The 144,179-nt window shown below is 33.6% G+C and overlaps 7 protein-coding genes, 1 long non-coding RNA gene and 2 pseudogenes across 21 annotated transcripts in view; 3 read left to right on the top strand and 7 right to left on the bottom strand.

Annotated features, from left to right (window-relative positions):
• The first annotated feature begins 4,091 nt into the window (after window positions 1–4,091).
• LOC148596850 (uncharacterized) lies at window positions 4,092–16,407 on the top strand. The gene is made up of 4 exons (XM_088563896.1): window positions 4,092–4,229; window positions 8,081–8,264; window positions 11,985–12,884; window positions 13,986–16,407. Exons 1-4 carry the CDS (start codon window positions 4,214–4,216, stop codon window positions 14,005–14,007), a joined length of 1,122 nt encoding a protein of 373 aa, XP_088420022.1. The 5' UTR covers window positions 4,092–4,213; the 3' UTR covers window positions 14,008–16,407.
• On the bottom strand, window positions 8,712–10,199 carry LOC148596851 (extracellular serine/threonine protein kinase FAM20C pseudogene; annotated as a pseudogene).
• Window positions 16,408–18,043: 1,636 nt separating the features above from the next.
• LOC148596849 (extracellular serine/threonine protein kinase FAM20C pseudogene) lies at window positions 18,044–19,758 on the bottom strand (annotated as a pseudogene).
• A 2,247-nt stretch (window positions 19,759–22,005) lies between these two features.
• Window positions 22,006–30,843, bottom strand: LOC148596848 (uncharacterized). 4 transcript variants are annotated; one of them, XR_015919182.1, is made up of 6 exons: window positions 30,773–30,843; window positions 27,969–28,073; window positions 27,131–27,374; window positions 24,911–25,050; window positions 24,098–24,547; window positions 22,006–22,748 (listed from the first exon to the last, which is right to left on the bottom strand). It is a non-coding gene; the product is annotated as an uncharacterized LOC148596848 (long non-coding RNA). The 4 variants fall into 4 exon arrangements; XR_015919183.1 differs by having other exon boundaries at window positions 22,006–24,248; window positions 24,426–24,547; XR_015919184.1 differs by having other exon boundaries at window positions 22,006–24,547; window positions 27,960–28,073.
• Window positions 30,844–31,416: 573 nt separating this feature from the next.
• On the bottom strand, window positions 31,417–37,963 carry LOC148596847 (tyrosinase-like protein 1). The gene is made up of 4 exons (XM_088563371.1): window positions 37,929–37,963; window positions 33,577–34,008; window positions 32,921–33,042; window positions 31,417–32,353 (listed from the first exon to the last, which is right to left on the bottom strand). The coding sequence occupies exons 2-4, from the start codon at window positions 34,003–34,005 to the stop codon at window positions 31,474–31,476; spliced, it is 1,431 nt and encodes a 476-aa protein (XP_088419497.1). The 5' UTR covers window positions 34,006–34,008; window positions 37,929–37,963; the 3' UTR covers window positions 31,417–31,473.
• Window positions 37,964–40,152: 2,189 nt separating this feature from the next.
• On the bottom strand, window positions 40,153–51,622 carry LOC148596846 (tyrosinase-like protein 1). 5 transcript variants are annotated; one of them, XM_088564028.1, is made up of 4 exons: window positions 51,496–51,622; window positions 45,538–45,951; window positions 42,875–42,996; window positions 40,153–41,071 (listed from the first exon to the last, which is right to left on the bottom strand). In XM_088564028.1, the coding sequence occupies exons 1-4, from the start codon at window positions 51,499–51,501 to the stop codon at window positions 40,216–40,218; spliced, it is 1,398 nt and encodes a 465-aa protein (XP_088420154.1). In that variant the 5' UTR covers window positions 51,502–51,622; the 3' UTR covers window positions 40,153–40,215. The 5 variants fall into 5 exon arrangements, with proteins under 5 accessions (XP_088420154.1, XP_088420157.1, XP_088420155.1 ...); XM_088564031.1 differs by lacking the exon at window positions 51,496–51,622 and adding an exon at window positions 49,098–49,195; XM_088564029.1 differs by lacking the exon at window positions 51,496–51,622 and adding an exon at window positions 48,424–48,554.
• Window positions 51,623–61,879: 10,257 nt separating this feature from the next.
• Window positions 61,880–82,120, bottom strand: LOC148596845 (uncharacterized). The gene is made up of 10 exons (XM_088563291.1): window positions 81,943–82,120; window positions 78,979–79,062; window positions 76,814–76,921; window positions 76,438–76,591; window positions 73,964–74,017; window positions 72,149–72,244; window positions 70,812–70,946; window positions 69,869–69,905; window positions 68,763–68,927; window positions 61,880–66,593 (listed from the first exon to the last, which is right to left on the bottom strand). The coding sequence occupies exons 1-9, from the start codon at window positions 82,085–82,087 to the stop codon at window positions 68,781–68,783; spliced, it is 960 nt and encodes a 319-aa protein (XP_088419417.1). The 5' UTR covers window positions 82,088–82,120; the 3' UTR covers window positions 61,880–66,593; window positions 68,763–68,780.
• On the top strand, window positions 82,110–120,039 carry LOC148596844 (CDC42 small effector protein 2-like). Of its 7 annotated transcripts, none has more exons than XM_088563292.1 (5): window positions 82,110–82,250; window positions 106,889–107,351; window positions 108,149–108,247; window positions 109,025–109,132; window positions 111,426–120,039. In XM_088563292.1, the coding sequence occupies exons 2-4, from the start codon at window positions 107,295–107,297 to the stop codon at window positions 109,130–109,132; spliced, it is 264 nt and encodes an 87-aa protein (XP_088419418.1). In that variant the 5' UTR covers window positions 82,110–82,250; window positions 106,889–107,294; the 3' UTR covers window positions 111,426–120,039. The 7 variants fall into 7 exon arrangements, with proteins under 7 accessions (XP_088419418.1, XP_088419424.1, XP_088419422.1 ...); XM_088563298.1 differs by lacking the exon at window positions 82,110–82,250 and adding an exon at window positions 94,325–94,393; XM_088563296.1 differs by lacking the exon at window positions 82,110–82,250 and adding an exon at window positions 94,342–94,465.
• Window positions 120,040–122,541: 2,502 nt separating this feature from the next.
• On the top strand, window positions 122,542–136,429 carry LOC148596843 (uncharacterized). The gene is made up of 3 exons (XM_088563289.1): window positions 122,542–123,358; window positions 126,002–126,258; window positions 127,161–136,429. Exon 3 carries the CDS (start codon window positions 127,434–127,436, stop codon window positions 130,794–130,796), a length of 3,363 nt encoding a protein of 1,120 aa, XP_088419415.1. The 5' UTR covers window positions 122,542–123,358; window positions 126,002–126,258; window positions 127,161–127,433; the 3' UTR covers window positions 130,797–136,429.
• Window positions 136,430–139,616: 3,187 nt separating this feature from the next.
• The window catches only part of LOC148596842 (L-rhamnose-binding lectin CSL3-like), a 6,125-nt gene continuing 1,562 nt past the window's right edge, over window positions 139,617–144,179 (bottom strand). Inside the window, exons 2-3 of the mRNA XM_088564080.1 lie at window positions 141,805–142,083; window positions 139,617–140,292 (exon numbers count right to left, since the gene is read on the bottom strand). Of these exons, the coding sequence (XP_088420206.1) occupies window positions 140,012–140,292; window positions 141,805–142,083 (560 nt within the window). The 3' untranslated portion in view covers window positions 139,617–140,011. The remainder of the gene's footprint in view (window positions 140,293–141,804; window positions 142,084–144,179) is intronic.

Below are 144,179 nucleotides of genomic sequence, written 5' to 3'. Positions count from 1 at the left end.
TGTGATCGCAATATTGGCGTTCGATATGATGACAGTCTGATCTTCCTCATGGTGTCTTCTGGCCTTTCTAAATATTATATGTACATGTAGCTAAGTTACAGAGGATAAAAGGTACAAGTTACTGAAGAAGACAGACCAAGCACGATGGCTTGAGGTTTGAAAATACGACCGCCCTCTCCAATCAAAAAAGCTAACAAGTTCGGATTCGAGGACGTGCGTACGCCTCTGAAATTGTGAGGAATATAATTTTGACTTTCCATAAATTCTATCCCCCATGGTGTTTTTAATTCTATTTACCCCTCTAACTTAAATCCTGGATCCATCCCTGCTTAAAAACAGGGATGATCTTAATTTAATTGTCTAAAATGACCCTACACGGTCCAGTGTTACGGATTTCTTGCTTACGTGTGTGTGTTTAGATAAATACAAAAAAGGGTGCATATTGATTAAAGAGATTGGTTTCAAACAAATACACAAGATAAGATGCCCCTAACACAGCTGCACATCCACTCCATTCACGAGGCGAGAGGCATTTGTTGATAAAAATGTTTATTCTTTCTCTCGCAATTTTCAAAATTTGGCGCAATTCTAAATTTTATAGAATTCTTTTCCGGTGGTGCATCTGGATAATCTTATCTTCCCGTAACAAAATATAAAAACCGTGATCAATTATGCATTCAATTAATTTCCTGAAGTTTTCTCGACATTGCCCTGAAGGCTCTAAACAAACAAAACCCCATCAAAGATATTTAAATTCTGGACCCAATGCATGCAAATGAAGTTCCGTCAAGTACCCCTTTCAAATAAACCCGGAATTGAATCGGCCATGTCACTTATAATGACTTGACTCAAACCTCTTTGTAGAAACTAATCGTTTGTTATTTATGGATGATTTGAGAAAAGTGTATAATTAACATCTGGGATATCAAATCTAGCAGAAATCATTCATTTTTAACAAAGGAATTTAAACGCCATTTGTGTTCTCGCAGATGATGTCACTATCGTCTGCTAGACCTTCAGCGCGTGGCGGTCACGTGCGACTTTCCCATTGCAGATGGCAGCTTTGCTTTGAAATGTCATCTGTGTTCATCTTCTGCTGCTTTACAGTACGTCTGTTAAGAAAGTTTGGCTTTTACATATAAATTTGCGACAAAATTTCCAAACATATACATGGTTTTAATTTCCTTCTGACAACGTCACAATTCCTTTCATGTAAATTACACCTTCGAAAGCCATTTAACGGTTAATTAACCTCGTACCAAAACATCTAATTACCTGTATTAAATTTATGAATGAAAGTGATAATACCTGGACCGTTACCTTACCAGGTGTGTTATCATTATCAAATACGATACAGGTAAAGGTATTTATGGCTTCATCAATGAGTTTGGGATCGTAAATGAGCAACAAGATAAAGTCGCTCTTTGAAATCGGATTAAGGGTAGAAATATTTACAACAGAAACCACATGAAAATAGAACTTGATATCGGAGAGTGGATTTCAGAGATAAATATTTTATGAGAGAAATTCATAATTATTATTGGGGCATTTTTATCTGGTTTTTGACAGTATCAGGGTAGTTAAAAGGAATTCATTGACAAAAGTGGTAGGAAATAAAAGTGGTAGGAGATTTTTGCGTACTGAAACAAAGACCAGAAAAAGATTTATATTTGTCCATTTTTCTATTATGGCCACTCCACCTCCTGCCCCCCCCCCTCTACACCAGCATCCACCCACCCCCATCCCCATAACACCAACGGAGTTGAGATGCCATGCCGGTCAAAAGGGCGTTGACTGAAGGCCCCCTATACCCACCGTAAGTGCAAGTTACACTACTTTGTTTTTGGCCAAATCTTTAGTCATTTCTTCGAAGGATTAATTTATAGCCAAATGGTTGAATTACACCCTGGTTGAGATGCTTACTCGTAATGACACCAGAATTTTAGTGATTTATGATACTTTATTTCATTTTAATTTTTTTTCATTAATCACCATATTGAATTATAATGCGTAAAAGAAGTTTCATGTACCTTTTCGCATATCCCGTATTTACGTCTGATGGCAGTGAGTTTCAACTACATCACATTAAAACTGTAAAAACTTAAAGCTCACCAAAGAATGCCCCATCAAAGGAATCAGAAAAAAGGAAGTTGAAGTCTGAAATCGAATTATAAGATAGATTTACTAATGTGCATATATACATGTATAAAACTTCAGTCAAAATATGAGGTGGCTGCTAGAAGTAGTTGCAGAGAAAACTGTTACGAAGAAGGAGTAGACGGACAAGCAGACGAATGCTCGGATACGATGACCACTTTCTAATCGAGGGTGTAATATAACACAATAACGACCAAGAAGATGAGATCGTTATACCGTTCGTTATCACACAATTTCAATAATTAATACCTTAAATGTAATTTACTCAATAATAAAGAGCACAGAGAGAAAGAGAGAGAGAGAGAGTACGGAGAAGTACCCAAGAGTAATTCGTCATCAAATATCTTAATTACATAGAGATTATGTCCCAAGATTAGAACAGGCAATGGCAAAGAAAAGGATATCCATGACGAACCCCTGTGTAATCGAATAATGAAACTTTTTGAAGTAAAATGAAGGAACAAAGCGAAGATGTAACAATACCCCACTATAGTTAATTGGCTGATAAGAATTGTTTGTTTACAGAGTTGAGACAAAGAGTTTGTTTAACAAAGGGGGTTGATGCTGTTTAGCTTAGTCACGAACTATAATCAGAATATTATTTTGAATTATTGTATTATTCGCCATCTGTACAGGAAAACTATTTTTATTTCGTTGTTAGGATTTTTTCTGTATACAGAAAGATTTACATATTTATATAAATTAAAATACACTTACATGTAGTATTAGCATGCCTATATATAGTATTAGCATGCCTTTGCTTTGTATAAACATAACGAAAAGTATACATAAAAATTATACACCTCGGGTATTTTTATCGCCTCCCTTTGCTAGTGAAAAGAAAATCTAAAGGGTGCTTGACAACATCGGAATGATACGACAGGTGATGTATCAATTCATACCAAAAAGGGGGGGTCATTATTAGCTGTCATTTGCGTCTATTTTCTCCATGACATAAGAGGTAGTTTTTTGCTCTGATCTTTCCATGGGGCATAAGAGGACATGTGCAAGACCTAATCTTGACATCAATGACAAGACGAAAATTTATTTATTTCTGTATGAAAAATAATATTGGCATTTTTGTCGATTTTACAAACAAGGAGCAATTTTTAACAATTAGGTCCTGCATGTGTTGTTTTTCATTTTATCTTGTCATAACATCAGATGACGTGTATTTTTTGCCCTTATTTTAGCACATTTGTATTACATATGACGATGAAAATTATCGTGTAAATGACGTAATTGCCCGCATGTAACGTAGCCTCCTTTTTCTGGTACAATATACCTCTTATTATTGTCGTTGTTTTCTTGGCTATGCGTGTTTGTTGATCTTTTATATTTGTTCCTACGTTCTTTTACATACATCGTAGTTGATTAACTTGCAAATAATTTGGAAGATGGGGCTTTCACAGCATCCTTTCAAATGCAAAGAGGGCCTAAGTTCTTCAATAAGATAATAATAATGTGGTTAGCATTGATCTCAATCGTCTATAATTACCACCCAAACCGTTCTTTGTTCTAGAAATAATCGAGTAATATGTATTGAAATATACATTCTCAGAAAACAATATTGTATATAATCTTAATTTCATGAATAATAAATTCGGCCACTAATTAACTTATCTTAAACCTTATTGCTGATCCGATTTTCCTCTATAAAAGGATGAACATTCAACAATGAAAAATCATAAATCTCTTTGTTTGTTTTGTGACTTCCAAATACTTATCTATTTCCCGCTTACGAAAAGGGGTGTGTGTAAAGACCGGAATCTCCGTAGGGCTTTATTCCGGCTTATCTTTAGCCCCCCGAGAGAGATACTCAACTTCCGCCTGGTCTGAATCTGATTAAGATGATTAGCATACGAATGATGACATATCCACAGCGTTTTCGTGCTAATTAGAGGCGCATAGTATTTCCCGAGGTTCCTCCGGGTGGTTGTCTTCAATCGATTAGATACATTTGCATTTATTTAGTTGAAGACCGAGGAGGCGGTTCACGAGTGAAATAATTTGCTTCGGAAAATATTGTAAATGTGATAAAGTGATTTAGTTTACAATGAAGCCATTGACGGGTAAGGAATCAATTGTAAATAGTTTTTTTTTAAATTATTAGTTACGTAGAATATGTATTTAAAATTGACAAGATTGCATCTTTCTTCCAGGATATGAATTATATATTATTTGAATTTCAGTTTATAACCTTCATTTTTCTTGTAAGATATTTTATCGTTTTTAAGAGCTGTAAGCACTTTTTAAAAGGAATTATTTTGAGACAGATATAAAAATATGCAACCTCAATTTTTAAGACAAGTACAGATCTTTATTCTGTACAGAGGCAAAGTTTAAACGCATCTGTAACGTACGTCTTACATTTTACCTGTGAATTATTAACCTTTTTTTGTTTATCATAAACACAGTGCAACAGTGGATCAGATCTTTATTTTTTAAGTGAAGTCTTCGGGACAAGCTTTAGGAAACATGTATTCAGTTCAGTGGTATAAAGGCTAAATTTCATTTAAGAGTAGTACTGTACTTTCATTCACTTGGTAGCGTAATATCAACAATAATTAAGATCTGTATGGTTTCTTTCTATCGGATAAAATGTATTGCCATCCATTTATATGTTCAGTTCCCTCGCAATTTGCGTTACCTTAGTTATTAAGAATTTTTCATCCCAACAGTACAATAAAGTCATAACCAATCAGTTTATAGCCCCATAAAAAAAGTTATACAAATGAAGTTCAGCGGGGGATCCAGGATTTGATTTTAGGGGGTGTTAATTGAATTAAATGCCGTGCAAATTTGTTGTAGGAAAATTCATTTAAAGAAATATGATCCGTACTCTTGAATTTGCCGAGGAGATTGAAAACTTAGATACATGTACATGTAGCATTGCATGCAAATGGTATTAATCCTTAAAATAGATATAAGATTGCCGTACTTAAAGGTTTGTCCAATTTTAAAACAAAATGATTTTCCTTGAAACGCATGGAATTTTTTAGCAGTAGGATGTTGTCATTGTAGTAACAGTAATAAATAAGTGGCATGTTGTCCTATTAAGAGTTGTACAACACGTAAATGACACGAACATGAGTGAATGAGGGGGTGGGGTTAACGTCCTTGACTACCCTGTCGGGTCTCGCGCGGACGGGACACGAACATTGCTTGTTAGGTAGATTAAAAGGGACCTTATATAATATATTATTATACCTCATCCTCGTCAAAGAAAAGATATATACTATTACGTTCCCGTCATAACAATGATAATGTTTCACTCCTTGTTATATAATATTTACCTTTGTGATTACCTGATTAAACATAGTAATCATAATCATGTTTGTAGACGGGACTAAGTACAATAATCCCAATGATATGTGTATCTACGTACAATGTACTAAATAATTGTTCAAATATTTTTTTTGGTAGTAACTATTTAGTTTGGAAATAGCATTACTTATTTTTATGTAAAGTTCCCATTTCCCAATAAATGTATCACATCGGTTATACAGCAATTATAACTTATTAGGTTTTCATATTATGAAAAATTCATAATCTATGAACAATTGTGTGGATGGGCTCTGAAGAATATTGGTTCCATGACTTACTTGACCCACTAAAGGTCCCATGGGAACATAATGCAACCACACTTTCTCACTCTTTTCCTATCCGTAGCTGTTCTTTTTGCTTCTTTCCAGATTTGATAATTTCTGCGTAGTTCATTTGTAAGTCCCTTACGCCAGGTGCATTTTGTTTTATTTTTGAGGTTTTTTTTGGCGTTTATTTTTGTTTTGTTTATTTTTGCCTTCCCTTTTTTACCGAAGCCGTCATATTTTATTTACAGGCGAAGTTACTTTTCTTCATCTATTATGCCAAGAAAAGTAATTCGGCAAATTTTGATCGTTTTAACTAAATATAACTTTAAAGAATCCACAGTATCGAAGAGGTAATTTGTTTTTATTCGGGGTGCGTGTGGAGGGTATTGTGCCGTCACATCCCGGATTTGAATTGCGATTGGTGGTTAATACAGTCTTGGCTATCCTTGTGGATCTCGCACGACTGACCCTTGCGGGGATTGTGTTATTAGATGTTTGTTAGTAGTTGGAGGTATTTGAATTGAATTCCAAGCCACCTTATATTTACCCCTCGTCTACATCGTTAATTTCACCTATGGGTATACAGTGTATTATATGTATATATACGGCATGTCTAATGCACACACCGTAGGCGAAATACACGATGTCCATACTATACGATAGACAGTTGTATAATATTTTTATTAACACACACTTACTTCAACTGGAAAGTTTACGTTTTCACGTTTACAGCAGGACCTGCATCTAATATAAAATTCTTCATTATTTTCATATGCAGATTACTCATGCAGTTTCATGAAATTCTTTGACATCTGATTCCCGTGACAAAATTGTCGGTTAAAATGCTAAATAAATGTTATCAAGCAATTTACTCTCGCTTCATAGAACAACTCAGACTCAGCCATCTGTCCATAACAGCATTTGATGTTTTACAAAATGTCATTCAGATACCCTTATGATTTTCACAATATCACTAGGACGTAGGTTATAATCTTTACGGAAACCCAATTACTGCGCTTTTCAGGGTATAAATACATTAATATGTGATCTATAGAATATTGCCATGGAAACTAAAAAGGACAATAATTAAGATTATTGGTTTGTCAATTAGTGGATAGACTGTGAACATGATACACATCTGCGGGTGACAGATGGCTAAAGCAAAGGGAGATAACTGACGTCTCATTTTCACGCAGTGAAAGGAAAAGTAATGGAAGTTTTATGTAATTAGAAAAAAAGATGAATATGAATAATGTTGTCGTTGTATAAAACAAGGTAATGGAATGTAATGGTCGAAATCGAAGTCTCGAGTTTTATAGGTGTAGGGTTGAGTTTAAAAAATATGGAAAGGATGTCTTGTAAACGTGAAATAAAAAAAAAACTACTGAGTGAAATTTAAGATATAAAAGGGGGCGTCCCTTATTGCTTCTAGTTAGTAAGACTAATAAACTACACTTCTGTTATTAATAACAATGAACTATCCAGACGTAAAATGCTAATTTACGTCCAAAAAAATGTGAAATTGAACGATCTCCGAGATGCACATAACATTAAAAAACAATTTCAAGATGACATGCAGTTTCTAAATATAAATTTTTGCGGCAAAATATTGATGTTAGTCCACTTGATCTATTGCTAAAATCAAACAGTTGTGCAATATTGCGACAAACACCGATTAAAATGAGATAAAACACGGATGGAGGCCATATGATCGAGCGATGGCGCCCTCAGGCGGTTGTTTAGAAATTTACACTTCAGAAATTTATCAAATAAAATAAATGATTAATGTGCTGAAATGTCCCAAGGGTTAAAATTGCTTGTCCGACAAGATTTTCCGGTATGAAACAAAACATAACATAGAAAATATCATAATTTTAAAACATATTACCGAGTAATGTAAAAAGATAAACGTGCATCTCTCAATTTTCTTGGATTTATCAGGTGCAGTGATTAATGCTATTTTAAAATTAATCCTTGATTCATATGGATTGTGATATGGAATAGGATTGAAACCGCTAAAGCAATTATTTTTATGGAAGTATATGTATTATAGTTTTAAACATAATTTGTACAACTCAGTGTTTAAAAAAAATATTAGCTGTGTCAAAGCAATATAGTCGCGAAGGAAAACCGCCGGATTGTCTTCGATAAAACGATATAGCTTTAAGAAACGTTGGGAGCGTTGCATGTCTGTGTAAATCATTGGTCATTGTGAATATTAGCTATTTATTGAAGTGATTTGTGTCCTGTTTCCCAAGTGTATTATTAATTCTACGTTGTGATGAGCTTTGGAAATCAAACCACAGAATTAACATCAATACACATTTCAGGGATGACCACTACCATGTTGCCTAGCAACGCAACCGACATTGTTGCCAACGAAGAAATGAAAGTGGAGACGGTCATCGTGATTTTGTGGATTTCCGGAGGTCTGCTCCTGATTGCACTCCTTATTTTACTTGCTTGTATTCTGCGGACCAACAAAAAGGGAAGACGGCGTTCTAACCCTTTGAGGTTGGTATTGAATATAGTTAAACTACATTAGGACAATTTAATGTGTTTCAAAAATGTTAATATTGCAGTTGACAATGATTCAGGACTAACCAGAATATGGCATTGCCAAATGCAGGAATAATGTCATTTCGTTTCAATTTCTGATACAATGTAACTCATTAACGACAAATTCATATACCCTTTCTCGTAAACAAATTATAACACCAGATTTGTTTTACGGAAATCATAGCTTTTTGTTCCACTGAGTAGGTACATTTGTAGTAGCACTGAAAACTGCAACGAAAAAGGTTTGGACGGACGGACGGATGGACGCATGAAATATACCAAGACCACTAAGCGGGGGTATTATTTTTTCTTCCTTCACAAGATCCTGTCTAAAACATGCCACTGAAATGTATGCATGTTTGATACATGTACACACTAGTGTTTAGCTTTTCTTAAATAAAACTATAATTTCCACTTTTTATCTACAATTACATCGGAAATATTATAACCATCGGATATGCACTTATACACTTCCTTTAAAATTTTTGCAACCCGACGATCGAGAGCCTTAAGATATCCTTCGATCAATATCGGATTAAGTGAGTCGTGCGACAAGGACTCTCGCATCAATTTACTTAAATGCTCTGGACCCAAGTACAATTTTGCTAGTTTTGTAAATGTTTCAAAGCTAATTTGACAACATTGGTAAAGTGGCGCCAAAATGGACATTTCGTCATATTTCGTTTTACCAAACGCTCGGCCGTTATCGTAATGTAAATAGAACGTGTTGTTTCCGAAGACTCTGAAAGTTTCGTAGTGATGTCGGTCCATATTTCCGCCTAAAAAGTCGAAAATATGCATGTCTATCAGTTCCAATAGCCGACGATATTTATTAAAAGGGGGCTTATCTTTCACATTAAGTTCACAGTGATCGTTATTGACTTCCCATGCAGCTTTTTCGCGCTTGCTGTAGGACCGTCGCCATGGATTTTTCCACGTTATTCTTTCTGCATTTTTTTCGTTAGGAAATATTGCTTGGATTGAGCCCTCTTTCATATCAGGATTGCCACATATCGCATGATTGGTGTCACAATAATAAGAACAATCTGAATAAAAACAAAGATTGTCGACGGGGGAATAAAAGAATGATTTCCTCAACTTCCGTTCTGCCAAGTGTTTGATTTCAGAACTCAAATTAACCAGTCTTCCTGCTGTTGGGGGAACGCGATAAAACCCCATTACTCGATCAAGATGGAAAGCTGCTATTTCCGCGTGATGTCGTTCGTAATCGCTAAAATAGTAGTGGTCTGGAATTGTTTCAACATCTCTCGAAAACCGCATAGGTTTAAAAAGTCCTAAGCCGCCATTTTTAAAGCGTAAAAGTATTTTTACTTGCGTTCCGCCGCCAAATTGTTTTCTTGAAATGATAGCATCGTTCGTCAAATCGCGCAATAAGCCATCTATATCCGTCTCATGAGGATCGTACAGCGCAGTCTGGTGAATTCCTCTCCAGAACCTCTCCCAGCTTTTATTACCCAGAGGCATTTTAGGTAGAAACCTTCCCTTTGGAATTCGCTTATGGAACGATTCGATAAGATTTTTGAAAGAAGTGTTCTTAAGATTTTGAAAATCGTAAATTTTGCTGTTGTAATTAGTTAATAATTCAAAAAGTTTATCGACGTCTTCATATAAGTATTTCCCAGTCACCTTGACGTCACCTTGGTCCTCATGATCCACATCTTCGCTACGTTTTCGTTGGATCTTACTAGAATAATTGCTATTGTTTAGTTTATGCCGTTGCAAAAACCTATGACCATTACGATCGTCAAGTCCGAGGCCGAAGTTCAACTCACTGGCGGAATAAGACTGAATTCGTTGCACCTCTAGAATCACAATTATGCAAAAGACGAAGAGAAGAAAGGTAATACACAACCTCTCCTTACACTTCATGTCTCCGTAATATTAGTCTTAGAAAATTGCATTTCCAGCGCATGCTGACATTCAATTTACATGTATATTAAAATAAAAGTTATTAGGCAACATTTGGGGCGATGGTGTCATCACAGAATTGCTTGGCAAAATGCATCAGCAAATAAAATTACGACAAGGCAATGGGGGCAATTTCTTTATAAGAGATATTAGTATCCAAATGATAGTTAAGGCCAGCCCTATGAAATACTGAAGCTCAAATATATATATGCATACATGATCTACCCTTAGATATCCTCAAAACGATCCCCCATTCACAGCTGCTTAGTTGAGTTGAGAATAATTATAACCACATCTAATTAACACACCTTGAGTTATTCCATTACATATAATCAATAATAGAAATACGCTTCTATAAAACAACTACAAATATTGCCTATTTATACACGTACATGTATTACAAAATCCTACAAAATGATTATACATTTACATTAGTTAAATACATAATCAAAGTACTGAGTGTGACAGTATATAGTCACCTGTGTGTTTGGATCAACATCCTGAATTTTTACAAATGTAACTAACTCTTTCTTAGCAAAAACTTTCAAATTGATGATGATTGGTGGTTTTTACGGTCTTGACTATCCTTACGGATCTCGCACGACCGCCCTTTTCGGGAATTCTGTTAGTAATGCCAGTTAGTAGTAGAAGGTAGCGGAGCCCAGCCTTCGGGATACCTGACCGAAGAACTCAGTCAGAGTATGTCCTACTAGCGGCTGGGCTGCTGTTGACGCTCTGGCCTACTCCCAGATCCCACGTGGGTCCGAGAGCGTTTCCCCACTCTAACTATTTGGGAGTATAGGTTAACGTGTAGAGCGTTAACGTGTTGAATTATAACAGCCGTTATTTAAATACTATACTATTACTAAGCCACAAACTTCAGACGTTGCCTATGGTAGAGGTGATTCGTGGTGTAGCAAAAACCCACATATCAAATGATCCTTTTTCAGTCTACATACACTGTATGCTATACTTCTACGTAGCGACAGTCCTGTCTGTATTTAGAACTGTATTGAAAAAGAACATGCATTTATTTCCAATTAAATTCAACCAAATCACGAACGATAACTCATGCACAGTGAAAATTTCATACACAATATATATAACTTTTATCTCAACAGTGTAACAACCGAATAGAAATTAAGCGGTCTGTATATTATTTAACTGTTTCTGAATTAGGAACAAAAGTGAATTTGATAATTTTTTGACATGCATGAATCACCTCTAGTCTGATTTGTCTGCTACATAACATTTAATTCAAGTCCGTCCCATATACGATACTGTAGTTAGAAGTCCAATACTTCAGGCCATAAAGATTCTGCAAGATGATGGCAAAGTGTTTACAGTCATATGAATTTTCGTCAGTGTCACTAATGAGCAGACTCTGCGGAAGCTGAAGACCGACATGACAGTTTTATCGCGATATCGAACGAGAATATTACTGGTAGTGCATGTCTCATATCAGACATGTAAGATACCAAAATTCTAAGTTTATAAAGCTCCACTACTGTCTGCAGAGACAGACACCTTGCACTACCCTCCGCTAAACTACAATAAGACAGATGCATATGGCAAGCCAAAATGGACAAAAATTAAAAGTTTGTAACATTAGAAATGCTCACTTTTGTCCACTTTGGCTTGCCATAGACGCATGCATTACATGTAACTCTATGAACGTTTTTAAACTTTAAAGAGAGGGACTTGCTGCAAGTGTATACTTACTTACTTATTCATATTTTTGTACAGACCTGGAGTTTTCCGAGTTTTAGACAGTCAAAATGGTGGAGTCAATCCCAGCTACACAAGCTACGACGAGATTTGGACATGGATACCAGTTGTCAGGGGCAACGAAGACACTTGTCAACCACGTCAAGAAACTTCACGTAACATCACCATATCACCTGCTGCTACGTCACTTGCCTCGAATTTAGAACCTCCTCCTTACAGTGTTGCTATATCAACGCCAGCTAGGCACAATGCCCCATCACATTTCTCTTCTGTGACGTCTGTCAGCACAGCAAGTCCTGCAGTTTATGGAAATACGGTTAGTAGTATATCGACTATAACATCTGTCCCAAATATTCACCCTGGGTCTTTTGGCAATCAAAATAGACCCCAATCTTCAGTCCCGGGAAATAGGCAATCTATATTAGATGGTGGAGGTAGGGAGGTAGTTGCACGTTCACAGCGCTCAGCGCCATGTCACATGGTCACTAGTACACCAATACAAAGTCCACGTGTATCACACAGGCAACAGCCAATCAGAGAGGTTTATAGTGGAAACGGAAGAAGCACAAATCAAAACCATCCAACAACATTCCATGGACAGTGCGATGTAAGAAGTCCCTTACCAAACAGACGGTCTTATCACGAGGACGGAGGCTTTGCCGTCACACGTTCACAAGAAAGCCGCAATGGTGGCAACACGAGGACAGTCACAACCCGTCCTACTTCCTTCACTTACGATCCAGACGAGGGGGTCTACTCCTACCGAGCCGGAAATATGGGTCGTCGGATATGGTGCGATATTCCTCCTAGTCTAATGGACGAAGATGGTCCTCCGCCCTATACCCGACAGACAAATATTGCTAGTCAGGAGTACTACCAAAGACGCCCACTAACAGACAGACCAGCTCCGATTGTTAGGTACACAAGCATGTCACAAGATGTTGTTTCTGAATATGTCATGCCGTATGATGACTTTAGCATGTTCCTTGTATCGTTGTTGTGTGAGCATGCCATGAGTTGCTTCCCTTTTTCTAATATCCGATTTTGCTTTTATTGCTTCAGATATTCTAACACTTGTTGGCAATAATATTATTGACTTATTTTCTTCCAGTAATAATTGCTTTTTAAAATCAAGTCTCCCCCTAAACTGATTTCACTACTCATCTCTGTACCCGTATCACCATTTTTTTATTCTAAAATATTTCTTTTTTTACCAAACGAACATATAATTATTATTACTTTACTAGATTAAACTTTTTTTTAAATATACATATTTTACTTCTTAGCATGTGAACGGAAAACAAAAGTAAACAAAGAGGAATGATAACCCACAGTAGAAATTAATTAAAACTTTAATATGACTATTTAGTGTGCACGATGTTAATGTACTCTTTTGCATCATTGGTCTTTGTGTCTTGCATTACAATATGTCTATAGGGCATAAAACGTCAATTTCTTTCAGCATAAACACGTAAAGTACGTTGTATTTTTTTTATTTCATGATACGGTTGCCTGAACTCCGCTTACATATGCACATTTCTTATTTCTTCCGTATAAAATTTAATCTTACATATTAAATCACTTCAAAAGAGATCACGTCTTATTGTCTTATTGTGCATTGCATGCTACTCCGGGGGGGGGGGGGTGATTCAAAATTAAAAGGCGCGTGGGTACGTTCCATTTCTTTACTTGTCATTGCCAAAGTAAATTTAAAAAAATCAACAATCCACCGTGGACACTCCGAACATTTCGAGATCCACCACTGTACATGTAGGTAACATGTAACATATTTTTTTTTGTTTTTGTAAGCATCAAAGTAACTTGGACTTGGATTTCATTCTGTTTCAAAGGATAGCTTGAAAGGCATTGGTGAAATTGAATATGATACGAACATATTACTGATTTAAAGAGTTATGTCCCTTACCATAGGTCTACATCCTTAAATCATTGACGTATATGTGATATATTTATATAGGCGTATGGAACACCGTAATAAATATACCATTTCCTCTTTTGCAGGCTTGAATGCGACTACTTCTGAAAATAATATGCTATTTGGACTAGAATGATGACTTTAAAATGAAGGTAATGTGAACGTCTATGTGCCAAAACCTATCGGACTTTGGTCCTTGCTGTGCCAAAATGGTGCTTATAAAACCGGATTGTGTTCTTGTGAGCCAGTTAGTGCCTTGACAATGATATTTTCGTCCACTTGACAAATTGAAAGTCCCGTACCACGCCAGAGCTGTGTTGTACAATCTGCAGATTTTCTTGCCAGACAGTAGAATTGTGTTGTCAATATATATCAAGTACGGTGTCATTCGTCTGTTTCCGGATTTGCTCGGGAACTCGGTGGGAATAACGATCGATACCTGATACAGTTCAGTACATTGAACTTCCTTTCGGAAACTTAGGAGTTGATTTCCGTTAGAACATATAACAATTATGACACAAGCTTGGTGTGCTTTGCCCATATTAGGTGTTGTAAAAGATGGCTTTTTGAGCAACGTATCAAATCAGAGCTCGGGATTTGCAAATGATATTTAAATGTTAATTCATACTGGTCTATTTGTGCTTAGCAATAACGTTAACAAAATTTGTTTATCTGTTGATGTTTTTTTTAATGGAGAAAAAACCTTGAAATGCCGGAAATATTTGAGAGCCACTTTTAAAAGAGGGCAGCTGAAGCTTGAAAACTTTATGCATCTAGATTTTTATGAATGGAGCTAATTTTACCCATAATTCTTAAAATAACAGTACAAGTTTTGAAAAACAGTGTGTAAGCTACATGTATATACTGAGAAAATCGATAAACAACATTATAGGGAAAAAAAATAAAGAATTGATGCACATGTACATGTATTTGAAGTTATTTTAAGAATTGTAGTCATATGCGGTCTTTTTTTTTTTTCATTTTGCAGTTTAATTTTAAACTGATGTTCCAAGCTAACTCTAGTGCTTGATTTGTGTAATAATGTGAATGAGATAAATGTGTTGTGCGTGAGAAGGAGGGTTGTTACGAGTGAGGGTTGTAATATGAATGTACAATTGTGAAATGCTGAATAAGATACCTGTAGTATGTGTTGAAGAACAAGTTTCTGGAGGATGTTTGGACATTTTACTGATTAAAAGGTGCTCATGTACAGTCACGTATGAATTTATTTATGTTTTCATTTTCTCATTTGTTTCTTTCTTTTCTTAAAATCATCAATCGTCGTTTTTTTATGGTTTTAACTTCAATCATGAATGTGTAAATCAAGATACGTTTGATGTTATTGAATTTCGAATTTTCATAGAAAAGTTTTGATAAATTGATTATAAAAAAGATATAAAATGTTACTCAAAGTTTACTTTATTTCCTTATTCAACATACAGTAAACAAAAGCTTCCCTGTGTACATGTATGCCTATTTTTTGTGAAGAAATATGTTGATATGAATGTTTTAGTTTATAGTGTATTTTTTGTTTGCAAAAAAAGTACATGTAATGGTTGCTATAGTTACTGTTATCTAAATCTAGTCCTAACACGTGTTTAACCGAATCAGTATTAAGATAATATATTAGGATTATATTAGGATATTTTAGATTTTATCATACAAATAAACATACTATAGATATTCAAAAATTGTTATCGTGGTGGCAATATACAACAATTTTCAAATACCCAATGATTTTTTTTTAATTTAATTTAATTTGATTTAATTCTTGTGATTTGTTTTTATTTCATTTTAATTTCGTGTTATATACTGTATCTTATTTTTCCGACGCAAGTCACATGATCACAATTCTGTTTCCCGATTGGCCAAATACTGATAACATAGTGGCGTTCGAAAAAAACTGCATCGATATTACGTGCCATGTGTTATTTCCTGAATGAAATGTAGAAAATTAAAAGTAGACAGAACAATTTTTTTTGAGATGGTGCCTGTATAATATTACTTTTACTACAAGTGAATACGTCTTACAAATGGATCTTGTATTTGCCAACGTTGAATGCAAAGCAAAGAATTTTGGACATTGTGTTCCTGATATTCAAACTGAGTAAATAACAATTTTTGGTGCATTTTTTTGTATTTCATGTCTTTCCCAATAATTAAATTCAATTAAAAGATGTGGGTATTGTTTGTAAGGACAACATATATATTACAAAACAATGAGTTTGCGCTTATTAATGGGGAGGGAAATGGTGTTATAAACAACTTTTCCTGAGCACAATTTAACATACATGACTTAATTAATGGAGTAATATGATATTTCAATTAATTTTATTTTAATTTTCAAGTCTAACCGTGGACAAGCGAATGTGGTAAATTTCACATGAGATGCACTGTATCTGTCCATTTTGATTATAAATATAATTGTTTTATTAACTTATTTTAATTTTCAGATATGTATAGTATTTATATGCCTCGATCAGTATTACTGTCAATAAAGTAGATTTAATTTTCTATGAGTTTTATTTGTTGAAATGGAAAAATAAACTTAGGTAAGCACGCGGTTCGCACGCCGCCTGTGTTCGATTATTTATGGTTCAATAATTGTAACAGAGTAATCAAGGGAACCAAGGTTCTAGCGGTAATCAAAATAATGTAATCCAGGGACAGAAACCAGACATTGAAAACAGACATACACAACAAAGAACATGAAGTTACTAAAATCATACATACAACGTAACAAAAGCAAATGAGCAGGAGACAGAAGAAGAATTAGAAAAGAGAGGCAACTACCATCCATTAGAAACAGTGTACCTATAATATCAGATTTGTTCAAAGTATTCATCGTTCATCATTTTAACACACAGGTACTTACATAATGAATAATAATATACTACTCCCTCTTTTTTTTCTCTACGACCCCCTAAAACAAATCAGTGATTAACACCTAATTTCTACCTCAATATGCACTTTCTCGTCGAGATATGTCGAGTAACAGTCCTATTATACTATCAAAAATTTTCTCGAGTGATATGTGCTATAATTTTGTAGGAGATGAGGAGAAAAAAAGGGGGTGAGGTATAGTATCTATTCTAGATCTGCAATTACCTGAGGTTTAATATACAGTATGTAGATGGGCTGACGGCTATATACCAAAGTGCGTTCCCTGGGGACAAAATTATGAAATAATTAAACTCGACCTGAACCCTGAAACTGATGTGTAAATCTCAAAAAGAGCAAAATTAGAAACTGATACTCTAATGATCAAGAGAATACTAATTATACTTGAATCTCAAATGTTAGATTTAAGATATAAGCAGAAATTTACAAGTTATTGACTCAAAAATAAAATGTATTGAATACAATCAAATCACATATTAACTGAAACTTCAACGTAGGACAAAACAATAACTGGGCAACAGGAACAGATCTGGAGAAGGGCAGGGGCTGATTAGATATTAACAGAGAGCGGGTGTCTATGCCATCATTATCCCATGCTTGTCTAAATTTTGCATTTTTTATTCCAAAAAGGGCCGAGAGATTCCATAAATGCAAAGAGGACATGATTAGAACAAGAACCTAATATCCCCCTTATCTGGGGGACAGACTAGACAGAAAACTTACGAAAGCACGGTATCAACTAACAGGTACCTCACGGAAACTAATCATAAGGTAATTGAACGAAAGATCTGAATTTCACTAACACTTGGGTTATGGATAATGTGCATCGGTAGGGTAAGGATTCTCTACTGTTCTACAATCACCCGTCGAGGTGATCATATATTTGGGAAGTACAATTACATTGTAACATTATCATAATATTCCGATGAGGTGGACTCATCCCAACTATCGTTTAATGCAAGCCATCTAATTGATTATTCAACGTCTCTGACTACGCGCATTAGTAGAGTTGAGTCGCTCATGCCTGTACATAGTAAGAGTCCCCAACTATCGTTTAATGCAAGCCATCTAATTTATTATTCAACGTCTCTGACTACGCGCATTAGTAGAATTGAGCCGCTCATGCGAGTAAATAGTGAGAAGTACAAGGACACTATTTACTGGGAACTGCTGCAAAATTTTATCTCAAAGATATTTTCTTAAAATTTCCTTAAATAGTAAATATGTTACATTTTGTAAATCATATTGTTCTAACTTTACTGAAAGAATACGATGAAACTTAATATACATGTACTAGTAGTATTAATTAAAGCCAGTATATATGTTTACAGGTATTAACCGTATATTTAAGAGATGTTTAGTCTTTTATAACCGGAACCGTTCTTCCAAAGAAAAAAAAACTTCAATATCAGAAAAATCAAATCCGCCATTGTCTTTTAACTATTACATTACTGATTTTCTTCCCAGCCTTTACACATTTAAAAATCTCATACAGAACTTTTAGAACACGTCTGTCGAGTGCCTTGAGATGCGCTTCGGTCAATATCATATTCAGTGAATCTTTCTTGAGAGAGGCACGCATGAGAACGCTCAAGCTTTCGGGGCCAATATAAAGCTTCACTAACTTCATGAAAGTTTCATAACTGACGAGGCAACATTGATATAATGGCGCCAAGATTGACATTTCGTCGTGTTTGGTCTTTCCAAAACCTCGGCCATTATCAAAATGTAGGTAGAACGAGTCATTTCCGAATGCTTTAAAAGTGTCATAATGGTGTCTGTCCATGTTGCCTTGCAGAAAGTCAAAGATATGCATGTCTATAAGCTGTAATAAACGTCTTTTTGAATTGTATGGGAACTTGTTCCTTACCTTCCGTTCGCAAAAATCATCACTATATTCCCAGGATGCCTTTCTTCGAATGCTATACGACCTACGCCATGGATTTCTCCACTTGACCCTTTCCGCAATATTTCGATATGGAAGGAAAACTTGAACTGAGCCTTCTTTCATGTATGGCGCACCGCATACAGCGTGTGAAGTACCGCAATAATAAGAACAATTAGAATAAAAACAAAGGTTTTTGACAGGAGAATAGAAAAACGACTTTTTCACAGAGCTATCTCCTACGTTACGTATTTCAGAACTCAAATTGACCAACCTTCCGATGGTTGGTGGAACACAGTAGAAACCAAGCAATCTGTCGAGATGAAATGCTGCTATTTCAGAATGGTGACGTTCATAGTCACTGAAGTAGAAATGATTTGGATTCGTCTCCACTTCCCTTGGGAATCGCATAGGTTTAAATGCTGCACTACCACCGTTTTTGAAATGGAGAACTAGTTTTATTTGTGTACCCCTTGGCATCCTCTTAACTCGTATGATAGGTTCGAGGGTAAGGTCGCGGAGCAATTTGTCCACTTCAAGTTCAGAAGGGTCATATAACCCAGTTTGGTGAATACCTCTCCAAAACTTTTCCCAGTGCGCACTGTTTCCCTTTTTAGGCATGCCTGGCAGATGCTTTCCCTGCGGAATAGATTCATGAAATCGGTAAACAAGATCTTTGAACGGAGTTTTCTTTAGTTGAAAGAAGTTAAACGCCGTACTGTCATACTTGAAGAGATTTCGAAGTAATTGATTGACGTTGTTGTTCAATAATTTTCTAGTGCGCCTCTCACCGAACGATACGGTATCGTGGATAGAATTCGACTTCCGAGTAATCTCCTTTTTTGATGGATTTAGTGATTCCGGAGCAAGATGTCTTTTGTGGTACGATTTGAAATTTACAATGTCGTGAAACTTGTTTATCTCTAAATCAATTCGTTCATAGTTTGAGTCTTTGTAATGTGGCCCGTTAAACCATGTTTTAAACAAAAAGAAAACAGCACAAGAAAACACAATACTGCATAGAAGTAATCGCCGCTTATTCCTCATTGTGCAAAGTAGATATTTCTTAAGATCTAGAAGTAACTTTAAAAATAATTGAATAATATTACGGAAATTGAAAGGGGTCCTCTTGGGGACAGGTAGAGACAAAACTACACAAAAATACGATATGGTTGAAAGAAAGCTTTTTTAACACGTGAATGCAATCATCGTTCAACTTTGATGAAGAGTTTTGTGTGTGTGTCGAGTTAACAAGAAATTTAATTGACTCAACTATACATCTTCCCCTTACCAATGCGTGTATACATGTATATAATTTTTATATTGACTACAGCTGTGATGCGATATACTGAGTATACATTTATGTACATAAATTTGTAGAGAAGTGATTTCTCGGCAAAGAATAAAATCAATTAACAATACAGAATGTAATTCAATAACTATCATTTTTTTAATTACTGCTATCTTAAGTATTTAATTTAATAGAGAAGGTGCCTATTCGTGAAGGCAACAAATGCACCATCGTAAAACCCCTATAAAATAGTAAAAAATTAAAGAGATCACCAAGAGGTCTTCAATAAGTGTAAACACACCATCAAGTAAGCTCTGAAAGGCCCCGACAACTAGTAATACAATCCACGGTAACAAAATAACCCTCCATCAAAATAAACTAAAAAGTCAAACACGCTAAAGACCAACATCGTATAACACTACTGACATTCCTTTCTAACCAAGTACCGTGCTGCAAGCTCCGCAGACAACTTAGAAATAGAGGACAAACATCAGAAATCGACAAAATTAGATTAAGGCAACCAAAAATCACAAGTAACATTCATAACTTTTGAAATGATCCTAAACTTGATATCACAAAGCAATAAATCATGCGATAAGAAAAAAATCAGGGTCCAAGATTTAGTAGAAGATATACGTATCATTAAAGTTTGTTGTTGCATCGGGATGATTTTGAGCATACACATTTTAGAGAGAAAAAATACTTATAAAACACGTATATTCATAGACTATTTTTCACATTCAATTCTGTTCCGGAAAAGTTCTTTATTTATATAGAGGTCTACTGGGGTCAAGAGACATCAGGAAATGAACTTGAATCGATCACTACAAAGAACATTCAAATGATAAAATATTATAGAAGCTTTCAGATATTTTCACATTCAGAGACGTATTTACACACTACTATTACTGTTCTCGTTGCCTGCGAATTCGATATCCTTTCTTTGTGTAGATTATGAAACCGTAAACCAGTTTCCACCGGATAAGACATAAATGGCGAACGTGAAAGTCGTCACCAACACATGTATACGTACAGATATGTGTTACTTTCTATAATGACCAAAATGATTGTGTATTCTTAAATTCAAAGTCGGAACAAATGCCAAAATGATGCAACAATAATTATTCTTTATAATCTTAAAGTGAACATACAGCAAACAAACAAAAAAGCTTGAGAAGGAAAGAACAAAGCTCACTAAAGGATAATCGTACTCCTATCCTCGGACTGCCCAAAACTATATGGTCAAATATAAACAAAGTCGTCAAACAGGAAGTTAAAGTCGCTAGAGTCTGAAATTGAATACCACAAGATGGCATGCCTGTATATATATGAAGCTTGAACCAAAATATCAAATGGCTTGGATAACTAATTGCTGAGAAAACTGTAACAGAAAAGTGTGGACGGACAAACGGACAAACGGACACAGTGATCACTATATACATTCCATTTTCAAAACAGGTATAAGTATTTATAGCTTAATTAACTGGAAAGAGTGAATAACCAAAATATGATAACGAGGGTCGAAGGACGACTAGATTTGACGCGTGTGCGGAAGTTGTTCCGCGCACGAGTTAAATCTTACTGCGTTATTGGCACGAGTGATTATGTTTTGGTTAATCACATAACCAATTGATTATCCTATTTATTATATATATTTCATTCATTATTCGTGCTATTTTCAATATAAGTTTCAAACTTTATGAGCGGCGAATTGATATACCTGTTGTGACGTTTTGGCGGGAGAAAGCCAGAATTTATTTAACAGTGTGAAATACAGATCTTTATTACACTGGGAACATTCGGTAAATAACTGTTATCTATATAATAAAGTACGTTATTTGAACTTTCTCAGTAATTGGGAATAACAGTGGATTAACTCGACTTTATAAAAATCTCGGACCCTTTTTGAGTCGCTAATATTGCTAGTGACTTCCTGCACTCGTAAGTTCGGTACTTTTAAATATTCGCATATGATTTGCATCATATGTCTTAAGTATCATACACGTGTGCTCTACACGTGTTTCTTGCTTATATGAGAACGGGAAGTTTACATAAAATGATCGGTTAGCTTTAAACATTACGCAATTTCCGATTCAGGCACTTAGGCTCGTTTCAAGACTATATCGTTCATATACATTAGCGCACCCGATAAATATGAATATTTATTGCCAGCTGCTTAATCTGGTTCCTAAACTGGTTCCCTGGTCAATATCATAAACGACCCCAAAGATCGCTACAACGTACCTTTTTTAAAACATATCATACACATGTCTATGCGTGTTTTTGCTTGTATTAGAACGGGAAATTTACACTACAAGATAAAATGATCGGTTAGAATTGAAATTATGTAATATCACCCAGTTTCCGAAACACAGGCGTTCTTTACATTTGATATAAAGGTCATATATATTATCAAGACTCCGATATCTATTATATAAAGCCATTGCCAGTTATTTAATCTTGTTCCGGATGTTGAAAACATTCGGGTCATAACTGTTACGAAAGAGTACGTTATAATATCAAGGAAACCAATATTTTAGCGGAAGTAAACCGATTTTGAGAGCATATTGCATTTGTTCCATTTTGGATGTTGAAAGTAAGCTAAAATCAATGACAGTGAACATTTGACGATTAGCGACTTTGAAAACTTCTGTCTTTGATTTATAAATGAAAATTTTCTTGAAAATCGATTTTATTTGATAAATCATGTAGATAGCAATCGATCTTTGGTCATCTTTACACTGTGTGACTACCCTAATGTAAAATGGAAAACTAAAAAGAAAAATAAATTATATATTAACCTGTACGGCACCACCCGCCTCGCTTTCGAAGTCTAGCTAGCGCGCTTACCATTGCGGTACCGGTACAAATATAAATATTTTTAAGTAACACTCCAGATAAGAATTATGCAAAATGTTGTTCATGGTTGGAAAGCACACATATTTTTATTTTTGATATTTTGTTTAAAATATTATAGTAACCAGAAATTAATATGTGACTTTTCATATTACTCTTATTTTTAGGATATCAAAATTACATAGAATGTAATGTAGAATTCAAAATTAAGGAAGATAACTCTGTAAATGACACTAATTTACAATAGAAACTGTTGGATTTCCAATGTGGATTATCTCCTAAGAGCAGACAGATTGCAATGAATAATTATACAAACCATCATATAGGCCTTTAAAGCAACTTAATATCAAAAATAAAAATATGTAGCCTTTTTAGGTGTATGTATCACATGCAGAATATGCATGATTTTTACAAAGACCACTACTTAAAATCTCTACCCTTCACGGACAATTGTATTTCGTTAATCTATTTTTCTTTGCAGAAATAATCATAAGCTTTTTGAAAGTAAAAAATCAACCGAATGGAACAAAATCAAGAACGATAACTCCTGCAAAGTGCTAAGATCGATAAATCAAAACAATTTGTGAATGTTATAAACGTAAAATCTGATTTTTAAGTATATCGACTTAGTCTGCGAGTATATAATCAAGATGTTTTAAATACCGGGAAATTTTCGCGACGACTTTTTTTGCGGTTTATGTGATCAATCTGATTTCGCAGTTTTAAATTCTCGATTGATCCTCAAACTGTATTATAATGATCTTCGAGGAAAATATTAACGACAGTTTAATTTTTGCATTACGGGTCTCAACACAAGTATAGCGAAAATAATACTGCCGCAAAGGTTTCACGGTTTACAGTAGGGTTCCAGATTGTGAATTTCTCATTTTCCCCCAAATGTTATACCAAAAGAAAAATGATTTCCAACCAAAGTGGGGTTCCGATCCCCGGAACACCTCCTCTATCCGCCAATGATAGGATCTGCGATGTAGATATGACAACTCGTTTAGTCGTTTCATTTGAATATATATTTGTTGAAACAATGACGGACAATTCCGGACAAAAAAGGGAGAGTTATAGCAGCTAATTCAGAAAGAGTAGCCAACGAATCCAATCGTTAAGGACTCGCCACAAAGGATGAGGAGGTATAAGGCTCATTTGTTCATTTTTTGCCAACTTTTTGCAAAATTAACAAAATCTTCCTTCAAACAGACAAATGGACCACCATTGAAACCGACAATGATTTACATATCATGAAGACTTACATCCTTACCACACCGATGGAATAACGCTCCTTTTAGTCGAGCCGTACTTGTTGGTCGCAGTGCATACAACCTCTCCAGCTATTGTAATATTTGGCATTGTAAAAGTTGTTCCATAGTGAACCATTTTATGTTCATGGTCCAATATATGTGACTGTACAAAATAAGAAAATGAATTAAAAGTTTTTTTTTCAATTAAAATATCCTTGCCTATGTATTAGGGTGTATTCCACCGTTCGTTTTTCTGTGTCTACTATTTCGGGTCTTTATTGTTGAACAATTTGTTCTTCAATGTACACATGCATGTTGGAAGTTAAATATACAATCTTACTGGCGAGAAAGTTCATCTTGTTACAGCATCTGGTTGGCCTGGAGTTTTGCAGGTAAATGTGTATGAATCACCTTTTGCGGCAATAACCATTGACGAAAAATTATCCACAACCAATGGGGCTCCTGAAATGTATGGCTTGTGTAAAGTAAGAATATTTGAAAACATCCATACACTCGTACCGGAATAATAACGCAGACCTCGTCCTAATTGAAACGCATTACTCGGATCCAAGTATCAAAAGGTTAAAGGTTAAAACAAGATCACAAAAGCGCGATTACTAGTACATTGTAATTGTCAGAAATCTATAAATCTAGGAAATATCACCACTGGCAGTGCTATTAGATAAATGTCTCTTATATGCTTCATAGAGTTATTTATTGTTACAAGTTGAAATTAACATATTAATATAATGACTTAAATTTCTAATATTCCCCTATAGTTTGTTTACATTAAACTGATGTCTGAAGTTGATGTTTTCATCATACCTTAAATTTCTATAGAACTGTTGTAGTTGCAGACCTAATCTACTTATGGCGTGGCAGGTATAGTAGCCTTCATCCGAGAGTTCAACATTCTTAAAGATCAAATAAGGCCTTACAACTTGAGCATTTGTGGGAAACACACCCTACAACATAAAGTTTGACAAATTATCTATTGAATATCGGCAGAAAATACTTAAGCGTCAACAATAGGACAACTAAAATACGTCAAAATGTAAGTACATGGTCTGAAGCGAAAAGTCGATCTACATACACAATGTAACTGTTACTATAGAAAGTTAAAGGTAAAATGAAATTAGAGGTACGAAGTGATATGCAAGAGATGCCTTATCGATGGATATATCACCTTTTATACTTTGGGTGACGTGCTTGGTCACGGAAGACTTGGCACGATTTGTTTGTGGGCCGAGTTTTCAATATATTAAAACTTTAGTTTTTCACCCAAGCTTTTCCGAGAGGAAATAATCGCCATTTTCTTACGGCATGTTTCTCTGTTTCCTTCCCTTTTCCCTATGATATCCCCTGTCGTGAACTTCGGTGGTTGAAATTTTTTAGGACTTCTTCTATACGCAGTTGTTATTAATAAAATTTACTAAACAGTGACTAGAAAGACTAATATTTTGGATTAGGGACAGGAATCAAGTTTTAAAACAATATGGCATTGAAGAAACCTCTGACGAATACTTGTCCTATAAAAACAAAAAAAATATGACCCAAAAGCCAGGATGAGCAGAGGCAGAATCCCTCGGATACTGTTACCTTGAGGCTGTATATTTGTATGGTAATAAGTAATTCGAACTCCTGACCTTCTTGTTGCATAAATACAAATCTCTTGCTTTTCTTCCGACCCGAACCTAAAATATATTCCCACCACTGAAGTGATCAATCGCAACTACTGCCGAATGCGACTTGATCTTTTTGTAATCAAGTCAATCTTGTGGGACAATTTTGTATGCAAATTAATCATAAGAAATTTTTGGATGTGCAAATGAATTAAAAATGAATCCAAAACGTGTGGCATCATGTATACGTGTATTACAAACTTAAATCATTCACGAATATCGTAATCGTATAACCCACTGTGTCACTTAATCTTGAATCAAAAAATAGATCATTGGAGTGTTTGTAAACAAAAGGGAAACGAAAGTTAGACACGTACTATGTCGGTTTTTCATCTCGCCCCACCTGTTCCAATCAACCAAATTTCTTGTCATACATCAATATAATCAGAATGAAATAAGGAACCTATCTGTATCTGGCAAAAAATCGTGAGGGATAATGGAACAAAATAATCTTTCCCAGACTTTGACAGATAAACAAATTTCACGGCACAACATATTTCTAATATGATTTTCTTGGCTAATCTGACGAATCATTTCTTTTTTCCAGCAAAATTTGGGACAAATACATTAATACAAATTATCTTGTCAAATTTTTACAAATTTTGTTGCGATTAACAGGTCGGGCAAAAGCATTTTATAGTTGAGTTAAAAGATGTCAGGAAATGATCACGTGATTCACCAGGGGAAATCCCAATAAATCGAAAGTAGAAAAACCGCGTATTTTAAAACCTGTGTTATCAAACAAATCTCATAGAAAACGTATTATAGCAATTTTAGTAATTTCAAAACAGTTTTACTGTGGAATGCAACTTTCTTCACTTAAAACGGCCTCAACCGTCCTGTGTTGCTGGAAGAAATCGGACACCTGTGTCTGCTAGACCCGCGGTTACTATATCCAATGAGAAACCTTCTTACAAAATCGTAATGTGGGAATTTATTGGCGTATTCAAATGATTCTGTAAACCAATTTGCATACAAAATAGACTTTTGTGACAAAATTCAATTTTGTCTCACAAATTCAATTCTGAGACACAAAAATTTTCTTTTGTGAAAAATTCAATTTTATCACACAAACAGACTTTTGTGACACAAAATTGAAAATTTGTAGTATGTTATATTTTTTTTTAATCAAAATTCATTTTTTTTAACAAAATTCATTTTTTTAACAAAATTCACTTTTTTTTTTAACAAAAATTTACTTTTGTCTGTACAAAATTGATTTTTGAGTACAAAAAAGAGTCCAATTCGACGCCCTGTAATTTCCGCTTCATTTAAAAAAAAAACTTCCCTCGTACTTTTCTTCTGTGTAACGAGAAATGCCGGGTAGTCCCGATTGTGAACTGATGGGTAATTTCATTATTACCTTTTGTCTTTGTTCATGCGTTTATGCCAAAGGTCTTTGCCAATTTTCTGTTATGTTTTGTTACAGTACGAGCGGAATCGGTCGAGTATTACTGGTTGTGATAATGGTACGCACATTGTTAGTCCAGCTTACATCAAGGAAAGGAATACCATCAACGTTACATTAATCTTGGCGTTAGGAGTGCATCTTGCAAACATAAAGTGTGAACCCATACTAATGGTAGGTGCTTCTGTTACAGAGCTTCCTACAAGTAAAATGTATACTTGTGTATAAATCCTTGATGATTTGTTATTTATTTTTTTTGTAACTATCGATTGTTCCGTGGAATTATTTAAAGGTTGTGTTTGCACATCCTGCATAGCATATTAGCTTTTTTAAAAATGAAATATGAGGTCTGGAAGGCTTTGGGTCGACATGTAGCTGCTTTGCCAGGTCAAACCCCGAAAGTACAGATTTGAAGTGATATATCCCGGTTTTTCATAAATACTTTAAAATGTCGACATAGATACATTTATAAACCATTGCATATAACTAAGATATGTTACTTATAATAAAAATCATAATATGACTTCCTTCGCTGCGCATGTTTATTGTATTAAATTACTCCCTTTTTTATATGAAAACAGCCTTTTTACTGCGGAGTTACAGAGACGGTTCCAGGATTAGATCCCCTTTTTGGTGAAAAAGTTTCCCTTTTTTGTCTTAGATTTTGACAAAATGAAAAAAAATAGCACGGAACCATTCCCTCCCCCAATTAAAAAAAAATCACTTTGAAACGGAACCCAACCCCTATTTGAATTTATGGATCCGTCCCTGTGTCATCAGCTACCTTGCTCACAATGTTTTCCAGTATCTCCAGCCAGACAAAGACACTGATATCCATCAAACTGGTCAATACAGATTCCTCTGTTCAGACATGGATTGTTCAGACATTCATTAATTTCTATAAATACAAATTAAGTAAGTTAAAACTGAAACCTTTAGTCATTGATGATTTTAAACACAAAGCAAAATATCGGGGGGAAATATTAAGTACCAGTCCATATAAAATTCAGACACTGGCTTTAGTAAGTACGCGATTCATGGTGTAGAAAAACCCACGGATCTGATAATGCTTTTTTGGTCTACATATGGTATAGTTTCATCTGATAATAGTCCTTTTGTATTTAGATTTGTACTTTTGAGAAAATTACACATTAACCCCCCACTAAAACTAACCAAATCAAACAAAATAAAGAACGATAACTCTTGCAACGTGCTAATTTCATATACAATTTACATAAATTTTATCTCGAAAGCGCAACTCCCAAATGAAAAACTAAGGCTGGTTGTGTGATCTATAATGGATTCTGAACTAGAACTTAACTGAATTTGGTGGGTTTTTGACATGCATGAATCATCTCATGTCTGATTTTTATAAAGACTACTTAAAGCATCAAAATGTTGAAGGGCAAATCGGAGACATTAAAATCCAAGAACATGGACAAACCGTGAACAAAGAACAGAAACGATCTACATGCACAATATAGTTACAATTGATCAATTCAAACTTTTATATAACACATATAAAAAACTGAAAACAAGAAAACCAAAAGACAGCACAAAAATTAAACTGAAGCATTTTCAATATGAACTAAATATTTAGATTGAATTTTAATTTCATTGAAGTGCACTAAGAATGAACGATTTAAGGGCATATAACTAAAAAAATCATTTTCTAACATTCTATTGATAAATTTCTGAACAAATAATAGTTTTTTTAAATAAATGGATAAAGCATCCTTGAGTGAAATTTTACTGTCAAATTTGTGTTTTTTGACATGCATATGTTTCCAATTTTTCCCATTTTGTCTGATTCTTACAAAAACTTACACTTAATTAATGAAAAACTGGATTTTTCTAGGGGTAATTTAGATAAGCTACTCTGAATTTTTAATTTTACCAGAGCCATGTAGTTCTACGAGATAGTAGAGCTGGCTTTTTTGACAGTTATGGCAGTCAGTTCTGTAAGAACGTACTCCACGAGAACATTTCAGAGTGGGCTCTGACAGAACTGCCAAAGTAGCCGGCTTTAGAACTGAGCTATGACAATTTTTAGAACTGGCCTAAACCGGTTCTTCTGACAATTTTCGTGAAATGTTATAACAGATTTTATCTGTAAGTACTGAAGAAGTTGTAATGCCAATGATGCAAACAGGTGAAATCCCTGGACAAAACACCACCGGAAATACCAAAAGGACAACACAAAATACAAAACGCACAACAGGAACAAAATATGAAACACACATAGAAAATTGAACACCACGAACCCAGCTATAACTCGAGTGCGCCGGAACAGTGAGCAGTTAGGTTTAAATAATTTTCAGAGCCTTGAGGTCACAGAACCTATAATATCGTACAGTGTGTCAAAGACGAAAATCGGAGAAGAAGGAGATACAAACGTACGGTTGGTGTCAAAGTTGCCAGTTTTGTGGAAGCTATTTGAGCAAGATAATCGTTATTTAACCCAACTATAACCGGATGAACTAATATGCTCCGGAATAGTGAGCACTTCGTGACCAGACATCGATTTGAATTTTAATTTGGGTCTCGGGGTCACTGAACCTAATACCGTATTCTGTGATAAATGAAAAAAAAAGCGGAGAATGGTTGCGAATTTACTGTTGTTACCACAATTTTCAGTTCTGCTGAAGCACAAAATTTAGCAAGACATGATCGGTGGACCATGGACCATGCTCGGCAGGGCTTCAGAACGATATATTTGTACAACACACCAAAGGATGCAACGGGCGTTATGTAAAAACACACTGGGCTACACAAGTGATTTATATATATGCAGGGGATTCGGAGTGGGGGAATAAAATAATCCATGGATTATGACTTGACAAGGAAAATAGATATATTCAGCAAAGAACACAAAATAACCAAAATAACACGTACATGCATTGTGCATAGAAACAGAAGTAAATGAGCAACCCGGACTCCACTAAAAACTGGGAGCATAAAACATTCTCTTACATCTTACTTTGTCAAATTTAGGTACTAGTATTTGACCCCGATATCTATGAGTCGTTTAATATACTTGCATGTAGCTCCTATCACAATCTTTATAATGATACCCAGACTACATACACACAAATGTTCTGAAAATGATATACAATTCAGTTGCACAACCGCACGAATAAAGAAATATCTGCTTTGAACAAAAGATATTTTGGAGTCCGACCGGCACATTGTAATTATGGAAAAGAATGATTTTGAAAAGAAATTAGTACATCCCACTCATTCTCGAGTAAAAACCAACTGGCAAATAAATGAAACTGACAGATATAGTATAAAAAGCGCAGGACTTAAAAGTCTAAAGACCTTACCTTTGGTACCGATTACTGACCTTGTCATTACATTAAAAATGAAAATGATAAGTAAAGAAAAAACTAAGAGTAAATCAATTAAGCATTAACTGAACTATGTATTGCATTATTAGGCAGCAACATTTGATTTTCTGAGGAAGGCCATGTTTTTTTCTAAGTATGGTTACAAATTTTGGTAGTTTTACAAGTTTTTGGTAAACAGTCAAGGTGAAAAAAAAATTGTCACATAAAATTTCGTAGTCACCGGAAAATAAAAGGGTTGTTTCCTTACCTGAAAATAATGACAGAAACGTTCTACATGGAAGATCTCATCTTTCCAGGCCTGATAAACAAATTTTAAGATAAGAATTTTACATCGCAGTAGCATGATTTACAGTTAATCATAGTACCGACGTACTACGTCAATGCAGATGATAGATGAGAAAAAAAGTAAAAAGAAGAACGGTTGCGCAACTAAACAAGCAAAGGTATAAAATGTAGTTGGTTTTTTTTTATATTGTCTCAATGTTAAAACAAATATGTAAACACTTTTAAAGCCTTATCATCATAGTATATATAATTTAGGACTACGCGCTGATCTCTGTTTTTCGAGTAGTAATACATTTTTAATGTTGCGTTTCAGTATTTTTTTTGTGTGTGTATAATGATGGGACTACACTGAGTCTGTGCTCTGAGTTTTACTCTAGCTAGAATTATATGGATTGCTTATAAGTCATATACCAATATTCGTATGCGGTATTTTAGGGTAATTTAGTTGTAGACCTGTAATTAATCTTAAATAATGGTCTACTATTTAAAGTTCCTTTCTTGCTTTGTGCTTTGTACTTAAACCATAGTTTATATAGAATTTTTGACAAACTTTTTAATTTGTATCTCTCGTGAAAACTCGTTAAAATTGATAAAATACATATAATATGAAATTATAACCAATAAACCTTTTATTAAACAAATCATATTACTGACAGTTAAAATTCAGCTCATTTGAATCCCGTCCCTTCGAGTACGTTTATCACGTGATCCGGATTGGGGTTTTGTTCCGAATGGAAGGGGTCCGGTCAATGTTATCAGTTTCTTTATTCTCGACAACTCGTCCTTTTCAACCTCATTTAAGTACCGTATACCATCATCTGTCACTTTTACTACCGTCGAATGTGCAAATGCATCTTCGGGACGTCTCTCTTTCGATACACACCGGTTTTTATCGTAATCGCAATACAAATCATCGCTATTCGAGCAGTCCGGACATTTTGGTCCGACACTGTATTTCGTCAACCCGGCTAGTTCGGCCCCGTAGCATTGTCGGTTAGTCATTTGTTCTACACCTGGGTAAAATGAAATAAACATCGTCGTGTGGTCGGGACCATGATCCTTTATACCTTTTGTCGGATAATGTTGAGCGGGATCTATCCCTTTGCTTATCAGCTGTTGTCTGTATTGTTCGAATATTTTATCAACAAATGCGTGAATCGGAAAGAATATTGGATCGAAGGATGAAGTATTTGCTGGGCCGATTGTACCATCGATCCAATAATGGATTCCTTTGTGGAAACATTCCCAACTGTATTCAGTGCGTTTATCTTCATAACATGGTGATTTTTCAGTAAAATCATACAGATTCGGTTTTGAAAGCGCCATTTGGACATCATGATGCGATATCAGCCACCAATCAGCATTGATATTCCGAATTACTGGCATCGGAGTCGGTATCCCTCGCATGATTCCGGTTGTAACAAATCCGTAACCGTTCCCGAAATATTTATCTGACCATACAATTGATTTTGTGGGATCTTCCATGGCCCAATCTATTGTTGTATCCCAGTACGGTATAGGGCAGCCCACTGCTAGCTCCATTCTGTAAATCAAAACAATATCATATATTGAAACTGCATATAAAGGCTAATTTAAAGGCCATGTCTATTAGCATGCTGTGGTTTACACACTCCTTGAAACATTAACGTCTCCCATTTTAGCGATCGTGCATCGTTTATCGTGCGTTTACGCATCATTTTGCGTTTGTTTAAACGCACGGTAAACACACGATAGAAGCGTTCGTTAAAACGCACGCTAGGAGCGTTTGTTTAAACGCACGATACGAGCGTGCGTTTAGTTTTTGTACTTTGATTATTTACATGATTCAACTGTTATTTTTATACTTTTTGCTATTATTAATTCATATAATTTTAATAATTTTATTTTCTATCTTTTCTTACCTTCAATATTTGTTAATATTATTATTTTTCACCGTTCGTCTATCGTGTGTTTAAACGCACGATATGAGCGTTCGTTTATCGTGCGTTTAAATGTTATTAAAGTCAGGAAGGAAGTGACACGTTTAGGTCAAAAACCCACCAAATTCCTTTATATTTCGATTTCAGAAACAGTTACAAACCTAGCCGTAGTTATCCGCATATGGACTTACATTTTCAAATACATTCTGTGCCACGCAAAGAATCCTGGTCCGTCATGCGCAGTAGGGATGACCTCTTTTGGAATATGAAGACTTGCAATAATGTCATATGTGTTCATATCCGGTCGAATATCCTAAAATAGATTCAACTCTAGAAAATGAGTTATCATAATGCCCAAAAAGCCCATAAAAATTTAACTATAGTCCATTCACACTGGACAAATTCTGGTAAAGATGCGCCCACCATTAAACACCAGGTGCGTTTTCCCTTATTGTTGTCAGTATGTACGTCTGTTCATTAAATGGTCGCCAACTAAAACTCTTCATTGAAATGATTTGAAATTTGGTACACGTATGAAGCTTAAGCATGATGTGTTTACTTTCGTTTGTTTTGGCAGAACACCTTTTGTTTTATTTCTCGATCGGTTGGATTTTAGGGTTCCTACGGTAACATTTCCTCTTCGCTCTGGTTATTTTATACATACTATATCCATACACAGTACTGAAATTGCTATTTAATTTAATCCGTTTTTGTCCTTTCTGCTTCGTTTTTATGTAGGTTGAAGCCAGGATCTCTATATTTGCACACAGTGGCAATGAAGAACTTGAATGAAAAAGAGCAAATTTGATGGAATGTGTTTCATTTGCACCAAGGACTGTAAACTTACATAACTATGTTTCAGACGATGTATCCCTCTTTGGAAACAACCCCATGTCGCGTCGTATGGGGGCTCTCTAATTTCCTTCCGATATTGCACTCCTCCATTAAATATACTTCTTCTTTTCCGCCTTTTATTTTCCATGATTCCAGAATGTACACCGCGTAATAAATTGCTGATATAGTTCGTTACACTACCCTCTTTTATATTTCGTGTCCAAGTTTCCATCTGGTCTAAAAATAGTTCGTTACAGCCCTGTTGTATCTGCATCGATGATATGTTCCTCGCCTGCGCCTCAAGTAATTCGTATGTTATACAATCTGCATAGCTTTGTATTAGCGGTTTTTCCTTCATATTAACGTACAAATTTTCTCCACTTGTCAAAAAGATTATGATTTGAAATGTAAAACAAACTACCCACAATGCATGCATTTCCATTGCCTGAAAAAAAGAAACACTACAGCGTAAATCCAGAAGGGCAAAGGCGATCTCCTGGTCGAATTGTAAGGCTTAATGATTTTGTTTACAAAAATGTGGCTGGTACATGCTGTAATGATTCATATATAAACACTTTGATTTTTTTAATCACACGAAATATTTCCCTGGTTTATAGAATTTAAAATTAAACTTAAGGTTACAAACATCCAAAGTTTTCGTCAAAATACATGTCTTTTAATGTATACTGTGTAGTTTAGCTTTAAGGGTAAGCTATCTTGTTTTTCTCGAAACGCATTTGGTGCTTTGTTCTTTTTATATTTGTTTCCTATATATGATTTGTACAGATTATTTATTGAACTTTTGATTAATGTTATCCTTTCCATAATGTAGTCGATGGTATCCCAAATTTCATAAATCATATCATTATTAAAGATAGGATGAGAGCTTTTTAAACAATCCAGCCACATTTTTTTCCATTTGATACTGACTGCCAAGACTTTTCCTTTTGAAGTCTAAATAACAATTCGTGCAGTGGCTGTTCGAGGGGAGTAAATTCGGGTGTTAGACCCCTTCTTTTTGCCGAAAAAATATTAAATCGACCAAAAAATAAATAGTAGACTGAAATCCCCATTGTTCTAGGCCCCTTTTTTCAAAATATTCGCATCCGCGCCTTCCGTTAATCAAACCGATTTATTGCTTAGGCGAAGTTAGATTGTTTTGATCATAGCAATCTAGCACCATTATCCCGAATTCAATAGCTAAATTAATTCATGATTATTGCTTTGGGTTTTGCTATTCCCTATCAATAAGGTCAAGATTTGTTTTAAAATTATTTTTAATAGAGTAAAACGAACGATATGAACACCTGACTGTCTTGATCAGACACTCTTTCAATTTAAAACGTATATTGAATCTTTGTAAACAGAACGCATGTCTAAACCTAATCAATTTAAGGAGGTAGACCTAGGGTAAGGGAAAGAACTCTTACAAATCATTGGAACGTTTGTATTCAGCATTTTGCATCAATATGTCGTGTAAGCATCAAAGTAACTTGGACTTGGATTTCATTCTGTTTCAAATGGAAGCTTGACAGGCTGTGGTGAAATTCAATATGATACAAACATATCAATGATTTCAAAAGTTATGTCCCTTACTCTAGGTCTACAACCTTAAAGTCCAAATGGGGTTTAAATATAGATTACACTGTAAATGCTTTGTATGAAATTTACTACACTTCAGTAAGGCGCAAAGCTTGTATATATTCTACACAATGGTGTCGTTATCAATTTTTTTTTAATCTTATTTTTAGTTGGTGACATTTGTTATGTTTTTAATGACGGAATTAGCTCTTTTCATTATATGTATGGAAATATGTATCTCTTCTATCTAATTAAAATTAGATCCTTGAATTGCTCCATTCAGTCACAACATTCTAATATGTTCAGATGACCTTTTTTCGGAATCTTTGGGATTTTCCCTTTGAATAATGCTTACCAAATTATAAAAGATGAAATCTGATTGGCTGATGAGAAAGTTCATTAGAACAGAAAGTAAAACCGAGTGTTTTTTTAGATTCTACATTCAGTGACTAAATGGAAGAATTGATTAGTCTAATTTTAATTAGATTAGTACCTCTTAGAACTACTTAGTTAGTAAGAGTATTTTAAATCAAAACAATATTTTGAATGATGTATGATATCTAAACAGCCACTCGACCACTCGGCCCGTGTTTAAGGACTAATCGGACGGTGTTACAGGCCTACTCGGACCTTGTCTTGGCTTAATTAAAATATTCAAACAATCCTCAAATACGGTCATAGCACTCATTCAACACGGGCTGAGTTGTCTTGTATGATTTGTCTTATGATGTATGATATCTAAACAGCTCTGATTATTATGAATAGATAGAAAATGTGGTATTGCCGACGGAATAGTCATCCACCAAAAATGTCAAACAACGAACGATTGAACTTCTTCAGGTCACCATACTAATACCGTCTCCAGTGATGAGCAAACCCATAAAATAAAGCAAGCTGTAAAAGGCCCCAGAATGAAGTATGTGAAACTATTCATAAAAGACGAAAATCGACTTAATCTACAGAAAAAAAAACGTAAAACGTATAACAGTGAACATGGCCATATTTTACTAAGTTACACATCAACTGTCTGTGATTAGAAAAAATGATTTGGTGTGTTTCTTAATGGAATTACGGACATGTCGGCCCATGGACCACTCGGCCCGTGTTTAAGGACTAATCGGACGGTGTTACAGGCCTACTCGGACCTTGTCTTGGCTTAATTAAAATATTCAAACAATCCTCAAATACGGTCATAGCACTCATTCAACACGGGCTGAGTTGTCTTGTATGACGGTCCGATTTGTCTTATGAGAATCCGAGTTGTCTTATATGAGGGTCCGAGTCCCTAAACATAGTAAGAGCGGTCCGGAGACATGAGCCGAGTGGTCCTGGGCCGAATTGTCCGTGGGCCGAGTTGTCGGTTTCATCTTAATGTAAATACATGTAAATAATGATGTACTAGACGCATCGTTACTCCTACCCCAGTGACTGGTGCCCCTAGATGTAAATGGATGGTTTTTAAAAAATATATATATTATCAAACTTGAAAAAAAAATCTTTTACTGAAAAAAAAGAAAAAAAAAACAAAAACAAGATCGCAAAATATGAGTACACGATTAGAAATTCATATATGTACATATTTCATAAAACTATGTTTTTCATGAATGAATTACATGTACTGTCCTGGGCTACGTACGGTTTATTCTATGAAAATTTTCCACGATGGTTATGGAAATATGCATTTTCTATTAACCACTCCATATCCTTTGCAAATGCTTATCCTATCATTTTGACGGACAGCCTTGCTTTTTTTTTGTTTGTAAAATTTGCTATTTTGCTGAAATTGTTGAAAAGTACCTAACTGTTTTTTCCCGATTCTTAACACCCTCCGTTCACGGTCAAGCTGTAAATAGTTGGCACCCTTTATCGGTCTGTTAATGATCTTTTCTTCAAATGACAAAGTGATGGGGGTAACGTTATAACTTATGATTTCGTGTTGTCTGTGTTGTTGTATATTCGAAGTCAGTTTTGACTGAGATTTTAATGCAAGTTGTATATGTGTTCAACCTTCTAACTGTTTGGAAATATTGTTTTGGTAGCATAGAGGATTTAAGGGTCTGAATTGAAGATTTTCTTAATCCCAATTTAATTAATTACAAATCCCAAAATTCATACAAGTAGGGCCTTGCTTCTAGTTTATTAAAGTCATTGTTGATTTAGTAGTAGAATAGTATGATAAATCGAAAAAAAAAATAAAATCCCAAATTAAAAAAAAATACAGTGAAGACTTTATTACACGTACAAATTGAATAGAGCAACCTCTTATCATCATCTTAAAAAAAACATATAAATGCAAATAAAGAAATTTATGTCTGCTTTAAGAATTGCGATGTTTACTTGTCATAATTTGGGACAACTGTCATTTTGATTGGTTTTATTTATACTTTTATTTTGAAGAGAACTTCAACCGTATAGGGCTGATATAAAAATTCAAACTGAAATGGAGTTTTGATCCACAAAATAATAAAAGCGATGGAGGGTCAGGCAATCATTTGCTTATTTTAGTTCAAGTTTTGCACAAATAAGCATTTACATCACAAGGGACGGATATGGGTGCAACCGTCGGAACCCCTCCCCACCCCGCCTTTTTGAATCACCGTCATTATTTTACCGTCTTACTACAAACAATTTATTCAAACTTACCTTAAAGAGTCTTAGTAAAAATACTCCAAATCCAATTTTTCTGGGTCAAAGTATTACAAAAAAACTAGTGTTACAATATAGATTTAGGAAATAAAACAAAAGCGTAAAATTTTCTGACATTTCTTTACATGTCAGACTTACCGCACCTGTTACCGGGGACTTTATACTTCTGTGACGATAGCAGGTACATGTTTGTAAAGAAATATTGACGTTAAAAGTAAGAAAAATATGAAAGTATGAAATAATGGTATTTTATGAGTTAATATTGAATAAATCAGAAAATAAATTGTTTTTCTAATGTGTCACCTGTGGAAACAATCCGGCAAATAGCCATTAGAGAGTATGAAATAGAACCTACAAGTTTATGCACGCCTCTTGTCCAATATTTAAAAGCAACTGGCAGGGAGCTGTAAAATGGTTTTGCAATGGTCCAGCAACACCCTTAGAAAACTACCGCTTTATTTTAAATGGAAAAATGCATGTAAACGCAAAGTGATGAATTTAACCTTGAAATTTGGCTTTTTTTTTTGCTGTTCACGAAACGCTGAATATACATGCATGTAAGATATATATATTCAGTCTTTGTTTTCAGAAACAGAGGGCGGATCCAAGTTTTCAGGCTAGGACTCACTTATCAAATGTCGGTCGTGGGAATGTTCGATTTGTTTTCATGATTTTTTTCTCCGGCAAATCACAACTAATACATTTCTCCCAAGTACGACTTTCTTGTGGGGTCAACGTTATTGTTTACTTAACAGATTAATGGGATCCACTGATGTATTTTGTCGATTTTTTGTTTGTTTGTGAAATCATGATGTCATGTAGAAATATATACACATTTTTTTTTCCATTTCAAGGGGCAAATGTCCTTTCTGAATTGGCACTAGAAACAGTATTTATCATGAGTTCCTAGTATGCTGTGCAACACAAGTAGGTTAGTTACTCCTAATGCATTAGCGCTGTGAGTTTTTTATATGTGTGCATCGAAGCACTAAAAGATTGCGTCAATACACTTGTAAGTACCGCATACTTTAGCACTACATGTAGCTATAATCAGTGTGTCACTTGGCGTCGTATACGGCTCTTCCCTTTAGTCGCAACAAAAAATTTTTTAAAACATATTTTTCATTTGCGCCAAAACTTAAATCCTATTTTGTACATATTTTTCAGGCTAAAATGAAAACAAGCCGAGATATTTTTTCGTTGTTTAAACACGCACAGAAAAGTGTACACGAATGTGATATCTAACAAATGTATTTTGAACATACAACATTTTCATACAATAACTGTACGTTACTTAAGGTGCAAGCTACTAGTATTTGGTTATTTGGGTGTAGGCTGAAATGTTCTTGTGGTTAAAAAATAGTGTTTAACCGCTAAATAGTGTTTACCCGATAAATAGTGTTTACCCGCTCAAGGTGCAAGCCAGTGTCTATTTGATAACAAGAAGAAATTAAAATCATGTTTTTTTCATAGGTTTGTTATACATCATGAATCACCTCTATCAGTGTCTGCATTTTATGGGGACTGGTACTTGAGTCCTTTCCAGCATGTAACATACAGGCAGGAGTGTAAACAGTTTTTTTTTCATAGGAGCCCTCCCGTTTGAACATGTGATTTTTTCCAAAAGATTTATTTTTTTTTAAAGTTAATAATGAATAAATTACAACAATTATTTCAGTTTTTACGCGACCTACCAGATTTTTATAATGGGCTATACCTTAATGCTAAGGTTCGCGCACACCTCCAATTGACAACAAGCGGATATAATCCTATTATAAAATCATACAACCTCGTTTAAAAATGGTAAAAACATTATCAATAATGCTTAATTGTAAAGAGAGCACTTGAAAACGAGAAAATCTGAAAATAATTCTTTCATATATAGAACCGTACATTCCTTCATCTCCTTTCTAAATAATCCTTTGATGGAAATAGAAAAAAAACAGAAAAAAACTGTCAGCAATGCTCACTTAATTGATAGCCCCCTTTCCCCATTTGATAATATAACCTTTTGCATTGCAAGACAATTTACATCAAAATCTAAAATAGGAGGTGCACAATGGGAATCTGTAATAAAGATTCCGTTAAAGTTTCATTAAATTCTGTTTAGACACCTCTATCACTATATACTCCACCTGTAGGGGTATGAAAGTTCCGGCGAATTTTAAGTACGGAAAATCATTTTCAAGGAATGCTATCGTAAAATATGAGAACTTTTGGTTTTCAAGGAGTAAATCTCACAAACTCTCATCAGCATGATTGGAATCTATTAAAAAAAAACATGAGTTTTGTTGATAATGGACAATGGCGATCATATCATACCCATTCCCGATGAAACAACATGCAATTAAAAATCGATATATTAATGGTGACACTATTTATTTCACTGAAATAAATTTCCATGTACTTTACAAGATCTTTCAGTTCATGTTCGACTATGACGGGATCCTATATTAAATTTTTTGTCGAACGGAAGTGCGCCTACTAGGTCAAAAAAGTGCTTTGCTCTTTTGGGATCGTCCATATCAATTTTTTTCGTGAAGGCTACTATGCCGTTGATAAGTTGGGCAGCAGGTGTTTCAACTTTGCTTTGGGCAACAGTTCTTTCTTTTGATACACATTGTTTGAGCGTATGATTACAATAAAGGTCCTCACTGAACGAGCAATGAGGACAAACCGGACCGACGCTATACTCCGTCAGCCATGCAAGTTCATCGCCATAGCACTGGCGATTAGTCAACCGTTCCAGACCCGGGTACACATCGACCCAGATGGTTTTATGTTCCGGTTCATGTCCCGGTATTTTTTTATCCGGATACGTCTTGGAAGGATCTATACCTTTTTTCTTTAACTTTTGTCGGAACTTCTCAAATATTTTATCAATATATGCATGATAGGTAAAAAACACGGGGTCAAAGGTCGTCGTGTTTGAAGGCGACATAGTCCCGGCGATCCAGTCGTGGACGCCTTTATGAAAGCATTCCCAACTAAACAGTGCTTTGTTTAACTCATAGCAAGGCGATACTTCTGTAAACTCGTGCAAACTTGGTTTGCCCATTGCCATTTCTACATCCGCTTTTGTTATTAACCAACCGGCCAAATTCATATATCTCACAAGAGTGATTGGACTAGATAATCCTTTCATAATTCCAGTTTTGACCGTTCCGTATCCGTTGCCGAAATACTTGTCGGTCCACACTATTGACTTGGTCGGGTCAGACATGGGAGAATCAAAGGTCACGTCCCAGTATGGTATTGGACAACCAATGGCCAGTTCCATTCTTTAAATTAAATAAAAACGTCAGATTTCTTTTAATATGCCCAACAGGAAGATAAATTGACTGTATTTTTTTAAATAAAAAGCTGCGACATGAGACCATGATACGCCCGCCTCCTGATGAATCTACAGTGTGACGTGAAAAAAAAACATAAAAAAATATGGAAAAATCCCATAACTCGAAATCTCCAAAAAGTATAGACTGTTAGACTATTATAACAAAAATGGTGTAAAGTTTGATGTTTATTGTACAATGGGTCCATAAATTACGGTTCGAAATGTTAACTCGGATATTCGAATAAAATTTTAAACTATTGATTTGTATATCTCTGAGAGCATTTCAGATCTCGTATTAATGTTTTGTTACTGCTGAGTCCTATGTATGATAATAATAACCCTATTTCTGCTTGTTTCATGCACAGTAACTCCGAACACCATTTCATTATATGCATGCAAAACAACGCTTTTAAAGCAGGACCGAATCCAGAAACTTCGAAAAGTGGGGAGTGCCAGCCGAGGTTTCTCTGAAAAAGGAAGATGCTATGGCATTATTTGCCAGTTTGTGTCAATTTTACACGTAAAATGACATTTTTAGGGTGCCAATCCCTAGCACACCCATCTGAATCCCCATCGTTCTTTTGGTTGTGTTAGAAACGGCTTTAAGATAGAAAGATTCCATTTCTTATTATTTTACTTAAGCACCAGTCCATATAAAGTTCAGCTACAGCCTATAGTAGAGGTAACTCATGGTGATGAAAAACCCACCAAACAAATGATGTTATTTTTCGGTCTATATATGCTATATTTTATATAATTATAGTTCTTTTTATATTCAGATCTGCACTTTTGAGAAAATCGTAAATTTATCTCCCACTATAATCAACCAAATCAAACCAAATCAAGAACAATATCTCTTGTTAAGTACCAATTTTATGTACACTCTATATAATTTTCATCTCAAATGTGCAACAACCAATGAAAAACTTAAGACTGGTTATGTGATCTATAACTGTTTCTGAACGAGATATAAAAAATTATTTGATGGGTTTTTGACATGCATGAATCACCTTCTGCCTGATTTTTATAAAGAACGACTGCTACTTAAGTAAGTACGTCCAGACACTGTGATTTGACGAATTGTGCTGATATCCGAAATGTTTTATTAATTCCAGATTCTAATATTATTATACCTTAAAAGAGTAATCAAGGAAACAAAGATTCTAGAGGCAATCAAATGAATGTTATTCAGGGACAAAGACCAGACATGGACACAGACAAACACAACAAAGAACATAAAATAACCAAAATACATACGAAGTAAAAAAAGCAAATGAGCAACTCGCACTCCACTAAAAATTGGGAGCATGAACCAGGTGCACCGATAGGGTAAGCGTCCTCTGCTTTTCTAGAAATACCCGCAGAGTTGCTCATAAAAAGTTAAGTCCGGGGTAGTCGAAAGATGAAAGGAAAATTGTGACACGTTGAACAAATCAGTTTTCATGATGCAGATGGATGAAAAATTGCATTATATTTTTTGAAAACCATTTTATATAAATTATATGATGTTTGTAAATATGTGGCTTTGGCAAAAAAGGGGGAGACTTTTAACCTAAACAACATCTGCTTAAAATAGCCGAAAAAAAATGAAACGGTTATGATATGACTTTACTCACATTTTTAGTTAGGAAAATAAAGATATGACTCGAAAAAGGCCGTTTATAGATCTATATATTCTATATTATATTCCAATGAAAATACAGGAATCCCCACTCATATATTGAAAAGAAAATTCGCAAATACTACTCACATTTTTAAATATTGCCTGTGCCAAGCAAAAAAACCTGGACCGTCATGCGCAGTGGGAATTACTTCATCTGCAATATGTAGAGTAGCAATGACGTCATAGTTGTTCATGTCCGGTCTGATTGTCTGGCAAAAGAGCAATGATATTTTATGTAGTGGTCCACATAATATCAAAGCAAAATAGATATACAAATGTAAATGATTCATTTGGGCAATCAAGTGCTATTCTCTTTCAGGATCAGACAGTATACGAGACATGGTGAAAAATAAATCTTTCTATGGAATTATTTGAAATACATAATTCATTCCTTTTTTTTAAGTGTCAATAATTAGAGGTTTTATGATAGATTATATGAAATTCAATGTACATAACAATTGTATCATCAAAGGGAGATAACTCACTTCCCCATTCAAAATCAGTCTATTGCTACTTCGGACTCTCTTTTCTACGTCCTATGACTCTCCGAAGGTGAACGAAACGACAATAAGTTATGTACCCACATTATCAACTTCATGTTTTTTTTTCTGAGCATGATTCGTTATTTTATCAATTTTGCCTGATTCTTACAGATTATAGAACATATTGTTTAGTATAATGCCTACTTTTAAAAATATTTGTATGTGAATCTTCGGACAGTGAATCACGTGAAGTCCTGCATGACTTTTATGTAAACTAACCACATACAAGTTATAATACTGGATTCCGAAACAAATGCCATGAGCTTACATTAACCGCTCCCGCTTGCCGACATACAGCGACATCAGCATATAGTAACTCGATTTGTATTCCAGATACCATTCTCGCAATGGTGTAAATGAAAAAGCTAAATTCCAGCCCAGAAAATAGTCAATTCCGTTTTTGCTAGAAAACGGTAGAAAATGTTTCATTCAGACCCATAGTTGTGTACTAATGTGCGCATGTGAACATTCGGAACTCCTCAGTCGTTCCGCTTAATGAAAATTAAACTCGAATGCCGATAAATGTCATGAAATGACACTTTGAAAAGGATGGATGCCAAACGGGGTTCCTCAGAAAATGGGGATGCTAGGACATAATTTCTTTGTCAATTTTACACACGAAAATGCCAACCGCCTTCACCCTCCCATGAAGCCCCCACTGAATGTCTGCCGAAAATTATATCCTTCAAGGCGACGATCAAGAAAAAAAAACTGGTCTTAATCTTTAATAGCGGAAACAAATCTAGTAGAAAAGAACATTAGTTTACAAAATCGTATCGAAATGAAAAAAAAATGCGTAAGGATGCCTGTGATGTTTATGTATACGGTCTTAAAATCCTGACTTTGGAGGATGGTACACCTGCGTATCTGGTTTGTCAAGTAGAGTATTGACGATCACTGTTGCAAATTAAGTTTAAATTTTTTGTTGTAATATGAGTTGGAGTCTATGCTTGTGAAGTCGTGATCAACAAGAAACAATAGCATATGTTGCGTGAATAGAAAAAGGTGGGTTAAACACTGATCGAACCACGCCAAAAAACCCAACAAATTTACAAAAATAAGCGAAACGAAAGTAAATGAATTGGAAAAGGAATGCTAAAGCTGGGAAGTTTTAACTCCAGTACAGTTAGTTAATTCAATTATCGGTGTTTATATACAATTTTCTAAAAAATATGGGACAAAGAAACTATTTTTTCCTTTAATTAACAAAACGAACAGTAAATACCCCGCCCCAAAAACAAACAAACAAAACAAAACAAATCAAAACAAACAAACAAACAAACAAAACAAAACAAAACAAAAAACACAAAACAACCAACAAACAAAAAAAACCAAACATAATAAATAAACAAACAAAGTAAACGAATGTTTTTATGACTGTTAGTGTTTTTGTGATTTTTTTTTTCAGGATAATGTAACGGGATGATTTGACTGCCACATTTCTCCCACCAGTTTTCGTACCACGAACAACTCCAACACTAGCTCATCACCAAACTCCGTGGATTTTTTTTAGTTGGACGCCAAATGTAACGGGAGAGAATGATTTGACTCACAAAATTATACTTCGCCATCGACGATCGAAACCTAGACCGCTCGGTGACAAGCCAGCGACAAATTAACCGACTCGGCTAAGGAATTAATCCTTTAGCCAAGTCAGTTAATTGGCTATTTAAATCTCACTACCTACTACAACGCGGATAGGCCGTCCTGTCACAATATTTTCAAGTTTGTGTGATTAAAATAAATGGGGAAAAGGGCTGTTTTTTCTTTAAAAAAGAAGTGATCAAACATCTAAATTTAAATGTAAAATATTCTTTTTTTAAAAATTATTGTCGTCACAGTACAACTATTTATACTATACAGAAAATTGTATTCCACACGATTTCACTTAAAATGAGCAAATAAACTTCGTCACAGAGAAATGAAATTCACATGAACTTTTCACATGAAATTTGTGTGATAAGTGAATTTCTCGTGGAAAATCACATGAATTTCATTTAAAGTTCACGTGAGTTTAATGCTAGATTAACATGATTAACAAAGCAACCAAATTTTCAGCCATTTTCACTACTCCAGGTAACCAGAACGGCCGAATAGCTTCTTTGTGAAACGAAAAAATCTGAGTAATTCCGATTATCTCTCAGCCAAAAAAAATGAAAACACGTGCATTTTACATCGTCATTGGTAATCAATAACAAAATTACTCACATATAAGTGTTTCAATCTTCTTACACCCCTTAAAAAACATCCCCACACTTTATCATATGGAGGTTCTCTTATTTCTCGACGCAAAAAATACACGTTGTTGAATAAACTTCTCTTCTTCCGCTTCCGGTTGGTCGCCATTTTTGAATATATTCCCCGCAACAATGAATTGACGTAATTGATAACATTTTGGTCTTTCAAATTTTGCTTCCAGGTTTGCATTTGAGTGATAAACATCTTATTGCACTCTTCCCGCACATGATGTAGCGATGTATTCCTCGCCTCCGCCTCGAGCAGTTCATAAGTAACACAGTCGTCATAAGTTTTGATATCAGGCTTCTCCCAATGCAGAACTTCAGTAAAAGAGACAGTTAAGCTGATATAAAGTATTACACATTGTAAAAGCACGTTCATCTCCTGAAATGAAACAAATGGAAATAAATTAACACCTACATGTATTTTTAGAAACTGAATAATCCGATAACTAGACTAAGTCCTTTTACATCAATTATAATGCAGTTTGAATTTGAACCTCAGTAAACCGAACGTTTAAACAGGAAAACTATCCAAAAAGTCCAAATAGGGACTCTGTTTAGAAAGGTTTTCATGTATTTTAACATGTCGATAAAATAAGAAAATAAGAATTCCGAATGATGAGCTTGATATTGTGTCATTCTATTTATCAGGCAAGAATAAGTGCTGAATATCAACCTCAATCTCCTGCGCAGATGGTATATTTGCACTTACAAAGTAGTATACCTCTGCAAGACTCCACCCCTTTATGCAAATTATAGTGCAGCAGAAACAGCTCCGCAAATTTGTAATAAGTAGTGCTCATGCCCTTTGATTTTGTTCACATCATGTTAAGCAGAGGCTTCAAGCTAGCGGAGTGATACATGGTAAACCAGGAAGCGGTTATATGTCTGCGGAGGAGATTGTGTCATCCTAATTATAATGACGATAGATATCCCAGATGTCAAGACCATAGCATGTATATGTCCTGTTTTATAAAAAAAAATCCAAAAACAACAAGAACTTGATTTTCCATAGACTCACTAATGTTGGAGGTTAACTTAAAAAAATAATTACTCATTCCATTTCTCCCCCCCCCCCAAAAAAAAACAAAACAAAAGAAAACAATCTAAGAAATAATGATCCAGTACCAAAGGAAGGATTTACAAATTGGAGAAAAAACTATACCAAATAAAATAAAGTTGAAACAGAATAAAAAAAATGTCAGCCAATTTTTGTTCAATCTTAAAAGGGAAAACAACAAACAAATAATATAAAAAACAGTAAACAAACCTAAAATAGATTATGAAATCCAATGTTTCCAATTCGGTATCGATCAACGTGCAAAAATGGACTTGGTTTTGACTAATTTAATTACTAGTACTATATTTAGCAAAAGTATGCCTCAGCGATGCCCTTGTTCTAAAATAAAGCCGAGGCGTGCCGCAAGCTTCCTTTAAATCCTTTTTATATGTACATTTACAAAACATGTTGTTTCGATATGATAAAGCAACCTAAAAGTGATGCGCATTCCAGAAGCAGTAAACAATAAGTTATTTTTGACCATGAACTGCATTTACACACGTGCTTGGTTACCGTAAAATTTAATTGAAGTAACACTTTTTCATAAAATGTCATCACGTACGCACGTACACACATGGACTTCAATTAAGTTCAAGAATTTGGGGTCCTCAAAAGGATATGAAAAAAACTACATTTAATAAGAATGCTAGAATTAATCCTATTCTACATGTATCATTAAACATCTTGGTGAAAGATGAAGTATTAAGTAGCAGTCTTTATAAAAATCAGACTGAATGTGATTCCTGTATGTCAAAAACCCACCGAATCCAGTTTATATGGACTGGTATGTAACATACTAGTAAAATATTGAGAAAAGTTACATGCACGGTAAGCATTGAAAATTGAATTTCCTCTGAGGAACCTTACGTTTAAAACAGGAAAAAATGTTTTCGACACTTTATGATGACGGAAAATAACCTATGATCTGTGATTGGCAGTGAATAGTTGTTTTCAGAGAGACATGAATAAACTTTCTGTTTTTTTTTACATTCATTACATGTTTTTTTCTCTGTCACAGCGGTTGTTACATGTAGTCAATTGTTCGTTCAAGGAAGTAATTTGTACACTAATATAGATGTAGATTTAACCTTTCCATTATATCAATTTATTAACACTGGGAACTCTAAAATAACGAAATTGGGACGTATTACCGTTTTGCGAATTTGGAGTGAAAATAGAGCGAATGATCCACCATGTCTTAAGGTGTACATGTAATACTTTTTTTTTGGGGGGGGAAACCAATCGAAAGTACTGTTCGGAATTGTACGAAGTAGCCTCAACATATACACCCTCACTTTGCACCATGTAAGGTAAATGTGCCTGAATTTCAAAACGAAAGTAATGAATTCTCTACCTGTCTTCTAACACTTCACCGTTCTTTCCAAGCAGGCATATATATACATTTACGGTATACTTGCTATTTTTTTAGAGTTTTTCTCCAGCCAAAACATTTTATCACGAATACCAATCCGCAGGTCACAAAATGTTAATTTTTTTTATGTAAATAGCAATGAATAATGGAATCTATATAATAAAAAGGACAACCAAACTATAACCACTTGTGCCAAGAACGCATAAAGATTTAACTCGTGCGCGGAACAAGTTGAGCCAAGGCGTTTTTCGGCACTCGTGATCATATTTGGTAATTCACGCTGCCCAATTAACTATCCTGTTAGCTTATTTTAAATGTCGAGAAAGAAAAAAAAATATGAAACACAGTCACGTGGCTAAAGTTTGACACGGAAATAAAAATTGACCAAGATAGAAAATTAAAAATAGAAATGTTACACTTACTATGTGTGTATTCAGAATTAGACAAAATCACGTTGTTTGCGATAACACCAGAAATAACAATTTCCCACAGTTTCTTCTATTTGATGACACGATAAGTCCCGAGAAAACCCAGTTTGTCTAGCGATGTTAAAGGTGTAGAAAAAAAACACTTTCGGTCCAATCGATTGTAGAAATATGGAATTTGAATTACAAATACTTGTTTTGTTCTAATTTGAAAAAAAAATGATTTAGATACATGTTTTTTTTTTTTTTTTAATTAGATTCATCTTTTGTAAAGTTGTAGCAGAGCAATGGTCATGTGCATGATAAGTCAAGAGATATTTGCCACTTGAGCTTAGGTATATGGGATCACATTTAAATCTGTAATGTATTTAAGGGAACGACCACCTGATTCTAAGCTGGTTAAATAAATAATCAGATTCTGATAATGCTTGAAATAAATGCTCCGGCCTTATATCGAGCATAGCATGAGAGGCTAACGTTATACGTCCAGCCAACCGGAATAGGTATCAGATAGGTGCATAGAAATGGGTCAGGGAAGTGAATTCAGAGTGAAGGATATCTTTAATTGATTTAAAATTAAAATGTATAGTTCATAAACAAAGAAAAAATGAAAATAAAATATTTACAATATCTTGATCCGGTACGCTTAATTATTTTTTTTAATGGACAACCTTTTCACCTATCCTATCTCGCCCTTTTCTGCTATCGTCCCTTTTTCAATGACTTAAATAAACGTAGGGAAAATGCATAAGTGCGACGCTCGGTTCTAGGTTGTGGCTAAACCATATTCATACCTGAAAATAAATATTCTGACATTGACTGTTGCTTGAAATTAGATATTCTGAACCCTGACTTAAAACTTTGATTTTATTTTTGCTCGATGCGCTCGCCATACTGAGTAAAGTATATAATACCCGTTATACATGTATACACTACTTTTAGTATTTCAGTCTAAATAAATATATTAAGTTTACTGTCATGCATATTGTTTTTTTTTTTTTTTAATTTGACCTATAAATATAAAACCATTTATAAAAAAATGAAATTTTAGGACTCTCATTAGAGGATAGAAAATTAAAAAATGTAGCCAATGTTATAGTGAAAACAAATAATAATTGACTTGCATCAGACTGAATTTAGGTCGTCCCCTAAAGCCACCAATTCTTAGAGCTATATTATACCAGGTCCCGGCGAGGATAGTAAACAAATGCTACTTATAGTGTATGTATTTTATTGTCACAGAAATCTGAAATCAGTAGATTTTTTTTAATCAGATTTCGAAAAAAGGGGGGAGGGTCGAGAATATAGGTTATGTCCCAAAGTACCTATGATTAAGCAAAGGTAATTAATTTGCATATTTTTTTTTTCTAAAAAATGTCATTAAAACTACACGTTTGGATAAAATAGCGGTGATAAGATTCCATAGCGTTTATCTGAAGCACATATCTGTTTTTTCTCTAACTATTTTGCTTAAGATCGAATTGCTTTCAAATCTTTTGAAGGACGTTCGATGTGTTAATAGAAATATTTCATTGCACAAGTATTTATAATGAAGTATCTGCATTTACCCTAAAGGTAATTAAAAAAAGTTTTTCGCGTTATTGACCCTTCAGTTAATGATGTATTTATCGGGACCTGGGTGACCCAAGTCCCTTTATGGCCGAAAAATTTGGTTGATAATACATAAAATTACTGGAAATTACATAACTCATCCTATCATTCTAAAATTCAATGCTGGCATGAGCCAAAAACAGCAATCAAAGATCCGCAAACTGTGTAAATTTATTCAAGTAATCAATAACAAACTGGATTCTCTCTAAATTTCATCGCAACTGAATGTTTCTCCAACAATTGTATAATTTATTGATATGTTAATTAATGTGTTTTCTTCTGTATAGCTCCCCTAAGGTCAGTTAGTGGCAACATGTACCTTCAGAATTTCTTGAATCATCACTGATTTATGACATGCATTGATGTATAATAAAATGGTAAAAGATTTATTTACTACGGGATAGTTGGTGAACATGCATAACATTTTGCAGATTTTTCGCCGGAAGTATATATCGCACAAGCGCAGACTACACCGCAGTTAAGTTGAGTCGATATGTCATCAAAACAGGTAACATTCCATTTTATTAAGTAGGTAGACCTAGGGTAAGGGACATAACCCTTGATATCAGTGAAATGTTTGTATCATATTCACTTTCACCAAATCCTATCAAGCTTTCATTTGAAACAGAATGAAATCAGTCCAAGTTATTTTGATGCTTACATGAGATTGATGTAAAATGCTGAATACAAACATTCCAATGATTTGTACGGGTTATGCCCCTTACCCTAGGTCTACCTCCTTAACAGGGCTAGAATTTCATTTTACCCAGGCAAGGACAGAAACAAATATACTGGGATACCACACTCATCACTTAAATTGCATATTTTAAATGAAATTTGAATTCCGGCTGTCGATCCCACTTGCACAAAAAATCTCTTTGAATAAATTCCAGTCCCCTGAAAATGATCTGGGCCTAAGTCAAATATATTTCCAAGAATTTTGTCTTGTCTGGTTAGGGTTAAAAACAGACTTTTTGTTTGATTTATTCTTTTTCAGTAATGAGTAGATATTCTGAAAAGCTACAAACGTGTTATTTTTTTACATATTGCAAAGCGTTAACCGTGTCCAACGAGCTTTCCCATTTTTACTATTTCCTCGACTGGCCTTTGTGCTAATTTAGCAAGACTTAAAGTAAGAGTAACTGCCAAGAAGAAGGCATTTCATCTTTTCTAACTTACGACTTTATTATCCTCAAGTCGTAATTTGTGCTCGGTAGGAAAGCAGGGGGTACAAATCAGTCTATAAACTTGGCTTCAGTGGGAACGGACCAGCACCCTTAAAACCCTTTTTTTGATCGGAACCGAGCGCTCTCCTACTAGACCACCGAGGCAAACCCAAGTCCTAAAAGTTATAAATCGTGCGAGTCGTAAGCTTCGTCCATATTTTTTTCATTTTTCATGTTGCTTAAAACACGTACATGAAATTTTCTTTATTTACAAAATGTAAACATGCCTTACCTTCATGAAGTTACATGTCCATGTACTTGAAACATGGAGGTGGTGTTGGATTATAAATTCCTTTTTTTGTAAATCAATTGTTTGTTAACTGAGCATGTTGGTATACAGAAGTTTCTTTCGTATTCTTACTTAAGTTTTTACGATTTTTCATTTTTGACGAGACTTTTTCACGGTTGATATTACTAAGCACCTGTCGCGTACATAAAGAACATGTGTCAGAACGTGCAGAGCTACTGATAAAACGATGAATATATGAATACAATATAAAACTAGAAAAAAAACAATATTCTAGCTAGTGAGCAATGCTTACTAACTTGATACTACCCACTCCCCATTTTGACGAAATCCATGTTTTGCTATTTGAAACCTCCAAATTAATCTGAATAAAAATTTTAAAAATGAGATGCACAATTGGAATTTGTAATAACGATATTGTAAAAGTTTCATCATATTCTATTCCGTGATGTAGGAGGAGTTACGGATGAAAGATGGGTGGAAGTACTGCTGGAACAAAGGACGGACACCCCTATTACTATATATACCCCACTTGTAAGCGGGGATTTACTAAAGCAGACGCGTAGCTATAGAACATTTTCCAGTATGCAAGTGCAGAGGTACTAAAGCATAAGCGGTTTCAATAAGAGTGATGGGGTAGTCTAAGCTTCCATTATAAATTCAAACTTTTAAGAGATCATATTTCTAAAGTTAAATTAACCGTTTTCACTATGCTCAACGAATTGGAGCCGGGAGTTATGCTTTATTTTTATTAATGGAACAAGTTTGATATAACCTTGCACCATCTGCCGACATTCAATCGGTTTAATCAGTTATAAGAGGGAGCAAATTCCCAAAACCCCCGGCATACTGTTTATAGTCGGTAATCGAAAGTTAAACATATTACATACTCGTTTACGGCACAGATGTAGTAACCTAAACGCGGGTCTATTCCGAGTAAATTTTACAAATGATGATAGTTAAATGTAGATGTGGGTGGCCTTTTGAAGATTCGCTTCACTATTCCATAGAGTGTAAATTATGTCAAATTGAAAGGGTCATTCTATTAACAAGATTACCAGAAAATACGAATATTCAAACAACACTCTTTGGTATTGATTTATTGGCTGATAAGCATAATTATAGAATTCAGCAACATCAAGGATACCCAAAGGTTTTATAAATATCACATGGCAATCCATTTACGTTTTTTGTTCTTTTTTCTTTCTATTTTCACCATCATTCTCTCCGCTCTATGTCAGGTTTTTGTTTGTTTATATTTTTTTGTGAATATGTTGCTGCAATCGAACTACTCCATTTCATCTACACTAAAAAATAACTCAATGTAACCAGAAAGGCCGAGTAGTTCCGATTGTGTGTTGTTGATACATGTTATTTTTATTTTGTATCATATGTAGAGGACATTGATAAGTTATTAAAACTTGAGTCTAATCCTTTTTGTTTTATGGACATATAAATACGTTAAAATCTAACACTTTATAAATACGAGAAAAAAGATAATTCGCACTGTTGCATAGACGCACTCGTCTCAACTCGGTCGATTCCGTTTGATGTAGGTTACCGATATCACCCGAGGTTGGCCGAATATAGTAAGTAGCTTATTGTAGGATAGTCGATGAGCATGCGAAGAGCATGCTGAATATACACTTCCGCGAGGAAAATCCTTTTGTTCTACCCAAGCCCTACATCACGGAATTGTACATTGAGAATGCTCACCAACTTACCACAAAAGGGTCTAGTGATTAAAATCTGAAGTCGGAATACCTTGGGATAATAAGTTCATATAACAAATAACGCAAGCTGTCAAAAGCTTTTATACCCACTACATATAAGCATACAAGTTTAAATAACATACAGGCATGACATATACAACCATAAAAATGTGTAAATACACAAAATATACGACAAAATACATAAAGCACTGTCATAATACACACATAAAGCAGGTGAGACTAAAGTAGCATGTAAAGAAAAAAAAGGCAGTCAGCATAAAAAGCAAACAAAAGCTGAACAAAACAATATAAAGCAAGGATAATGCATATAGACATTCAGCCCCTATGATTTACAGACAATTCAAAGTGAGCAGGTGGGACCTATCCACATGTTAATGTAATAATGCATGGGCGGATCCAGGATTTTAGATTAGGAGGAGCGCACAGTTAAAATTTGCCGAGCAGAGCAAGGTGAAACATTTTTAGGTTAGTTTTTGGAAATATTCTTCTAAAGTGGATGCAATGTAGATATCTTTTGTGGTAAAATAAGCGAAAAATTAAAGTTTCAACCTAAAACCGCCTAAATCTTCCCCTGACAACCCAGGCTTTGCAAATTTTAGGGAGGCGCGTGCCCACCACGCCCCCGCCTGAATCCGCCCCTGTAATGTTAAGAGCCTTGAACTGATTTATATTTGCCTGCTTTCTTAATTCATCCGGAAGACTGTTTTTTTTTGGGACTGAATATCTGGAGGATTTTAGAACATACCTGGTGGTTTTTACTCTGGGTATTTCTACTGTATTGGTATACCTGAAGTTTTAAGAATTATTCTTAATTGATACAAGATCTTGTAAAATATTGGACTTCCATTATTAATGATTTTAAATGTTTCGATGCTTATTGTTCTCAAGTGTCCGATTTTATGAGATGGGAGTAGCGAATTGTCAAGCAACTTTGCATAGGGGAAACATTTGTTCAGGTAAATAAATCTAAGAGCTTTTTCATGAATTTCTCGATCTTTTTTTGTGTTTGCCTCTGAGCAAAAGTGCCAGGTGAAGGGGACAAAAAAAAATGACATAATGAAAGAATATTAAATAGTAATCTTGCTCAGACGGTTTAAGTGATGGTCGACATGTTTGAGAACAATAAGTTGTCTTGCTGCTTTCCTGCATATATTTGTAATTTAACTATTCAGGACTAACATAAAATCAATTGTCACACCAAGTGATTTGACTTCTTTTTCACATTCGATGTTAACATCACTAACAAGGTCAAACTTTAATTTTTTAACAGAGCATAAATTTATCAAGGTTTGCTTTCATTGTATTTTATAAGAATTTTTTCTGTCAGTTTCAAGTTTTTTTTTTATATATATATATTGGATTTATTGGATCATTATTGCTGCTCGGACGTTAAACCCCAACAATCAATCAATCAATCATTATTGGATCAAAATTGCTGCTCGGACGTTAAACCCCAAAAATCAATCAATCAATCATTATTGGATCATTATTGCTGCTCGGACGTTAAACCCCAACAATCAATCAATCAATCATTATTGGATCATTATTGCTGCTCGGACGTTAAACCCCAACAATCAATCAATCATTATTGGATCATTATTGCTGCTCGGACGTTAAACCCCAACAATCAATTAATCATTGTTGGATCAAAATTGCTGCTCGGACGTTAAACCCCAAAAATCAATCAATCATTATTGGATCATTATTGCTGCTCGGACGTTAAACCCCAACAATCAATCAATCATTATTGGATCATTATTGCTGCTCGGACGTTAAACCCCAACAATCAATCAATCAATCATTATTGGATCATTTTCTGCACAGAAGACTTTATTGTCACCTGCATAAATGAACAAAGTAGATTTATTAACAAAACTAAAGATGTCATGATAAAAAATATCAAACATTACATGGCCCAGAATAAGTCGTAAGTGTGAAATTGATCGTAAATCATGACGTCACAATGCTATTTTAGTTTATGACGTCATTACTTACGATCAATTTTACACTTACGACTTTTTGTGAAACTGACACCTGATGAACACCTCCTATCAAATTGATAGATCCACGAGGATAGTCCCCCACGTACTTTTACTATCGAGTGCTTCTTCCCAATATCCAAAGTCAATATATAGCTATAGGGTCATTTCATTTTATTACTGTTATCAAGGTTATGCTTGCTAACTAAATTGTCTTCTGTATTTTCGTATATGTTGAAGATATGGAACTTTAAACATTATATGCATTTTTTTTTTCTATTTAAATGGTCATTGTGTTCTATAACTGGATGTTCCGTCATACGTTTCTACTAACAAATTAACTACAACAAATTTCATTGGATTAACAACATAGATTCTCTATTTATACTTGTATCATTACCTGGTCCCATTTTTAAGTTGAGTCTGGGTTTCTCATTTACTTTGCATGTACGTGCTGTTTTTGGTAATTTCATTTTCTTTGTTGTGTATGCTTATTATCCTTGTCAAGTCGTAATCCTTGATTTATATTCTTTTGTTTAACGTTCGAGATTTTCCTTTGTAGACTTTCACTATAGCATAGATTCGGGCTGCTCGAGTAATTCTTAATGGCTTAGGGTATTTTATCAATTGAGGGCGCATGAGCAAAGGAAATCAAGCGAACCAGGATTTGAACTGTAAGAATGGATAACTGAAAGACATTTTATTGCAACTAAATGCGTACATAATGGCAGACTTAATCTACTCTGGTTTTAAACACGCATGTGTAAATAATTACATTTCACACGTAAGCAATTATGTTTTTGACGAAATATATAACATGTTACATAAATTTGAGACAAAATAAAATATAGACATTTACAAGTAGGAGTAGAAATTATCATCGCTACAATTGCTAAATACGATTTAAGAATTACGCAATAATTGAGTTTTTGCACAAAGCTCAAAAATTTATTAGGATCTAAAGTCAAGGCAATGGGGATACGTGATATGGCAACACAGATGGGCCTCCTGATAAAATAACTGAATTCCTGAAAATATTTAAGGTCTCCTTAATGGTTCAATTATTGTCATGTACAAATGTATGCATTTTGGGTTAACAAGTTATTGCTCACCGTTCACGAACGGAGAGCATGCATGATTGAGTAAAACTTCCGTTTCCGTGGGCATGCAAAACGTAAAAGCATATTTCATAAGGACTAACCTCTAAACACTTGTGACAATTAAGAAGTAGCGTGGTTTATAAACAAGCAAGTGGTTTATAAACAAACAAACCATAGGTTTACCAACCGTAGCATTGATAGTTTACAAGCAAAAAACAAACCAAACAAACGAAAGCAAAAAAATGTATTCATAGAATAATACTTGTACGACCTTCCTTGGCGTTCTCGGAATGAAATCCGGGTAATGTTAGTTGCTGTCTCGGTCATTTATTAAAAAGGTGAAAATGTCAACTCGGTCACCAACGGTCAATTTAACATATGTAGCAGTATTGAGTGTCAGTCTCTATAAGAATCAGGCAGTGGATGAAACATTGTTAGAAAGAATTCATCCCTTAGGAAGTTTTATTTGTCTATTTGCACCATCAGGTCAAGAAAGAAAGACAAGACTGTGGTTCAAATTTACTTTCAAGATTGAAAGGTTCTGGACTTTTTTGCATCCTAAATGAAAGGTCCTCTATAAGAAAGTGAAAGGAACATTTCAAGGGCAGATAACTCTGTCAAAAACCTCATTTTCTAACTTTCTGAGCAAATCCTGCGTACAGACATCAAATAATGGTCTTTTCATATAGAGGAAGCATCCTTAAGTGAAATATTGTCAGATCGGTTGGTTTTTGACATGCATTTTATGATTTTTTTCCCATTTTGCTTGATTTTTACAAAAACGTACACTTAAATTTTGAATACAGACATTTCTAGAGAAATCGCGAGGTTACTGTCGAATTTCCTGAAATTGACAACCACAATGGCAATCTCTCATTCAGTGAAATTGACACCCGAAATCGACATTGCAAATGGCGGAATTCAACCGACTACCTGACATGGTTGTCAATTTCAATATTTTAAGTTTTACAGGCTACTGATAACTACATTCTTTCAAAATTGTTGTAAATACAATGCTAAAAATGGATGGAATGAAGCAGATAATTCCGTTTTGAAAGTCGAAAGAGCTCTATCATTTGTCGAAGCGATGGTAGCCATGTTGTTTACAATTTGTACACGGAATTTACAGTCATCGCTGAGGTCGTAAAAGGTGAACAACCAATCATAATGCACGAAAAATGCATATGCTAATTAGATTGGAACTATCATGATTTATGAACGTAGAAAAAAGACTTCCAGTTTCTAGGATTATAGCGAAGAAGATTGAAACGAGTCTAAACCGCACACTTTTAGGACTAAAGAACTTGTTCAGTTAATAGGGTTATATTGCTTGGATATTAAAAAAAAAAAGAAAACTGCCATATCAGTTTGATTTATGCAAGTTTTTGGTAAATTCAATGCTCGTTTAAACAGGTAAGACTGAAGTCGTCTTAGAGCATCTTCAAACATCTGACTAAACTGTTTCACTTCATTTAAAAGTCCAGGGAAAAATAATTTTGTATAAGCAGAAAGAATAAAATTTTCGCAATAATACATTGTATGAAGAGGGAGAAAAGCTAAGGACTACAGTATTTTTGGTTATTTTATGTTTTTTGTTATGTTTGTCTATTTTCCTTGTCTGGTCTTCGTCCCTGACTTCCGCTAGAATCTTTGTATCCATTGGTTACTCTTTTAAACACCCTTCATGTTTACAGGACGGTCAATGGTACAATAGAGAAAACAAATACACAACAAAGTGCTAACGGTAAGCAAGCTTTTTTTGTTGCAAGTTCATGCGTGTTTTCCAATCGGAACTACTCGGCCATTTCCGTTACACTAAAAAATAACCTCGGTAGAGAAAGGGGAATTTCGATTTGAAAAAAATCCCGCGACTCAGAAGTAGTTCTATCCACCCAGGTGACGCTAAAAAGTTTGGTTAGGTATCACTAGAAATAAAAAACAATAACTCTGTCAGGAATTTTGGCACGAAGCGAGGAGCTAGAAAAAAATTCCAACCAGTAAATATAATTTTAGAATCGGATTAATCAAAGTCCGGTCAGATTCTTTTGCCCAGTGCCTCCGAGGTTTTTCTTTTGTGTAACTAGAAAGTCCGAGGAGTTCCGATTGGCGTGTTTTTCTTATGATTGCTTGAATAGCTTACTATCACTAAACAACTTTTTATAGAGACATATCAAAGTACGAGTTTTGAATGAAAATCTTTTGCACACCTTGAACAACAATGCATTTTTTTTTAAATTTAGGTTATAGTATTACGCTGAACAATGTTATTGTTGCGTTCTTTTTTCCATCGGAGATCAAATATTATGCTAATGTTGTACCAACCTCAAGAATAGTACCGAGCATCCAATATGTTTATTTACTGCTGTAAACTAAATGCATGTTTTCATAAAACAAGAACTCTACTGATTAAAAATTAGAAAAAAAGTTTATCAATCCCGTAGAAATACTTCAGCGAGGTGGAGCTGCTGCTGAAAATATTTTGTTTAAAGGGTTAATTTGAAATGGATGAAATTTTCTTGTAAGCATTTTTTTTTTCATGTGCCACCCACGGCTTGGGTTTTGCGTGGACGCCCCCTTAAGTTGCTTTGGTGCTCGTGTAGTGGATAGCGGATTTATTCGTAGTTAATCCAAAGCGGTTATTAGGTCTGCAGAGAGGAATGCTCAGTATACTTGGCCTTCTTATTCGAAGAATTCGACCAGTGACTTTGAATTGAGTTGGATATAAAATGGTGAACCGTCATGTCATGTCATCATAGTTCTATTTTTAACTTCTTCGTACACAAACACAGCAAAATGTCCCACACATGAGAATCGTATGGTTTGCAACATATAGTCATCACATGAAATGAGCGTGACATGATAGTCATAGGTTTAATTAATATATGAACATCTGTGATTTTCATAAGGTACTTATGTTTTCACAAAGTTATGTTTATCATCTGTTTCCGGTCCAAAATATATTTATGGACAAAAGAAATTGTGCACACCTTTCGAGTTTAATCATTTCAAGACGAAAAGTTTTTCTTCCGATAATTTCTGTTAATGTCTTATTCCTCTTTCAGCTTTTTGGTTGAAAAGTGTTTTTTTTTCTTCTTCTTTTTAAGTATAGCCAGGCTTTTTACAAAGACTCATATATCACAACCTGACTAAGGTGTAACAGAGTCTTCACAAGAGATCAAATTTAATACAAAAAAGACTATACAAAATAGCATATATACTCACCATCACTTTCACACACTCTCACTTTCATCTTTCATTCAACTCAAGAACTTTATCATTAATAATCTACTGCACTGAAAAGTGTTTTTTTAAATCTCGGAAAGTGTAATTCACAATTTACATTTTTTTTCATTTTTTTTTAATAACCTTAACCTTGATTGGTATCGTGTAAAAAATTCAAGCGAATATCTGCAATTTTAGGGGTTTTATGCGCATTTGAATTTTTGTGACTATTGAATTTAAGGAGGTAGATCTAGGGTAAGGGACATAACTCTTGAAATCAGTAATATGTTTGTATCATATTAAATTTCACCAAAACCTATCAAGCGTTCATTTGAAAATGAATGAAATCAGTCCAAGTTAATTTGATACTTACATGAGATTGATGTAAAATGCTGAATACAAACGTTCTAATTACTTGTAAGAGTTGTGTCCCTTACTCTTGGTCTACCTCCTTAAACTGGTATGCTGTTCCTTTTTTCCATTAATATACGATACTCATTGACTGTCATATGTGATGCATCATATAATCATAAATAACTAACCCTATTAACTGGCCGAGTCATGTCTGTCAAAACAATCCAGTGCAACAGGCTAGGTGTACCATAACAATATATAACTAGACGTTGCCCCTAACAGGACTTATACCCCCGCAGCTTGCTGAATTCTGTAAATTTGGGACCAATACTAACGAAACATATGGCCCATATTGGACACAATTAAATGATAGATAGGCTAGGCACTCTTGACACAAAATTTACTGCCATTTTTAAAACACCAAACTCAAAACAGCCATCAGTTCTTAATTTTGTTTACAAGACAATAACAAATATCACTATAAATTTCTGACAGTTAATATCTACATCACGATATAGTAACCTAACACTCCATTGAGTTTCATAACAATCCTGCAAGTCGTTCAAGAGGAGTTGTGGACAACTTATCAGACCAAGTTTTACAGAAAAAGTTTTCAGTAGCTATAATTTCTACAATTCTTGTCCAAACATAAATTCCTGACAATATGCATATCCCAGTATGGCAATTTTACACTCAACTAAGTTACATAATAATTCGGCAAGTCATTGAGGAGGAATTGCAAAGCATGAGACCAAGTCTGGATGAGAAATCCTGAAGTCCAACAGCCGTCATACATAAATTCCCGGCAATGTGCACATCTCCGTGTGGTTATACTAAATCCCACACTGTTTCATAATTGTACTGCAAGCTTCTTATATTTAGAAAATAGTTTAGACAAACGGACGAACGGACAGACAGACATACAAACAAGGTGAATTCTATATACCCACAAACTTTTTTACAGGGGATATAACATGATTTTACTAAAGAATCAAGGTCTTTCAACCTGCTGCACTCGAACAATAATCGATGTTGTAAAACAAATGATACAAAAAAATATACGAGTAACACGTGGGTGGGACCAAAGACATTAAACAAAAGCTTCAAGGATAATGTTTGTATTTTTTTAAGTGGGAGTAGGATCAATGAAGGGGCATCATTTTGATATCTATGACAACATGAGCTGATATAAAAAATTAAAGGAGGAGGAGAGAGAAGGGGTTCCAGGTCTGCAGGCTAACATTTTCTCATTTTTATGTCAAAATTTTGTACAAAATAAACATTTTCCATCAAAAGGTGACTCAGGAATCTTCCCCTAGGATCCATCTCTTAGCAGGGGCGGATCCAGAGTTGTAGGTAAGGGGAGGGGGCAAAATTTTTTTTCGCCCGGATCACCGATGAGGATACCCCCCACCCCCGGATCTTCCACTGCTTAGGTGAAGCAAATACAATCATTCTTGAGCTGAAATTGCTTTTTGTGGTATATCTTTTCAATTCTAAAACAATTAAATTTCAAGACCATTGCTCAGCCTTGATTTTCTCTATTCAATTTCCTTTTGCAGAGGGTATATTCAAAATTTCGAACTAGTCTTTTACACCTTTGTGACACTCAATACCGAACAACACCCTCTATGCAAATGAGTAAAGTGCTCCCGATATTATAAGAAATGTCAATGTTTCAGGCTTTGTAAAAATACAGAGCTAATGAGCTACCAGAGCGATATGGAGTTTATCAGGAGGAGCATATTAGTATATGGTTGTCAGCGATATTTGCCTTTTTATTTTTACATCTAGATCTGTTTACATAAGACCATGGGCAAGTCCTATATACTAGTAGGGCTGCATATTTGATAGTGGAGGCAAGACACTGTAACTCTCTGCTCCAATACTTACATGACACTGACAAATACGTATGCTTTTACTTGGTTCTATTTGACTCAGTAAAAAATTAATTTGATTTTCATCGAAAAAAAAATGACAATTTCTTTTATTATTTTTTTTTAATAAAACAAAAACTAGCCACCAATAAGAACAATAAAAAAAATAACAAAGTAATATAGAATGATTAAATAACAATGCTTTCAAGCAGACTTGTAAACCATTACACATTTATTGCAATGTAACGCAGTTACATAAATATGCATTTGACACAGTAAAATAAAGAAAAAATACCACCTAAGGTAAATTCAAGATAGTGTATGATAAATATTATAATACCTGCAGATTACGGGAGTTGATAGAATGGAGGGTTCTTGGGGTTGGGCCCTTTTTGTACAAAATTTAGGATGCTAAGAGAAAATTAAAGTTTGGACACCCTACCTTTTCGAATTTTCTGGGTTGGCAAGTGACATTGTTATAAACAGCAAAAGAGGATTGAATACAGGACTTTGGCGTCATTTTTATGATTTTAAGCAAAGGTGAGTAACGTTCTACAAATTTGTCACCGGGCAGACTGGTTTCCTGTCAAATTGGAGCAATGGACAACAGTCGACTTCAAAGTAACTTATTTCAAACCATTCAATTACTTACCGAAGTGAAAATAAAGTTTTCAAGAAAAATATTTACTGTTTAACCTTTCCCAAATGAGACCGCCAACCAGGTTGTTGGGTGTTGGTGGGTTGTGTCCCTTTAACACACTTTCTTAAATGGCTTGCATTCCATAAATATGAAAAACGATTATTAACTGTCCCTATTTGTGAAAAAAGGTTAAGTTAAGTGTCGAGCAAAAACAACAGGGGTGACATTACCCTATTTTGCAACGGACCCCTTTTAGTTATATCAGAAGTAGTAGTAGGAGGGGGTAAAATTGTTCAACTGAAACCAGTTTACATTTGACAAATAAATGTCATATGACAGAGTTATCTGCCCCTGTATTGGACATCTACAAATCATAAGTTGTTTACAAAAATAGATTTTGAAAACTTTATTTTTTTTTGTAATTCAGATAAAGATACCAGAAATAGGTCAAAAACATAATTAGCATTTCTAGTTGATGAAAATTATAGGGCAGTTGTGAAGACAGCATAAATAATCATAAATGCCTGACTACTTATTAAAAGTAGTTATCAACTCACTTATTCAAATTATAATAATCAAGTTCTTCAAGTTGACAGGCCAACCAGCACCTTTCTGCAATAAAATTGGGCTAATTTTAGGGCTAAAAATAAGAAATTTTTAGGCTTATTTAGGGCAAAAATTAAAATTCAATTTCAAAATTACCAGTAGGTAGTTTCAGAAATTTTAGGGCCACTGGACAGCATGGAATGTAAAGTAAAAAATGTAGAAAAAACCTTTTCCCAATATTGAATAAAATACTGTAATTGAGCTCACAAAATGGACACTACTCTAGAAACATTCATTTGGGTTATCTCCCCTTGAAAACATCTACTTTTAAGGGGGATCGCATATGATTTCAAGTCACTTATTACAATCTATTGACTTTTCTGCAGGAGTTGTACTTACAGAATTTGTGGACAGACTATTTAATCTCCTATTCAGTCATATGACAATCTGACATACATTCACAAACAGTCATAACCAGAGTTGTCCATTGGACAAAATATTATTCTATTCACAATGGTAAAACCTGGAGCAATTGCAGAAGAGTTACATTTATACATATATGAATGGTTACATTCAATTTCATTTATACAATCTATCGTTACAGAAATAACTCTGATACATCCATTATTGCAGTTTTGTATTTGCAGGCAAAAATTTAACTTCTACAATGTAATCAATTTCTCGCCTAACCACCAGCTTGAGACTGGCTATTTTTTGGTAGGGCTGGCTAATTTTAGTAAAAAATTATATAGCCATATAGTAAATAGATTGAAAAATTATATTCAGAACTCGCTAGAATTTGAGTGAGTTTTCCAGCCTGCTCCCCCCCCCAAAAAAAACAAAACCAAAAAAAAAAATGTGAGTAACCACTTAATTTGATACACAAGGATAAACCTACTTAAGTACAAGTCTTTATAAAAATCAAGCAGGAAGTGATTCATGCATGTCCAAAAACCCACAGAAATTTCCTTTTATTTCTTATTCAGAAACAGTTACAGACAACAAAACCATTTCGTCATTTGGTTGTTGCGTGTTTGAGATTTAAAAAAAAAAAATGACAAAGATTTAATATGAAATCCGTACTTCGCAAGGGTTATTGTTCTTGGTTTGGTTAATTTCGAGATGAATGTATGATTTTCTAAAAAATACAGATCCGATTACAGAAAGGACTGTTTACAAAAAAGAAAAAGACTGTTTAATGTTTTTTTGACACCATTAATCACCTCTGCCTGAATTTTATATGGACTGGTACATGTAAGAATCAGACATGTGAACCTTTAAAATAAATGTTTCAGTGAATATAGAACAACTGACATGAAATTAAGGAGGCAGACCTAGGGTTAGGGACACAACTCTTATAAATTATTGGAACATTTGTATTCAGCATTTTACGTCAATCTCATGTAAGCATCAAAGTAACTTGGATTGATTTCCATCTGTTTCAAATGAAAGCTTGATAGGCTTTGGTGATATTGAATATGATACAAGCATATCACTGATTTCAAGAGTTGTTTCCCTTACCCAAGGTCTACCTCCTTAAAGTATAAATAGCACCATGTACCTTTACAATTATACTGAGGTAAAAAAAATGCTGAATATATAGTTAAAATTAAATTTGAAAAAAAGGTGCATACAACTTCAATTTTCTATGTAAATAATGTCGCAACACAAAATTGTAACATAAAGCCCCTAAAGTATGCATATCCCACAATTATATCAAAACATAGCATCATTACTAAGCATACATTATTTTGTATCAAAATTAATACCGTATAGCAAGTAACTTTTGAGGAATGCTTATTTTGGCATATTTTGGGGGTTTGTTTGAATAAAAACACCAAAAATAAATTCACCAAAATATCTGCTCAGGGATTAAATATTTATTTACCACTAAACATCCTCCAAAATAAGAAATGCCAAAATTTTTTGTGTACCTTCTTGCCTAAAAATCTCCAAATTTCACACCCGCAATAAAAAAACCTGCCATACGGTGTTTATTTATATAGAACAACAACCTTCGTATGTTGCAATGGAAATCAAGATGGTGTATGTGTTGTCATACTAGATATAAATCTACTCATTATAAATAGGCAAAGAAGAATGCATGGTAAACAGGAAGTAATTACATGTGCTGGACACATGAGAAGATTCACAATACTTATACAGAGTAAATTTGCCACACATGAGAATCATACTAAGTGCCACATCATTATCATGTAAATGATAAACATATGCCGCTTTGTTTATTCTAATCCTTCCTCAACTAAATTTCAACCAATAAGATCATTTGAAAGTAAAGATTTGATGGAAAACTCCAGGATTTCTGTAAAATCTTAGTTTTTTTTTTCATGAAACCTGGATCACACATACACAAAGTTTATTGCAGTTTAGCCCAGACTCAATCATCATCACAATCATTTATACATGTGAACTCCACTTTATTAGGTGGAAATATATATCATATTAAAAATATGGAAATCTATGACTTCGAATATCAATATGCAAAAGATTTACTTACAAATGATTCAGGAAAAAGTTGATAACAAAAACATGATTATGAGAGCTTAATGTGGTAAAGACTTAACGAGTGCCAATCTCTTTGCATGATTTAATTATAAGTAGCAGTCTTTGAAAGAATCATGCAAATTCTGTAAAATGTGATACACCTCAAATTAAAATGGCTACACATTTTTATTTTTGTTATTAAGTTGCTTTTTAAATCTATATGATGAAATGTATATTTATTCAAAGCTGTCTGCTCTTGGGAGAAAATCCACATGGAAAATCCAATGGTTTCTATTGTATTTTACTGTCACTTACAGAGTTATCTCCCTTAATTTAAAATTCTACTGTGCATTCTATATAATTTTTTATCTTTTATGAGAGTTCTATGAGGAGTCACATGTTACTTTTTGTTTACTATGACTTTAAAAGTTTTTAAACAAAATATAAAAAAAAAATAAATATGTACATGATGAAATTTCAACCTGTCTTCTCTTTGGAGATAATCCACATGCCAAAATGTGTTTTATTGAATATTATTGTCATTTACAGAGTTATCTCCCTTAATTTTGAATTCTACAGTACATTCTATATGATTTTTATCTCCTAAGTGCACTGGTTATATGAAAAGCCACATGTTCATATCTGTTTACTATAAGATTTAAAACAAAATATGAAAAATAAAAATATGCAGCCTTTCCAACCATGAAATACATTTTGCATGATTCTTACATGGAGTGGTACTTAAAACTTAATTCTCAAAAAGGACTTGTATTTCATCAATGTCTAAATGTTACAGTGAAATCAAACAAAACACCACTGTACATATACAGTTAAACCTGTCTAAACAGAATCCTAAATAAACCAAAAAACAGTCTTACAGCAATTTGAAATAGGGTATATGAGTCTCGTCATGTAACCTCGTGATTTCACGACAATGGATCCTAGTCTACCATTAAAAAGCATAACGATTTGTCATTTAGAGAGCGTTGATTTCAGTGTTAAGGGCAAAAATCTTTCTGTGTAAAAGAATACGATAAAAATGACAAATAACTATTTCTACATGATAAATATAGTAAGAAAAAAAATGAACAAAAAGATTTTGCGTTGTTATACAGCATTTCGAGTACCTGGAAGTAAACAATAAAATACATATCGGTCTTTGGTTTTCAATACGTTCTATATCGGAAATTCCAGTAAACAAAATGAAACTAGAATGAGACTTACATACCACGTTTATATAACCTATAGAGTGATTCCAATTTCAATACAAATCTAGGTAGACTATTGAGTAATAGTCCTCTAGGTAAAAATCTGCTCTACATTATGCAAATGTGTCCTACTTCATTACCACAGAACACCTGTGTGGTCTTTTAGACACAGCAAAGTTTGAACAGCAGTCAATTATGATGACCTTAACCTTTAAATCAAGCCATCCATCAGTATGTATAGGTAGCTTGTACTCTACAAACAAGTGATTTTTACAGCTTTTCAAATTACTCAGTAGCTTACCAAAATTTGTACTTAAATTGGAATCACTCTTTTTCAAGCCACTGTAAACAGTCATTTCATTTCAGTTATATATAGAACCTAGATTACACAAGACACCTGTCTAAAAAAGTCCTATGGTCCAAAAGAGTTTCACTTTAGACAGGTTTCCGTAAGCTTAAATATATCTATTTAAGTACCAGTCAGCATAAAATTCTGACACTACCAATAGTGAAGTGAATCATGGTCAAGAAAAACCCACAAAACAAACAATACTTCCTCAGTCTACATATGCTATACTTTCACACAACAACAACCTTTTCTGCATTCAGATCTGCACTTTATAGAAAATCATACATTTATCTTCCACTAAAATCAAACAAATAAAGCATAATCAAGAACGATAACTCTTGCAAAGTGCAAATTTCATGTACAATCTATATAATTTTTATCTCGAAAGTGCAACAACCAAATGAAAAACTAAGACATGATCAGTTACTGTGTCTGAACAAGAAATAAAACTGAATTTGGTGGGTTTTTGACATGCATGAATCACCTTCTGTCTGATTTTTACAAAGACTGGTACTTAAAGCAATGACAACAAATGAAGAATGACAAAGTTAAATGCATTGTCATGCAAGATATACCCCTACTGAAGTATGCCATATCTATATAAAGCAACATACCAAATTTGAATCCAATCCAAATAGCGAAGTGATTTCCTACATGTATAAGTAAAAAAAGGAAAAGCCTCATGAAGCAGGAAGTTAATATTGAATAGCAACCAAAATTGTTTACAATATTTGCCCCATCTATATAAACACATACAATTTTTAATCAATCTGTCCATAGAGAGCTGAGATAAGTGCAATGAAAAGCAGATGTATGGTGTAATGGATGGAATGACAAATAGACAGGCAGACACGGCAATTGCAATAAACTCGTTGAGGGAGGATATGAAAGAGCATCATTCATATATAATAAGACATCAATCTTCAGTAAAAATATTCCCATCACAAGATATGACTCATAAAAATCTTTTTGATCTGTTGATTACAGTGACCATTTGACCCATTTTAACATACATCGGTGTCTCATGAAGATCATTATAAGGAGGCAGACCTAGGGTAAGGGACACAACTCATAAAAATCATTGGAACGTTTGAATTCAGCATTTTACATCAATATCATGTAAGGATCAAAGTAACCTGATCTTATTTCATACGGTTTCAAATGAAAGCTTGACAGGCTCTGGTGAAATTGAATATGATACAAACATATCATTGACTTCATGAGTTAGGTCCCTTACCCTAGGTCTACCTCCTTAAGTAACAACAAATCATCATATCTTATTTTAAGATGCATTTTTGTGCAGTACATTGTATATGAAATATTCCAATAACCCCCCCCCCCAAAAAAAAAAAAATAAAAAATAAAAAATAAAAAAATAATAATAATAATAATTCAGTGAATGAAAATGTTTTGATAGTCCAAATATATATAGATACTGAGTCTTAATTTCAATAAATTGAAGTTTGACCCATAAACTTATACAAGATACATGTATTATTCAAAAACACAATACATGTATATCAAAGTGATCCCAAAAATGGGTCAACTTAAAAAAAAAAAATCTCCTAGTTAATTGTATCATATGCTGATTTTTGAAGTTTTTTTAATGTAACCCTGAAAATCACCTATGTCCTCTAGCTCGTAAATATACAGTATAATTCATATCATGTCTGATCTTTTCAGAAGCAAAGGCACAGAATTTCTTACAATAAGAGTTGTCTCCCTTTGAAATCACTTACAATAAATTCCATCAAAAGCTACTCTGCTTTTGTATGTGTATGTGTATCTTTATCTGTTCTTTTTGCACACAGCACCACAACAAGGGAGACAATAAATGCTACTATTGCCATGACAACTGCTAAACCAATCAAAAATTTGTTTCTGTTGGGGCCATTTAAGGTTTGCTGTAATAAAAAAAAGTCAAAAATGCATAAAATGATCATAAATCTTGACATCATTTTGAGGAATAGTACATGTATTACTTTTAAAATATTTTTATTTAGATCTTGCACTGAAACCTTATGATGTCTAAATAACCAGTATCCTGTCACATGACAAGATAATATGTAACTTGCAGCTGCAACAGAATGCACCTTGTTTTGATCTTGAAATTACCCACATGACAATTTTTATACTATACAAAGGAAGAAGACCTAGGTCAACAAATCATTGGAATGTTTGTATTCACCATTTTACATCAATATCGTGTAAGCATCAAAGTAACTTGGATTGATTTCAATCTGTTTCAAATGAAAGCTCCTAGGCTTTGATGAAATTGAATTTGATACAAACATATCACTGATTTCAAGATTTATTTCCCTTATCCTCCTTGTATAATATGATTAAGTGCTTATAGGACACTTTTTGCACTCAAATAACATGGTTATTTTTGAATTCTTCCTTTTTCTTTGTATTTTTTTAGGTTAGAAAAAAAAACTTTCATTGAAAACATTATAGATGAAATCCTTAAAGGAACCTGCAGAACCTTTGGGGAATAAAATTTATGACATTACAAACAATGGTAATATACTTATGTAATGGAAGTGACTTTAATCTGTTTACATGTACACATGGTTTTGTTATTATCACATGATTAGTAAACACAGCTGTATAGTACAGAAGGCATTCCTCATTTTTCTAACATTCCATTAAAAAATTTCTGTGCAAATCAAGTGACACAGAGATCAAATGATGGTCATTTCAAAGACAGAAAACATCTTTGAGTGAAATTAAATTGTCAGATCAGTAGGGTTTTGATATGCATGTTTCTGATTTTACCCATTTTTGCCTGATTCTTACAAGTACTTACATTTAAACGTTAAAGTCATCATTTTACTAAACTTACTTTTAAATTTGCAGCTATTGAATCTGTTAGTTTATCACTGAAAAAAGAACAAAAAATGACAAATTTATAAAAAAAAGATTAGGAATAACAGGCTAAAGCAAGTAATTGTCTCCCCTTTTTGCTGTCTTGAAATACCCATAATTGAAAGAGAAAAATTTGTAAACAATGAAAAAAAATTAAGAACTTCCTTGCATGAATACTGTACAGTCATTTAAATCCATAAAAGCTTTTTTTTTTAAAAACAGCCATATACGTCACTCATACTTACATTCCCGAAAGGCTGGCATATAACACAAAGTTGCAGATGTTGTTGTGCTTAGAATACTACACTCTTACAGGAAGTAGATATGAGACATAACATTAAAATCACTTACAACATATGCTTCACCTATATAAACAACATAACAATCAATCCATCCATTTCAGAGCAGAGAAAATTGTGGCAGAATTCGGATGGACAGACACAAAGCAATTTTGCACTTCAGTATTGCTGAAATGCTTTTAGGACAGGTTTTAAGGAGGTAGACCTAGGGTAATGGAAACAACTGTTAAAAATCATTGGAACGTTTGTATTCAGCATTTTACATCAATCTTATGTAAGCATCTAATTAACTTAGATTCATTTTATTCTGCTTCAAGTGAAAGCTTGAGAGGCTTTGGTGAAATTAAATATAATACAAACATATCACTGATTTCATGAGTTATGTCCCTTACCCTAGGTCTACCTCCTTAAATACAATACAAATAAAAAGATTACTTTGCCTGAGCAAAAAAAACTAATATTGAGAAAATTTGGCACAGCATTTCAAATATAGACATTTATCATAAGGATTATTTGTAAGATGTATTGAAAATAATTTAGAAATAAAAAATTCTTCTTTTATGTAACTTCACATGCATGACTTTTAAACAGACTGTTACTTTAAAAAAAAAATATACTTACAACATTGTTGGTAAACCTGGTACTTTTTCAGCTTTGACATTTTTGTACCAGTTTGAAGCAAAAAGTCGCAGTGATTTTACATCATATCGCTCCTTTTCATCAGAGAAATATAAATACATTTTTCCAAGTCTTAAACTGTAAAAAATATACACAAACTACAATTTTACAATATTATCATGATTATATATACAATCCATATGAGTAAAATAGTATTACTTGGATCATGGATCAGGCAATCACTATAAAAATGTAGCATTTGTCCAAATGGCAATTTTACTTGTCATGGGCAAAAAAGACGATTCAGACCTTCCAATATAAAAAATTTTAAAAAGGGCCATTACTCCTGAAAACCAATTTTTCACAGTTTTAATTCAGAGTCACTAGCCAAGTCAAATTGTTTTTATCAAAATATTCATGTCAGCCAGTGTATTATATTGTGTAACATCTTTTCCACAACGACCAGATTTTAAAGAGGGAGGGTTATGATCACTCCAAAGTACTTTAAATCCACTGCATTATTTGTGCCCTGTCCCAAGTCAGGAATTTTTGGCCTGTGTAAGTCTTGTTTCATTTTCTCTTCAAGTTTTACTTTTATGTTGCTTGAGTCTATAAGGGCAACTATTTCGCTGTACCTGTGTATGATGTTGTTATGGGGCCAGCTGCAGCCTGCCTTGTGATGTGAGGGTTTCCTCATCGTTCATTGAAGACCCATAGTTGCACTTGAGCTAATATTCTACGTCTCGGTGAGGTTGTTGTCTCTTTGACATATTCACCATATCCATTATAGTTATATTAATTTGGCATAACTGGTTATAACATGATAATATTGTGAAGGTACTTATTTGGGGGTTTAGCTGAATCTTCATAAATTCATGGAGTTCTGAATTCCTGGATTAGAACAAAACCTCTTATCTTGCCATGCAGATATTATATTTTGTTGGGAATTTAAATTTGTTGTTTAACTAAAATTCAAAAACAAAAAAAATTGTACCCTTCAAACATTAATTCATCAACAGTGAAAAAATTAAGGAGGTAGATCTAGGATAAGGGGCACAACTCTTAAAATCCATTGAAACATTTGTATTCAGCATTTAACATCAATCTCATGTAAGCATCAAAGTAACTTGGATTGATTTCAATCTGTTTCAAATGAAAGCTTGATAGGCTTTGGTGAATTGAATATGATAAAAACATATCACTGATTTTAAGAGTTGTGACCCTTACCCTAGGTCTACCTCCTTAAATTGCAGCAAAAACCTTTCCTTTTTTCCATATATCCTTTACCTTCTATAGCAGAAGTAAAAAAGTAATACATAACTACATCATTTTATACTCACAAGTAGGTAGTAGGACACTCTTTAAACTTGAACCTTTCAGCTAAGGCTGGATTTTCCTCAACATTCACCTTTGCTACATTCATTCTATGCTTAAGCCTGAAAAAAAATATAATAGGGTCAAAATGTTTGTACAGAGTGGCGAACAGTCATCTTTTTCAATCTATAAACAATATATACATTGGTATTACTTTATTTATATTTAATTTTATTAGTAGTTTATCTGCTTGCCAATACTATAGTATTATTGCAAAAGATTTTCCATATTGGCTGAGTTATTGGTCTGAGGCTAGCCATATTGGACTGAGGCTCAGCCAATATGGAAAATCTTAAGCAATTATACCTTTATTTACTAACTAGTCCAATATGCTAGACCAATATGGATTTTAACCAGTCCAATATGACGTAATTGATGGGTAAAAGTTGTATTGGATGGCTAAATCCCCTATTGGATGGCAAAACCCCGTATTGACCCACTTTTGTATTTTGTATTGTATTGGAAGTTTTGATCACATTTAGGCTAATATTCGAACGTTAGTCAATTTAGTGTTTTATTGACTGCCTTAATTTCAAATTATCGTCATGATTTTAAAGTATGTTTTTCTCTTTTCTTCCACATGAAAACTCCAGACTAAACAACTGTTTAAGTAGCTGTCTTTGTAAGAATCATGCAAAATCTGAGAAATGTGATACACCCTAAACAAGGCTATATATTTTTATTTTTGTAATTAAGTTGTTTTATGGGTCTATACTATGAAATGTGTAATTATTCATTCAAATCTGCCTGCTCTTAGAAGATAATCAACATTGAAAATCCAGTAGATTCTATTGTATTTGAGCGTCATTTACAGAGTTATCTCCCTTAATTTTGAAATCTACAGTGCATTCTATCAAATTTTTATCTCCTAAGAGCAGAGATTATATGAAAAACCACATGTTAATTTCTGTTTACTATGACATTTCAAACAAAATATCAAAAATAAAAATATGTACGCTTTTTACCCATGAATCACATTTTGCATGATCCTTAGCTGGAGTGCATGATACTTGGGAACATATGGCTAAATATGGACCGATTGGTTGCTCCAAAATATTCAATGGACTTCAGCTCTGCTTTATTAATTACATGAACATTTGCTAAATAAATTTGGTGTACCAGTAATCTCCAATTACCCACACTCAGAACAACCCACATCATTTTTTTTTGTAATGAATTCAAGAAACATGTGGATTGTAAAATTAACTTATTAACATGTTAGTTACAAGCATAAGATAACAGCTGTTGAAGATATTCATCAACCACCTGCATTGTTATCAATCACCAGGAGTCGAATTCATAATAAGTCGTAACAGTAAAGTTGATCGTAAGTAATGACATCATAACAGAAAATAGCATTGTGACATCATCATTTACGATCAATTTCACACTTACGACTTTTTGTGAATTCAACGCCAGCATTGTTATGAAGTAGCTATGTTAAAGCTGGGTCTTTTTCTCACTTGGTTTAAAACACCACCTCTTTGGTCAAATTTGACTTGGATTCAAACAAGTGCAAGATAAGACAAGTTTCCCTTTAAAATAACCAGGATTTGTTTTAAACAGGTTTTCAATGTCAGCAGGATTTGTTTTTGACAAGTCTCCATTTTTCTGCAAGGTTTATTTTAGACAGGTTTCCAATGTACCGGTGAGCAGATTTGTTTTGACAGGTGTCCAGTGTACCGATAAGCAGTTTTGTTTTGACAGGTTTCCACTGTACCGGTAAGCAGAATTGTTTTTGACAGGTTTCAGATAATGACAAGTAATGAAAAGGTACTTACTGTATGGCAGCACCTTCTACAGCAGGGAGATAACTCTGACATGACTTCCCATAACTAAAATAAATACAAAAGTAACCAAAATAATATAAATATATGTACTATTGTAGATATTCTAAGGATTAATATAACAGGTCAGCAGAAAAAAGAACAGATATGGGGAAATTCAAAACAAACTAAAAAGACAAATAACGACACAAAGACACAAAGACACATTAATGACCAACATCTTCTGACTGTGGACAGGTGCATTTCTGAAGTGGGGTTAAGGTAGTAGACCTGGGGTAAGGGACACAATTCCTAAAAATCATTGGAAAGTTTTACATCAATATTATGTAAGCATCTAATTAACTTAGATTGATTTTATTCTGCTTCAAACGAAAGCTTGAGAGGCTTTGGTGAAATTGAATATGGTACAAACATATCACTGATTTCAAAAGTTATATCCCTTACCGTAGGTCTACCTCCTTAATACCTGACTTCTAGTCAGTCGCTCACTTCTATTACGAATTATGATGTTGAGTATTCCCTATATACAATTGATTTTTGGATTTAGTTATTCCAATATATTTGATTCTAATGCTGTTGATGAAAGGTAACTCCTTATAACATGGGTACTGGGAACAGCATATTGAAATTTGTAATGTAAATGATTGGCATTTTTGTACTCCTTCAAACCTATGGCATAATAATTTTTAATTTCTCATACAACGTCATAGCAGTAACATATTATTTCATATATAGTCATGTTTCATCCAAATTTCAATGTTTCAGAACTTATACCACTGTCTTAATACTGGTAACAAAATAACAGTAACAATGTCTTTTTTCACCATTTTTGAGCCTAATATTAACTATTTTTTCATAAAATTTTGACTAAATTTTGTCATTTGTCAGGCAAAATTTGTCGTTTTGAGTCAAAATTTGTCTTTTTTGCTATTTTTGAGCCTAAAATTGACTATTTTTTCAAAAAGGTTTTGACTAAATTTTGTCATTTTTAGGCAAAATTTGTCTTTTTTCGATATTTTTGAACCTAAAATTGCCAATTTTTCAAAATTTTTTTTTGCTAAATTTTGTCATTTTTTGACAAATTTTGTCATTTTTTAAGCAAAATTTGTCGTTTTTGAGTCAAAATTTGTCTTTTTTCACCATTTTTGTGCCTAAAATTGACTATTTTTTCAATACATTGTTGACTAAATTTTGTCATTTTTTTGGCAAAATTTTTGTTTTTGAGTCAAAATTTGTCTTTTTTCGCCATTTTTTAGCCTAAAATTGACTACAGTTGAACTTCACTTGCTCAAACTCGGATGGTTCGAACACCCAGGATTTCTCAAACACAATTCAAAGTACCATATTATCTCCTATATAATCAATATAAATAAACTTCGATTTCTTGAAAATTCGATTTCTCGAAAATTCGAACGGACTAGTCGGTCCGTTCAGTAATAAACCTTACAGAATAACCTTTGTGTAATACAAGGCGTGAAAAACTGAAACCCTATCATTAATCAGTGTCATTTTAGTTAATTACAGGTAATAATTTAGTCATCACTAATTAGGTAGTTTTGATCTTAACACAGTACTGATTGAAGTTCAAGAATGTTCCGAAGTCGGTATGATGAAAGCATGAAAGAAAATCGGATGAAAATAAATTATTGACCAAGGAACTTGAACTCTGAATGTTTTTAAAACTGAAAACAGCATTTTTAATGTCCACAAATCAACATAATCTTCTGAAAGCGAATGAAAAGGAGCCACGAACTAAAAAAAACTTCTTGGAAGTAAGCAATTTCTAACGATAAAGTCAACCTCGGATCAGCAACGAAAAAATCCAGAAATATACGAACTTCAATTTCTCGAACTCCTCATAACTTGAACACATTTCAATGGTCCCTTGCAGTGCGAGCTACCGAGATTTGACTGTATTTTTAAAAAAATGTTTGACTAAATTTTTTTTTATTTTTTGTCATTTTTCAGGCCAAATTATTCATAAATTATGAAAAAAATATTCTAGTTGATTTAAATTATAAAAGGCATTATTATTAAAAAAAATATCAAAATATTCAAAATTGTGCTCTTACAGGTTACACCTGTGTTATATTATACTTGCAGTGAAAATTAACCTACAGACGATTTAGTTCGTGACTACAGATACCAAAGCATTACACTAGATATCAAAACTGTAATTGCACCCGATTGGTGGTTTTCATACATTTTCATGAAAATTTGAGTTTGCATTACCGTATATTGAAAGTTGCCTTTAGCTTAACATCAAATATGCATATTCCTAAATAATTAATAATTATGAAAATGTGAAAACAAATATAATGCAAAAATAAGTAGAATAGCACTATATATCACAGACTGGACATGTAGTCAGACAGTCCCAACTTGACAAGAGAACAAGGGAATCCCCACTTGTAGCCCCTATACATACAAAAGATCATGAGAATCTCTACTAGTTGCCCTGTACTTACAATATTACCAGCCAATCCCCAGTAGTGGCCCCTGTAGCTGCTTGGGTTAGATGTTCAAATGAATCTTCATTCAGAATTTTTGTGGCTACTTCTTTAGCTGTGTCCAGCCATATATTGACATCTTCAGTCAAAATAACACCACTGTCCTCTGGTACTGAAAATACCAAAACATCAATGGCACTTCAAATAAACTTAGTTTGCAAAATGCAGAACACATCAAAGAGCAACCCCCGAACCATACAGATTTTAGACATTCATGGCATATTAAGTACCAGCCATGAAAACAAAAAAAGACATTTTAAAAGTTTAACGTAAATTTTCCAGTTTTCATTTTAATCCTCTAACATGATATCTACTCCATTTTCTATATACATACTTTCATACAGGACTGGATCACCTTGTCTAAAGAAAACAATCTGTGGAGCTGTTATAACACCATACAGGGCACCAGTGGCTTGGTCATCTAACTTCGTTTTCACTATTTCTGAAATTGAAAATCAACCATTAGTTGCTATCATCTATATCATGTATATATTAACATTAAACAAACAGGTTTTGGTTTATATTTTAAACTCTGGGTCAAAAGTCATTAAAACAAAATCCTATATGAAAAACAAAACAGCAGCACTAAAGCAACTCATTGTTTTTTGGTTATTTTTTAAGTAGCATATAACTCCTAAATGAAAAATTATCTTTTATTTTTGAAATGCATGAAGACAAACCATTTACATTTTCACTAAAATATTTAAATTTCTCAACCCCTTTTTATTAAATATTTTTTACCTGCAGACAGACAGATTTAGAGCCCTGTTTAAAAATAGCACACCCATAAAACAAGAGAAGCTGTGGGCAAGACTAACTAAACACTACCCCCTCCACATCCAGTATCCACCCTAGTTCAACCATATGGTCAATATATATATATTTTTATTTTTGGAAAATGGAAGCTTCCTTCTACAAAGACAACCCATCTGTTAAAATATTATTACTATCTCTCAACTGCTTTTTAAAGAGGTAGACCTAGGGTAAGGGACATAACTCATGAAGTCAGTGATATGTTTGTATCATATTCAATTTCACCAATGGCTATCAAGCTTTCATTTGACACGGAATGAAATTAATCTAAGTTACTTTGATGTTTACATGACATTGATGTAAAATGCTGAATACAAATGTTCCGATGATTTGTAAGGGTTGTGTCCCTTACCCTAGGTCTACCTCCTTAAGTTGTTGTATTAGATCCTGACAGACACACAGATAGAATCAAAGCCAACAAAAAAATAAAACATCCATAAAACAAGAAAAACTATCCTCCATAGTATCTATATAGTCAATAAATTAAAAAAACTGTCAAACAGGAAGTTGACATACCCATATACACCTTTTGTCAGAGACACCATAACCACCATGTACTGTGAAAGTACTTTCAATCGTCTGTACCAATTTATGTGGTTAAAAAATGAAGAGTTATTTCATAGATTCTTGGGTTTGTGTGCATCAACATCTCAATAGGGTATGTTAGTCTCGTTCTAGTTTCATTTCCTGTACCAGAAATTCTGACATAGAACGTATTGAAAACGGAAGAACGATCTGTATTTAGTTGTTTACTTCCGGGTACTCGAAACGCTGAATAACAATGCAAAATCTTCTATTTTATGATTTTTCTTAATACCTTTATCATGTAGAAATAGATATTTGTCATTTTTTATCAGCATTTTTTACACAAAAAGATATTTTGCCCTTAATCCGGAACTCGACCCTCTCTAAATGACTTATCTCCATGCTTTTTAATGGTAGATTAGGCCACGTTCTTGTGGAATCACAGGGTCACATGACAAGACTTACATAACCTATTATACAAATGAATGAAAAATTCCTTTTCTTTGGAAGCAAATTCCGTGGTTTGCCAACCCTACGAAAACCATGAAAATTGGTACCCATAAACAATGCTTCTTTCAGAGCTACAATACATATCAGTGGACACACTATACTTCATTTAGGAGGATTTTTTTTTATCAAAATAATAGCTAATTATATATTTTTGTCCATAATATTTTTTAAAAATTGTTTAAGTTATGCCTTTGGGGGTATAATGAGGCATTGGAGTGTAATATTACAAAATGCTTTATACCTTCAAGTATTCTATAAAGGTCTTAATAATTTAATGAGCAACAGAAGTAAAAACAATAAAATATGACTGATTGATTGGTTGTTGGGGTTTAACGTCTGAGCAGCAGTATAATATCTGCAGCATTACTATTGATTACATCGATATTTATGGGTTTATTCAATTCAAATAAATTCAGACTTGACATATAAAGTATATAAATTGTACTTTATTGCTACACTACTCAATATTGATACTTGGTATGCTATACACATACCACATAGCAGGTAATTTTCAAGGGTGCCAAATTTCACAATTATTTTATTATTTCATTTATTTCATCTTCATTTATTGCAAATTAAAGAATTCTTGGCACACTTACAAAATGTATATTAAATGAAACACAGGACTTCTGTGTAGCAATTTACTGGTACCTGATTCAAACATTTCTGGTGTCTGTACATTTTCCAGTTGCTTTTCTGCTTCAATACATTGGGTACATGTCGACCCATCTTTAGCTAAAAGTAAAATGGAAATGAATTTTGGTTAAAGAAAAATTCCTTCCACTTATATATGAAGGAGGTAGACCCAGGGTAAGGGATATAACTCTTCAAATCAGTGATATGTTTGTATCATATTCAAGTTTACCAAAGCTTCTAAAGCTTTCGTTTGAAGCAGAATAAAATCAATCCAAGTTAATTAGATGCTTACATAAGATGGATGTTAAATGCTGCATACAAACGTTCAAATGATTTTCAAGAGTTGTGTCCCTTACCCTAGATCTACTTTCTTAAGGTTACAAAAAAAGAATCAAACAATCATTACAAAATGTTAATAGGATAAATAATTGGAAAAACAGTGTTCAAGGATTTAAAAAAAATTTGGGGTTCCACAAGAAAACTTTAAATGAAAATTTAACTTTCCTACACTTGAGCCCTGTGCAGGTCTGGGTGTCAAAAGAATAGGCCTGCAGCAGCGCTATGCTTGTCGTAAAAGGCAACTAAATAGTCTCAGAAACCTAGCAGGGGGCTAGGCGCATTGCAAACAGAGAAACTGGGATGTGTGTCCCAGGTGGTGGAATGGGGTACCCCTGGCGTGTTACATGCTGGGGTTGTCAGGCTATAATACGAAAAATCTGACCGCAAAGCATAGTGATGCACTGTGTTGCCATGTTCCTTGCATGTTTAAAAAGCCTACTGTGGTATTCTCCCAGAGTAGGAACCGTAGGGCTCCGCCACAGGAGGCTAAATTGCCCAACCCTACCCACCTCTCCCTATTTTCAGTGGCAATCAAAATTTCCCGACCCCATTATCCTTGTGTCCCATCCCATTTTTCATTTCATCATCATTTCATGTTCATCTTCTGAATAAAGCTAAAATATTGCTGCTCGGTCGTTAAACCCCAACAAACAAACAAACAAAAAATCCTACACTTGAAGTTTGCTTTCCAAACTTAATATCCTTTAAAAAATTTAAGCTTTCTACTTGCTAAAGGGAAAGAGGAGCAACTTTCCCACACCAAAATTGAACACTGAAAACAGTATCTAACCAAAATATGATCTAGTGTGCTTAAGAACGCAGATTTAACAAAGGGTGGATTATTTTCCCTGCATGAGTTAAATCTTTATTCATGATAACCAACTGATTATTCTATTCATTTTGTACATTATCTCCATAATCTATTGCTATTTTCAACATAAATTCTAAATTTTATGAACATCGTAATGATATTTATGTTGTGACTTTTTAGGGGGAGAAAGTCTTATCAAGAAGAGTTCCCAGTAAAGTAATGGACTCCCAAGGGTTTGCCAGTGGTGGACAGTTACAGGGGTGAACCTGTGTTGTGGTCGGAATCCCCAATGGTACATGTACCAGTCTCTCAAAAAGAAAAAGGGAGTGGTATTGTGAAAATGGTAAGTCTTATTCAGCTGCGTTAGAGAGTTATCTCTTCAGCTTAGTTGGCATGTGCTGACTAAAGAACAAGAGGTCTTGAGTTCAATTCCCATCGATACAACTGGATAATAATTTTTTTACAAAGATATGTCCCACCAACATACTCACTCACATACTATAGTACATTTTTCAAAAATCAGTAAAAATCATGTACATGTATGTACAATTTCACAAGTCAAATGGTTCATGCATATTAACTTTATTCTCCTTTTCTTTTGATCTTTGTATTTTTGGTCTTCTGTTATTGACCTCTTCTTGCAAGGAACATACAACATTAAAATGCGTCAACAGTCGAGAATAATATTTGATTACATCTTAAAGTAATAGCTGGAGTATGTTGGGTAATTTGTAGGTAGGGTCTAAAATGTGTAACCTATACCCATACCAACTTTTCCCCGTACCCTAATACTTTTTTGTGGATTTCTTTACATTTCCCGTTGAAAATTGGTACACATTGACAAAATGAAATGATGGGTATGTTGGAATCAATTATTTTGAAATTGATTTTTTATTTGATTTTTTGTTTTCCAAAGGTCTAAAATGTGTAACCCGAAATTCCTGTACCCAAAATTAAAGTCTGGTATTTTTGTTATTTGTACAATTTCAATGCATATTTAACATCAAATCATCCAATATTATCAAAATACTCTAAATCAGTGATATGTTTGTATCGTATTCAATTTCACCAAAGCCTCTCAAGCTTTCGTTTGAAACAGAATAAAATCAATCCAAGTTAATTAGATGCTTATAATTAAAGTTGCAAAAGACTCTGTTAATGCAATTTTCTTTTTTATCCTGGATAAGATTGTCTCCATTCTTAGCTGGTACAAGTATTGACACAAGGTACAGTATGGATTTCAAACTCCGACAAAACAATATTAAATCTTTCATAACTTTATTCCAAGTCTTAGAGTAAAGATTTAACCTCTAAATGTTTTCAGAAAAACATAAAATTCGGACAGACAAGTGAGAAATAGTCAATTATTAGTTAGGTATGGTAACTTTTGGTCAAACATTTTAGGCCTTTTGAGATCAGAAATCCGATCAAACAAGTTATATTAGAAAAAATATACAACATTTTGTTGACTGTGAATTAATTGAAACTGACTTTCGCAAACATCATGCAATTTTCTGACCTTTACATTTTGTAATAATGATTTTTATTAGCAAAACATAATTTGAGTACAGGGAAAAGTTGGTACATGTATGGGTACGGCACTACGGGTATGGGTTACATATTTTAGACCCTACCTAATTTGTATAAACTGTACCCCCAAATTGGCAAAAGTTTGAAAAGGGACATGTAAACTATTACTCTATAATTCAAATGCATCAAAAGAAGAAGACTGCATAGATAAGGCAGATGGTTAGAAAACATATCAACTTAAAAATGTCTATCAACCAGCATTATACTGCATGCAGTCTGCAAAAGGGAAGAGAGCTTACAAAAAAGAACAAGGACATATCTCTCTTTTCCAATGCGTTCACGGAATTCTTCAACAGTACTAGCTTTTAGTGATAATACTGTGTTAACCAGAAAAAGGCATGAAACCATTAATAAAAGCAGAAAACATCTAGACGTGTCACACATGTTTCTTGGTTTGAGTTGAAGCTGTAAGCGACACCGGTGATTTCTTCAAGATCGTAAGCGACAAAGAACACGTGAAGGGAAGTAATCAAAGATTTTGTGTTTCCGGGTGGAGATCCTTTCAAGAAATTATGGAAATGACGAAAAATTAACAGATTTGAAGACTGTAAGTTAGTCTCTGTTATGATTAATCTCCATGATACTTCAGAAGTAAGTGATTCTCCATTTTAAATCAAATGGACTTTAAAGGTCAGACACTTGTTGACTCACCTACGTCTACGAACTCATGATTGACATGAAATATTTTCACACTCATAACATGTAGTAGTCTCATGCAAAGTGTAAATTAACCGTTTTTAAAAGGCGAAGAATCTTTTAAAATTATGTTATAAACTATAGTATTTAACGGTATGACATTAACATTTTATGAACCTTAATTCCTTATCGTAGCATCGTCGAAATTGAAAATTCTACTTTGTCAAATTAAAATCTAGGTTGTTCTTTAGTAAATGAATGTTGAAAAATCAATAAAATTTAACTTTTACTTGTCTGAATGTACAATTGGCTAATATTTGTGAATTTTCATGCTTTATGAATATATTTTGTTTGCAAGTATGACTATGGGATGACACAGCTCCCCTCATTTTTTCATAGAATTTCTAACCAATATTTGACCCCATTCTGTTAGTGAAATGTGTCCCCAACTAACATGTACCAAATGCTTGCAGTGAAATTCCAAATTATTACTTGAAACATTGCCTCAAGATTTTCCATTTTTATATCACAATGGTTATTTACTTACATCTGATCATCTGATCATTTACATGTAGATTAGAATATACAGGTATTATCACTTATTCTTACTCTTCACAATATACTGAGATGATTGCAAACACAATCTACATGTATCTTATTCTATGCCAGTGTTGCACTTGAAAGGGAAGTTGGTATAGCTTAATGGAAGAGCATGATGTCAAACAATGCAAAGTGTTTTGTAACAGAAAATAAGTGTGGGCGACAGTCAGCTGGATGCAAGTTTTTAAAAAACAGCAGCAGCTGCATGTACATGTACACCTGCACGTGCATGATGTCTAGTTCAAACTAGATCACAGAAGATCGGCAATCACAAAGACTAAAAATCTTATTCATATCTGCAAGGTTTACCACAATCCCCTTTAGAAAGTTAAAACCATAGTATATCAACAAATTGTCAAGAAAATGAAAAAATGTATATGATTTGTAAATCATAAGTTGTACAAATTCCTTTTTCCACTGTACGTATTAAATGCAATCTCATGGATTTCAATACAATGGATACCACATTTTTTGTAAACATAGCTACAAATGTAAATTTACATGTATCTACATGTACAATGTACATATAAGTAGTACATTGTACAAACTTAAAGAAAAATACATGTACAGTACATGTAGTTTCATTAGCATCTCTAGCATTGTCAAGCATTTTGAAAATATTACGATTTATCATCTTCCAGAATTTTTTAAACTGACCCTCCTGTAATTTTCAAGAACAAAATCTCCTTTTCAGATTTGTGCATATTTAACAAAAGTCTTATACATGTAAACAGCATGTATTGTATTTATAGCAGACTTGGTGGAATAGATTTTTTATCTGTCTGTTTAAATAAAAGCACATTTAATTTGGATTTTTTTCCTTTTTTAATGGACATTTGTATATACATTTTGGTACAAAATGTGTACATAATGTATATACAAATTTGGTGGGTTTGATCTGTGGCCAGTTCATCCAAAAGGCTTGAAGATTGGAAGTCACAGCCTGCTGTGCTGAGCAGTGGACTTACACATTTGTAGTAGATAGAATGATGACTACAGTAGTTTACTCCAAGTCAGAATAATGTACATGTAGTAGCCATGTACTTAAAAATATCCAGCTCAGCATGTCAGCCTAGAGTACAAAGCAAGGTCTGCTAGATTTGTCAATTGGCCTGTAAAATTAATTGTGAAGACTGCCTTAAGGAGGTAGACCTCAGGTAAGGGAAACAACTCTTGAAATCAGTGATATGTAGTTGGATGTTTAAGTACAGTCTTAATCAATTTAATGCCAGGGTAGGAATCTTATTAAAATTCTAGCCAGTCCTGAAGACACTTTTTCAATACATGTATATAAATTTACTAAATGGCTATATAGGTTTTTGCTAAAATCAGCCAGCCCTGCAAAATAATAGCCAGTCTCTGGCTGGCAAGGAGGGTACTATTTCTAACTCTGTTAATGCACAACAAAAAGATGGCTAAAGTAAACATGTAGGTACATGTACATGTACATTTTCTTTAACTTCTTCCATAATTTACATGTAGTTTTGGACATTTACCAATAATTTAGACACTTTTCTAAAGAAAGTGTTTTGCTGTCACACTGTATCAAGATGTCATAAAACATTTCAGAAACTGTGATATAAATTTTTACCATATACATGTATAATATGGTGTGAAATCCACCTGTTGTGAACAAAGCCAAACCATCCTAGCTCATTTTCTCAGTTGACATTTAAATATCTGCTTCCTTAATTGCATGCTATAATTGACAATCAGTCATGCATTTTACATTCTATAGATTGTATAATAAGATAATGTGCCCAATCTTTCATTTTATCAAAAGGTAACACCTAAGAATTAGTTAACTGTTTATCAGCAGTTATTTATACAAGAAGAAAAAAAATATTGTGGTTTTTAATTCATTTGTATTGTTGCACCTGTATGTATATGCAAGTTCTTTAATAAATGTAAATAGAATGCTGGAAAGTATGGTGGGAAAACATCAAAGATTTACATTAAGGGTATTAAAAAGAACCTGAATTTGGACTGACTGACAGACTTTAAACTTCTGTGACTGTTATGCTGGGTAATATTTATTACAGGCCTTCCAATTTTTGAATCTACATTTTTTTGAATGGCAAAACAAAGTGTACAATGTAGCAATTGTTTAATTAATTAATAGCAGTCTTTGCCTTTTAATTTTCAGACAATAAATCCCTACCCTTAAATAATCTGAAAAGAATTTGACATAGGATACACTGGTTTGGAAGCAAAATTTCTGCAAGCCTGACATTATTTTTACCGGCATTGTCTAGTGGTCTGGTCCCAGTTTTGAAGACTGAAATAGGATTATAAAAACAAACACTGTGGAAGTATTATTGTTTATGGGGTACCAATTTTTGTTGTTTTCATGGGTTTGGTAAATATGAAATTTGGATCCCAATGAAGAGGATGTTTCCCAATTGTTTGTAAAATATGATTAGAGTTGTTGAATCCATGAATTCAAGCAGAGATCTACAACTGATAAATGTTTCCTAAACCACAAAAATTGAAATAAAAGTTCTTTCACAGTACAGGCCTTTCATTAAGAGGTGGTGCCATGTACTTTTACCCGTTTATGCTACTGAAAGGTACTTTTTTTGTACCGCGAGAATTTTAAAATTTCATATAGTTTTATAAAAGAAAATACTGAAAAGTACCCCCTACAAAAGAAAAGTTACCTGAATGGCAAAAATTTATGAAACCCCTGATAGTATAGCTTGTTTTATGTACATGAACATGTACATGTACATTTTTAGCTGCATAGACTAAAAGTTACTGTTTTTACAAGTGTACTTCTTAGACCTAGGGTGAGGGACACCACTCTTAAAAATCATTGGAATGTTTGTATGCAGCATTTAACGTCCATTTTATGTAAGCATCTAATTAACTTGGATTGATTTTATTCTGTGTCAAACAAAAGCTTGAGAAGCTTTGGTGAAATTGAATATGTTATAAGGCTGTTCATTATTATTTCAAAATATTAGCTCTTCAATATTTTCAAAGAATCCAATAGTTCACAATGATATGAATAATATCGATTTTCAAATACATCATTGTCTTCCATGTAGCACCTTGAGCCTTTGTTTTAATCACTATAGCAACCACCGGTTTCCATTTATGTAATTTTTCACTGTAAAATCACTGTTTAATTGATATCTTATCGAAGAAAATCAGCACTCTTCTGCAGGTATACAGGAAGTAAATTTTTGAAAGGGCGAGTCAAAGTCATCAGTGCTTGCCTGCTATGCCACATACTTCTGATATTTTTTTTCAGTTCAACATATCACATTAATCTAAGGGCAAGTGAACTCCACTACAGCCCAGTTCAGTTTGGGCAAAACTTGCCTGCTTGTGTGACAAGTTTTCTTATTTCATTTTCTGCATGTTACTTTGAACATATATTAACTTTCATGGGTGAAGGATATGCCAAGGTCTGATTAAGGGCAAACAAACTTCTCAATATTACAGCTAGTGTAATTAAAACAAACATTTCTGTTCTGTAGGTGTCAGATGTAGAATTTCTGGCTCTAAATTATCTGAATGGCAACATTCTACATGTTCTGGTAGCACTAATTGTGATTTGCTACAAGTGGATGATCAAACTTAAAGTGAAAGCCTAAAAGTTAAGGTTTTCTGTCCTAGAGAATCTGAGTGACTGTTCCTACTAAAATATGAAGGGTTATAAATAAGGATATCATACCTTTGCCATATACATTGTAGGTCTAGGGTGTGATATAGGGTATGCGATATACATGTAGGTCTAGAGGTGTGATATAGGGTATGCAATAACAAACACTTATAATGCATATACAAAAATTGTTTGTTTAAATCTAAATATATGATATAACTTTATGAATATATGTATGTGATATCTTGGTGAAATTATTTTTAATTGGTACCAAGTTTTACTGTTTTCCTGAATTCAAAATGAAATTGTCTTATGAGTTATTCACATATTACCAGTAATCTTCCATACTACCGGTAGTCAGAAATCCAAATTTTGACTAAGAACCAAATTGATATCCATTGTCTAATGCAAATTTTTAGTGAGTATTTTGTCTTAATTATGTATATGAACTATGCTGTAAGCTGTGATTTGATAGTACATACATGTACATTGTATTATAATTTTTTAAGTTCTGCCAGACCCCCTTGCCAAGTCATTGAATTTTCTTGCTTTATGACTGATCTGAAAAATCATAGAAACAGAATACTATTGTAAACATAGGTAATTTTCAATTTCATTATGTCCTGATAGTCTGATATATTTCAATCAATTTGGAATCTATCACATGTTTCTTATCAATTATCATCTGATAAACACCTATAAGTTCTCAGCCCACACAAATTGTTGGAAACTGATATCTAATAGATAGATTTACCCTTTGTCTTTTGTTGAAAAAAGGGGGTGAATTTGATAAAGATTGACCCTAATAAATGTTATTTTCCAGTAATTGTAAAGGATAGAGAGATTGAGAACTTAAAAAAAGATGTATGTATTATTACCACTTTCATATAATTGAGTCAATTTGACTTTCGGAGGTAGACCTAGGGTAAGGGACACAACTCTTAAAAATCATTGGAACATTTGTATTTAGCATTTTTCATCAATCTCATGTAAGCAACAAAGTAACTTGGATTTATTTCATTCAGTTTCAAATGAAAACTTGATAGGCTTTGGTGAACTTGAATATGATACAAACATATCACTGATTTCAAGAGTTGTTTCCCTTACCCTAGGTCTACCTCCTTAAGGCAGTCTTCACAATTAATTTTACAGGCCAACCTCCATTTAGGCTAGCCTTGGGGCTCGGACTACTGCTTAACCATGTAGACTGCTTAAGGAAGTAACAGACCTATTGAAATTGATTTAAATGGAGAACCCCATAAAAATGTGTTCAAAGTCATGAAACTTCAGGTATTTTCTAAGAAATTACCCCTTCATTTTCCTGGTACTTGCTGAAAAACAAGTTAATAATTTTAAACTGATTTTAGTTTATTATTTAAGTGAAACAACCTTTGTCTTGATAATATACCATAAAATGACCAAATGTCATGTTAAGCAATTTCCTGTTTTTGTATTAAAATAGCTTCATTGTTAATTGATTTGTCATCAAGCTCAAATGTCAATCCCCAGGAAGAATTGATCAGATAAGAAAATGCTATTGTTTCCTACTCACACTTAAATCCTTTAGTTTTAAGATTTAATGTAATGTTGGTGATTGATTGTGCATATGTGATTATCAGTGGCAGTTTCCTGTGATATATATTACTAATTGTCCCCCACTAGAAGAGGAGATAAAAATACTGGTGTGCACCTGTCTGGTCACACTTGTGGGTGCAATTCCCAGATAACTCTTGAATTTTCGCATATTAGGTCAATTTCCCATTCTTGTGACATTAAACAGCAATCCTATTGGCCAAAAACTATGAATAATACATTATTTTTGTACAAAACATGGGCCATTGACCCATGCCTCCTTATCTTTTTGAGTGATTTTTTGCCTTATAGCCCTATGGCCCATGACCCCTCAGAAGTGATCCCTGAGCTCTTCGAAAGCCACATGACAGTTTTTGTACAAATTTTGTAGGATTGTTAGTGACCAATTGTAGTTGCCAGCACTCTACAGTTGAGTTTAGTTTCCCACTTTTGGCTAGGGATGAAAAATTACATAAATGGAAACCGGTGGTTGCTATAGTGATTAAAAATAGAGAATCTGTTGTTGATAAAACATTTTCTGAAAAGGGAGACTTTTAAAAGTATTTTGCAATGTTTTATATATTTTCAGTGTTGAAGGGTATTATTTTCAATGACAATTTGACTTCATTGTGAAAGTGAAAGTAAGTCAATTTTTTACCATGCTAAATTTAATAAGTGGATGACAAAGTGAAATAGCTCAAAATCTAACTGGCGATACCCATATGAGGAAGCGGTTTTTGAAGAAAAAGGTTTGGACAGTTTCAGGGGATGAAATATAAATTTAAGATATTTTGCGGGAAATTTGATATTTTTTAACCTGATTTTATGAACTTTTAAGTGATAAATGTTACAAAGCATCAGATTACAAGACCAAAATTAGGCAGTTCTACAATACTGTGGAGTGCGGGGTTGATCATATTGCACTGCCATTTTGATTCAATAAATTTGTCAGGAGTTGTAGCACTTTTGCACTCCAACTTTTTTGCAGTGGTGGGCGACATATTTCCAGGAGTTACTTGTTTAATTAGGATTTTTTTTGCATTCCATGAACTACATGTAATAGAATGTCCTAAAATCTAGTTTATATTCTGACAGTGGTTTAACTAAGGCAGATATTTCATCATTTTAAGACAAGAGTGTTTGGCCAATCAAACTGACCTTGCTTTGTATTAATCAAACATGCTTAAGCTAGGTCTGTGTTGTGCTAGCTCTCAGAAGTAACAGCCCACTAATGGGCATATCACCCCACTTTGACACCTATAAAAATTCTGACACCTAGCCAAGCCTGTTAATAATCAGTCCCCTTAAATACCATGTACATGTGTTCGGTACCAGTTTTATTGTCCTTGGTGTGATTTGGCTGGGAATTGAGACAACAATCCCTGAAATGGCCCTCTTCACTTCAGACCCCTGACTTTCAAGTTGCTTGTTTACTTTTATTACTTTGTATGTATTTTTTTGGTTATTTTATGTTCTTTGTTGTGTTTGTCTGGTTTCCATGTCTGGTCTTTGTCCCTGGATTACATTGTTTTGATTTCTGCTAGAATCTTGGTTCCAGTGTTTACTCTTGACTACTTCATAATGTACGCTTCAGCCCTGTTTTATATTAATAGTGTAAAACAAGATGAAAGCAACGATGACATTATGATAGAAAATAGAATTGTGACGTCATTTCTTCAGAAAAAGTATAAACTTACTTTCTTTCTGAAATCGACCTCAGATATTTTTAATTTCCAAGGTTTGATGAAAGAGTTCTGTACTTTTGGTGGGATACTTAATTTTATCAACACAAATTAACTTACATTCACAACCCATTTTCAATGCTATAAACAAGTAGAGCTGTGAAAGTAAATCCCAATCTGTGTTTTCTTCTAGAAATGTAAATCCCAACATGTGTTTTCTTCTAGAATAGTAAATCCCAATCTGTGTTTTCTTCTAGAAAAGTAAATCGCTACCTGCAAGTGTTTTCTTTTAGAAATGTTTAAGAAAGTGTTAGATGTGTCATCCTAAATCATGAATAAGTATAGTGACACCTATCTAAACCAAATACTGGAAAATATGAAAAACCCTGTCTAAACCAAATACCAAAAAACTGGAAAATATGAAAAACCTGTCTAAACCAAATACCAAAAACTGAAAAATATGAAAAACCTGTCTTTACCAAAAACTGAAAAATATGAAAACCTGTCTAAACCAATATTAGAAACCTGAGCTACATAAGTACAAAAAAGCTGTATTTCATCCAAAATCAGCTAAATTTACTTTTATGGAAGTCATTGTAGATTTAATGTCTTGTTAGTTAAGACAATTTGAAAACAAACAAATAAACATTCAGGTTGAACAAGTACTTGTTTATAATTTTAGTCTTACAATATACTTATACATGTAGTTTTCAAGTACATTTAGTTAGATCTTGTGGTCAGGTTTTCTCTATTTTTAGTAAGTGTGGTCATCATCATGTGCTGCGAGCTTTACTTTAACAATAAAGATTTGACTTGTGGTCATCAGTACAGGTATTGAATTTCAGAATTTTTTCCACTAGCTAAATTTAGCAAGTACTGAAAATTCACATTCTCTAAGTTTAAGTTTTTTAGGCTATTTCTGGACTTTACCTATATTACATGCAGAATTCCACTAGGAAATTTTAGCAAGTGGAAATAGTTTCTACTAGCAAAATTGAATTTCAACTTGCATTTAGTGAGTATTTCCCCTTAAATTCGATCCCTGCAGTACTGTTTCTAAATTTGTATTGCATCAGTTTAGGTGAAGTTGGAGGTTCATGTGGTTATATTTGGACATGCATACACGTACTTGTAACAGTTGTCACGATTTTGATAAGAGAGAAGCTATAGTTTCTATTAGTATTTTGTATGACGTACTTGTACACGTACTTGTAACTGTTGTTCACACTTTTGGTAAGCAAGAATCTATAGTATGACGTAGCAATTACTTCACAACGTTTTGATCGTTAAGTGTTAAGTGTAAGTATTTGTAAGAATCAAGCAAAATGGGAAAAATTCAGAAACATGCATGTCAAAACCCCACCCATCTGACAATAAAATATCACTCAAGGATGTTTTCTGTATTTGAAAAAACCATTATTTGATCTCTGAATCATTGTCTTTGTTCAGAAATTTTTCAATAGAATCAGAGAAAACTGCAGTTTTTGACAGAGTTATCTGCCCTTGAAATGTTCATTTTCAGTACATTTCAATGAAATTGTAACTTAATAGCCCAGCATGATATGGAAAATCTTGTCTGTTTCCCTTGATTCTGATGGTGCAAATAGTCAAATTACCCTATCAAAATGATGGCTTTTTTTCATTCCAATGCATGTACATGTATGGTAGAGTCATTGACTCTCATGTTCATTGAGGAGTTTTACCAGAGCATATTCAAGGTACTTGTATGCTTTTCTTAAACTGCATATACATGTATAGTGACAACTTTGTATCTTAAGTTTTACTGGCAGTCATAAAGAGTCTGATTATTCATGGATTCATAAAAAGTTTATATGGTCAGTTTCATTTTTCATGTTCATATTGTATTTTATCCATGACATGATGAAATGCATTTATGATCTGTCTTACCATATAGCATACATTGTATTTAGACTATTAACCATTTCAGTCAAACAAGAAAATGTGAAAATTTTTGACAGACCAAATGCTGTAAGTCATTTACGTTTCACTGTGTTTGCTGGATGTCTCCTTGCTACAATACATGTGTACATCACAGTTACAGTGTATCCGTCTGCACCATGAAAACTGATTTGTTCAATGTGTCATAGTTCCTCTTTCATCTACCGCGGACTTGACTTTTTATGAACAACTCAGCAGGTGTTTCCAGGAAAGCAGAGGAGTGCTAACCCTACCGGTGCACCTGGTCCATGCTCTCAGCTCTTTGAGTTGGAGTTGCTTATTTACTTTTGTACTTTGTATGTACAACAATGTATTAATTTAGTTAATTTGTGTTCTTTGTTGTGTTTTGTCTGGTTTCCATGTCTGGTCTTTGTCCCTGGATTACATTCTTTTGATTTCTCTTAGAATCTTGGTTCCCTTGATTACTCTTTAGTGTTCTAGAATTCCTATTTCCTGTTACCTGGGGCAAGTGAAATTTTGGTTAGGGAAAATTAGGTACTTAGTTACATTTTCCTGTGGCAAGTTGAAAACTTCATATGCTGTAAGGATTTGTTTTGTTAGGAAAGCAGTCATTGACTGTGGGAAGGTTGATTTTATATGGATTTTTCCCGAGGAAACCTCAATTTCTGAAAAATCCTAGAACACTGACCATTTCACACAATAACAGTTATGCACTTTGGAGTGGGAACTCTTTATCAACACAAATTAACTTACATTCACAACCCATTTTTCATTGCGATAAACAAGTAGAGCTGTGAAAGTAAATCCCAAACTGCAAGTGTTTTCTTTTAGAAATGTAAATCCCAAACTGCAAGTGTTTTCTTTTAGAAATGTAAATCCCAACCTGTGTTTTCTTCTAGAAATGTAAATCCCAATTGGGATATTCTTAATTGTAGATGTATATATGATAAATATATTTCTCTTTTCAAACAGTACTGTAAAAGTTTGGTAAGTCTAATTTTGTCTGGGTTAAATTTTGCCTCAATGAAATGTACATGTACTTGCAGAGTTCTCCCTGTAATTTTGGAATAGCACAGTGGTTACTGGCATAGCACAGCTCTTTTGGCCTTCCTCCAACATTATAGCACAGTGCCCATAGTGCATTCTTACTAAAACTAATTACAGATAACACATGGTTACAGGCATAGCACAGCTCTTTTGGCCTTCCTCCAACATAATAGCACAGTGCCCATATTGCATTCTTACTAAAACACAGTGCTTAGAAATCATAGTACTGTAAAGTACAGTGCTATAATGACATAGGAGGAACATTGGTACATGTTACGTTTAAGTACAAGCTATGTCAATATTGTATCAGTCTTATTTTGGTCTGTTAAGTAGCACTCCAGCTAAGAATCATGCAAAATTTGATTCATTAATAAAAAAGCCTACACATTTTTATTTTTGATATTTTGTTTGAATTGCCATAGTAAATAGAAATTAACATTCAGTTTTTCATATGACTCATGTTCTTAGGAGATAAAAATTACATGTATATAGAATGCACTGTAGATTTCAAAATTAAGGTAGATAACTCTGTAAACAATACCCAAATACAATAGAATCTATTGGATTTTCAGTGTTGATTATCTCCTAAGAGCAGGCAGATTTGAATGAATAATTACACATTTCATAGTATAGACCAATAAAGCAAATTAATTACAAAAATGAAAATGTAGCCTTTTTTGGGGTGAATCACATTTTTCAGATTTTGCATGATTCTTACAAAGACCACTACTTAACTTCTGGCAGTTTTACAGGAGGCACTAAATTACTAAGATTTATTTTTACCTTCAATAGACAAACCCTGCCAATCATTCTTTTATTTGACTTTCTATTTAGGGTCTGATAAAGTATTATGATATCCTATTTGAAGTACCATACCATTCTGTAATTATGTGTACAAAATCTTTTTAACTTTTGTTTAGGCCTAAAAAAAATAAGTCAACCGCTACCATACAACCCAATGGCAATATTTTTTTGGTACCGAAACATTTTATTGCTCTTTTAATTCAAAGTCCATTGTTTCCCCATTAACTCAATGTAAAATGTTTTTGAAAAATAAAATATTTTTGACTACCTTCATGTACCTACACCCCTACCCTATTTTTTGCTTGCTGCTAGCAGGTAACAAGACTTTTAATTTTTTGTTGTTGCCTAAGATGGCAAAAATATATAGTATCTGTATAAAAGGAGAATGGATATGGTGATTACATGTACATGTACCATGGGATGAAAAATGTCAGCTGCTGAAGACCACCCATGAATCTTCAATGAACATGGAGGAAAACCTCACACAATTGGCAGTCTGTTACTGTATGTACATGTATACACTTGTAGATAATAGCTCCAACGTACCTCAAATGAACAGCCCCTTAATTTCCTACCCGCTCCCTGAGGGAAGTGGGAATTTTGTTGCTGAGTAACTGGTTTATTCAGGTTTCACCTTGTGTCATGTTGTAAACACAATTACCTCAGCCTACAAGTACATGTAACAAATTACACCAGCCAAGGTCGTTTAATACCGGTACATATACATGTAATGATTAATCATTTTGTCGCCAAAATCCTAAGTAATACACAATGTTGTTTACTTGTTTACATCTCACCTCATGCAATACACATCATCAGGTAAACAAAAGATGAACAGGTGTTAATTATTTTGTTGACTAAACATTACACCAGAGTTCAAAGGTCATATTTGTAAGTCAATTTCCTCATCTCAATTTGAATGAAACTATGTAGATATTTTCTCTAAGGGGATGGATAATAGATTAATATTGATAATGTGATCCTGGTATTGTACTATAGTGTGTGTGTGATATTTAGGAGGCTAAAATGGATTATATATATATTTGAAGGACGGTGAGTTTCTTGCTGGATTTTTTATGGATCAATGCATGTGATTAACCAAATACCTGTGATCATATGACGGATATTAAATTATATTTAGGATTATTGTAAGTTTGTGTGTTAACTTTTTCGGTAATTTTGAGATATGTATCACTTTTTTTTTTATTAAAAGTCAACTATTGTTTATTAAATGTTTTGTTTGTTACAAAAAATCTTTTGTTAAGGTTGAGAAATTCAGTGGCTGTTCCCTGAGGGGGGAGTTATGACTTCTGGATGTTGGGACCCCCCCCCCCAATTTCTGTAAGAAAACCATGTTGATTTCATGCTTTTTTGGGAGTGAATTCTGACCAATTAGGAATAATAGTTTGGATCCTCACTCCTAATTTCGAATTCCCTCTTAAAATTTGTTTGCAGTTGTTTTCTACCACCTGGTATAAAGGTGTATAATTGTAGCTCATGGAATTATGTAATGACTATATTCAAGATTTTTGAAATTTTGTAGCCTTGTTGCTCCAAGGAAAATCATAAATTATTTTTGTAAATTACAGAAAAAACATAATCTAGTGTTGTTTTAGATTTAAAAAAAAACAATATCTTGAATTCAACATACAGTATATATTGTATACAATAATACAAAGAGACTTGTTGCATGTTCTGTGAAATGATAGAGTTCATAAGAAAGATGGAAAACTAATCAGAAGTAATCATGTTATACTACACTAACGTTGTACATATGAGATGAATTAAAGATGTTGTTCTGGATATAAGGTATCTGATGGTATGTTATAGTTGATGAAAAATATCATACATAATTAATTTTTCAGTATTATACAATGTACATGTATATCACTATTGTAAAAGTACATTGTTCTGGTATTAATTGTATATACATTATATTCCTTAGCAACTGCTTTTCTACTTTCTATACACGGTGATGGTATGATATTTCTGTATATTGGGTATGTGAAACAGCATTGGCAATGTACAGAAGTTACCCTTTTCCCAAATTCAGGATTTGGACTTTGCAGTCCCTCATTAGCCGATATATCCCCTACAATTTAGTGTAGGCTACCTAAACCTTCTACTCTACATGTAGAGTTTTAGTGGGATACTACATTGTATATTTCAACTGTGGGCAACACTACTTTGTATATTTCAGTTGTAGGACACACTTCATTGTATATTTCAAGTGTGGGCTACACTACATTGTATATTTCAACTGTGAACAACACTACATTGTACATTGTATATTTCAAATGTGGGCTACACTACATTGTATATTTCAACTGTGGGCAACACTACATTGTATATTTCAACTTGGGGGGGAGGGCAACATCACATTGTATATTTCAACTGTGGGCTACTAAAGGAAATTATTTAGGTAAAACCCTTGAAATTGATACTAAAAAATCCAATCTTGACAAATTTATAAAGAATCAATCCTATGTGTGGTTTGATTCAATAAGTGATGAAATGAATGTAAGTACACTGCAATGTATGTACAGTAAAGACTCAGTGTGTATCAGTATTGACCTACAGTTGGAATTTGTGTCATGTGGTTAAGTTGTGAAATTTCAATCATAGCATTACAATGACTGATAGGTTAAAAGATGTGGCTTTTAACCTAAACAAGTCAAGTTGAATTTTATAGTATTCATGCTTTTTTTGGCTGGAGCTAAAATATGGTATGGAAGTATATTACTGGCATGGCTGAGTTTCATGTTGGTGAAAGTATTTCAGATATAATTTAATGGTTTAGGATGGAAAAATGATTTATACATTTTTTTCAGTTCAAATGAATGCATATAGCTGATTTTAAAGTGAACAAAATTATAAATACATGTACAAGTATCTATTAGTGCTTGATACTTTTGCTGATATATATTATTTCAAATGTTTGGTGAAATAATTTCAAAGTCAAACACATACATATTTAAGTAGATTTGAAACGTTCTTTAAATTAACAGCCAGTTCCATTCCTTTCTGGTCATCCACAGATTTAGCACATACCATTTTTTCTCCAAGCTGTTGCTGATGAGATCACATCGGCCATCACCCAAGTAAAAACAACAGATGTTTTGTAGTAGTTTGAAAATATGTCTTATGATGATATGATGTTTGATATGTAAACTTTTGGCTTAGGTACTAAGAGATGGGCTTGATAAGATTCCATTTTAATGAAGTTTTTATGTTTGGTCAGCTTTGAAATTTTGGCCATGAAGTGTTCCTTTATCATGATAAGACTGGCAGATTGTTCTTGATGTGTTATTCTTATAGCATGTTTAGACACTTTTCATGAGTTTAGTCCAATTAAATTTAATAAAAGGTACATGAGTCAGGATCTCTTTCATGATGTACATAATAGCAATATTATTGCAAAGGTCTGGTGAGATTATTTTATCTGTTAGTATAGACTAAAGTGTAATGAGAAACTGCAAAGGTTCAAATTTTCTTTCATAAGTGGAAGCTCTGTATACTTCTCAAAGTTTCAAACCACCAGTGTAATTGAAGGAAATGAAAAGTCAACATACATGTACATATAAAGTGTCCATAAAAAATTAGGGTTAAAGGTCCAAGACACAGGTAAATGAAATTTCATTTGTTGTGGGTCATAAATTGAGATTCACAACCTCTGACTACTACCAATCTAAACTCTTAAAAGTAGAAACCCATTGGAACACTTTGTCTATTCATCTGTCCATCTGTCTGTTTACTTTTGAAGGGCAACTCCTTTTGAACCATTTTATTGATTTTGATGAAACTTTACATGTATGTTGGTTACATCATATCAAAAAGATATGCAGGATTATTTTAAAGTGCATTAAAAGTGAGATAACCCATTTAACTTAAGAGCTTGTGTATATTCTGTGCCCTAGGAGAATATGAGGGCATCTTTTTATCTCCCCTTTTTCCAAAGCAATTGATCTGCATAATTTTCTAGGAGCTTTCACTTTCAATGATAAATTATTTCTGTCTAACACCTCTTCCTTTTTGAATAATCCCCAGATCAGCTGCTTCTCTGCATATTTTCACTGAAATATATCTGCAAGTAATTCGTTTATCAGATTATTGTAACACCTCCCCCTTTTTTTCATAATCTCTAGATAAGCCACTTCACCGCATATTTTCAGTGGTATAGATTTTGTAAGAAAATTGTTTATCAGATTAACTGTACTTGCAGTACTTTGTTTAGTTAAAGAGCTTGTTGATGTTGATGGAGCCTGATTATTAATGTTATATATGACACATAAATACACAGAAACAAATTGTCTACATGACATATGATGGCGGTAATTCCCACTTTTATCTATGTATTAATTAAATGGAGATTAGAGTTATCTGCCCCTGACTGTGACAGAAGTTTTTTAGATTACAATATTTGATCTTTGTGTGTTTTGTGTATATCTACAATCTATGTAATGCATTTGATGTTCATAAAAGTGATTGAATCAGTATTTTTTTTTAGCTTCACCATGGTAGGAGTTTAGGTGAAAAGGGGTTTGTTCTAAATCGTTCTTTTAAATCAGTTTTTTTTTCTTCAATCATTGTTAACTTTAGAATTTGAATCTCCTAAATTTCTTTGAAATGTTCTTTTTTTCACAAAACTTTTTAGTAAAAATACATAATTTTTTTAAATGTGATAAATCTTAAAGAAGTTGATGTGGTAAGTGTTTCTTTGTTGGTGCAATTAGGGCAACCAAACTTTTATGAGTATTTATAAAAGGTAATATCATATGGCTGATTATTTTGGTGAGTAAATTTTTGTAATTTTTAGGCAAAAAGGTATATTTATTGCATTTCTTATTTTGATGGATGCTTAGTGGTGCATGAAGTACTTAAGCCAAAAGTAAATATTTCTTGGAATTTATTTTTGTGTTTTTATACAGACTGCTAAAATATGCCAAAATTAGCACCCTGCAAAAATTACCTTCTTCTATACCTTAACAAAATAAGACACTAATATGCAAAAACTCTGGGCAACGGATGTTCAAACTGAACTTCAGAGTGTTTATGTTCATTTACTTGTAAATACATGTATTTCTACTGTTTAATATACCTTGTAAACTGCTTCTGATTTCTCAAGAAAGCACACTCGCCTTGAATTCTAAACTTGTGGGTTGAACTCTTGAACATGTCATACTAATGACTTGAAATTGATAGCCACTGCTTCTTAGTCAAGCATACAAGATAAACGAATTAAGGAGGTAGACCTAGGGTGAGGGACATAAGTCATGAAGTCAGTGATATGTTTGTATCATATTCAATTTCACCAAAGGCTATTAAGCTTTCATTTGATACAGAATGAAATTAATCTTAGTTACTTTGATGCTTACATGACATTGATGTAAAATGCTGAATACAAACGTTCCGATGGTTTGTATGGGTTGTGTCCCTTACCCTAGGTCTACCTCCTTAAAATGAACCACTGGTTGGCTTGGAATCAATATGTAGAGACTTTGTGGATGCTATGCTTTATTATGGCTTGTTGCTCCTGTAAATTAGCACATTAAAAATCCTGCTTACTGTGTTGGACTAGTACAAAGCATGGTCTGTTAATTTTGTCACATTCTTGAACTGGAAAGCGTAAAAAATGTGGCCTCAGAGTTTAATGTGGGTTCACATTTCTAGTAGTAAAAATCCCAGACCCTCAATTTTTTAACCAGGACCTTTGAGTTCTTTTTTATTTGTAGGTCCTGGACTTCCAATCTTCAGTGCTGAAACTTTATTGAGGACCTTTCATTTTCCTCAAGAGGGCCTTTCATTTGAAATTTTAAAAAAAAGTCCTGAACTTATTTCACTTGAAAGCTCACTTAAACCCTTGCATAAAATCAAAATTAATCAATCACAAAAAGGTATTAAATATACCCATATTTATAAGTACTTCTGCGTATCACAGGCAAATTGTGTTTTTAAATCTTGATGGAATACCTATTGGCCTGATAATTTTTCCAATTACACACACATGTAATAACCTTTAAGCCTGGATACACTTTACAAAAAAGTACATCATTGTTTTTTTCTGTTTATAATGCATCAGACATTGCATTTAACAGCTAAAAAATCTATTTTTATTTCAAATATTTACTTTATGGTATAATAAATCAGTTGTTTATAGGTACCCTTGTTTACCATATGATTCATGTACATGTATGTATTAAACTATCATTTATGTTTTATTGTTCCCTGCTACGTGTCACAGGAGGACATGGAAGTACCAGGCGTCCGTCCGTCTGTAAGAGTTTTTTACACTTTTTTTGTGTAAAGCTCCTACCAAATAAATTTGTTTTTGGTATGTAGCCTTATTATGAAGAGAAACAGATTAAGTTCAACTTTGGTTATGGTTGACTGATTTTTACAGAAATTATGGCCCTTGGACTTAGAAAATTTAAAGTTTACACTAATAAAGAAGGCAATTTATTGGTTGAAATGTTTCTTTCTACGCAGGGGACATTGGAACGTTGTTATTTTATTCTATTTAAAATCTATTAATCTGTATATGAATAAATGTGTATGAATTTAAATGAGGGTTGGCAGTCACATGGTTACCATTGATTACACCAAGAAAAAAATGTATTAGTGAAATTGATTCTTAAAGCTTGTAAAAGTAGATGCTTAATCATACTTATAAAAACCTCTTGATAATTACACAGCAACAATAGAGAGTGAAGTTGATAAGTTGCTGTGGGTCAATTAAGTATAAATGTAATTAAGAATCAGGCAAATATTGTTTAATCTGAATCATGTCGATCTTTGACATTCTGTTTTATGATTAACCACCATTTTCTGCAGAATTGCCATAAACATAATTTTTTCAATAGAATACATTTTATAATATGCAGCGGACACTTACCCTACCGGTGCACATGGTCCATGCTCTTAGTTTTTAATGGGTGCTCATTTACTTTTGTTACTTTGTATGTATTATTTTGGTTATTTTATGTTCTTTGTTGTGTTTGTCTGTTTTCCTTGTCTGGTCTTTGTTCCCAGGATTACATTCTTTTGATTTCCGCTAGAATCTTTGTTTCCTTGATTACTCTTTTGTACCTGGATATTGCTTATAGCAGAATTATCTGCCCTTGAATTATTCATTTTGCAGTGTAGTTTTATGAAGTAATAATTCTTTTTATTAAAATGTGATGAAAATCTTGTCTTTTTTACTGATTACAAAATACTTAAAAGTGAATTTACTTGGGAGATTAAACTCTTGTTTTTCGAATATAAATTTTTATGAGAAATGATAAGGGGGAAATGTGAACATTTTGCATTGATTAACGCTCACAGGCCTTTCATTAAGAGGCAGTACCAGGTACTTTTTCCCTTCTAAACTACTGAAACGTACCTCCAGAATTATAAATTTCATACATGTTCATTAAACAAAATGATAAAAAGTACTGGTACCTCCTACAAAACCAAAGGTATCTGCGTTGCGAAAAAAATAATAAAACCCCTGCACTCAAAAGATAGGATTGATTTATAAATTATATAACTATTTAAGGAAGTTGAATGTCACTGTTAGAAAACTAGTCGCAACATTTTGATTAAGAAAATTGTCTCCCTTTCTGATGTCTTCAAGTTTCAAGGTTTATATACTTGTATGCAAACCTGTATATGACTGAATATAATCTATTATTCTTTCGAGAAGTAATTTATTCTGAAATACAGTACATCCTGATCATTTAACATTCATTTAGTCGGAGTGTGATGTTTCATCAAATTATTTGGATCACTACTTTCTTTTAGGCCATTATTTAAAAATTATGGATACCATGCATCTTTAAGACATGAGAATATCTGCTTCTTCCTTCCTTTATGTGATCCACTTTTGTACAGGAAACATCATTTTCAGCACAGTTTCTAGAATTAGCAAATGATTTGTGCCTTCATTTTATTTTTTTTATGGATCAGAATAATCCAGAGTTTATCAAAAATGGGGGATCGAGGCTATCATTGCCTCATTTTTGTCAAATTTTACACAAATTTAACTAAATTTTAAAACAAAAGGATTGGGGGTTTGTGAGAATCCAACCCTGGAGACTTTCTGTCTGAGTTACTCAATAATTCAACCAAAGGATTGGGAAAATATCTTCCCCCTGGCTCTGTTTATGTGTTTCGTTGATTGTTTTTCTCTGTTTTCATTTGTATGTTTTTCCATTGAAATATAAGCTCTTGTGTTCAATCATTAATTTTGCTTTTAACTGTCTCGGTCGTCTTAGCTAGAATGCCTGCCGCCAGTGCTGAAGGTTGTAGGTTGTATCCTATGCCAATTCATACAGACGACTTTAAAATTGTCTGGGATATAGAAGAAAGATTGTTCACTAGTTGGCTTAAAGTCAGAATTTTGTGTCCTATCGGAGTGTCATGCGTACATGTATATGTACCTGGGGCTTGGTGTGTTGGATTAGTTCAAAGCAGGGTCAGTTCCATTGATCAGATGTTCTCATCCTGAAATGTTTGATATTTCTGCAAAAGGATTGATAAACCAATGTTAATAAATTCCACTTTAAAATGAAATATTGTAGCAGAAAAAAAAATTAAATAGAGAAATACAGTACAAGAAAATAAATTTAAGTACAAGGGCCTAAATATGGTCATCACACACAGACACCTTTTCCTAAAAAATCCCCAATTTATTTTTAGCATCTCTGTTCTATTTTTATCATGCATGTATTTACATAAAATAAAATGACATGTGATTTTATGATGTAAATAAAAGTTAATCTTTATTTTCGAGAAGGTAATCTTGTACATGGAGGAGTATTAACATGTGTTTAATAGAAGATTTTGAAATATTTGATAGTTAAGGTATTTCGCAGTATTTCATGTATTTGTAAGTATGCTTAAACACTATTTCCTATCAGGCCAAGTATATTTGAATGGTAGATTTTCATCCAACATTCACAAAAAATATTGGGCTTGTCGGAGGATTTTAATTTTGTTATTATTTTTTTTTTACCAGATATTTGCTAGCCTAATTAAACTATCTGGAGTATGAATATGTTCTTAATCCACAGCCAAATCAGTTGCATGAAAAGAAACATTGTCTTAGTCATCAAGAAATGAAAGATTTGTGTGTTATAGTATCTCCATACTAGAAACTGACACCAAAAAAATCCTGATTTTGAAATACCACCCACCCACCCCCCAATTTTTTATTTTTGTCATTTTTTTAGGGGCGAGACGGAATGAGAATCTAAGTAATTTTATTTGTGTATTGTTAATGACATAATGGTTTTGTTTTGATGTATAATAGGTGTTATATCTACCGACCACCTTTTTCCAAGAAAAGTATATTTATGTATATTTTTCAAAGATTACAATGAATTTTTCCAATGTTATTTCAACAGTGTTTATGATAGGGATTTTTACTAGATTAAATGTCAGTCTACTAGATGATAAAAGTATCAAAGACATGCATTTCTGTTAAGAGAACAAGAATTCCATACTTGAATAGTTTCCCTTTTTGCTAGAAACTGTATATCATTATAACATGAAATGCCTATCGGCAGTGTTCTACAGGCGTCGGTTTCACAAATAGTCGTAAGTGTGAAATTAATCTGAATTTTGATGTCACAATGCTATTTTAGGTTGTGATGTCATTGCTTATGATCAACTTTACACTTATGATTTTTGTGAAATCGACCCCAGGAGTCCTGATTTTTTGTGAAATCGATCCCAGGAGTCCACTTTGCTATTTGATTTTGTGCATGGAGACTGAAACTGTTTATTAGGTTCCACTTTCTCTTTGTCAAGTAGAGATCTTGAATATCAGAAAAGATTCATTAAGTTTGGGAAGCAGGTTTTAATTGTTGTAAATTTCATCATCATTTGGATTTTACTGGTGAAAGCCTTAACTTAAAACTGCTATGCAATAAAAATAAGAAGTCACATGATATTGAATTCTTTTTAAGTTCATGTTCATGAGTTTTAATGTAATTGTATCAGATAGTGATATGGGTTATTCCTATATATCTTTGAACAAATAGGGTAGGTAGGTAGAGATTTTTTTTTTAATTCAGTATACATTTTTTACATTGAGTCTATGGGAGAAACACTGCATGAGCTGAATAAAAAATTACCAATAAAAAACTGATGGGAACACTACTTTAGAACTGGAAAAAAGTCACCTGTGCAGGTCCGTGTGTCAAAAGAATTAGCCTGCAGCAGCGCTAAGCTTGTCATAAAGGCAACTAAATAGTGCTCAGTACCTTAGCAGGGGGCTAGGGCGCTCTGCCCACCGAGCAACTGGGTTGTGTGCCCCAGGTGGTGGAATGGGGTGGGGTACCCCTGGTAGGTTACATGCTGGGGTTGTCAGGCTATAATACAGAAAACCTGAACTTTTGAACTGGAAAAAAGTCATGTAATATTGAATTGTCTTTCAGTAAATGTTCATGAATAATGTATATTTCTATATGTCACTGATGAACATGAACTTCAGACTATTACACACTGGATATAAATATTTTTCATTTTGTATTTGTGTATTGTCTAATATTAGTACATGTATGTAAATCTGGTATTATGATACATGTACATGTGGATTAGTATCTTGTAGCTATTACTCACTGGATATAAATAATATTTGTTTATTGTCTGATACATGTACATGTATGTACATCCTCAGTGTTATGATACATGTACTTGTAGATTATATTAGTAGGTGTTCTATTTACCGGCATTTAGTGATACATGTACATTTTGTATTTGTATCTTATGATATGATGTCAAAGCTCTTAAATATAGACATTGAGCATTTTTATCTCATTGTGTTAAATGATTTGTTTGTTTCTTAGGGTTTAACGTCCGAGCAGCAATATTTCAGCTATATTCAGCCAATGAACATGAAGTGGATGATAAAATGAACATGAAATGATAATGAAATGAAAAATGGGATGGGACACAAGGATAATGTGTCGACAAATTTTGATTGCCAAAGGAAATGGGGATAGGTGGGTAGGGTCAGGCAATTTAGCCCTATGGTTCCTATTCTGGGAGAATACCACAGTAGGGTTTTTTTAATGTGCGAGGAACGTGGCATCTTTCCCAACATGGTGCACCACTATGGTCTGCGGTCAGGTTTTCCATATTATAGCCTGACAACTGCAGCATGTAACCTACCAGGGGTACCCCACCCCATTCCACCACCTGGGGCACACAACCCAGTTGCTCTGTGAGCAGAGTGCCCTAGCCCCCTGCTAAGGTACTGAGCACTATTTAGTTGCCTTTTACGACAAGCTTGGCACTGCTGCAGGCTTATTCTTTTGACATCCGGACCTGGACTGGTCCCGGCTAGGTTTCTGAGCACTATTTAGTCGCCTTTTACGACAAGCTTAGCACTGCTGCAGGCTTATTCTTTTGACACCCGGACTAGCATGGGGCGGCTAGGGTTCTGAGCACTATTTAGTCACCTTTTACAACAAGCTTAGCGCTGTTGCAGGCCTATTCTTTTGACACCCGGACCTGCCTGGGGCAATTTAACTATTTAACTAATTAGTATGTTAATTTTTATACCCCTGCTCGAACGTGAGTGGTATACTGTTTTAACCTTGTCTGTCTGTGTCTGTGTCTGTGAAGGTACTATTATTTGTGGGTATGCCAATTTTCATGGTTTTCATTGCCAAACCACGAAATTTGGTTCCCAAAGTAGAAGAGATTTCCATTGATGTGTATACTGAAAACCACAAAACCAGGAATTCAAGAATTCACAAACTTGTGTATTTTCCTCAATACACAAAAATTGGCATCCACGAAACTTTCACAGTAGTTTTTTTGCTCACAGTTTCTCATCAACTTAATTCATCAAAGTGACTTGAAATTTAAACACATTCTTCCTGTAGGTATGCCATTTGACAGGGATCCATTTTTTTTTGAAAAATTCAACTACAACTTCCTGTTCACCAAGGACTTAGTTTATTTTTCCTATATCATGTTTGAAAACAGGGTATCACTACTTTCAATAGCTCACAGATTTCTTGTTTTATTAATCAAGAAACTTCTTTCCTGCAGTTTATCTAAATTTATATTGTTTTTTACTCTCATGTTGCCCTTGTGGGCCCTTTTGTAGGAATAAATAAATAAATAAGGAAATTAGGAAGGGAGAAGGGTGGTCAGGGACAGAAGGTCTTAAATTTTCAGGATAGGGATTCTGTATATTATCTATGAATTTGACTGTTAATTACGCTCTACAGAGAATCTTTCAACAATACTTACAATGTTAAAAATCATAAAATTCAGGGATGTATGGATCAGTTTTATAAAGTACTGCCAAACATACATCATTAAGTCATATAAACAGGTCTGACTTGACACATGTTTTGTTTTTGCGGAATGCACTCTTCAACATACACATACACAAAGACAGCTGTTCCTTTTGGCAAAATTACATGTACATTTTGTACTCTGAACTGTATTTCAAAATCTTGCCAAATTTTAAAAGATAAGTCTGCCCTAGACATTTTGTTCTCTCAAATACCTTTCTTTAAATGGTCACAAAATAATGTTTTGTCTGTCCTTTTTGACAATAGGAATCATATCATTGTAATCAATTACATTTGAAATTATGAGTAATAATAATGTAATAGATTACATTTTTATCTCATGTAATCATGATGTAATTAATTGGATTTGAAAGCAATCAGCCCCAACCCTGTCATTCAGTGGAGATCATCAATTGACAGGGGATCACTTGAGAAACACATGTACTTGAAAATACTTTGAATAAATTGTACCATTGTTATTTACTCGTCACAGTAACAGATGTCTTTACATCCCATCTTGTATATTAAGTGTCAGTCGCTGTAAGAATCAGGCAGTGGGTGTAACATTGAAAAACAAAACGTCATTTTGATAGTGTAATTTGACTATTTGCACCATCAGAATCAAGGAAAACAGACAAGATTTTCCATATCATGCTGGACCATTGAGTTACAATTTCAATGAAATGCACTGAAAATGGACATTTCAAGGGCAGATAACTCTGTCAAAAACCACATTTTTCTAAGATTCTATTGAAAAATTTCTGAGCAAAGCCAGAGATGCAGAGATCAAATAATGGTCTTTTCAAATAGAGAAAGCATCCTTGAGTGATATTTTATTGTCAGATCGGTGGGTTTTTGTTATGCATGTTTCTGATTTTTCCCATTTTGCCTGATTCAAACAAATACTTACACATAAAAATAGTTACACCTGATATGTATTCCTAATCAATATTGCAGATACAAACTAGTAATAACTGATACTATCTAACATTTCTGATGTCATATTTTTCTATTTCAGAATTTATAAGAATTTTCTGTGAAATGATAGAAGGGAGATAACTCTAGGAATTTCCAAGCTTTCTACATTCCACACGTAAAATCAGAGAATTCCATAGCATTATAGAGAATAGTATTTCTGTGTTCTTAAGGGTAGTTACCAATAGTACGGTGTGAAATCCAGTCACAAATATTGAAGTGCTTATACCAGAAGTCTGTCACAAGGAATTTTAAGGATAGCTGAAGTTTGCACACAGAACAGTAGCATATCTCGCACTATTGAATTGTTTTCTTTAAGGGATCTTAAGGACAGCTCAATTATAAGGGTAACAACAACGCACAATTATTGAAGAAGTGGTGGATCGACTCAGATCTGTTCTGAATATAAAACTGTTTTTTAGCTGTGATAAATCATATAATCATTTGTAATGATGGGAGATGGACTATTTTGTTTTACCTGCTGTATTGCAGAACAGCCTCAGCCTGTAAGTGTATAGAGTGGTAGAGTATTCAAGGGAACCAAGGTTCTAGTGGTAATCAAAATAATGTAATTCAGAGACAAAGACCAGACATAGAAAATAGACATACACAACAAAGAACATAAAGTAACTAAAATCATACATACAAAGTAACAAAAGCAAATGAGCAACTCGTACTCCACTAAAAACTGGTAGGCAGGTCTAGATCTGGTAATAAATTTGTGTCTCTTAACCGTATAGGTGTTCAAAATAGTGGTGGTCTGAGGTCCATAACTTATGAAATCAGTGATATGTTTGTATCATATTCAATTTTACCAAAGGCTATCAAGCTTTCATTTGACACAGAATGAAATTAATCTAAGTTACTTTGATGCTTACATGAATTTAATGTAAAATGCTGATACAAACATTCCAATGATTTTTTAAGAGTTGTGTCCCTTACACTAGGTCTACCACCTTTAAAAAGGTAGTGCAACCTTGTTGAATCCCTTAAAAATTTTTATGTACCTTTATTCCTCAAATGCCAAATTTTACACCCACCAAAATAACCTGCCATACAGTATTGTAAAGCTTTTCCGGACACAACAATTTCTTTTTTGGCTCAAGTTTTAGGTGTTGTTTAAAAAACAGTTTTTTAGTATTATATTCAATTTCACCAAAGCCTATCAAGTTTTGCTTTGAAACTGAATGAAATAAATCCAAGTTACTTTGATGCTTAGATGAGATTGATATGAAATGCTAAATACAAACATTCCAATGATTTTAAGAGTTGTGTCCCAGTTTTTTTTTGTTTTTTTTTCCAGAGGAGGCGTCGACGATTGGATCCCAGTATGATCGGCAACCCCACAGAATTCCGACACACCGCTCACATAGGATCTGGGGAAGCTCGAAACTCATTAAATGTAAGCTGCATTAAAATGTTCAATCTATAATGAGTTGCATGTATCTGCCTTGATGTTATCAAAGCAAAAGAATCATTTTAAATTCCAAAATAATTCCACATTCTTATCTTGTTTATAGGAAGTTTTTAAAAATGTTCATTGTATGTCCATCTTTCTCTCTGTTTATCCCTCATTCTGTCCATGAACTTTCGGAACAATTTGATGGATTTTGATGAAACTTTGTTACATACTTTTGTATTACATGTAGATGTGCCTTAATAAGTTACAGATATTGAACAAAAAAGAATGGTATAAATACATGTGCATGTATATCCATGCGTTAATCTTAGAATAAACAAAAAATAATGATGAAAGGCAACAAAATAAAATGTAAACTTATTGATTTTCATGGTTGCTAATTTTCACGGATTCAGTAAAGTGAATATATTTGCAAATATCAATTTTCTGGGTTAAAAGAATGTTAAGAGTTACATGGTGTTTAGTAGGGTACTATTTTTGGCGCTTAATTTCCCCGTGAAAATAGTGAAAATTAGTTTGAAAGGGGAAAACGGCTAATTTATTTTCTGGTCTCATAAGTGTTGTACTGTTAAAAAAATATTTAATTCTTGGATACCAATTTTCATGGTTTAGGGAAGAAACACAAGTCAGTGGATTCTTGAATTTGTGGTTTTGTGGCTTTCACTATACATGAAAACCACAAAAATTGGTACCTTACGAAAAACAGTTCATTCACAGTATATTATACTTCTTTTAAAGAAAATTTTTGTTTTACTTCAGTTATCCTCAGTGCAGAATCAGATGCAGAGTAAGGGAGGATATGATGCAGTATGTCCACATAATGTTAAACTTAACGTTATAGATCTTCCTGTATCGAGAGAAAGATGAGTGAGTAGGAATTACCTATTTAAGAAGTACTCCAGCTAAGAATCATGCAAAATGTGATTCATAGATGATAGTTATATAGAATGCACTGCAAATTTCAAAATTACCTATTTAAGAAGTACTCCAGCTAACAATCATGCAAAATGTTATTCATAGATGATAGTTATATAGAATGCACTGCAAATTTCAAAATTACCTATTTAGGAAGTACTCCAGCTAACAATCATGCAAAATGTGATTGATAGATGATAATTATATAGAATGCACTGCAAATTTCAAAATTACCTATTTAGGAAGTACTCCAGCTAACAATCATGCAAAATGTGATTCATAGATGATAGTTATATAGAATGCACTGCAAATTTCAAAATTACCTATTTAAGAAGTACTCCAGCTAAGAATCATGCAAAATGTGATTCATAGATGATAATTATATAGAATGCGCTGCAGATTTCAAAATTAAGGGAGGTAACTCCGTAAATGACACTCAAATAAATAGAATCTATTGGATTTTCAATGTTGATTATCTCTTAAGAGCAGACAGGTAGGAATAAATAATTACACATTTCATAATGTAGACCCATAAAACAATTTAAGGTCAAAAATAAAAATATGAAGCCTTTATTGGATTGAATCACATTTTTCAGTTTTTGCATGATTCTTACAAAGACAGCTACTTAAACGATACTTACCTTGGTAAAAATAGAAGTTCAGTTGTTATTCTATAAGTACAGATGGATTAAATCAAATAGTACTGCTCCACTGCAACTTCAGTTTTTAAAGCTGGAAAATTTATTTTGTGAATTTAAAATCAATGCATCTTGGGATTATTAAAAAATAAGTCAAGGAAATTCCATTTGATCATTGTTTTATCAAATCCAATTAATTACATCATGATTACATGGGATAAAAATGTAATCTATTACATTATTATTACTCATAATTTCAAATGTAATTGATTACAATGATATGATTCCTATTGTCAAAGTGGACAGACAAAACATTATTTTGTGATCATTTAAAGAAAGGTTTTTGAGAGAACAAAATGTCTAGGGCAGACTTTTTTTTTAAAATTTGGCAAGATTTTGAAATACAGTTCAGAGTACAAAATGTACATGTAATTTTGTCAAAAGGAACAGCTGTCTTCGTGTATGTGTATGTTGAAGAGTGCATTCCGCGAAAACAAAACATGTGTCAAGTCAGACCTGTTTATACGACTTTATGATGTATGTATGGCAGTACTTTATTAGATTGATCCATACATCCCTGAATTTTATGATTTTTATCATTATGATGCATTGATGCATAACTTTTTCCTGATCAACAGCAAGGGGTAAAATTAATTCAACATAAATGGCTAGCCTATGGTAAAACAATTATAAAATTGATTTTCATGATTTAATTTGATTCTAGTAGGACTAGTTTCTTCAAAAATTGTGACAATTTGAATATGAAAAAAACAAATCTAGATAGGCGTCATTTTTTTCCACAGATTTGTGGATTTTCGTTTTACAAATACTATTATGGTTGTTCATTTTACTGAAGTACTTTCTCGGTTTAAGAATCATGCAAAATGTACATAAGGTGTGGTGCATGAAAAAAAAACACAGAGAAATAACCATCAAAGTGTTTGTAAAATTTGAGGCCAAAATGACCAAATTGAGAAATATGATGTGCCACCCATTGCCTGATTCTTACACAGAATGGTACTTAATACTGTATATTTACTTCCAACTTTGCCAATATTTGGTTCCATTTTGTTGTACATGTGTAATTACAGTCTGGTTGTTATATGGCTTGGCTCCTCATATGACCTTGTGAATTCACCAGAATGGGACACTATCGCCAGTGTTCTATGATTTTCCCAAATTTTAGGTTTCCATGAGAAAACTCTAAATGAGGACTAACTTTCCCACACTTGAAGTTTGCTTTCCAAACTTAACAAATCCTTTTAAAAGGCTTTCTACTTGCCAAAGGGAAAGTGGGGCATAATAATTAACTTCCTCACACCAAAATTGTACTTGCCCCTGGAGACAGGAAAGTAGAATCCTAGAACACTGTGTCTCCCATTCATAAACAACTAAACATCAATAAAAACTTATTATGAATAGTTTAGTAATCAAATAGCTTTTAAAGCTTTTCTTTGAAACAGAATGAAATCAGTCCAATTTACTTTGATGCTACATGTAACATGAGATTGTTGTAAAATGGTGAATACACACGTTTGAATGATTTGAAAGAGTTGTGTCCCTTACCCTAGGTCTACCTCCTTAAACGTGTCTATTTGTAATTTCAGAATCTGTAGGAGCTTTAGGATATTTATAGGACAACTGTCTAAAGAGCTGTAAATACTTCAGATAGGCATGTTAGTGCTTGTGTAACAGTGCTTCTGATTGGATGAGAGCAGTGTTGACCTTTGTTACCATGAATTCTGACCTTGCAATGTAACAGTTATTATCATTGGATGTCATTTACCCATAAACATTTGTATACTTGTTTAATTGTAAAATATCTGTATTTACTCTGATGATATAATTGTATGCTGATAATGATTTGAAATGCTTTAAAAGTCAATTCAATAAGAGGATTGATCAAAAGATTAAGCATTGTGCAATATTTCTAGTTTTTTGTCAAATTCTGGCACTTGTATTTTTAGAATAAATATAATTTTGGGGTAGAAATAAGCAAATTTATCTAGCTGGTCTAGCAAGGTAAGTCTTGCAGGAAATGAACTGGTCTAGAGCAGAGTTTACATAACATTATATATTGAACAGAAAAAAAAAACATCAAAAAGGCGACGAACAGACTTTGTCTGTTTGACTTGACTTGTTGGTCACAAAATTATCGGGCCATACACCAGCAGATGAATGCTTTTTTTTTTACCCCAGGGCCACTTTGTATTGATTTCTTACCTTGTTTTGGTATTCTGTTCATTGAAAAAACTAACAACATTTGTAAAATAGGACATTGTAACATTTTTATAATTGCTTACTAGTATTTCTGGAAAGAGCAAGAATTCAGTGTCCTAAATGTAAATTTATTACCATCTTAAAGGCATTAATTAATACATTTTTGTTGCAAAATTGTAATATTTTTATATCTAATATCTGTTCTACTATTAGTAGATGAACAAGACATGAACGAAGTTGTACTGATATGGAAATGAATTTTTGCAATACCGGTAATTAGATAATACTTCACTTATATACCTGTACTGGTATGTTAAATTAAAGTTTCTAATTATCTTTCTTGCCAGTGTTGGCCACTTATGTGCAGCATGTATAATGAATTTTGTAGAGTGTTCTGTTGCTTCTCTCTTGAGATGATTTAAGTAGCAATATTGAGTATACAGTTTATGATGAGAAATCATTTCTGCTTAAAATTAATTAGCAAAGCTGAAATCTCCATTTATGATGAAAAATCATCTCTGATCAAATTTGAATATTTATTTGCTCCAACTACACAATAAGACCAAAGCTAAGCTGTACACAATCACAGTGCTAATATATCAGGCTTTATTCTCAAGGTATTCATTACATCTTAGTAATGGCTATTCCAGTAAAAGATCAACACAGATTTTGTTCTTTTCGGTTGGGTTTTTCAAAACAGACCTGATTTTCTTCAAGTCTTAATTTCATACTGTAAACCAGGAAATGTTCATTTCATGTTTCTTGTGTGGTCTCTGTGTTCACTCTGATTTTGCGCAATTTTTAATTCACAATTGTTTTTTTTAAATTGTATAATAATGTTCTTCCAAGAAAATATTCACAACAGTTTACTTTACGTGTTACAGGTCATACCCAAAATTGCGAAAAAAATTTACGGGTTACAGTTGTTGCCCATCTTTTCTTTTTATATGAAGTCATATTAAGCTGCACCTGGCAAAGCCTTTTGTTCATTGTATATTTTATTTTGATTTTGACAATTTCTGCTTTGTAAATTGATCTCATGTAAATGGAAACCTCAAAACATGTTCACCATATTTAAACAAGTACTATCTTTAGGAAAAAGATAGCTGACACAGTATTTTGTTCTTTTTACTTGTAATTTTCTACATTTCATTCAGGAAATAACACATGGCACGAAATTTCAATACATTTTCTTTGAACGCCACTAAGTTATCAGTATTTGACCAATCGGGAAACAGAATTGCCATAAGCTGACTTGAGTTTCCATCCAAGAGCCTCTTTAAGGTCAAAGGGAAGAAAGAGAAACTTATCGACTGCATGGGGAAAAGATAACCTATATAGATTGATTTTTACAAGTTTTTGTTGTTTCACAAATGCCATTGAATTAGGAAGTTATGACTTAGTGTTTTCAGCTTGACTACAATTTTTATTTTAGAAAATGTTTTAATTTTGGAGTACCTGGTAAAAATTTCATTGTGTGAACATGAAGATCAGTTCTTGTGAACAATAAACAATAAGACTTAAAGAGTATTTCTCTAAACTGTATGGATATGATGAATTTACACTGATAGAAAGTTGTTATGTACGATGCACTTAACTTAAAATTCAGTGTTATTGTTTTATCACTTCAGATAATAAAATGGGCAGGAAATAGGAAATGTTTTACAATATACAACACCTATGTCCCCAATTTATAGTGGTTTTCCTTGATTTTTCTGGTTCTACATTTCACAGCGAACAAAATAGTTAACTCCATGAGGTATGTTGTTGGATTTCCATTAATAGTATGACCTTCAGCTGACAAACTGCCTTAGGTGGTAAACTTGACAGTTGACATGTGGATTTTAATTTTCTTTCAGACATAAGGTTTAGATACATACGGAATGATACAAAGTTTCAAGTCTTCTGGTCTGTTGTCCTGTGAACTACTCTATTCTCTGAAGTTAACTATTTTAATTGCTGTAAAAAAAAGTTCAAGATGTTGTAACATTATGGCTTCCTTTGATTGTCAATTAATCCTGACATTTCAATTTAATTAAAAAAAACATCAATGGGAGACAATCACAAATTTCATGGCTTTTGCAAACTAGTTCTGAAGTTAAGGGTTTTGTTCTGCTTTTTTACCGGAATAGCCTTTAGTTTTTGTGTGTGTCCACACAGTTTGTGTTATATTACTTATTGTACATACAATGTAGATTTATTCATGCAGGCATGAAATTTTTGTTATTATTTACTAATCCTTTTGTGTTTACAATGTATAATAGCATGATAAATTGAGTATTAATCATGTCTAAACACAATGTATCTTGAAATATTTATGTACTTCTTCGTCTAAGAATCGGGGCAAAATGTAAGGTGTGGCCTATGAAGGAAAAAACGCAGAGATTTTATTTTATTAACCAATGAATTATACCTGATAACCACCAGAAATAACCATCAAAGTGTTTGTAAATTTGCCTTTTTAAGATATTGATAGGTCAACTTTAGTTGAAATGCATTACAGAAAAATGGGGGAGAACTTTCCCACACTTTTACATTTGTATAAGCAGTCAAAAAATATCTAAGTCACAGATGCTTTAGGATAAACTTAAATAGCTTTTTGGTTGTTTTCTAGATGTACTGAATATATTGTAGGCAACAATGACTAAATTTGGGAAAATGATGTGCCACCTGTTACCTGATTCTTACACAGAAAGGTACATATTTCGATTATAATTTTTATTTGGTTTGGTTGATATAATCATGATTATGTGTTGGCTTTAATGTTATCACATTCTAATCAAAATCAGCCCTAATACTTGTACTTGTTCCATTCAGTCACTGCATGTAGGATCCAACAACGCCCCATTCTACTTTCTGGTCAGGTAACCTTTTCAGATTTCTCAGGTTTTCACCTTTAAATAATGCTTTCATGATCCTGAAAGCTGAAATCTGACTGGCTGATCAGAAAGGTAATCTGAACAAAGAAGTAAAATGGAGTGTTTTTAGATCATGCATGCAGTGTCTGAAATGAACAATTAGTAGGTCTAATTTTAATTAGATTTATTTTATAATAAGAAGTGTTTATGCAAATATATTATAATCAGCGATTGTGACTGATAATTGTAAGTTATGGCCAAATGCAATTTCTCCCTTTGATATTATATACTCTGGATTGCTTAACTCATCACTATGAAGGGGGAGGATGTATTTGTTTATCTACAATAGTATATGTAATGCATTTTTTTATAACACAATTTATAAGCTGTTCAATCCATAAGATTAAGATTCCTTTACCTGACATTTTTCCTAATTCTGAAAAAGATAAAACAGTGTTAGACCTAGGGGATGGGAGAGAGGGTCAAGGAGTTTGAGACCCCTATTTTGTTGATAAGTTTTGTTAAATTTGTTCAAATCTTTGGCTAAAATTAGCAAATAATAGCCTAAAACTCCTTTTTTCTTGAATTTAAATTCGATGGCAGTATTGAGTTGAATGGAGCTTGAATGTATGCAACAATTTAGAAATGTGATATTGCACTAGTTACTGTAACTACATAGTCTATCTTTTACTCATTAGTTACTGTAGCTATATAGTCTATCTTTTATTCAGTAGATGATAAAAATAATGATAAGTTAATTGTTAATCTGTATATATTGTTAGCCATGTAAATAACAAATGTAAATATTTGATGGTAAATTTGATTTTTATGGAAAATTTTGTGCTTCTGCTTTATTACATATAATGATGGTCCCAAGTTCCCTATCCCATAATGCAATTGCCTTGTTTTTGGTACATATATCTATAAAAATAAGGTATAAGCGGAATTTAAAGATTTTTTTCCTGTTATTTATATCTGTAAAATCAAGGTGTAGGCAGATTGTAAATTTTAATGCAAAAGTTTTGATTTTTTCCTGCTATTTACAGCCAGTGTAGTACATATCCTTACGGAATAGAATTGGTCTTCATTTGATTAAATGACTATCACCTGATGAACTTTGTAATGTAGTTTTCGCCTGAATATAGCCGAAATATTGCTGCTCAGGCGTTAAACCCCAACAAACAAACAGACCTAATGTAGTCAACCCGACAATTGACAAAGAAATTTAAACTTTTTATCAAACTTAGCTTGATATACCCATACAGTGATAGAAATCTCCTTGTGAACGGTCTGGTTAGCTACTATAGGTACAGCTCTGCCTTAAAACTAGGCAGAAGATTATGGTTATTGTCTTAGTCTCAAATCATTTTTTGTTTGGAAATACTACATTTGCACTCATAAAAGTACATATGAAAGTTGCCCACTGGAGATATTAACACTTAAAATTTGGTTTGGTTCTACTACAGAAAAGTAGAAGAAACTTTAGGGTCAGAATTTTTCTGGTCAGAAAATTTGTCATTAGTAAATAAAAATTAGCTGCCTTGTTCTTACAGACAGCTGTACTAGCACTACTGTAACAGTATCATTAAAATTGAATGTTGGAACCATATCTGTACTGTGCAATTTTTCTTCCACTAATATTTTTAACTTTGATGATTTACATGTACAATACAAAGTGAGTGTTTTTTGCCATTTTCACTGTCCACTTTGCAATATTCTACTGGATGAATTACACACCATTTTGAGAAGTTGTGCAGGTTATATTATTTTTCTCCGATTCTCCATGAGTGATTAATCGTGTGGAAAAATTTTTAACCAGAGTATAGAGGTAATATTTCTGCTAGCATTTTATAGCATTTTTGTATTTTCAGAGTTGGGTATAAGTAAATAGAGAGAAATACATTTTAATCAACCAAATTTTTATTTAAAAAAATTCCACTCTAAATCAGTGCCAAATCCAGAGGGGGTGCAGGGGGTTGGCAACCCCTTTTTATTGGAAAATCTGTTGTTTTCATGAGTAAAATTGACAAAAACTGACAAATAGTGTCCTGGCACCCCCTCCCCTTTTTCTGGGGAACCTCAGCTAGCACCCTCCCCGATTTTTAGAATGTCTGGATCTGGCCCTGCTAAATATAAAATAGGTGCTGATTTGCTTGCTAATGTATGCAAGTTTAAGAAACATCTTTTTAAATGAGATTTTATGTTTAAATTTTGAGTACAACATTGTTATTAATTAGTATTGTATCATACCAATGCAAACAATTTGATACGAATTGAAATGTGTCTTTTTTGTCCACTATGGAGTGGTGGAAATGGCAAAATCCACTGGAGTATAGTGTATTGTTAAAATACATAGTCATGGGCATTAACTTTAAATTTGATCTGTTATTCACGGCCAAAAGTATCGAATTTTGAATGCCAGTTTCCTTGTCAAATTCCTATGAATCTTGCCTACAATTAATTTTTTAAACTGTTTTATTAATGAGAAACCATGGACATCCAAATCAGTCAATTATCAGTTAAGAAAACAGGCAGTTTAATATTTTTTACATTTGGGTCTTTGTTTTTGAAATTGATTAAGTGTAGTAATTGGTCAGTGTAAAATTCTTTGTTGCACAGTTCAATCCCTAAATGATTTTTTAGTAGCAGAACTGTCAGGAGAGTTGACTCCAGAAGTGTTGTATGACACTTGGAACTGTCCTAGAGCCGGCTCTTCTGACAGTTGCCCTGAAAAGTTAGAGCTGATCTTATCTGTAGCGTTTCTAGTCATTGTTCCTCGCATCTATTTGCCACTTTCTTTGCTCACATTGCTTTTTTCTTCTTATAGATGTCTTTTTGTAGCAAGATCTCATTTTGTGTTTTTCACATTATTTTTGAGAAGCTAAATTACATGTGATACACTCTTAACCCTGTTTTACAGTGCATACAATACATATGTTCACGGGATAGAGTTGGTCATTGTTTGTCTTACCTCGTTATGTTTTGGTAGAACTTGGGTGCGGATCCAAGGACCAGTGTGCCGGATGTACGCCCCACCCCCCAGAATTGAAAAAAACATTTCTTTTTGCATAAAATCTTGATTTTTCACAAATTTTACCCACAGAATTTTAATTCCATTTATGCCCCCCCCCCCAACCTGATATCCTGTATCCACCCCTTAAAATATCCTCCATGTGATTGATGTTAACTGAGAGAAGATCAACACTTATTGTCTGAACATCTTCATTGTATGGGCTTTAACCATATATGTAAGCTTTTATTGCTTTTTGTACAATTCCAACCTTTCTTGAGTTAAATGTTTTGTTTATTTCATCTATCATTTAAGAATGTAATATTTGAGTACTTAGCTGGACTAAAGAACATGTAGTATTGTCCTGTGGTCCTTTGCACAAAAATTGTAAGTGTAAAATTAGTTGTAAGTTATGACGTCATAGTAAATAAAAGTATTTTAACGTCATAACTTACGACTAATTTTACTCTTATGATTTTTTGTGAAAAGGGCCACAGAATCTTACAATTGGAATCATATACATTGGAACAAGTCTTACCCAAACCTTTTTCCTCGACTGAAGGTTTTGTTCAGTGGTTTACACTCGGTCAAAATGCATCTAAATTTCCTAATTGTTATAAGGAAGCTATAGATTTCTGGTGTAGACAGTCTTACTGTTTAGTAGAGGTAAGGGATACAACTCTTACAAATCACTGGAACTTTTGTATTCAGCATTTTGCATCAATCTCATATTAAGCATCAAAGTAACTTGGACTGATTTCTTTCTGTTTTCAGATGAAAGCTTGATAGGCTTTGATGAAATGAAATTGAGTATGATACAAACATATCACTGATTTCAAGAGATATGTCCCTTATTCTAGGTCTACCTCCTTAATAAAGGTTAAAGTTCTAATGTTTTCACTGTAATAAATTCCTGTATATTTTGTACCCTTCTTCATTTTTGCATATCATTTCCCCACCTTTAGCCAGTTAGACTTTTTGATATGTTTTTTTTCAAATCTTCATTCATAGGACAATCTATGTTGACAACAAAGTTTGTCTTGTATTCATGACCATTTGTTACATTTTGTTCGAGGTTTATCATTTGAAATAATTTTACTGTAATAGCGATTGGCAATCTTTATCAATAGATCATTAAAAAAATTCACTCGTTGAATAGTTTAAGAATTATATGATAACAGTAAAATGGTGGGGTTTATTTATTTTGGTTAATTCTTCAGTCATATATTACTGTATTACAGGCAAATGTGCCACACATGAGAATCATATGGTTTGCATCATATGATTATCATATAAATCAAGCACCATATGATAATCATATGTTTTGATATACATATGATTATCTCATGATTATCATATGATAATCATATGTTTTACACAAACATATGATTGTCATATGTTTTTAAGCCAAAATTACCATATGAGAATAATATGATAATCATATGACTATCATATGATGATTATCATATGAATCGAGCACCATATGATTATAATATGTGACACATCTGGCTGTGTAGTAAAATTCTAGATATTTTATTAATATTCAGTGATGTTACTCACATGAATAAATTGTGCTCCTTAGTCAAACCTGTCTTAACCACCACCTGTATTTACCGATAACCTGTCTTAAAAGACTGATTATAATGTCCCTATGGAGGGCCTTCTATGTAAAAATTAACCTGTCTATAAAGGCCTCCTGCCTTATTTGGTCATGATTTTACTCTTCCTTTGAAGTTCACTTAAAACAGGTTTGACTGTAACTGGTAAGACACAAAATATTCATTTTACACGGGCAAATGTGCCACACATGAGAATCATATAGCTTGCAACATATAGTAATCATACAAATACAAATATTTATTCATTCAAACAATTACAATAAATGGTTATTACACAGTACACAAATCCAAACATATTAAATGATTGGCATATGATAATCATGTTTCACTTTACATATGATTATCACATGATTATCATATATGTCTCCAAACCAAAATTACCATATGATAATTGTAAGAATTATGCACCATATGATTATCATATGTGGCACATTTGGCTGTCTATAAACTACAATCATTCTATTTTTATGTGACAGTAGTTGCTTACTGAGAAATAAACATTTTTTTTTTCAAATCATTGTTATCTTGTTCGTTCCCTGTCTGATAGGTGGATTAACCCCTCATAAAAATGTGGATTGGAGCTTGAGAGGTTGCATTACTCTGAAAATGTATTTAGAGCAGACTTTTGGGACTTTTGTAGGAAACTTGAAAAGTACTCAAGTTTAAGTACATTCATATCTTCCATGGTAACTCCAGTCAAAGACTTGGGGCTATATGAGTTCATAATCAGTTGAGAATGTTCTTAGGCTTATGAATATTAAGTTTGGTACTGTTATTCCCAGAAAATTTGGAACAGGAAAAAGTGCTTTGTGGCATCTTGCTGCTTTTTTGTTTTTTTGGGGGGGGATTTTTTCCAAAGATACTGGTGTATGTATTTTTCGCAACTGCCTTTAAGTGAATTGGGGAGTCTTGATGAAAGTCTTGTATTTCAGTGGATAATGTTTTTGCCAGGGTCGTGCCTACAAATGTATGTTATCAAATTTTGGCCCCACTTCCAAAAGTGTGAAGTCCCTCTAGTGATCAGTCAGTCTGCAACAAATTGTGTCTAGACTGGAACTTTTTTGTAGTCTGGTGTAGGCTTTTGATATTATGCATGAGGGTATGATGTGTCACATATCATGGTTGATGACCTCGAACCTTGAGACAAAGGTCAAGTTACCATAATATACAGCATTTTTACCACAGTGGGTTCCAGACAGATGGATTTCATCGCAATATCTAGTTCAAGAGGTATCCCCAGCCCAGGGTATACTGGGTTTATTCACTGAAGGAGGAATACCTACACAGTCAAGTATTTTTCACGTGAAATTCATGTTAATCGAGCTTCACATGAAGTTCATGTGAAATTCACATGAAATTAGCATGATTTTCATGTGAAATTCTCTAAACACGAATTTCATGTGAACATTTCCTGTGAATTTCACATGAAGGCTCCATTCACCCAAATTTCACGTGAACTCTGTCACTTTATTTGTTCAATTCAGGTGAAAATCAAGTGAAATTCATGTGAAAATCATGTGAAATAATTTTGCCTGTGTAGGGTAAGGGACACAACTCTTACAAATCATTGAAATGTTTGTATTCACCAGTTTACTTTAATCTCATGTAAGCATCAAAATAACTTGCACAGGTTCCATTCTGCTTTTCAAAGAAAAGCTTAAAAGGCTTTGGTGAAATTGAATATAATACATACATATTCCTGATTTCATGATACACCCTTACCCTAAGTCTGCCTCCTTAAATTAATTTAAGAATCGTTTAATTGATTTTGACCAAACCTGTGGAAAACTCATAGACCATAGAAACCATTCTGGTTTTTAAGGTCATGGGTCAACAATTAATGTCAAGGTGAAATTCATGTGACCCAATGTTGAACTTTGAAATGGCAAAAGCATGCCACACTTTTATTGGCTATTATTCTGAAACTTAGGGTCAGTGCGCATATTTAACACAGTTATGCATTATAGTAATTTGCACAGGCAAATGTGCCACACATGAGAATCATATGGTTTGCATCATATGATTATCATATAAATCGAGCACCATATGATAATCATATGTTTTAGTATACATATGATTATCGCATGGTTTTCATACGATAATCATATGTTTTACACAAACATATACTTGTCATATGTTTTTCAGTCCAAATTACCATATGAGAATCATATGAATCGAGCACCATATGATTATCATATGTGACACATTTGGCTGTGTAGAATGTAAGATTTTTGTTTTTTGGTCTTGAAGTTAGGTAGACGTGTACAGTGGGTGTTGAGCATTTCAAACTTGTATTCCGTTGTCTGATGGCAAGTTGTGTACCGTTCTTCCAGCTCATTATTTGAATAAGTTTTCTTCTGTAAAATATTTTAAAGCACTTATCATTTCATTACTAAGGCTTATGCTTGTAATTAATTTATGATTGATGGAATTTTTTTTTTTTTTGGTGATCCAGGATTTAAGTTGAAGGAGGCGTTAATTGGATCAAATGCCGTGCAAAGCAAGGCAAAGAAAGGAAATAGTGTGCACCTGAAAATATCTAAATAGAAACCTTCAAAGTAATGGGAAAACAGATACACACAAACCAAAAGGATGAGAATTACTCTGTATAAAATATGATGCGTTTAACGGGATACAGGGGTGGAATCAGACACTTTGAAAAAAAAGGAGGGGTGCCAACCCCCTGCACCTCCTCCCTGGATCCACTACTGGGACATTAAATGATAAATTGTTAATATATATAAAGAGTTATCAAGGAAACCAAGATTCTAAAGGAAATCAAAAGAATGAAATCCAAGGACAAAGACCAGACATGGAATACAGACATACACAACAAAGACCATAAAGTAACTAAAATACATGTAATGCATACAAAGTAACAAAAGTAAATGAGCAACTCAGACTTTACTAAGAACTGGGAGCATGGACCGGGTGCACTGGTACGGTAAGCGTCTTCTGCTTTTCTGGAAACACCTGCCGAGCTGCTCATAAAAAGTCAAATCCAGGGTAAAAGAAAAAGAAAAGGAAAACTATGACATATTGAACAAATCAGTTTTCATGGTGCAGATGGATACACCGTAACGATCCACGAATTCATGATAAATACTGGTTTACTAGGCCATTTTAATGTACCAATACTAAGCATCGAAAGGTCCATGGGGGCCGGATCTGGACACTTTGAAAAGTAAGGGTACCAGCCGAGGTTCCTAAAAAAAAGGGTGGTGATAGTATTTCACTGAAATAAATGTATCAGTCTTTGAACTGTTGAAGTGTAAAACAAATGTTTTTCCAGAATTTTTATCTGCTAATTCAACCCAAAACATTCAAATTTCTACCCAAAATTAGTGATAACCAATATTTTACATCCTTTTTATTGTCAATGCATAGGTTTTCATTTCTTCAATAAAATCTGATTTGAAAATCGCTATTAATTTATTTATTGTGACTTTCCCAGTACGAGGCTACACCAGGTGGTGGTTTTGTCCTCAAGAATAAGAAGAACTTGTAGATATCCTGCTTTTTAACTGTGGTTAATTAGATTTGTCATAGAATTTTGTGCTATGTTTAGTCATATTTCACAGTTGTTTCTTTTTACTCAAATATACGTTAAAAGTCATTCAATATATCATTTCCAATCCATACTTTGGACCGAGACATTCAAGGGACGAGCTGGCTAGTGTTTGTAATCATCTCTCGTGTTTCTCCCCTGTAGTTAATTTCCCCGATTGACATTGATTGATTGATTGATTTTTCAGCTGGGTCAACGCTTGCATGAATGATTAACATATTGTTTTGTGAAAACAGGGCGTAGGCTGGATATCTTTCTTCAGAAGGTGAATTAATTACAATTTATACTTCGTACTACTAATTTTGTTCTATTCACGCAATTTTTTTTCAGCGATTTTGACGTGGTTGAATATTTACAATGCATTCCAATATTGCGTTGATAACAAAGGAAACCTTTGTACCCTAGAGCATTATCATTTATCATTTATACTCCAATGATTTGTGTTTGTTTCCATAGCTATGTGGACAAGAATACGTTTTATTTTGGCCATTTTCAACTCATATTTTGCTTAATGTATTTGAAAAAATTATATGAGGCAGGGAGTGTAAAAGTAGGTCCCTGTATGAGACAGGTGTAACGGATAAGAGGACAAAGTTGAATATATTAAATTACAATTCCACTTTTTTCAACATTTTCTTTAACTTTTATTTCAGATTTAAAATCCTTTCTTTTAATGAAATATTTCACTTTTTTTTCTTCCTTTTTCTCTTTGAAATTGTATTTAAAAAATCTTGAACTAATTTTTTTTGTGTTAACTTATTGAAATAGCTATATATTTACTTTATAATAGCCTGAGAGACTATTTTGCCTGATCCGGTAAAATAGCCTGAGAAACTATTTTGCCAGATCAGGCAAAATAGCATCTGAGGCTATTTTGCCGTACCTAATTATAATATATATATATAAATATGCTGTATCAAAAATTATATAAGCTTCTTACTGACTTAATATGTATATATAATCACAAAGTTAATTTAAGGAGGTAGACGTGGGGTAATGGACATAACTCTTGAAATCTGTGATATGTTTGTATCATATTCAATTTCACCAAGCCTTTCAAGCTTTCAGTTGAAGCAGAATGAAATCAGTCCAAGTTACTTCGATGCTTAATGAGATTGATGTAAAATACTGAATACAAACGTCCCAAGGAATTGTAAGTGTTGTGTCCCTTACCCTAGGTCTACTTCCTTAAAGTCACCAATTATGAAAATCACACATATTTTCCTTATTAAAAAGGGGATTAGATAGTTTGAAAAAAAAAAACTATATATCATTGCAGAACAGGATCCATCTTTAGATCAGTCACCAAACCCTTACCTCTTTTGAATGAAATTCATGGTTCTTTAACTGCATGATGAGAGAATCTACTACCCCATGTACATTGCTGTCACTTGGCGTCTGTCGTCATTGTTAACAATTATACAAAACTCTTTTCCTCTGAAACTACTTGACTGATTAGAACCAAACTTGGTTATAATGTTCCTTTGGGTATCCTGATTAGGACTGATGTGAGGATTTTGGATTCGTTGAAAAACATGGCCGCCGTTATTAAAAATAGAACATTGGGGTCAGACAGTAGTTTTTCACATATATCTCCAAAACCATTAGGTTTAGCTAAATTCTGACAAAATAAAAGTTTTCATCATGTTGAGATCTATTTCTGGTTAAATTTTGGTTTTAATCCGTTTAGCCATGTTGGAGTAATTGCCCTTTTTCAACAATTTTTGCTATTTTTAATGTTATTTCATTCAAGAATCTTCTCCTTTGATGCTACTTGACCAATTGAAACTAAACTTGTTATGAATGTTCCTTGGGGTATCCTGCATAGAATTGATGTGGGGATTTTTGATTCGCTGAAAAACATGGCCACTGTTACTAAAAATAGAACATAGGGGTCAGACAGCAGATTTTTACATATATCTCCATAACCATTAGGTTTAGCTAAATTCTGACATAGGTAAAAGTGTTTAGCATGATCAGATCTATTTCTGGTCAAATTTTGGTTTTAATCTATAGAGCCATGTTGGAGTAATTGCCATTTTTCAAAGATTTTTGCTATTTTTAATATTATTTCTTTCAAAAATCTTCTCCTCTGATACTACTGAACTAATTAAAACCAAACTTGTTATAAATGTTCCTTGGGATGTCCTGCATAGAATTGATTTGGGGATTTTTGATTTGTCAAAAAACATGGCAGATGTTACAGAAAATAGAACATAGCGGTCAGACAGTAGATTTTCGCATATATCTCCAAAACCATTAGGTTTAGCCGAATTCTATCAATAGCTAAAATGATCCTTATTATTAGGACTACAAAAGTCTTGAGGGATAAAAGTTGTCAGATGACTCCTTGTAAGAGTTATTGCCCTTGAAAGGGGAAAAATGACTATTTTTTAAACTGTTTTCAGTCAATATCTTGAAAACTATGATAGATTAAAATAAACTTTCAATTGTTGAAATGATCCTTATAAGCCCTACCAAAGACTTCTTGAGTCGAAATTGTTGGACAACTTCTTGTTAAATTTATTGCCTTGAAAGGCAAAATTCAATCAGGTAGGCAATTCAGGCTCCTGGGAGCCTAATGTCTTTAACATTATTTTTGGCTTGGTAGCACTTGTGCAAATTGGCTTATAAAATGGTGAAAGTCGGGCAGGCAGGTAGTCAGATGTCTTTCAACAGTTTTCTCATCAACTATCAATCACCGCCACTAAACATTTTGTACACAACTTCAGGATAGGATCCCATCACATGAGATGCGATTTCATATTTGTCACACTTCTACTTCCTGTTAATCAACTTGGTGTATTTACGGCAACCCAGCTATTTCTGTCTTCGACCAATTTTTTTGGCTTTTTATTCTGACATTTATTGTTTCCTAATCCAAACTGTTTTTTTTTTTTTCTTGCAGAAAATTTGACTTCACCGAGAAGAAGCTATATTTACATCAGTACAAGAACTTTAAAATATACTGAGAGCATTTCATAAACATGTACAGTCTTCATGGTTAAGCAGTAGTCTGAGGCCCAAGATGTGTCAAAATGGAGGTGGGCCTGTAAAAATAACTACTACAGGCCAACAGTCACTATATAAGAATTTCTGAAAAGTGTATTTCCGGCCTTTGAACTGGAAAGTTTGTTGTGAAGACTGCAAATTGACAAGATAAATGTAGGTGAATTATATATTTGTTATTCTTATAATATTAATTTAAGAAAATTAAGTACTGAAACATCTTTGCAAAATTGAAGAACTTTGTACCAATATGTTTTTTTACAGTCTTGGCCATAAAAATAGTTTAAATACCGGTTGACTTCATTAATTCAAATACAGTTTAAATCAATCATCATGTATTTGGCTCTTTTCTATGCCAAAATAAAAAAAAAAATGTCCTAGATTCTCATCACCTCCGACCCAATTTTTTCACCCCCTAAAAAATAATTTTGATTTTTTTGTCCTATTAAGGTCAATTTCCTCTAAATTGACAGCATTTTTCACTAAAATAGACAGAAAAAAAATTCATCCACACTCCCCAAATAAACAAAAGTGGATGAGAATCTAGGAATATTTTTATTGTCATCCCATTGGGAAATATTTGAAAAGCAGTTTGTCCTTGTGAATAAAGATTGAATTTATAAATGAAGATTGTTATACTGTGTAAGTACTTTTATTCGTGGATTAGGGAAGAAGAACAAATTCGTGAATTCTTTAATTTGTGGTTATGAGGTTTTCAGTACACACATCAATGGAAACCTCCTTTTCGTTAGAACCAAATTTTATGGTTTGATCTTCCCACGAAAACCATGAAAATTGGTACCCCTACAAAAAATAGTACTTTCACAGTAACATTATTTTATTGAATGTAAATGTTGAGGTAAGGGAACATTTCCTGCCATTACGCTCTACTTCAGAGGAGGTAAGGGAACATTTCCTGCCAGTATTTTTACACTATAATAACCAGTCAAAGGAAATTTCACGATGCATAGCAGACCCAAGGAAATAAACATAGAAAGAGTTGTTTTTTTTAGAGAACTTACATATTTTCTCTTTATCTGTTTTCCATTTTCTTGTAGTGAGATGACAGAGTGTTAGGGAAAGATCAATCAAGCATTCCATCTTCTGAACAAAAAGTTGTGTACTTTTCAGAAACAAAACATAGATATAAATCTAAGACAAGCAATGTAGGATGTAATTATCTAATTTTGACCATACAATGAATTTAAAAAAAAAAAAACACTTGCAGAGGACAGACTCATCTATTAATCGTGTTTACTGCCAAGTTCAAATTGAGAACATACATGTAAGTAAAAAAAAACAACTTAAACTGTGTTGAAACTAAAAACATAATGGATCCAGTTGCTGTGAACTTTGACCTTAGTCTTGTTAAAGATGATGATCAACACATGACTGAAAGTGATAACGAAGATTATTCAACTTATGGCATATCAGTTAAAGAACAGGAGAAGCATATGTGTCAATTATGTGAAAAGTATTTTTCAAGTGCAAGAGCACTACAGATCCACACAAGAATTCATACGGGTGAAAAACCATATGCATGTACTGTATGTAAGGAGTCGTTTGCTCAATATGGTAGTCTGAAACTCCATATGGCCAAACATGGGACTAAATATCCTTATGAGTGTTCAGTATGTTCGATGAGTTTTGCCTTTCAAAGTCGACTGAATAATCACGTAAAAACACATGATCCAAATAGGAGCCTAATATCTGTGAAAAAGAAATATGAATGTAATATTTGTGGAAAAATGGTAACTGATTTGATGAAACACCAGGTAGTTCATACAGGTGTGAAACAGTACCAGTGTAAGATTTGTCAAAAGAGTTTCACCCAAGCTAGTTATGTGAATGTCCACATCAGAACTCATACAGGAAAACCGTTCATATGTGGAGTATGCGATAGGAGATTTCTGACAGAATATCGTCTCAAACAGCATCTGAAGAAACACCATGGGAAGGGCAACAGTGGGACCCAAGAAGAAGTGGATGATGAACTGTCAATGCACATTATTGTTGATCATACACAAGGTCCATCTGATGATGAAACTTCTAATTCTGCTCATCTTAGCAGCAATGATTTAGAAGAACCAGCAGAAAAATTCGACACTTCTCAAATGTCACTAGATAAAATGTTAATGGAACCAGAAAAAGATCCACATATATCCATGGAAGCTCAAATCAAAAATGAGTGTGATTCAAGGGTAGATAATCACAATGATGAGTGTGTTTCAAAGGTAGATAATTTTAGTGATGAGAGATTTTCAAAAGAAAATAATAAAGCCGAAAATGAAACACTTCAAGGCAACATAAGTTCACAACCGCTTGATTTAATGAGTCAGAATGAAACTCATGGAAATACTTCTACAGGGTACAGCAGAACCCCAAGGCCAAAAAGGCAATGCAAAATATGTGGAAAATTTGTTACGGATATGCCTAAGCATAAACTCCAACATGCTAGCCATAAGCCATACTCTTGTTCCATATGTCACAAAAGCTTTTACCAAGCTGGAAACCTAAATATTCACATGCGACAACACACTGGGGATCGCCCATATAAATGTGGGGAATGTGATAAAAAGTTTACTACAAGCAGTCAGCTAAAAGTTCACCTAACAACACACGGAATAACTGAAATTCCACCTAAAAAGCGCTTTTGTAATATCTGTGAGCAGTGGTTCACTGATTTATCAAAGCATAAACGTCAACATACTGGTGTTAAGCTGTTTAAATGCTCAGTATGTGGAAAAGCATTCAACCAGAAGGGTAATTTTAATGTGCATATGAGAACACATACTGGCATCAAGCCATTCGAGTGCGATTTATGTGGGCAGTCATTTGCTGGGAGTGCAAACTACAAGGCCCATAAGGCGAGCCATACTCAAGAGTTTTCTTTATTTTGTCCGATTTGCAACAAGGGATTTATCGCCCAAGGTCATCTTAACTCGCACATTAAAATACACAGTAATGCTCGACCTTTCAACTGCAATGTATGTGGCCAGAGTTTCAAACGAAGATCAAGTTTAAATGCTCATACTAAGGAGCAGCATACTTCAGGTAAACCTTTTAATTGTTCTGACTGTGGTAAAAAGTTTACAAGAGAGAGATTACTTCGAAGTCACATGACCAACAATAATGGTGATGAACCTATTGCTTGCGATATTTGTGGCAAACATTTTAAAACTTCGTCATGTTTGAATTATCACATGATTGGACACAAGGGACATAACTCTTTTCCATGTACTGAGTGCGAAAAGCAATTTTCTACAAACATATTACTTCAGAATCATTTGAAGAGTCATGTGATTGTGTCATGTGATAATTCCAGTCAATCAAATGCAAGATCAGAAAGTCTAGATGAAAGTCTTCAGAATAAAGTAAATGGTAGTCAAAGCTTTGCTTTAGGCAATACACAAGAAGAAATGGAAGTTGAGACAAATCAGCTCAGCAGTGTTGATTCAAAATATCTGAATTATCAAGTTACTTCAATAAAAACTGAAACTATTGAGAATGATTTCTATGACATAAAGAGTGCAGCAAATGTTAACATTTCTCAGCTTGACAGTTCAAATTGCATGAAAGATACCTTTTCAGGATCATTGGCTCATGGGCCTGAATTCATCCATGGAGATGCTGAAATAAAAAGTACGGTAAAGAGTGAACATGAAGAAGCAATGCTGGTTCTTGGTCTTAGTGCAGAACGAATAAACTGTCCTACAAATAGCCCTCCATCACAGAGTAAATCTACCTTTGCAGGCATTGTGAAAAATCAAAGTGGTAATTCTTCAAATGCAGCAACATTAGATGGCAACTTTGGGAGTACTCAAGAGTTGCCATGTGTGAAATTTGGGAGGTGTTGTCTGCATGGAACCATTTTTCAACAGAACATCATGAATTTTGGCATGACAAATGCAAGCAGGTCACCTTACATTGCATCAGATGTCCAAAACCAGAGAATTTCTGATTTGGAAGCTGATGATAATGCACAAATGGATATTGATGAAGTTACCAAAAATGCCTTGGCCATGCTACAACAGTCACTAGAAGCGCAAAAAGAATTACAAAAGTCTGTGAGAAGCAATGATAGAGAGGTTAACCATGAAATACAAGCAGAAACTGGTAGTCTGCGAAACTTTGCAGACATTGGATATTCTGGCACATCTTACATGGAAGAAAACTTAAATGCTACAGCAGATAGAGATCACCACACAAGTGATCCAAAGATCTTGCCAAAACAGTCAGGGAAAGCTGAAACAGATTCAAAACAGACTCACAGAAGAATAAGTGATGATAGCAAGATAGAAACGGTGACTGCAGCTAAGAACACCAAAAGTTTTGAGGGACTTGATAAGAAAATATTGGAAGCAATGAATTCAACCCCCGTAACATCAGATAGCTTACAGTTAACACCGTCAACTCGTTACGAGTGTGAATTCTGTAAGCGGCTTTTCGTAAACAACTGTGAATTAAAGAAGCATAGACGTACCCATACTGGGGATAAGCCGTACAGGTGTGATGTATGTGACAAGGGGTTTGCCCAGAAAGGAAATTTGAATATTCATAAAAGAATACACACCAAAGAAAAACCATTTGAATGTAGTGTATGTGGTGAAAAGTTTAACCATAAGAGTAATCTGAAATACCATGTAAACAAACGTCACCCAGATATGGAGAAAATGACCATAATTACTTCATAATTCTTTGTACAGTAGAGCCAGGTGAACTTTGTCATTTTCACTTTTAATGGTTGTTGTATGTTAAACAGGTATTTTAATGCTTCTGGTTAAAGGCAGTTACTATGGTGGATAAAAGATTTCTGGTTGGAGGGTTCAAAAACATCATAAATTGATAAGTGGAGACACTTAAATCTGTGAAGGATGTCAAATTTCATTAAGAAATTTCCTTTTTTTTTCATATTTAAGTAAAGCTTTTCAGCCCTGGCCCTCCTTCTGAAACCACCACAGAAACACTATTGAGTGAAAATATTGATTTATCTGTTATATGTGTAATTATTATATTTATAATGTAGCCTTTTGTTGTTAAGCTCCCAATTTTGATTGCTACACATTAAGTACTAGTCCACATAAAATTCAGACACTGCCAATGGTTAAGTGATTCGTGGTGTTGAAAAACCCACCAAACTAATGATGCTTTCCCAGTCTACATATGCTATACTTTCACATAACAATAATCTTTTCTGCATTTAAATCTGCACTTTTCGGAAAATCATACATTCATCTCCCACTAGAATCCAGCAAATGAAGCCAAATCAAGAACAATAACTCTTGCCAAGTGCAAATTTCATGTACAATCTATATAATTTTAAATTCAAAAGGGCAACAACCAAACTAAAAACAAAGGCTGGTTGTGTGATCAGTAACTGCCTCTAAAAAAAGAAACAAAACTGAATTTGGTGGATTTCTGACATGCATGAATCACCTTCTCTCTGATTTTTAGAAAGACTGCTACTTAAGGGTTACCAAACATCTTCTCTGAAATGTATTTAGACCAATTATATTTATTCAAATTTTATTCAGTGTTTTATTTTAATAAAAGAAGCAAATTAATAATTTTGAAGAAATTTTAACCACATGTTTCATGGAAATAACTTCAATAAACAAATAGATTCATCAACAAAACCTTTGATCACTAAGATGCTTTGAGTCTGATAACTGAATGTAACAAACTAAAACGTTTGGTTGATTTTACAGAGTTTTTCCCCTTAGGTGTTGTGTACTCCCTTAACTTGTAGTGTTTTTTAACTTTTTACACTCCCCATCTCCACAAATGAATTGTATATTGGAATCACCTTCTTTTTGGTCATCATTCTGTTCCTTTGAATTTCTGTGTAATTATCTTTACTCCCAAAAAACGGATTGATTTCAAATATGGTGTGTGATATAGCTCCTCAACAAATGGATTGTGTATATTGGAATCCCCTTATACGTCTGTCTGGTCATCATTTCTGTGTAATTAGCTTTACTCCCAAAAAATGGATTGATTTCAAATACTGTGTGTGGATATGCCCCTCTCAATGAATGGATTGTGTATATTGGAATCCCCTTATACGTCTGTCTGGTCATCATTTCTGTGTAATTAGCTTTACTCCCAATTAATGGACTTATTTCAAATATGGTGTGTGGCTATATATGGACATATGTTGTAAATAATTAATGGTTGCTGTCTGATATCAACTTCCTGTTTTGTGGGACTTTGCTATGTTTTCATTACATGGAACATGTGACAAATTGTGTGAAGCTTTGTTGTTTTGTTGTTTTTTTTGGTACTTTTTATATCAGTGATATGTTTGTATCATATTCAATTTCACCAAAGCCTCTCAAGCTTTTGTTTGAAGCAGAATAAAATGAATCCAAGTTATTAGATGCTTACATAAGATTTATGTAAAATGCTGAATACAAATGTTCCAATGATTTTTAAGAGTTGTGTCCCTTACCTCCTTAAAGTAAAACCCGCAGTGTTGTAGGATTCCTATTCCCCGTTACCATGGGCAAGTGAAATTTGGGTCAGGGAAAGTTGGGTACTTAGTTACACTTTCCCATGGCAAGTTGCAAACTTCATATGCTGTAAGGATTTGTTTTGTTAGGAAAGCAGTCATTGACTGTGGGAAAGTTGATTTTATATGGATTTTTCCCGAGGAAACCTCAATTTTTGAAAAATCCTAGAACACTGTGGTGGGATTTTTTATTTTATCTGACTTTTTTGTTATGAAAGGAGGTTTCTCTTACTTTTGATTTTTTATGCTTTTTAGGGGGTTTGTTTTTGAATTATGGGCCTTCTTACACCCCCTATTTATAAATGGAATTTAGCACAGCAGGGTAAAGCATCAAGTGTCTATATTTTGTGGTGGTCTGGTACATTCATTTAGATACATATATGTGTGTATGTTTTATAAGAGTATTAGGTTTCATAATTTAGTATATCATTTTAGTTTTTTTAGAATCTCCTTAGGCCAATTCAAATGCATTTTTTTTTGAATATGTATGAAAGATTAAACAAAGGAACCAAGAAATTAAAAGAATGTAATCCAGGGAAAAAGATCAGACATGGAAAACAATCATTCTAAAACTTACCTGTTAGATTTAATGATTGATTATGGAATATACATTAGAATATGCATAAAGGGAGATAATTTATAGAAATATGATTTTTTTTATTTTCCATACTTAATGTGCTAGTTATGACTTTAATCTACATGTATCTTCTTTTGCACTGCGTCTAATACTTACATGTAAAATTTCTATTAAATTAAAATAAACCATTTGATTTTTTAGGGGGGGGGGGGGCACAGGCTTTTGAAAAAGAAATTTGACTAAAATCAACAAATTTGTAATGTTTATCTCCAAAATTCATCACAAAGTTTTTTAATAAAGTTGGTAACAAAATTAGGACGGAAAATTCAAGATGAAAAAAAATTCCCCCCTTTAAAATCAGATGATAATTATTTTTTAATTCCAATTCTGAATTGTTCAAACTTTCACATATCTTATGCTGTAGTTAGTGTTGTAAAGCGTTTATTTACTGTATATATAGAACATTTATTTATTATACTGTTGTATCTGTGTGTTCAAGGACCAAATAATTTGTAAACAAATTATTTTTAAGTATATTTTTGGAATTATGACAACCTTGAAGAAATTCTTTGTTAGCTGTTTACCAACCACAGAAGCTGTAAAAATCTTGTCTACTCATTCTCTTCAATTTCTAATTAATCTAGGTTTTGGTCCATTTTCAAGACCCATTGGGGTTTACTTTAGAAAAAAACAAAAAAAAACACCGACCTCCAAAATACAGTAAATGTACTAATTTTCGCTATTTCAGTAGTGGATATAAAATACGAAAAATGGTATCAGAGAAATTGATATGATATTGAACATAATATTATGTTAAACAAATTTTTAAAAAGCGAAAATTGATACACGTGAATATGTTCACTTGACATAATCCGCAAAAATTAACCACCACAGAAAATTAGTACATTTACAGTACATTTTGAGCAGAGAAACATCAGGACGATATGTTTTTTTCTTCAAGAATGACCTTAGCATAATTTGTAACAAAACATGTTTTTTCATTGATTTTTATTTCTATTATTATTTGGAAATACTAGTAAATCATCTGTGTTGTAAAAAAATGTGTACATGTATCCAAATATGATCAAATTGGTATTTCTCTATGCTATTGTAAACATAAATAATGAAATCTATTTTATGGAAGTAGACCTAGGGTAAGGGACATAACTCTTTAAATCAGTGATATGTTTGTATTATATTCAATTTCACCAAAGCCTTTCAAGCTTTCCTTTGAAACAGAATGAAATAAGTCCAAGTTACTTTGATGCTTACATGAGAATGATGTAAAATGATAAATGCAAATGTTCCTATGATTTGTAAGAGTCATTTCCCTTTCCCTAGGACTATCTCCTTAATCTGAACATTTTTTGGACCAAATAAATGTTGAAGTATTTCTTAACACAGAAAAGGGGGAGACGATAATTTTAGTTGCTTTCTAATGCAAGTACAGTAAAACTTCTTTAAACCAAACCCCTTTCGGACTGTAAAATTTGGTCGAATTAGACAGGTCTACGATTTATCCAGGTTCAAAATACATATAAACATACACAATGGGACTTCAAAAGTTGTCTGGTGTAGGCAGTTTTCCATTATTTCAGGGTTTGGTTTAGACAAGTTTCACTGTATGTTAAATTCTTGGCAAATTAAACCTATATTACTACAGATGTTCAATTTCTACAGATTGTAATGCATGTAAGTAGCTGTCTTTGTAAGAATCATGCAAAATCTGAAAAATGTGATACACCCCAAAAAAGGCTACATATTTCTATTTTTGTAATTAAGTTGTTTTGTGGGTCTATATTACGAAATGTGTAATTATTCATTCAAATCTGCCTGCCCTAACGGGATAATCAACATTGAAAATCCAGTAGATTCTATTGTATTTGAGTGTCATTTACAGAGTTATCTCCCTTACTTTTGAATTCTACAGTGCATTCTATACAATTTTTATCTCTTATGAGCATGGGTTATATGAAAAACCAAATGTTAATTTCTGTTTACTAAAGCATTTTAAACAAGATATCAAAAATAAAAATATGTAGGCTTTCCAACCATGTATTTCATTTTGCTTGATTCTTAGCTGGAGTGCTACTTAAAATGACATAGCATGAATTTGGTCATGTTTGGTTTCTAGTTTATCCAAGGTATGGTTTTGACAGGTTTTGCTGTATTTTATCAAAGGTTGACCTTTGAACTCCCATGACCCGGTAAACTGTTTAGAAATAGGAAATCAGTGGAACAGAAAATTGATTTCATGACAAAACTGAAACTTTCCTCAGTATTTTGTAGATTGAAAAGTACTAACAATTTTTATTGTATTTGTACATTTTTCTTATATCAAATTTTTCACAAATTTGTAGTTTTGAGAAAAAATGTGGGAGTTATCTACAGAATGTCATGAGAATTTTAGGCATCTGAGCATTTTTTCAAGTAGCCATTCTTGTGGTCAGAATCCTGGGGGAAATGGCACAGGTACTATTGTCAAAGTTCAACTTTTATGTTAGTTACCGCATAAATGATTATGTACATGTACATGACTTTATTATGAGGGCCATTGGCCAAAGGGGTACTTGTATGCAAGCTAATCATGGGCGGATCGGGATTTTAGGTTAAGGGGCAGTTTAATAGAAATAAATGCAGAGCGGAGCGATGTAAGAAAAATTTTGGGGGGTAGAACTGAAAAAAAAAGATTTCATTCCCCCCAAAATTCACATTTTTGTTGAGATGTACATGTACGCCCAGCTTGCCTTTCCTTGGATCGGTACATGTGTGTATTTTAGCTTATAGTAAATTTTCTGCTAGTATTAACAATCAAGATTAATTTATTGTACTCTAAATTTCTACTTCTAGTAACTTTCTCCTTGTTTTTTCAATATTTTAAATGTTTTATCGAAGTTATGATTCTATATGTATTTGATTTCTTAGGTTCACCTTTTATGTACCTTTTTATATGTAAATAGCTGTTTGTTTTAATTTCATTATTTTATGAAGAGACTTTGATCTTGCTTTTAATATTTCCATTTCATTCAATGTTCTTGCCGTGATATGGCCCTAGTCGCCGAAACGGCATTAAAACATAACAATCAATCAATCAATCTAGTAACTTTTACACAACTTTCAAGTACATAACTTTTTCAAATTAATAATATAATTTTTCATGTGTCTAGTTAAATATTGTTTAAGTAAAGTAACCTTTAATTTTAATTGTACATGTATAATTCCAAATAAATGTGAAATAATTGCTTTAATTTGCGTTTAAAACAGTTTACATACATGTGTTATCTACGTTAATTTAAGATTAGCATCATTTCTTGTTCAAGGAATTATTGAAGTGGAACGAAAGAAAAGGAATCAATTTCGTTTCGCGTTTTAGTAATTACTACTTTTAAAATATCACCAAAAATTACCGAAGCGTCAGCAGTGGGATGATTCAAACACAGGCGCTTGGGGACAATGTGTGGTTTCTCGGTATTTTTCTTCGAAACCCGCGCATTTTATAGTGTTCCCTCATATTTAGCCATTATACGCATGTTTGACCTAGGCCTGTTTTTAGCTTGTTTTACCATCTCTGACATTTTCCCTCTATCTCTTTTTATATTGGAGATAGAGGGAAAATGTCAGATATGGTAAAACAAGCTAAAAACAGGTCAAACATGCGTATAATGGCCAAGTATGAGGGAACACTATAAAATACGCGGGTTTCGAGGAAAAATACCGAGAAACCACAAATTGTCCCCAAGTGCCTGTGGATTCAAATACCTAAAAATAAAGCCATGAAACAAAGACGCTCTACATACACAATGTAGCGAATTGAATAAAATAGATTACATATCAGGGGCGTAGCTGCCTATACGCAAATACGCAGTTGCGTACTTTCGGAAAAAGTAACAAAAATAAAAACACACATTTTAAACATGAAATAAAGGTTTTATGCAATGACTCACTGGGGGCCTTGACCGACCCCTCGCCGTAATTTTGCGTACAAATGAAACAGGCCTAGCTACGCCCCTGCATATGAAAACGGAAGATAAGGGAAACAAGACATCACCCACAAAAAATAAAGCACCCCTTCCCTAAAAAAAGAAAAGAAAGAAAACCAGAGTGATATCAGCACCAGTTATACAGCAAGTGTATAACACAGTAATAATGAAGCTCACCGACACGTGTCAAACTCTATCCACTCTAAATAGGGTGGAACATTTATTGCAACATGATATAAACAAGGGAACCAAGATTCTAGCGGAAATTAAAAGAATGTAATGCAACTTAATATCATGATATCAACGTAATAGATAGGTTGGAATTGTGAGGAAATATCCGAAATTGACAAGAAAATTGTTTTGTTTTGTTTCGTCTCATTTCTTGGAATAGAAACCCCCGTCCTACATCCTTAATAAGTTATTTCAATGTTAAGAATAATGGGTTTCCCCTATAGGGCTGGTGGACGGAGTACGTCCGTCCGTTAGTTTAGGGTACCAACATCATGAAATTGGTAACTCAAAAAGTATTACCAATATTCAACTTTGCACAGAAAACTTCAAACACGTGTAGAAATATTTTTTGGCAAAAATTACAGACGTACAATCCCCCCAAAACAAACCTAGTTTGTGTTCGATTTGTACAAATAATAAGTCATAAAATGTTAAGACCTATATGAAATATCTATCTGTCAGATATATGACAATCCTGATTTTTCTGGCGTGACTGCCATTGGCCTCCGATCTTCCAATCACGTGAGATACACTTTCTGTGTTTTATTCACTTATGATGTAGCTATTATAGACATGTGCCGCTTTTGGAGCAGGACTTGATGCGGACCCGTTTTTTTTTTTTTGGGGGGGGGGGGGTGGTTTTTTTTTTTTTTTGTGAGAGCTCAAATTGCAAATGCTTAAGTTCTTTTATGTGCTGTCTTGTTTTCTTTATATTCATTTTTATATGTTATTATGTTTTATTCAGTTGTGTACATTATATAATTAGATCGTCGCAGTTTCCTGTTCTCACATGTTTGTAGGCGGTGGAATGGGGTGCCCCTGGCATGTTACATGCTGGGGTTGTCAGGCTATTCTACGGAAAATCTGACCGCAAACCATAGTGGTGCACCGTGTTGGGAAAGATGCCACATTCCTCGCACGTTAAAGAACCCTGCTGTGGTATTCGATAGGAGTAGGAACCTTTGCGCTCCGCCACAGGAGGCTAAAATGTCCGACCCTACCCATCCCTCCCTTTTATTTTGTGGCAATCAAAATTTGTCGGCCCTATTATCCTTGTGTCCCATCCCTTTTTTTTTTCATTTCATCATCATTTCATATACATTTTATCAACCCTTTCATATTCATCGCCTGAATATAGCTGAAATATTGCTGCTCTGGCGTTAAACTCCAACAATCAATCAATCAACTGAACTTTCTCGGTGTGAAAAATCGATAATTCATACTGTGAGATAAATTCAGTAACTTCACGCTCGTACTCCCCCCCCCCCCTCTTAAACGTCACAACACAAATAACAATCCGCCGTTCACAATATTTAAACAACAATTGATAATGGAGGAATCTATTTAATAAATAGGATAATCAATTGGTTGTCACGAATAACCAAAATATGATGACTAGTGCCAAGAACCCATAACGATTTGGCTCGTATAAGTGCCCACTCTCCGGCACTAGAGAAAGGTCGCTATAAAAAAAATATCCCTCAAAATAACAGAATTTGCACAAAATGTACCACTTGGCAAATAGGAGATAATTGCACTTCTTTATTCATTGCCCAGCCTACAATTCATATAGAAAAAGAACTAATTAATAAGCTTAAAAGCAATAATGAAAACTTTAACTCATTAACAGAAAACAAAATTTGCACTTTATTTTGTCACCTCTCGCATTTTCTTACTACGCTTTTTTTTATTTTGCACAGTTGAGTCACCACCGCACAAGTTCCTACGTTAATCAAACTTTATACCTTTCTTTTTTCTTTGTTGTTGTTGTCAGAAATTACATACTTTGTTTCTATTATTTGTGTTATGACCATTTACTGTAATTATGTTATAACAAATAAAAATATTGAAATACAAAAAAATTGAAGTCTAGGAATTCTTCGGCACTCGAGATCATATTTTGTTTTGATTTGGACAGCTTCGACTGTTTTAGTATAAATACATACATGTAATTTTTTATTCCCAATCTCTTCACTTCAAGCGATATCAGGCGCGTAGCTGAGGCCAAATTGAAGTGTAGGCAAAATTACGGCAGAGGGTCTGGGGAGATAGCGTTTTAGAGCATCATTTATGCCTCTCCTGGATGCATTTTATCTCAAAAAAAAAAAAAAAAAAAAAAAAAAAAAATTGGCAAATTAAGTGCAGGAAAAAGCTTTTTTGCCTAACGGCAGCTGCGGGCCTGGATATAATAGCAATGAAATATATTGCATGATCGTAAAATCTCTATAAACTTTATTTGCAAAATTAAAGTAAACAAGAATAGACGGCAGTACTTTGGTATTACCCCATTCAGCATGCCGAGTAAATGGCCCTATCATAAAGGATTGTTTAATATTTTAACAAGCGAACGAAAGTTTACGCTACTTTAGGCACGGGCGGATCCATCCGGGTATTTTGAAAATTCTCAAGAATAAAGAGAAGGTTACAGACTATTTTTTTGCTAATTTTTCCCAATTTTTACACGAAATTAACAAAATTTTCCAAAAAGGAGGGTTCCGAGGCCCGGTTAACTGGTACCGCCATTGAGGTGGACCGTAAATTAATTGTACACATTTTCACATACATGTATTACAAAATCAAACGAAATACTTATGCAATGAACTTAATAGTTTAATTATTGCAACGGTAGTGAGCTTCTAGATATTTATACGTTGGTGGACACGGATCACCGAACACTAAACTGGATGCGTCAAAACGACAGGATGGTTTCATCTCACACTCGTGTAGCAGTACGTCTACAGTGACTTTGGAATAACAATATATAGACCGGACTAGTCCATAGGGACATGTCCCTTTATTCCGGCGACCGTAGTTAGCGTTTATAATAGAAATCCGTCCTTTATTTGGACAGTGTACTGTTGAGACGTTTCCTTCACATACTATGGCTATCCCTGAAAACAAAGAACAAAAAAGGTCAGTTACAAAAACACATGAATAAAAAAGTGACAGTGCGCTTTCAAGCAACATACACAGACTGGCGGACCTTTTATAATCTAAAATTTGCTTGCCGTTGGTACATCAGATTATGGATACGTTGTACTGAATTTATATAACAGCCATTGCAACAAAATTGATTGAAAAAAAATCTGGATTTAAAGGGCCATTGTGTTTCGGATGTAACGCTAATTTATATTAAGTGTATATTTTATTGTGAGCGAAATTTGAAATTTTGATTATATAAATATGAGTGGATGTTTCCAAACAGCTTTTAATTTATGGCGTAAATCTTTGGTAAATGATTTCATTTGTTTTAACACATGACAAGTAAATCTGTCATTGTAACAAATAAAAAAGTCGTGGTGCATGTAAAAGACCATAGGGCCCCACAATAAATTACGTAACATTGACATTCAAGTTAACAGTTAGCATGCATACGATTGACCTAACAATTAAACATGTAGGTCTACCTTGCGATGATTTACACAGAGTTGTCTTGAATGTTTTTTTTTTTTTTAATTTTATAGAAGCTCAAGTAGTCTGATAATTCGGTCATGCTGTATAAAGTTCTAGACGCTAATCGCAGGCATATTTGTCATTTTTCAATGCATTTCTTTTTTGCTAAGTATGGTTTGTGTCTTGTCTGCGATGTTTACTTTCGTTCACCACTCGAGACTTTTGCTTTAAACTTGTTGTTACATGTACTGCATTTCCGCATGCGGCATATGCTGAGATGTATAGAGTGAATGGTCAATGTCTACGACCGGCTGTCACTTTCTTATGTGAGCTACATGTAGCACATTGGAAATAAAGCTCAGCGGATTAGTACAATATGGGGTCTTTTTGTTCATAAAATTACAATCAATCAATAAAAAAAACCGGAATGCTTTTCAGTGGGTTTTTATACATTCAATTCATACAGCTTCTTGCATGGTTGAGAGAAAAATATTATTATGCATGAGAGTTTTTTTTGTTTACGGAAGTTTTTTTATCCAAGATTGTTTCATTACTACTGGCAGGTCCCAAATGGGCGGTCTGGGGACTGGACCCCATTTTGGGTTATTTTATTTTGTGCAGAATACAAAAAAGGACAAAATTAGCATAAAACAATATAAAACCCATATTTCAGATTATAAAATCATTAATTTGTGTACCGTGTTGGGAAAGATGCCACGTTCCTCGCACGTTAAAAAAAACCCTACTGTGGTATTCTCCCGGAGTAGGAACCATAGGGCTCCGCCACAGGAGGCTACTTTGCCCGACCCTACCCACCTCTCCCTATTTCCAGTGGCAATAAAAATTCCTCGCCCCCATTATCGTTGTGTCCCATCCCATTTTTCATTTCATCATCATTTCATGTTCATTTTATCATTCTCTTCATGTTCATCGCCTAAATATAGCTAAAATATTGCTGCTCGGGCGTTAAAACCCCAACAAACAAACAAACAAACAAACAAATTTCTCACCTTCACAAAAATATTCTATTTCAAGGTAGCTACTGGAATTCGAACAAGCATTGCCAAATACAGCATCAGATGCGGTAAGAGAACAGCTTGGTTTTCCAGAGCATTTGTCATACATTGTTACAAGGGAGTTTTCTGCTGCGCATACTCCCTTTTCGCCGAGGCCTGTATAACATGTTGCTGGGTCTGAACGTCCGTATTGCCCTCGCACAACCCTAATTTTCTGGTCCTTTCCACATCTAATGGTTGCTGATTCTCCTTCACATAGAATTTTTCGGTAACCTGCAACGAATTAAGTACCAGTCCACATAAAATTCAGACACTACCAATTGTAAAGTGATTCATGTTAAGAAAAGTCCAGTTAACAAACTATGCTTTTTCAGTCTATATATGCTATACTTTCACACAACAACAACCTTTTCTGCATTCAGATTTGCACTTTTTAGACAATCATACATTTATCTCCCACTAAAAGCTACCAAATCAAGCCAAATCAAGAACGATAACTCTTGCAAAGTGCAAATTTCATGGACAATCTATATAATTTTTATCTCAAAAGTGCAACAACCAAAGGAAAAACTAAGACTGGCTACATGATCAGTTACTGTGTCTGAACAAGAAATAAAACAGAATTTGGTGGGTTTTTGACATCCATGAATCACCTTCTGTCTGATTTTTAGAAAGACTGATACTTAAAACATATCATATAGCACGGAATTTAAACTGATTATATTCTAACATAGAAGTAGTATAGAAAAGAACGTGCATTTAGACATGGAGGGGGAGGGGGGCTCCAGGGTTAGACCCCTTTTTGGACAATATTGTTAGTTTTGAACAATATATGAGCAAACAATGGGCAGATGATGGCTTGAAACCCCTTCCTTTCAAACAGTTGCAGGGTAGGAACCCTTTTTAAACTTCTGGATCCGCCCCTTTTGTTTTGAGATTATAGTCACTTTATAACAAACTAAAAAGAAATATGTTCTGATTTATGTGACATTTATAAATGAGCAGCTTTCACCATAAGACACATTGAATCAATTCATTTCTCTCTGTTTAGTGGATTGATAACAGGGGTGATTCCGACCACTCCACCTCTTTTTTCACAGTTTAGTTTTTATAGTGGAAATCCACTTAATGTACATTTATTTTATTTGTAAAATTTTCTAAAAAGACATGGAAACTCACAATTAAATAACATTTAAGAAGATTAACGAATGAAATAGAAATATATATTGAGTTAGGAAAAGGGAGAAGTAGTCGGAACCATCCATGCCCGCAGTGCCTGATTGCTGGGGGTGGGGTAAGAGAGACTAAATGATCAGTTTATATGATATCTGTAGGTAGTTATTGCATGATTTGACGTTTGATAATTGATTTTACGTTTTTACTTATTTCATAACATATAACCTTAATGAATTACCGGATCGTAACCGTCAGGGAATATAGATTTTAAGTAACTTCCCTTTTCCTGTAGTTCCCGTGCTATTATAATATTTTCCCACACTGTCGAAAAAGGAAAACTGCATTTTACCTTTACTTTTATTATACTCGATCAAAAACAAAATACGAAGTCAATGTATTCATTTTTTTTGTAGAAAATCCATAATCGAAACATTATACTCGATTCGCGCATTGCACACAGCAGTTGACAAAAATGTAATTTTAATACTAATTCTAAAACTAATTTTTATGCGCTCGTCACAGCATAGGAATGAGTGGTCATTAATTATAAGTTGTATATTTGTTTTCTCAACTGCTAAAAATCTCAGTTTTGGTATGATAATATCACAATGTAACGACTTGTTGGGGACTTTAAGGGGTATTTCTAACTTCGACTTTTTATTAGAACTCTGCGGATATTTCCAGAAAAGCAGAGGACGCTTACCTTTCCGGTGCACCTGGTCCATGCTCCCAGTTTTTATTGGAGTCCGAGTTGCTCATTTGCTTTTGTTACTTTGTATGTATTATTTTAGTTACTTTATGTTTTTTGTTGTGTTTATCTGTTTTTCCATGTCTGGTCTTTTGATCTGGATTACATTCTTTTGATTTCCGCTAGAATCTTGGTTACCTTGATTACTCTTTAAACAAAGAACCTGTCGAGGTAAAAACCTGACGTCTCTTCTTATTCCCTCAACATAACATAGGATGTCGTTAAGAAAAACTTCAGGGTTATAAAATATTTATTCGAGAGGAAATTAAAAAAAAAGTATATTTCAAGGATAAAGACTAGACATCTAATATAGACACACACAACAATGTACACGAAATAATCAAAATAGCATGTTCAAAAGAAACAAAATGATATAAGCAACCCAGACTCCACGAAATTGGAAGCATGGACCAAGTGCACCAGTATATTAGTATCGGATATTTGC

The sequence above is a fragment of the Perna viridis genome, chromosome 15, assembly GCF_037379345.1.
Source record: "Perna viridis isolate PV_CMFRI_1.1 ecotype Kerala chromosome 15, ASM3737934v1, whole genome shotgun sequence".
NCBI lineage: Eukaryota > Metazoa > Mollusca > Bivalvia > Mytilida > Mytilidae > Perna > Perna viridis.
This window is presented reverse-complemented; position numbering and strand designations above follow the sequence as displayed.

Coding starts and splice junctions, on each gene's coding strand:
- LOC148596843 (XM_088563289.1), top strand. CDS start 127,434: ATGGATCCAGTTGCTGTGAACTTTGACCTTAGTCTTGTTAAAGATGAT.
- LOC148596844 (XM_088563292.1), top strand. CDS start 107,295: ATGATGGGAGATGGACTATTTTGTTTTACCTGCTGTATTGCAGAACAG. Junction 107,352..108,148: donor TTGCAGAACAGCCTCAGCCT/GTAAGTGTATAG, acceptor TTTTTTTTCCAG/AGGAGGCGTCGACGATTGGA. Junction 108,248..109,024: donor AAGCTCGAAACTCATTAAAT/GTAAGCTGCATT, acceptor GTTTTACTTCAG/TTATCCTCAGTGCAGAATCA.
- LOC148596847 (XM_088563371.1), bottom strand. CDS start 34,005: ATGGAAATGCATGCATTGTGGGTAGTTTGTTTTACATTTCAAATCATA. Junction 33,043..33,576: donor ATCGTCTGAAACATAGTTAT/GTAAGTTTACAG, acceptor AATCTATTTTAG/GATATTCGACCGGATATGAA. Junction 32,354..32,920: donor CACAGAATGTATTTGAAAAT/GTAAGTCCATAT, acceptor TTTGATTTACAG/AATGGAGCTAGCAGTGGGCT.
- LOC148596850 (XM_088563896.1), top strand. Junction 8,265..11,984: donor CGGCGTTCTAACCCTTTGAG/GTTGGTATTGAA, acceptor ATTTTTGTACAG/ACCTGGAGTTTTCCGAGTTT. Junction 12,885..13,985: donor AGACCAGCTCCGATTGTTAG/GTACACAAGCAT, acceptor CCTCTTTTGCAG/GCTTGAATGCGACTACTTCT.
- LOC148596846 (XM_088564028.1), bottom strand. Junction 42,997..45,537: donor GAAGATTGAAACACTTATAT/GTGAGTAATTTT, acceptor CTCTTTTGCCAG/ACAATCAGACCGGACATGAA. Junction 41,072..42,874: donor CACAGGCAATATTTAAAAAT/GTGAGTAGTATT, acceptor TTTAATTTAAAG/AATGGAACTGGCCATTGGTT.
- LOC148596845 (XM_088563291.1), bottom strand. CDS start 82,087: ATGTGTGACACGTCTAGATGTTTTCTGCTTTTATTAATGGTTTCATGC. Junction 79,063..81,942: donor ATATGTCCTTGTTCTTTTTT/GTAAGCTCTCTT, acceptor TTTTACTTTTAG/CTAAAGATGGGTCGACATGT. Junction 74,018..76,437: donor GGGGATTGGCTGGTAATATT/GTAAGTACAGGG, acceptor TATTTATTTTAG/TTATGGGAAGTCATGTCAGA.